Source organism: Primulina eburnea, chromosome 3 (genome assembly GCF_022965805.1).
Source record: "Primulina eburnea isolate SZY01 chromosome 3, ASM2296580v1, whole genome shotgun sequence".
Lineage (NCBI taxonomy): Eukaryota > Viridiplantae > Streptophyta > Magnoliopsida > Lamiales > Gesneriaceae > Primulina > Primulina eburnea.
The window spans coordinates 44,916,001-45,043,091 of record NC_133103.1 but is presented as its reverse complement, the minus strand read 5'-3'; the positions used below and the strand labels follow the sequence as shown (position 1 = coordinate 45,043,091).

General features: G+C 35.9%; 8 protein-coding genes and 1 long non-coding RNA gene across 13 annotated transcripts; 3 read left to right on the top strand and 6 right to left on the bottom strand.

Annotated features, from left to right (window-relative positions):
- The first annotated feature begins 21,652 nt into the window (after positions 1–21,652).
- LOC140827621 (xylulose kinase 2-like) lies at positions 21,653–26,023 on the top strand. Its single transcript, XM_073190370.1, has 11 exons — positions 21,653–21,898; positions 22,169–22,823; positions 22,936–23,024; positions 23,114–23,178; positions 24,090–24,145; positions 24,235–24,355; positions 24,441–24,515; positions 24,601–24,654; positions 24,901–24,995; positions 25,073–25,247; positions 25,585–26,023. Exons 1-11 carry the CDS (start codon positions 21,840–21,842, stop codon positions 25,815–25,817), a joined length of 1,677 nt encoding a protein of 558 aa, XP_073046471.1. The 5' UTR covers positions 21,653–21,839; the 3' UTR covers positions 25,818–26,023.
- A 2,203-nt stretch (positions 26,024–28,226) lies between these two features.
- Positions 28,227–29,738, bottom strand: LOC140827620 (VQ motif-containing protein 9-like). Its single transcript, XM_073190369.1, has one exon. The coding sequence runs from the start codon at positions 29,533–29,535 to the stop codon at positions 28,576–28,578; it is 960 nt and encodes a 319-aa protein (XP_073046470.1). The 5' UTR covers positions 29,536–29,738; the 3' UTR covers positions 28,227–28,575.
- Positions 29,739–40,239: 10,501 nt separating this feature from the next.
- On the top strand, positions 40,240–42,720 carry LOC140827618 (uncharacterized). The gene is made up of 5 exons (XM_073190368.1): positions 40,240–40,401; positions 41,411–41,731; positions 41,810–41,892; positions 42,000–42,081; positions 42,476–42,720. The coding sequence occupies exons 1-5, from the start codon at positions 40,360–40,362 to the stop codon at positions 42,527–42,529; spliced, it is 582 nt and encodes a 193-aa protein (XP_073046469.1). The 5' UTR covers positions 40,240–40,359; the 3' UTR covers positions 42,530–42,720.
- Positions 42,721–51,301: 8,581 nt separating this feature from the next.
- LOC140828501 (uncharacterized) lies at positions 51,302–55,163 on the bottom strand. 2 transcript variants are annotated; one of them, XM_073191441.1, is made up of 4 exons: positions 54,863–55,163; positions 54,728–54,789; positions 52,172–52,567; positions 51,302–52,087 (listed from the first exon to the last, which is right to left on the bottom strand). In XM_073191441.1, the coding sequence occupies exons 3-4, from the start codon at positions 52,532–52,534 to the stop codon at positions 51,503–51,505; spliced, it is 948 nt and encodes a 315-aa protein (XP_073047542.1). In that variant the 5' UTR covers positions 52,535–52,567; positions 54,728–54,789; positions 54,863–55,163; the 3' UTR covers positions 51,302–51,502. The 2 variants fall into 2 exon arrangements, with proteins under 2 accessions (XP_073047542.1, XP_073047541.1); XM_073191440.1 differs by having other exon boundaries at positions 54,728–55,163.
- Positions 55,164–75,643: 20,480 nt separating this feature from the next.
- On the top strand, positions 75,644–85,420 carry LOC140827616 (serine/threonine-protein phosphatase 7 long form homolog). Its single transcript, XM_073190367.1, has 6 exons — positions 75,644–75,790; positions 83,116–83,860; positions 83,944–84,062; positions 84,148–84,235; positions 84,340–84,783; positions 84,896–85,420. Exons 2-6 carry the CDS (start codon positions 83,135–83,137, stop codon positions 84,998–85,000), a joined length of 1,482 nt encoding a protein of 493 aa, XP_073046468.1. The 5' UTR covers positions 75,644–75,790; positions 83,116–83,134; the 3' UTR covers positions 85,001–85,420.
- A 120-nt stretch (positions 85,421–85,540) lies between these two features.
- On the bottom strand, positions 85,541–87,886 carry LOC140828500 (uncharacterized). The gene is made up of 2 exons (XM_073191439.1): positions 85,810–87,886; positions 85,541–85,687 (listed from the first exon to the last, which is right to left on the bottom strand). Exon 1 carries the CDS (start codon positions 87,827–87,829, stop codon positions 86,699–86,701), a length of 1,131 nt encoding a protein of 376 aa, XP_073047540.1. The 5' UTR covers positions 87,830–87,886; the 3' UTR covers positions 85,541–85,687; positions 85,810–86,698.
- Positions 85,938–86,531, bottom strand: LOC140827373 (uncharacterized). The gene has a single exon (XM_073190036.1). The coding sequence runs from the start codon at positions 86,529–86,531 to the stop codon at positions 85,938–85,940; it is 594 nt and encodes a 197-aa protein (XP_073046137.1).
- A 55-nt stretch (positions 87,887–87,941) lies between the features above and the next one.
- Positions 87,942–89,889, bottom strand: LOC140827617 (uncharacterized). Its single transcript, XR_012116997.1, has 4 exons — positions 89,714–89,889; positions 89,563–89,618; positions 88,639–88,870; positions 87,942–88,491 (listed from the first exon to the last, which is right to left on the bottom strand). It is a non-coding gene; the product is annotated as an uncharacterized lncRNA (long non-coding RNA).
- Positions 89,890–104,592: 14,703 nt separating this feature from the next.
- LOC140827615 (28 kDa ribonucleoprotein, chloroplastic-like) lies at positions 104,593–107,951 on the bottom strand. 4 transcript variants are annotated; one of them, XM_073190364.1, is made up of 5 exons: positions 107,563–107,951; positions 107,125–107,223; positions 106,731–107,018; positions 106,142–106,300; positions 104,593–104,876 (listed from the first exon to the last, which is right to left on the bottom strand). In XM_073190364.1, exons 1-4 carry the CDS (start codon positions 107,875–107,877, stop codon positions 106,181–106,183), a joined length of 822 nt encoding a protein of 273 aa, XP_073046465.1. In that variant the 5' UTR covers positions 107,878–107,951; the 3' UTR covers positions 104,593–104,876; positions 106,142–106,180. The 4 variants fall into 4 exon arrangements, with proteins under 4 accessions (XP_073046465.1, XP_073046466.1, XP_073046467.1 ...); XM_073190365.1 differs by having other exon boundaries at positions 106,172–106,300; XM_073190366.1 differs by lacking the exon at positions 104,593–104,876 and adding an exon at positions 105,991–106,009 and having other exon boundaries at positions 106,172–106,300.
- Between the last annotated feature and the right edge of the window lie 19,140 nt (positions 107,952–127,091).

The window sequence follows — 127,091 nt, the reverse complement described above, 5'->3', positions numbered from 1 at the left end:
ACAATAAAAAATAATAGTCTAAGCATAAAAAGTAATATTTTTTCATGAATGACTCAAATAAAAGATCTGTCACACAAAATACGACTCGTGAAACCATCTCATACAAGTTTTTACCATTATATTTTTGAGCTTTAATATACACTAATGGTGTTTTGGAAACTTGGAGTAATAAAAAACCCAAAAATTCCCTCAATTTCCTAGTCAATCTATTTGTCTTCAATTGTCATGATTATATATTGAAAACCTTCAAAATGTTAAAGTGATATTGAAGATACATTTCAATGTAGAGTCAAATGTGACCTAACAAGATCTAGTAATTAATAAAGTAATGATGAAATATATTTATGCTTATTACTTTAATTCACACTTTCTTTTCAACTTTTGGGGAGCCACGAATTTTGGCATTTTGGAAGGTAATTGAAGCCATTGAAAGTGAGGGATTAATAATGGTTAGGAAAAAAAAAAACAAAAACAAAAAACCCTTGTTGACACTTGTTTTTTTCTTGTCAGCTGATATGCTTCGAGGTCGGTTAACCTCCGCCATCCAATTTTTTTTTTTTTTTTTTAATCTCATCACTGCTACCATTATTAATAATTCATGTAGTATGGCTATTTTAGTTTTATATTATTAATTTTTCAGAAAATTAAAACATTTTTTACTCTAAAAATATTCGACTCTTTGATCTTTTCACTTTGCTCAATATTTTTATAACTTTATTTAAACTAATCAAATAATATATAATTTGAGAGCCCCGACTTACAATATCATTATTATTTTGTATTTGCAACGGAAGTATGTGCAATTCTTGATTAAAAAGTATTAATTCAATAGTAATGTCACGATCTTGCTAGTCCAACAATTTCATTTCTTTCATCATAATCAGAGTTACATAATCATATATCTGAAATTTTAAATTTATAATAAATAGAAAAAAAAATAGTGGTTTGGTATTTGAAGATAGTGAGGAAATAAATTGATCTTAATCATCTTATATATTTATAACAAGTCAAACGGTAACTTTTATATGCAGGAATTTAATATGAGATGTCATTTATCAGTAGTAGCATGTCGTACGAAAATATTTTGTCAAGTTATATGCAATGACTGTTCAGGGCATTGAAGTGAATATCGTGAGCTAAAAAGATGAATCACACCGATATTTAGTGTAGAAACTTTCCCCACATATTCAAGTAGGATTTGTATAATCGATCATTTACGAGGCCAATGAAACTCATATTTATGGACCGAAGTCATGCTATTCAAATAAACCATATATCAAGGTTTAAACTAGTTGTTCATTGGACTAATTTTCTAGATTGAAGCCGTGTTGTCCAGTGGACCCAGTACATAGGCAGTTGTACATTGCTCTAGTCATTCTGTTAGTAACCGATCGGTTATCAGTCATGAACCAATAACAATCCAGAAAGTCAAATATGTAGTACAATATTCTCAATAGATTGAGAAATGAACAGTATGATACAATATAAATATATATATGAATAAATCGGTAGTTTATGAAAGTTTACTGTAAACTCCAGACCGTATATCAAATGCCCCCTAACTAAAGAAAAACAATAGTGAGCTCACAATAAGAACCTCATCTTGGTAGCTTATTTTTTCTTCCTGATTTCAGTATCAAGACAAGATAATTTTCTATAAAATAATTTGAGTGATTTTATATTGATTAGAACCGATAGTGGGTGATAAAATTTTTAAAATCATTTTCATGCCAAACTCGTGTCGGTTAATTTTGTTTAGGACTTTAAAAATTCATATTAATTAAAATACAAGTCCAAAACTACCAAAATTTCTAAATAGTCCAAAAGTGGCTCGATAATCGGAAATCAAGAATCGTGTCGACGCATGTGATATTTCCAGTGCATATCCGGACCTCCGGCCACCACACGTAGCCGTCATTTTTACAAGGAGCTCGTATATTTCTATTCTTTCAACTTTTATGTAAAAAAACATTTTGAAATTCCGAAGTGATGTTACCTAGATTTCACATCCAGTCTACGGAGTGAGTCTCATGTGAGACCGTCTCACGGATCTTAATTAATCTGTGAGACGGGTCAACCCGACGGATATTCACGATAAAAAGTAATACTCTTAGCATAAAAAAATAATACTTTTTCATGGATGACCCAAATAAGATACATGTCTCACAAATATGACCCGTGAGACCTCTCACAAAAGTTTTTGCCCAGTCCACGATGATGGTTGGAAGAGAAGTTTTGTGATCTCTCTCATTTTTTCTCTAAAACCACAAATTTCAAAGGGTTTTTCTACGATGAGATGCATCATTGAGATCTTTTTATATGCAAAGTTACATGAGATGAGTCACTACACATAGCCAAATATTGGCCTAACTTGATATACCTATTTTGCTATTAAAATTAATTATTAATAGACATTTGCATTAATTAACGTAATATTTTAATCTCTAAATTATTTTTATTCAAGTTATATTATTTTAGAAACACAATTTATGTGTTTGCAGCCTTCAATATCATTTATTAAATTTTACTTATAGAAGAATAAAATTCATTTCCTATAATTAAATCATCATCATTATTATTTAAATTCATTAAATTTTGACTAAAAACTTCAAAATTTTTGGAATGTTACATAATTCTAGGTCAATCGGTAGAGAAAGTTAAATGATAAGTAGTCGAGGAACATAAATGGAAGAAAGCAAAAACTTGTGTGAGACGGTCTCACGGGTCATATTTGTGAGACAGATCTCTTATTTGGGTCACCCATGAAAAAGTATTACTTTTTATGCTAAAAGTATTACTTTTTATTGTGAATATAGGTAGGGTTGACCCGTCTCACAGATTATGATCCGTGAAACGGTCTAACATGAGACCTACTCATGGAAGAATCAGTTTAAGCATGTAAATAGCTAGAGACCACATGTCCGTTAAAGACTAAATTAGATAACACACACACACATATATATATATATACATACATATATATATATATATATATATTTATATAAAACTTTTAGTTATATATATTTCCGACGTTTTTCATAGGCCGAGTCGGTTATAAAACAATATATATAAAGATAGCACACTAATATTTAGGGATGTTCATCGGTTTGTTCGGTTCGATTTTCGATTTTTTATTTCGATTTTCAATTTTACAAATATATAATCTGATATCTGAACCATTTTTCTTCGGTACGGTTTTGTAAAATGTTCGATTATTTCGGTTTTGATACAATTATTTAAATTAATAAGATAAATATATTGTAAAATATAATATATTATCTTTTTATATTTATTAGTAAAACATTTAAATATAAAGTCTAAATGAATTACATAAATAACAAGCAACTAAATATTATTCAAAATAATTCATCATTCACTGTATCATCTTGAAAAATATATAATAAAAAATAAAATTATTAATTTAATGAAATTTTGGTTTTTTTGGTTGGAAATTTCAGTTTTAACATTTATATCCGAATTATAAAATTCGGTTCTCGATTCGATTCGATGTTCGGTTTTTTCGATTTGGATTTTCGGTTTTTTCGGTTTTACCCGAAGTTTAAACACTCCTGCTAACATTTATAATTTTTTGGTGACTTGAACTTGTATTTTCCCTTTTAACATTTATTTTGAGTTGATTTTAAAATAGAGAGAATAGGGGAGATTCTTTGTAAAACTCGATGCATATTCATTCACCGTTTATTTGAAGTGAGACTCGTACAAATATGAATCCAACGGTGTAAAATTAACCGGGTGTCACATACATTGCACACCTGATAAATCATAGAATCTACAAATTAGAGATAAGTCTAAAAAGGTAAATCCAGATTTGGATGAATGAGTGACGCAGACATGACAAAAACAACCATTAATGTGAATCTATGTCTTACTCCCATTACATCTGTCCATGCCCATTTGTTTATTTAATATATATCCTCCTAATTTAGTTCTGAAAACACTGTTTACCTCGTGTGAGACACCGTCATTCATCTATTGTATATATAATTTGAATATTTTTTTTAAGATCGAACGTTTGTTGCTTTACCAAAACCTATAGCTAATTATATTGAGCTTCTTGTTAATATATGAAGTGTCACTCATAAATATGGATTTTTTTTTAGACTTCTGATTTTGGTTCTACACATGATTCAAATTTCTAATAATCAAATCTACTTTCAAGATTTATTAACAGAAACCAAAACCAAAAATATTATTTTGATTAGCATACGAATTTCTAAGTCAGGTTATAATATGAAACCAAATTAAATATTAACTGCATGCTCGTTTCTATTTATTAAGGCATAGTTTGATACTCATGATAGGATAAAAATGTGATAAATAATATAAGGATAAGTTAAGGATAAATAAGACGTAGGATATTATATTTAATGTTTGGTATGATTTTAAAAGAGTGATTAAATTTATTTATTAGATTGTAATGACAAAATTAACCTTATCATAATAAATTTTATAATTTCAAAGTTGTTGCTTGAGTTGATATTTTTTTTTTATCTATTCATGCGCCGATAGTGCTTGCATGATTTATTTATTTTTACCTAATTTTATATATTATATAATACGATAATTGAGCCATTGATTTTGTGAGTCAAGTCAAATATCAATTTTTAAGGTTAATCGAATGATACTAATAATTTTATTGAGATTTATAAAAATTATTAATATAATTATCTCGAAATCATTTATATAATTATATATTATATAATATATAAAAATAAACAAAAATATTTATTTGATTTTAATTTCTACCTATTAGCATAGATTTATAAAAATCATTTATAAATTGAGGGTAATTAAGTCATTTGTAATATATTTTATCATAATTAAAATTATCACACCTAATAGAAGGGACATTTTATCCCTCTAAAAAATTATTTATCAAGAGCTCATAATAATATCATGTGCTTTTTAAAAATGTACCAAACATGAGATAAGGAGGATTATTTATCAATCCCTCCCTTATCCCATGTACCAAACTATGCCTAAGAGAATATATATACGTCGGGGAAAATAAATTTAAAACTTTAATTGCGTAACATCTTAAATTCGACGATTGTCCTCATTGAACAAAGATGAGTCTTTTCAGCGTGTTTATATATGAGAGTTCATCACATAAGAACTCCAAAGTTAATTGAACGTTCTTGACTTGGGACAAATTTTAGGATGAATGCCTCTGAGAAGTTTCTTAAGGTACGTGTGAGTGAGAAGATAAGTATGTTGTAAAGACTCATCTTGATATAGTAAAGATAGTCGTCGTATATGAGATGTTACGAAATGGAAATATTCTTAAACAATCTCAATCTCAATCTCAATCTCGAACAAAGCAAACGAATACAAATATCTAATTTCGAAATCATTAACACGTGAAATTTATGGATAGAAATATTAACAACCATAAACTATATATACTATTTGTAATTTTAGTGAATGTAAGTACTTTAAAACATGATTGATGGGGTCGAGACTCTCGAACACAAGCCATGAACAAGACGACAACTCAATTATCATATTTTTTTTGTCTCAAAGAACACCTTTTTGCCCACATTTTACATCAAATTTGGTACATTAATGGGGACTAAAGTTGTTTTTTTCCATGTCTTACATTGCTTTACGAGAAGTCTCAAAGTTTCTTGTCAGTTGCAGTAATAAAGACATAATCGATAGAAATTTGAGATTGCGATGCGCACTCGTCTTCGACTCACATTATTGTGAGTGAATTTTTCTCTTCAATATTTTGCCAATTGTAAAAATTTGTGATGAATGGGATTTTTATGTGGTTATTAGTTTCACGAGACAGACATTTATCTATACTATATTATTAATTAATGAGTGATCCTAATCCGTCTCCGATATTCACAATAAAAAGTAATACCTTTAGCATAAAAAATAATACTTTTTCATGAATGACCCAAATAAGAGATCCGTCTCACAAATACGACCCGTGATACTGTCTCACACAAATTTTTACCATTATTTCCGATATAGTCGTGATTTTTCATGTGTGGTGGTTTTAAAGTTTATTTCACCCTACCTTGTGAGGCACTGCCCCCATGAGGTGATCAAAGGTCCAGATTTAAACACACATACACCCCATGAAATGATCAAAAGCCCAGATTTAATCACCATGTAAAATCAATGGCTGAGATCCTGTGAGGGCACTGCCCCCACAGGTAGCATCTACTCTACCTGGTTTTAATATAGATTCTCGGCGGAAGATACCCGAATATAGTAAAAGTTTCAGTTTTAGAATTTTACAAGAAAAATCTTGAGGCAAATCTACCATTTTATTTAGAGTAGGTCTCATGTGAGACCGTCTCACGGATATCAATCTGTGAGACGGGTCAACCCTACCCATATTCACCACAAAAAGTAGTACTCTTAGCATAAAAAGCAATACTATTTCATGGATTACCCAAATAAAGATCCGTCTCACAAAATTTGACCCGTGAGACCGTCTCACACAAGTTTTTGCCTTTTATTTATGTTTGGAGAGAAATAAAATATTTAATTTTCTTATTTCATAAGTTTTCCTATCTTATGAGTTGGAGAGTATTTAACAGAGCTTATAGCTTAAAAAACACTTATAAGTTGTTTTAAAACTTTTAAGCTCTCATATTTTTTCATAAAAAAAGTTGCAAACAACTTATAAGCAGTCAAAATAAGTTACTCAACAACTTACAAGCTGTTTTAAAAAAATTTAAGATACCTCGTTATTTTTCAAAAAGATCTTAATTTTATATTTCACTTATCGAAGATATTTTTATTTATGATATTTTTATTTATTTTCTTAAATCATCACTTTATCACAATGTTTCTTTTTTTAAAAAAAAAATCAAATTTGAAATACATTTGGTTCTATTTTTTTTATTAGAATATAAGTTTCTTTCTTTAAAAAAATCAACTTTGAAATACATTTGGTTCTATTTTTTTTATTATAATATAAAAAACAAAAATGTTAATATTTTATTAAGTCAATTATTAACTACAATTTCCTTAATCAACATTTTTTATACACATTAAAAATAATATTAAATATTATTCTCCAAAGAACATAAATTTTTAAAAATATAAATATAAAATAAATATGTTTTTTAAATATTAAAATTATAAAACTATTTTCATATATATATATATATATATATATATATATATATATATATATATAATACTATATAAATATATATATTATCTCATAGTATTATACCCTTTTTAGCAAACTTGACAACAAAATATTCTTATCAAACACACTAATATCTTGAAGTTGTTTAAAATAATTTCATCCAAACACCTTGAAAACTTATTTATGAAATAAAACATCAGAACTTAGAAGTTCCCAAAACAACTTATAATATATAAGAGCTTATAATTTATTTTAAATAAATTTAGCCATACATACTATTAATCTTCAATATCTTACTTTAAAAGTTAGAAATGCATTTTAAATGACACTTTCCTTTTTGACTTAGCTCTAGTCCTGTAAAAATAGTTAAATCATACTTTTAATAAAAAAATTTAGCACTTTAATGTCAAGTCTAACAATTTTAGAGTCTGAAAAATAAAAATAGAAAAAAGGAAAACCTTCCACACTCAATCAATCACACTTCACGTGAAAAACTTGGGCAGAGGGTAAGATAGGGCTCGAGTGCTAGGGTTCCAAGGTATTGAAGAATATGAGTCAAAGTTTAGTGAATTTAGGTGTCATTGCTTAGTTAATTTGGTTGATGTGTAGACCCGAAAATTGCTATCAACATATAAGAAAATTAAAGGACATTACACTAGGAATTATCACACATTATATATTATTTACAAGCCATCAACTCAAAAATAAAAAGGAAAAGAAGAAGTTTCATTAAAGATGAAATGTTAAGAGTAGGGTTTATTCCTTCCTACCCCTGCAGGCACTGTCTGCATGTGTATATCCAAGGATCAGAATTTTTTCTGACCCAATTTTTATTTTTTTTTAAAAAAATTTTTCCCCATGAAATAGAATCTCAGCCATTGATTCTGGATGTGGGCACTGCCCCCACACCCAGAATCGAACTTACCCTAAGAGTAGTAAGAACTAAATAAAAGAGAATCATGATGTCAATTAAAGAGGGTCATAATTACTATCTTTCATCTCACCTCTTTGGAGACTCAAAATAGTTGCTTGAGATTAAGGAAAATCACACGTTATCGAACACAAAAGACTCCAAATTTTCGAGCCCTACCAGCAGCAAGAAGGGAAATTTTTGCTTCTATTTTTCAAGGTTTTCAAGACGAAGTTTTGTCCAAACGTCGTTAGAATTCAAGCGATGTAAGGTCCAAAATACGATAACGTAATCTAGAAAAAAATAGGAAATGCTTAATTAAATTAATTCAATTGCATTGATTAAATGAGGCATACATTTTTACATGTTAAAATATAGTTTTATATGAAAATGCATACAACTATGTTTTTAAGGGCTATTCGAGACGCGATCGAAGAACGGAGTTCGAGGACGTAAAGGGAAAATATTTTACTATATTTCCTGTTGATGCAATAACCTATAATACTTGCTCTCATCTTGTGAAGAATGCTTTTAGTCCTTTTCCATATGATATATTTTATATGTTGTTTTCGAAAATGATATTTTTTGATGTGTTTTTACGCGCCGAGTCGTATTTTAACCGTAATCGATTTTGACGAAAATAGGGATTTTTCGGAGGCTCGGCTGATATTTTAGAAAACTAGCCTAAAACAAATATTTTACCTAATTATAATAGGCCTATTATACGAGCCTAAACTTTTATCATTGTATTTATATCAAACTTTGAAACCTAATTTGCAAGCATATCCACGCCTCCTACACATCAAGAGACCTAGGGCTTTTCTCTCCACCCCAAAAAACACACACCACACGTTGAAGGATGCCCCACGTGAATTTTGAGAGGAAAAATGCAGCTGATCAGTTAGAGGATGAAGAACAAACTCAGTTCTGAGATTGATAAGTGTTGAAATATTTCATGTTCGCAATATTGATTTTGATGTTAATAAAACTTGTTATTATATTTCTAACATATTTACTCACGAGTGAAGTTGCAAACACAATATGGAAACTCAAACTGAATTTAGCCAAACTGAATTTATGGCGATCTTCCGTGTTTTGATGATATCTCTCAGCTAGATGATTCAAATGACAATTCGCCGGATGACTGATCAGAAACTCAATTTGGAACAAGTCGTATTTTACGTCAATTGGACAAAATCGAATGTTATCTAGCTCTAACTGATCGCTGATTTACCAAACTGATTGCACAAAAAAACAATCAGTTTGGTAATAATTACATCTACTCATTCTTAATTAATTTTAACAATATTAAATATTTAGATACACTCCCATCAATATAATATTACCATGATATATTTTGACCGCCAATAAAAATAAAATTCTATTATTGAAAAAGAAAAAAAAATAATGAATTTAGAATTCTAAATTTAAATTTGTTATTTACTGAATATTGATGACATTTTAAAAAATAAAACGTCATTCACGTTTCGATACAAAAAGTAGGATTTGTCGTGCTAGCCAGCCGCCTAGCCAAGATATATTTCAATGGTGAGAAATATTTCATTGGCACTACATATATAAACATAATATGTAAATATATTCAAGGTAAGTATATAATAAAAATAAAATATAATTTTGATGAGCAGTAAATTTTCATTCTTCCAAATATCAAATTTGTCAATTAACAGTTACCGTGAATATCTGCCAAACTTTGTTCATCAGTACTCAACCAGTTAACTCTAGACCTTTGTTGCCAATAAACTTCCTCTTTCTCGGGCAGCTTTACAATTTCTCTTTCCATCATTTGAATCCGAGCATAATTGTATCTGTTATTACGAGAGCTCATCTAACTGTTCAGCTCCTTTCGAAAAGATTTAGTTTTGACAAAAATTCATGTGAGACGATCTCACGTGTCGTATTTTGTGAGACGGATCTCTTATTTGAGTCATGCATGAAAAAATAATATTTTTATGCTAAAAATATTATTTTTTATTGTAAATATTGGTAGGATTGACTTGTCTCACAGATAAAAATTCGTGAAACTGTCTCACAAAAGAATTACTCTTTAGTTTTTTCTTCCCAGTTGGTTGAAACAGTTACATGACCAAGCTTTTAACTCCCCTCGGCAATGAGAAAGCTTGCCAGATAGGTTGGTATTCGTATCCAAACTTTACCAAATCTTATTGACAATATTTGAAAAATCCTATTCTAGCACCCGTTTATGCTGAAACAATAAACGTCCAGAGACCTGGCCATCTTGATGTTAGGGGCTGTGATCGGACCCCAAAAAATGCCAAGCTCTCAACCTTTGCCAATGGGAAGATCAGGTCAGCCGCCATTCGTAATTGCATATAAACAGATCAAGATAGGCAAAAATAAGATCATCTCCCTGCATTTTGTTGAACCAAGTAAACCAATCTCCTTTAAATCCTTAAGTCCACTATCTTCAATAACATCCGAAAAAGCCTTCATATGTGCCATAGGTCTAATACCTCTTAATTTTTCCAATTCAATAAAATTTCATTAAAGTCGCCTCCGAAAATTCACGAGAGTTTCTTAAGTTCATGGATTCCAGTAAGTTGTGAAGATGCCAAGAAGACCTTCGAAGAGCCACTGCTGGATTTCCGTAAAACCACGTAAATCACCATTGTTTCCGATCATACTTAACAACACAATCAATTTTCCCCGCAAATTACGAATGAATACTAACTCCAAAAGGATCTCGCCACAAAAGCACAAGACCCCCAAAAATCCAATTACGATCCACAACAAAAAGTACCAGAAAAAGCAAAACGATTACTCCAGTTATGGCTTTGAGGAGCCAACAATTTAGTTTCACAAAGAAATAATAACTGTGGGTTTCTTTTGGCGATTACATGCCTAAGAGCAACTCCAACCATTCTCCATTTTGGAGAAAATCTCCAAAATGGAGTATCAATCTTGCTCCAACCATTCTCCATATACCTACTCCATTTTGAAGGGATGAATAGTGATTCTGTTGTTTGTACCTGGTGTCCTTCTCGAAATTCTGGAACATCAACAAGTCTTTCAGTCGAGGCAACGATAAATCCTTTATCCGCAAGACGATATTGCCCGTATACAAGTGCTTTACGTTAACGGCAATCGTCTCTAAGATACAACGACTATAATCAAGAGTAGTAGCACAACAAACTCTTGATTTCAACGAACAGAATTTGCAGTAATCTTTCAAGTATAAAAACGAGATTGAGTGCAGCAATATGAGAAGAAATGCAATGAAAATTCAGCAGCCAATTCAAAATGATGAGGGGGTTATTTATAGATGATCACAGGATGTGTTGAAGAGTCACGTCTTTCCATACCGGATGTGTTGAAGAGTCACAACTATGTGTAATGGACACATGGTTTGGTGCAGTAGTTGCCACGAACAGATGCTTTGATGCCAATGGACGCGCAAGATTTCTGAAACTGCGCAGCCACGCGACAACACGTGCGGCCGCGCGCGACCTACTGTTCTCGCCCAACAATCGGCCAGAACATCGCGCGCATCCGCGCAAGAAGCTGCGCGCACTGTCCTCAGGCACATCAATGCACGCGCACCCGCGCAAGAAGCCACGCGGCCGCGCGCATTTCTCTGTTCGTTGGCCACCGAACCAGAAGCAAGCGTGCCCCTGCGCGATAATTGGCGCATACGCGCGCCTCCGCCTGTCCATATGCATCATCATAAAATCTAATTTCCAAATAATTTGGTCCAAAAAGATTAATATTGGTCAAAGACCGCACCACACCGCACCGCACCGCATCGCACCTCACTGCACCGCGCCGAGCCGAGCCGGCCGGCCGGGCGCGCGCGTATGTTTAACTAACCGAGACATAGCCTACTAGCGTCTTCCCCCGTCTAAAAACTTCTAATACTCCTTAGGGCCCAAACCCATAGCTCACACTAGGAGCTTATAAGGGAGACTCACTTAGGCTAATCTTCCAATGTGGGATAACTCCCATTTCCTTTTCCACTCTTCTCTTTATTATTTCATTTATCCAACAATCCCCCACATGAATGAAAATTATGCATGAATGAAGATTTACTTGAAAGTTCTTTTGAACTATTATTGCATCGGGAAAGGTAGCTTTTGGCTTTGAACCTTCCGTAGTAAAATACCATCGGATTTACTAGTTGCTTGGTGACGTGATGTCTTGAACCATTCAACCGTTTATGTAAACCAAGCCAACAGCACTTACACAGCAATAGCTCTAACAAAATTTTGTTCTCATGTTGTGTCCGTTTCGGTCCTGGACCATATCTTAGATTCATAAGCGTTCTTGAAGCGGCCATCACTTCGCACTTACATAGGTGATCTCCTATCAAGAGTATCCTGCCATACTCTACCTCTTAGGTATAGGAATCATTAAAATAAATTAACCTCACCACATGTCGCAGGTACATTTTACTTGGACGTTTTAGGAATGAGCCTTCATTGTTTCCAAGTGTTCAACCAATATTTATAACTTAGTTTTCCCATTGAACCATGGTTTTGGGATCTCTAATTCACAAGGTTGGGTTACCGCTATAAACATTTTTATTTTGTGGCTTTCAAGCCCATTCCCCTTATTAGCTTGTACAATTGATCTCGATTTATACCTTTAGTAAACGGATCCGCTAGGTTTTCCTTTGATTTCACATATTCAACAGAAATAACCCCATTTGAGATCAATTGTCTTATGGTATTATGCCTTCGACGAATATGTCGAGACTTACCATTGTACATACTGCTTTGTGCTCTTCCTATTGCTGATTGACTATCACAATGAATAACAATAGAAGACACTGGTTTATTCCAACAAGGAATATCTTCTAGGAAGTTTCTTAGCCACTCGGCTTCTTCTCCTGCTTTGTCCAAAGCAATAAACTCGGATTCCATCGTGGATCGAGCTATACATGTTTGCCTAGAAGATTTCCATGACACCGCTCCTCCACCAATTGTGAACACATATCCACTTGTGGACTTGGAGTCTTTTGTGTCAGATATCCAATTTGCATCACAGTATCCTTCCAATACTGCTGGATATTTCTTATATACTAATCCAAAGTTCATGGTGTATTTTAAATATCCAAGCACTCTCGTCAAGGCTTTCCAATGATCCTTATTTGGATTGCTTGTAAACCTACTTAACTTGTTTACGGAATATGCAAGATCTGGTCGGGTACAATTAGTCAAGTACATTAGACTACCGATTATCCTTGCATATTCTAGTTGATCAATAGGTTCTCCTCGATTCTTTGCTAAATGAACACCCAAATCTAAAGGTGTTCTTGCCGAAGGATTGTCGAGTGCCTTGAACTTTTCAAGAACCTTTTCAACATAATGAGTTTGTGATAATATAATTCCTTCAGAATTTCTAGAGATTTTAATCCCTAATATTATATCACATAACCCCAAGTCTTTCATATCAAAATGTTTTTTCAACATTTTCTTAGTATTCATGATCAACTCATGATCATTTCCCATGATTAACATGTCATCTACATAAAGGCAAACAATTACATATACATTTTCATTTCCTTTAATGTAGACGCACTTGTCACACTCATTGATTTTGAAACCATTTGATATCATGGTGGTATCAAATTTTTCATGCCACTGTTTAGGTGCTTGTTTGAGTCCGTATAGGGACTTGACAAGTTTACACACCTTTTTCTCTTGTTCGGGTACAACAAACCCCTCGGGTTGTTCCATATAGATTTCTTCTTCCAATACTCCATTCAGAAAGGCTGTTTTAACATCTATTTGATGAATCTCAAGGTCATGCAGCGATGCAATGGCTATGAGAACACGAATGGATGTGATTCTCGTAACTGGAGAGTATGTGTCAAAGAAATCATATCCATCTTGTTGTCTAAACCCTTTGGCAACCAATCGAGCTTTATATTTATATATAGATCCATCTTCTTTGTATTTCCTTTTAAGGATCCATTTGCATCCTAAAGGTTTACAACCCGGAGGAAGATCAACTAACCCCCATGTGTGGTTGTACATTATGGAATCTATTTCACTTTTGATTGCTTCTTTCCAGAAAAGAGCTTCTGGATTTGATAGAGCCTCTTGAATAGTTTTTGGTTCATTATCTAACAAGTATGTTAGATAATCGGGACCAAATGACTTTTCAACCCTCGCTCTCTTACTGCGCCTTATATCTTCATTGCCTTTAACTGGTGCAATCGAAGTTTCATAAGGTTTTTTGTTTAGATGGGATTCTTTACTTTCTTTACAAGGAAACATATTTTCAAAGAATACGGCGTTCCTTGATTCAATTATCGTTCCCTCACTGATATCAGGAACTTCAGATTTGTGCACTAAGAAGCGATATGCACTACTATTAGTTGCATATCCAATGAAGATGCAGTCGATTGTTTTAGGCCCAATCTTAACTTGTTTTGGCTTTGGTATTTCTACTTTAGCCAAACACCCCCACATTTTGAGGTATTTGTAAGATGGTTTACGCTTTTTCCATTTCTCATATGGAGTCTCATTGTTTCCTTTGAGTGGTATTTATTGAGAATGTAGTTCGCTGAGAGAATCGTTTCCCCCCACAAGTTTTGGGGTTAGCCTGAGTTTATCAACAACACATTCATTATCTCCTTAAGAGTAGTATTCTTGCGTTCTGCTACTCTGTTTGATTGAGGTGAGTATGTGGCTGTAGTTTGATGAATTATGCCCGATGTTATGCAAAATTCTTCAAACAGAGCAACATACTCTCCACCTCGATCACTTCTTATCATTTTGATCTTTGTACTGATTTGATTCTCTACTTCATTCTTATAAGCTTTGAATGTTTCTATTGCTTCATCTTTGCTTTTTAATAAATAGACATAGCAAAACCTTGTGCAATCATCAATGAATGTTATGAAATACTTCTTGCCACCTCGAGTTAGAACATATTTCAAATCACATATATCAGTATGGATTAACTCAAGCGGCGTAGTACTTCTCGTTACCGAATGGAAAGGGACCTTTGCCATTTTTGCTTCAACACAGATCTCACACTTGTGTTGTGGATCCTTTTAAAATGTAGGTATTACATTTTGGTTTGCAAGTTTTTGCAACATACTAAAGTTAACATGTCCCAATCTTTCATGCCATAAATATGAACTTTCAATCAAGTACGCAGAATTTATAGCTTTATTCTTCGCCTTTTGGCGGATAACATTCATTACATTCATCTTAAAGAGACCATTATCTTGGTACCATTTGCCTATAAAAACACCACTCTTGGTTAATACAAATTTGTCTGATTCGAACACAAGTCTAAAACCGGCCTTGCTCAACAAAGAACCAGAAACCAAGTTCTTTCGAATGTCCGGCACATGCAGTACATTCTTGAGCGTTACTTCTTTGCCTGAAGTCATCTTCAGCACTACTTCTCCAACTCCTACGACATCAGACGTTGTAGAGTTTCCCATAAATAGTTTCCTTTCACTGTTGGGAGAGTAGGATGAGAACATCTCCTTCTCGGCACAAATGTGGCTAGTAGATCCGGTGTCTATCCACCACTCTCTTGGATTGTCCACCAAGTTGGCTTCAAATACAACAGCAGATAAATCAAGTTACGAAATATCAACTGGTACATACCGTTCTTCGACGACATTCGCTTGCCTTTGTTTCTGCTTAGTATTGTCTCTTTTTTGGAAGACGACAATCTTTTGCCATGTGATTCGGCTTGCCACAATTGAAGCAGTTCCCTTTGAACTTCTTGGCTTTTCCTTGTTTCTTGTCATTGTTCGGTCGCTTTCTCTTGTGACTTGTACTTGATTCCGCTAGGTTTGCTTTAGCCTCAGTTTCCATTGCCCTTTTATATGTCTTGGCCTCACAATTTCGGTTGTCTTCCTCGATTCTAAGTCTCACGATTAGATCTTCGAGTTTCACCTCCTTGCTCTTGTGCTTGAGATAGTTTTTGAAGTCCTTCCACATAGGTGGCAACTTTTCGATGAGTGCTGCTACTTGGAAGGGCTCATTCAATAACATTCCCTCAGAAAGCAAGTCATGGAGAATGATCTGAAATTCCTGCACTTGGCTAATAACAGTTTTGGAGTCGGTCATTTTGAAGTCTAGGAATTTACCAACAACAAACTTCTTGATGCCCGCATCCTCCGTCTTGTACTTTTTCTCCAAGGAATCCCACAATTCCTTTGCAATCTTTACTGAGCAATAGACATTATAAAGTGTGTCATCAAGGCCATTTAGTATGTAATTCCTGCATAAGAAATCGCTGTGGTTCCATGCTTCTACAGCGTTTCTTCGTTGTGTGTCGGTATCATCTTCTGCAATTGTAGGTGGATCCTCCTTCAAAAATCGAGACAGGCTTAGAGTAGCGAGATAGAACAGCATTTTCTGTTGCTAACGTTTGAAGTCGGCACCGGTGAACTTCGATGGCTTTTCACCATGAGCGGGAGTAGTAGCCATGGGAGTGAATGATGTGCTTGACATTTTTCAGAATTCAGATATGTAGAACACGATTATCGTCTTGCGATAGTCGTTTGTACCTGGTGTCCTTCTCGAAATTCTGGAACAGCAACAAGTCTTTCAGTCGAGGCAAGGATAAATCCTTTATCCGCAAGACGATATTGCCCGTATACAAGTGCTTTACGTTAACGGCAATTGTCTCTAAGATACAACGACTATTATCAAGAGTAGTAGCACAACAAACTCTTGATTTCAACGAACAGAATTTGCAGTAATCTTTCAAGTATAAAAACGAGATTGAGTGCAGCAATATGAGAAGAAATGCAATGAAAATTCAGCAGCCAATTCAAAATGATGAGGGGGTTATTTATAGATGATCACCGGATGTGTTGAAGAGTCACGTCTTTCCATACCGGATGTGTTGAAGAGTCACAACTATGTGTAATGGACACATGGTTTGGTGCAGTAGTTGCCACGAACAGATGCTTTGATGCCAATGGACGCGCAAGATTTCTGAAACTGCGCAGCGCGCGCAGCCGCGCGACAACACGCGCGGCCGTGCGCGACCTACTGTTCTCGCCCAACAATCGGCCAGAACATCGCGCGCATCCGCGCGAGAAGCTGCGCGACCGCGCGCGGCTTACTGTCCTCAGGCACATCAATGCGCGCGCACCCGCGCAAGAAGCCGCGCGCATTGCTCTGTTCGTTGGCCACCGAACCAGAAGCAAGCGCGCCCCTGCGCGATAATTGGCGCATACGCGCGCCTCCGCCTGTCCATATGCATCATCATAAAATCTAATTTCCAAATAAATTTGGTCCAAAAAGATTAATATTGGTCAAAGACCGCACCGCGCCGTGCAGAGCCGGGCGGGCGGGCGCGCGCGTGTGTTTAACTAACCGAGACATAGCCTACTAGCGTCTTTCCCCGTCTAAAAACTTCTGGTACCCCTTGGGGCCCAAACCCATAGCTCACACTAGGAGCTTATAAGGGAGACTCACTTAGGCTAATCTTCCAATGTGGGATAACTCCCACTTCCTTTTCCACTCTTCTCTTTATTATTTCATTTATCCAACAGATTCTCCAAAAATGGAGAATCTCAACTCCATCTCCATATATTTTGGAGAATGGCATTATTTACGAAAATGTCATTCTCCAAAATTGCAAATACACCCTTTAATTTTTTTTTATTAATTTCATATATTTAAATGTTTATTTCAATACTTTTACTAAATTTTAATGATTTTTTGGTATTATTTAATTTATTTCAAATTTTCTCATTTTTATTATTTATTTATTTATTGTAATTGAATTATTTTGATGAAAAAAACAAATGAAAATAATAATTAAATAAGATTGTGAAATGATACATTACATGTTTTTTTTCAACACAAATCGAATTAGTTAACTTGAGATAAATTAAACATGCATACACATTAAAACATAAAAAACAGTTCACATTAAAACATATAAAATAGACGATCATAAAACAAACCAACAACTTAAAACAAACACTCACAAGCAATACACATTGACATATTTTTATTCCACTGCAATGGTGACTAAACACTAGTACTCTCCTAGATCGGACCCGGATGGAGAAGTTCCGCCGAAGAACTGGCCAAACAGATTAGAAGATCCGTCGGCTCCATCGCCTTTTGCTGCTCTTTTCTGCCAAATGTTTTGTTGTTCTTTGAGCAAGTATGCACGGAATGATTCATCAACAGACATAGGGTTCATCCGTAATATTTTATTTTCTTCTTTCCAAGCTTATAGAGTGTTCCTTTCTTTCTGAACATCAATGAGTTGTTGTCGATGGGTCTCGGCATTCTCCATTGCAGTCATCATTTTCTCACTGCATTTGGCCATGGTGGAAATATCGTTTGAGTAATCTTCGGTGGCTTTTCTTTTGGCTTTTGCTTTTTTTATGTCGATTGGTCGCTGAGTACTCCCTGATGGGCTATCTTCATCTAGGTTTACATCAAACCCAGATAGTCCCGGAAAATCTGGTGTTGGGGATTCTGTGTTGGATGAGTAGTCAGACTGGGAGGAGTTCATACGGTTTGATATGAAACCAGGTAAGGTAGCGTTGGATGACCTAAACTTCTCCTGGTCTTTTAGTAAAGACCAAACATGATCCAATCTCCATGTTGACCCAGATTGCTTAAATAATTCTTTTGCTTCATCAAGCTTTAAAAACGTGTTAGTTGTATGTTATTTACACACTAAAAATTAAAATATTTAAAGAATATTTAAACATTTATAATTATATTGATCTATGTATGTGTTTTAATGTTGTATGCGGCTTGAAATTTGATGTCAAAATAAATGAATTATGTTTTAAAAAAATGAGTCACATTTAATTTAATTTGTTTAATATCATGTTACATAATTACTATTTTTATATTAAATAATTTGGAATAAAAAATATAAAAAAAATAAAAAATTTATAAAATTTAGAGAATATGGGTTGGAGAAGATTTTTTTAAATAGAGAATGCAATACTCTATTTTGGAGTATAGAGAATGAAAAAATAGAGAATAGGGTTGGAGATGCCCTGAGATCACGGAGTGGGCGTTGGTTCTCAAGCCCCTGTGCATTCCAAACCACAAGCAACTCATGGAGAGCGGTAGGACTGCACCGCAGCCACGACCGATGAAATAGAAATTTCACTGCCAAAAGCTTCTGCGCATTTTGCCCTTTTCATCCTATCTGAGGGGCTAGTCAGCTTGTACCGGGAAGTTTCATCGCAACCTCGACCGAAGGAGTCTCTGAAATCCCCATTGTTTTAACTTCACCTTACTTGACTGGTTCACATTCAGAGAATCTGAAATAGGACTCTTATCTCCTACCATACTCTTTCCCACCTCCTCTTTTGTAGCCTCCCATTCTGGCACATATTGATTTATAATCTGGTTATCTGCAACGAGAACCATATTTCATCCGTTACACTCTTTTCCTTAGATGATTCAAATCCCACAACAATCGCCATGGATTCTTCCTGGGACGGCTCACTTGGAGATCCACTGCTATGAGTGCTGTTGGATAAGGCCTAAGGGAGATTGGCGTTTTCTTCCAAATAATCCCTTAGATGCTCGTAGCCAATTACAGAAAGGAAGGTCTGCCCCTGCTCCTTTTTTACCATCACAATCTCTCAAACACATGTCCTAATAAGCCACACGAGAAGCAAAAACTAAGAAGCCCTCCATACAATAATGATACAAATGTCTTCCTTCGATTGTTCCGGTCGAATTCAAAGACCCTGTCTGTCTGAGTGGTTTAGTAAAATCCAAACTCTGCGAACTTTTCATCACAGCTCCCATCTTCCTTCCAATTCGCTCCCCAATATTCCAAAGTATAGATGAACGCATAAAACCCAGAGGTACATTATGACATCGGACACAAATGGGCATTTCATCAAATACCATTTTTGTTGTTTGTTGAAGACCAGTCGGAGCTTTAAACACGACAAGATCTTTAAAGAACGTCCACGGATTGTCGCACATCGCATGGCGTCTGTCAATAATCGAAGTAAAAGCTAGGAGGAAACAGGTTCTCCCCTATTAGCTGAAAAAAACTTGGCTACCAAACAAGATTCCAACCTCTGTTGCCCAAAACAAAGTCCGCTGGGATAATCTTCACAGAACTAGTTTCAAAAAAAAAAAAAAATTAGAGAACTTGTACGTCTTGCAACTTCCTCTGGATCCAAGATAAAACTACTCCTCAGCTGAAATCTAAGGACAGAACGAATTAAAAAACTCAGCGGGGGTGAATTCAAAAGATTTAAACAAAAGTACATAATGATCGAGATTTTTGTATAACAGGAGAGTTATTAAAAAAAACACTCATATTCAACATTCAATTTTAAAAAATATAATTTTTTTTAAATATATTCCAATTTTCAATAAATTTTCAATCACTTTATAGAAATCAAAATTTCCATATTTTCTGTTAATTTCTCATTTAATAATTTTTTATTTTAATACATAAAAAATTATGAATTTTCTGACCTACATGAATAATATAAATTTTTAAAAATCTTTCAGCCTAAAATTTTATTTGTGTCGATTTATTATTAGTTTTAAAAAATATATATGTTATAATTAGGTACAAAATCTATATAATTTAATAAAAAAATTACAAAAATCTATAAAAAAAATACAAGAATCTACAAAACTTGTTGTAAATCTTGAGATTTCGTAAAAAGTCAATAAAAATATATGAATTCAACAAAAATCTATTATTTAAGAAAATCATTAAAATCAACAAAATTGTGGATGGAATATGATCTCATTTATCCGACTAATATTCAATAGAAATAAACTCCCTGTTCTGGAAAAAAAAAACTTATTTGATATTATATATATATATATATATATATATATATATATATATGAGTGAACCGTCTCACGGGTCATAATCCGTGAGACGAGTCAACCCTACCCATATTCACAATAAAAAGTAATACTCTTAGCATAAAAAGTAATACTTTTTCATGGGTGATCCAAATAAGAGATCCGTATCACAAATATGACCCGTGAGACCGTCTCACACAAGTTTTTGTCTATATATATATAAAACAAAATTTGTTTACGTATAAAAAATATTAAAAATTCACCCTGCTTTAACAATATTGTATATATGTGTGAATATATATATATATATATATATATATATATATATATATATATATATATATATATATCAAACAGGACTCTATATGGGAATTAGCAAAATAAATTTCAGATAAAAAATTTATTTCATAGATTTTTTAAAAGAGTATGTTTTTTTGAGATGATCTCACGAATCTTTATCTGTGAGATGGGTCAACCCCATTGATATTTACAATAAAAAATAATAATACTCTTAGCATAAATAATAATATTTTTTCATGGATGACCCAAATAAGAGAGCTGTCTCACAAAATATGAGATTGTCTCATACAAATTTTTGTCTACGTAATAAAAGAAATTTTTAGGCCATTTTCCCGGGGGAATTAAAAATTAAAGCCCCGTGTTATCGTATAATACGGATTTTACATCTTAATGTAAATTTATACTCCAAAATTATTATCAACTTTTATAAAATATCTGGAATTGTCAAGATATCGAATCATTAAACTCAAATTCTAAGCGTAATTTCAGGTTTATCAACAACGGATTGACTCTTATCCATGTGGAGCCAATTGATTCTTATCCAAAATTAATACCAAATCAGCATCTGCATATTCGTAAATATATATATTAACTATTCTGTAAATTTTTTTTTACTGGAAAATTTTTTCACATCTTCTTTTAGCTTTTGGTTTGAATCGTGGAAGTCCACCAGCTCTGTTGCTTCCTTAAATTTGTTCTAATGGAGGACTTCCATCTCCCAAAAGATTCTTACTTTCTTGGATTTGATAGCTCTACGCAGTATGTTTTCATTCTAAATAGCACCGATGTTCATTAGATATTCAATGGGGATCAATAGTTTTTTATTATATAATTTTTTATTATATAATGTAAAATAGTAGATTTCTGTGTGACGAGAAGATTCTTATTAAAACAATTTGTAGTGTTTATTCAACTGGATTTCTACTAATTTTTGTGGGTTTTTCTTAAATTTATCTTTTTTCCAGTGATTGGGATTCAAGATTTAAATTTTGTATAAATTTTAAGAGATAATGATCGTTTTTCCTGTAGGTCATTGAAGGCAACCGTGTTGGATGCAAATCTCAATATTGTAGCTTCTGATATAATTAATTTCGATTCTGAATTAAGCCATTACAAAACCAAAGATGGTGTTTATAGGGATCCTTCTGTCAATGGGAGGATTGTTTCACCCAGTTTAATGTGGGTGGAGGCATTGGATTTAATACTCCAGAGACTCGAAAAATCCAAGTTAAATTTTGGAAAGATGGCTGCCATTTCGGGTAGTGGACAGCAACACGGTAGCGTGTATTGGAAAAATGGGAGTTCTTCAATCCTTTCATCATTGGACTCGAAAAAGGCATTGGTGGATCAATTCCGTGATGCGTTTTCGGTTAAAGAATCGCCTATATGGATGGATAGTAGCACTACCGAACAATGTAAGGAAATTGAGAAATCTGTTGGTGGTGGACTGGAGTTGTCAAAGCTCACTGGTTCTCGAGCTTATGAAAGATTTACAGGTCCGCAAATTCGGAGAATATTTGAGACACAGCCAGAAGCTTACAAGAATACTGAGAGAATCTCTCTAGTCAGCTCGTTTATGGCATCTCTTTTCATAGGGAAATATGCTTGTATCGATCAAACGGATGGGGCGGGGATGAATTTGATGGACATTAAAAAAAGGGCTTGGTCAAAGATGCTTTTGGAGGTTTGTTTATTCTCCATTATTGGTTTTCGATTTCTTGGTCGATGCAATGTTTCTATTTAAGTAGAAGTTCATTGTACTAAATAGATTTGTATGTTATGTACGTTTGTTGTAGGCCACTGCTCCAGGCTTGGAGGAAAAACTTGGGAAATTAGCTCCTGCACACGCGGTAGCTGGTCTAATTGCCCCTTATTTCGTGGAGAGGTCAGTGGCATCTAAATCTTCACCATTAATATATTCCATGTTTGTGTACATTGTTGGATTTCTTATAAGCCTTGTTAGAAAATGTTCAGGTATAAATTTGACAAGAACTGTTTGATCATTCAGTGGTCTGGTGATAATCCCAACAGCCTAGCTGGTAACTATTTCCGTGTTTCCTCGTGTTTTTCTTATAACCAAGTTGTTGAAAGATGAAAGTTCTTCTTTGTAATTTGTTTGCGGGATAGAATGCCACCGCACAACACATCACACCTTTGACAATTCTCTTGGGGCACCATTTGGATCGATGAATTTGGATTTGATAATGGGTTCTGAACGAAAGGATTTCATGGAGTTCAAATTATAACTTTTTGAAGGAATTTCAAATCCACGCCAAAAGATAGATAGCCTAAAATGCGTTGGATTCGAAAGACAAAATGCAGACATGATGGAATTGATGGACACGTTTTAAATTCATGAACCTCGTTTTCATTGATCCAAATGTAGCTTTAGGGTGCACTTGGGAGGGTTTATTTGAAATACATAGATTTTGTAAACAATGAAACAATAGATCAAATACTAAATTCATACCTTATTTATTCACACATTAGTTACACAAAGTAGAATGAATTTCAAATGACATTATCATTAGGTGAATTTGAAGTTCATGGTCTTGCTTATCTAAAACAACAAAAAAAACATCTGAAATCCATCAATCAATGTGCAATGTTTTGTAATTTGTAATGGTTAAACATGAACTTCTATGCATTTGTTCCTGAAGAAGAGAATACTGAACTGCCGACTGCTGGTTCCAGCTGCATTATATGATTAAAACACATGTATGGCTTTGTTGTATGGCATGCACATCCTATTCGTACAAGAAAATTTGTGTTTTCTATAATGAACTTTTAGGTTTTCCTCAAATACAATTCATCAAGGCACAGAGATTTATAAAACAGTGGAAAACCAATGTAATCTAGTTCCTTCATTATGATGATAATGCCAGTTTACAGATTCTATAAACTATGCAGTGATTCATCTGATGCTCACTGAGTTCCTTGTATGTTTTAGGTTTAACCCTTAGCAGTCCTGGGGATCTAGCTATCAGTCTCGGAACCAGTGACACTGTAAGCCGTCTTCTTTCGCAACATCTGCTGTTTTATGCTGCATGTGATGTTGGTTCAATTTAATGACAGTACCTCGACACCGAAAATAGGTATTTGGGATCACCAACGAGCACAAACCATGCTTAGAAGGGCATGTCTTTCCTAATCCAGTGGATGAAAAAGGTTACATGGTAATGCTGTGCTACAAGAACGGATCTCTGACCCGTGAAGGTATGTAACAAACTGCTGAAAACAACGATTTGGATCTTATAGTTCATTGTTGAATGTTTTTATTTTCTTGTTCCAAACTTGGCAGATATACGTAACCAATGTGCAGATAAATCTTGGGATGTGTTTAATAGATGTTTACAGGAATCACCGTCTCTAAATGGTTAGCGCATCTGTTCTAAACTTTTTTCTTTAAGGATGTATTATTTCGTCGTTCTTCGCCTTGGTTTTAATGTTATAAGGTACAGGTGGAAAGATAGGCTTTTATTACAAGGAACATGAAATTCTTCCTCCCCTCCCAGGTAAAAATGCTACACAAATTTTGATCAATTGTACGAACTGATAGATATTATTATCGATTAAAATACCTATAATTGCTTCCAGAGTTCTGGAATCAATGTTGTTCTTGCTAAAAGATCTTGTTTATTATCCCCTTCATCTCCACTTTTGAATAGGATAAAAAGGTTCAAATTACACAAATGGTATTGTCTTCGACTGTCCTACAATACGAGTATCGCGAATAAATGACTAGCTTGCGATGATTGCAGTTGGGTTCCATCGTTACGTTCTCGAAAATTTCAGTGGTGACTCGTTAGATGGAGTAAAAGAACATGAAGTTGATGCATTTGACCCTACTTCTGAGGTTTGTTTGCCTCACCTTTCAATATGCATAAATTTTAGTATTGTTACATACTCGCTTAAGCAAATTAGTTCTTGCAGGTCCGAGCATTAGTGGAGGGCCAGTTGCTCTCAATGCGAGCTCATGCCGAAAGATTCGGGCTCCCTTCACCTCCAAACAGTATAATTGCTACCGGCGGAGCATCATCAAACAAATGCATTCTTGCGTTAATATCTTCGATTTTTGGGTGCAATGTCCATACAATTCAAAGCTCAGGCAAGCCATATTTTCTTTTTATCACCTCTGGATATCTTCTTGGGGAAGTAGAACTATAGTAATCTCGTATAAAATACAATATAAAATCGTGAATGTGTATAGGAAATATCCATCATAATTTTAATACTGTCAGTCTGATTTCATTCTCTGTGGCCCAAAAAAAAAATACAGTCAGTCTGATTTCATTCTCTGTATTTCTTTTTTTTTTTTTTGCCACTCGCCTCAAGTTGGACGTGATAATCATAAATGATACATTCAACTTACACAAAATACTGTGTGATATGTTCTTCATCCAAGACCTTTTTGGTGAAAATTTCATGTACTCCTCGGTTTACAGACTCGGCTTCTATGGGGGCAGCACTAAGAGCTGCTCATGGCTGGCTGTGCAACAAGAGGGGCTGTTTTGTTCCTATATCTAGCATGTATACCGACAAATTGGAACAGACGTCTCTAAACTGCAAGCTCGCGGCTACTTCTGGAGATCCAGAGCTTGTTACTAGGTATGGATTGTTGATGAAGAAGAGAGTGGAGATTGAGAACAATCTTGTCAAGAAACTGGGACGATTGTGAATGGAATGGTTACAGTTTAAATGAAGACCAGATGTGCTAGGCACTGGTGGTGGTTGTGGTCGTACTCACTCGGGTTTTTTTCTTATTTATTTTAGTGGGATTTTTTTTGTGAATTTCATCTTTTTTGCTGTTTCTTGCAATAAATTTGATTTATGGATTACAGTTTTATTTATAATTCTTATATGAACAATGGAAAAGTATTAGTATATCATCGAAAAGCTTTATCACGGGAGTTTTCTCATAATCATTATTTTGGTATTAGTTCCAAAAAAACTTGGAAGTTGACATGTATTTTCCGAAGAAAAGATATGTGCACGCATTGTACCTTATCTTCTCTTGAAAAATATCAAGCAAATTAACCAAGTCTGTTTGACTGATAATTTTTTGCTACTAGTGGCCCAAGTACAACCATTTCTTCCCTTAAAAATTTAATAAAATGTCCATTTCTATCAAATTTTTATTATTTTTCAAGGGGAGGAAATAGGAGAAAAATAAACTATAACTTGAACCCAAAAGATATCATTTTGATGATTGAGCCAAAAGCATTAGCAAATTGGAAGTGTCATGTCACATGGAACCATTCAAGTCAAAACACAAAGCAATCGTCATCCAATGGATAAATGTTTTAAATTTCATGTATATTATATATTTTTTACGAGAAATGCCCCGAGTAGATGTCATATTCATAAATCCTAATTGCCCTTTCTAGTCAATATTTTTCAACTAAATGAAACTTCTGCAACGCTTGGTGTTGCAAAAGTCCATATCGTAACCAATTGTACGGAAGATTTACATGACGCACAAGACTTGGAATCATCTTTCAACGAGACAGTTACATGCCCCAGTCAAGCTCAAGCCCTTGCTCAATATTTTCAGTGCCTCCCTTGAATGCATTACACTTTTACAACCAAGGAATCCCTTTACTCCAGTCATTCTCTGCCCTTGACTCTCGTGCTGTTGCATCTGCCCTTGACTCTCCTGCGCCGTGCAGCAGCATCGCAAGAGTCTAGAAGCAGGTCAATATGTGCCTTTTTCTCACCCAAACTGCCATTCTATGACCAACTAACCACTTATTCCAGCTCCCCTCTCCAAATCACCACAGCTCTTAGGGCCATTATATATTACCATCGACAGCTTGTTTCTCAAACAAACAAAAACGACTTTCTATGTATCTATTCCCTGAGATCACCAACACTTTCACAATCACATAAACAAACACCAATTCCCGGATAAAAATTGCATTATGTAACAAATATGAGATCTAATTCAATCATAAATGCACCAGCCTGGTGCATCTCTTCTGGGCAGTAGAGAACTTGAAACGTCATTGCATTGTTAAAATTCTAATAATTTGACTTAATTTACTTAATTGTTATAATTTGTTGTGGGAACATTACTGCTGAAAAAAGTGAGAGAAGCTCCATCTTCTAGAGATTCACTCATCGTGGTAGACATAGGTTAATCCATGTTGCATTATTATTGCATACCCAAACCCAATTTAAACTCAAGAATGGCCCAACAGAAGATTGTAATCCTTACCAAACACAGCTTCATTTACAGTATATAGTTGCCAAACACCATCTCAGTACTTTCCTGATAGAATGTCATATGTATTGTATCCACTTCACCGCAAAAGCGCTCCTATATGGTCGTACTAGGAAAATAAGGTATGTAATGACACACACATTGTGTCATTCAAAATGGGATTTCCCATAGTTTTCCTTCATGTTTAGGCGACACATCTTTCTATCTTTTTCAAAACATTATGTCCAGAGCCTTGTCTTTCCACTGAATGCTACAACCATACTAGATGCGTTTGAAGATATTATCAGGGATAATGAAACAAACATAGAAGACCGCATAAGGATATTGAAGGACATCTCGTGGTCGTGGAATATTGGTTAATGGATGTACTATCATATGTTTCGTGCCTTGGGAACTAAAGGATCTGGTCCCAATTTGCTCAAGACCACTCACTGCAGGGTCACACAATCCATAGAAATTTAAAATGAAATGGATATTGTTAAACTGATTTATTATTTCTAACACCGAGTGTATGGTTACAAAGGGGCCAACACAACATTACTTTGAACACACCTTTTCAGTCCCAACTCCATTTCATGCTTACACACCTGCAACCATCTACTATCTCAAGGTCTATGGATACTACATCAATAGTAAAGACACGGCAGGATGGCTACTTCTAGGACTCCATCGACAACATTTTCTTCTTCGAAGAAAGGAGAGCATTTCCATTAAAATTTAAGAAATGTAGAAGCACGAACAAGGATTTTCTATTTATTAATCAATGAAGTTTATCAACATCCAAATTCGTTCAACAAAAACTGACCACCAAATATCTAAGAATAAATAAACTGAGAAAAGCATAATGCACTATCAGCACAAAAGTTGAAAAGGAATAAAGATGTAACCAATAAAAGATCAATCAATATAACCAATAGAGATTTAGAATCCATTGTCAAAACATACAATATATTCAATAAATATGATAACTAGTGAACAAGTGACTTAAGGTTTTAGATCCTTTTCTCCACCATTCATGTACAAAACGAACGCTAATTGAACAGTTGGCCTGCATCTCCTTTTCCACTTTAATTCAGTGGTCATATTCACTATAATCTCCCAAAACCATTTACATATTTAAATTACAGTATTATAACTATAAAATAAAAGGGAAAAAAATACAAATCTGTAGAACGCTAAAATGAGTTACCTTTCTGATATCTCAGCGAAAAGCTTACATACCCTTCCACCTTGGGCTAGGAAGAGGCACCGTAGGCGATAAGGGTAGCGGCGGCGGCCCCAATTGACCGGTCGGTGAAAACAGCAAACTAGGAGAGAGCATAGCGTATGGAGACCTAGGCGATGGCACGCATCCAAATGGCAGCGGTGAAAGAGGCAGAACTGGAAAAGGTGATGGCCAAGAAGAAGATGATTGCACAGGCGGCGTCTGTTGCTGTGTGTGGGGAGGTGGAGGATGAGGCAATGGCGGACCGACACCGTTCCACCGTGGCAAAGCAGCAGGCGTGGTGTTTGCCGAGCTCTGGAGAAAACGCATGTAAGTAGAAATCGGGGATTCTATCGGCTGTAGCTGCGACAAGGGTTGAGGGTGGGCACCCCGCTGACCAACTTCGTTAAGAGGTATGAGAGAATCGGGACGAGGTCCAGCCGCGGCCACACCGTTCCACAAAGGCGACGGTGCAGATGGGATAGAAGAGCTCTGGATAAAACGCATGTAGGCAGATATAGGTGACTCCGCCGCCGGATGCACAGATGGCAAAGGCGGCAGCGGCGGTAAAAGCTGCCCCACTGCCCGTTGATCAGTATCGTTAGGAGGACGAGGAACCACCTGAGTCAGCTGCGGTGGACGGTTGCCAATTTGAGCCAAAGGTGGGGGACGGATCCTCTGTAGTCGTGAGCTGGACGGCCTCGGCTGCGAGACTGGCGGCGGCGTAGGAAAACGTTCATGGGACGGCGAGCCCGTGAGCTTCTGAACGACGTCTCGAAAGTCGTTCTTGTTGATGTTATACACCGGTGGCTGCTGCGTATTGGGCTCAAGAATCGGCGCCGCCACAGCAGAAGCAGCTACCGCAGGTAGAGGCTTCCGCACAGGCTTCGAAATCTTGTACGAATTCTTGCTGACTTGTTTCAAGTACATTTCGCTGTTGCTAGTCGAAGAACCAAATCCTTTATCCATTTTCAGTCATACAGCAGCCCAAAGATCTACTGTAAATATCTTACCAGTCTACCTCTCAAAAGGAGTGGCCAAGCGTCATCTGAGATTTGGGAATTAGGGATTTTCGATTTTCGGATTGTACGGTGCGCTTCTTTAAGTAGCAGGCTGCCACTTTTTCATTATTGCTCATGGATTCGCATCTCCTCCTTTAACATTCCTCTTGAGATATAGTGTGTATATATAATAAATTGGCAAAAATTTGTGTGAGATGGTTTTATGTAGGGATAAACAAAATATCGATCAAATCGAGAAAACCGAAAAAACCGAAAAACTTTAGAAATTTGGTTCGGTTTAATCGGCTTAATCGGGTTATTCGGTTTAGAAATTCGGTTTAATCGGTTTATTCGGTTCGGTTCGGTTTTCTTGGGAAAAAAATCGGTTAGACCGATAAAATCGAATATATATACGTGTATATATAATATATATGCTGGGCCTCAAATTTGGATATGATGCATTTTTTTTTTACTGGGCTTTTTACATGATGGAAAGTTGGAAACCCAATTCTATTGAAATAAACCCAACTATTGGCTGCCCTAACTCGGTAGTCGGTAATAAAATTCAGTTGTAGTTTTGTATAAATATCTCTGTATATTTGAATCATGTATTAAATTCAGTTGTAGTTTTGTGTAAATATGTTTTAAAAGTTTATTTAATAAAAAAATCGGTTATTTTGGTCGAAAACCGAAATAACCGAATTTTTATCGGTTCAGTTTCCTCGGTTTTCTTTTCAAAATTCGGTCGGTTCGGTTTTCCAAAAAAAAAAATCGGTCGGTTCGGTTTTCGAAAAGTTCGGTTCGGTCGGTTCGGTTCTGACCGATTGCACACCCCTAGTTTTATGAGTCGAATTTGTAAGACGGGTTTTTTTATTTGAGTTATCCATGAAAAGTATAATTTTTTATGCTAAGGGTATTACTTTTTATTGTGTATATGGGTAGGGTTGACCCGTCTCACAGATTAGTATCTGTGAGACGGTCGGATCGAATTTGTGAGACGGATATCTTATTTGAGTTATCAATGAAAAAGTATAATTTTTTATGCTAAGAGTATTACTTTTTATTGTGCATATGGCTAGAGTTGACACGTCTCACAGATTAGTATTTGTGAGACGATCTCACATGAGACACACTCATATATATATATATATATATATATATATATATATATATATATATATATATATATATATATATATACTAGGAATGTATACGTGCGATGCACGTAGATAACTAATAATGTAATATATAATAATGAGATTTAGATAATGTTTAAAATCGAATAACATATTGTTTATGAGTATTTATCAATCTAAATATATATAAAACACAAAAAATGAAAATATATTATGACAATAAATCATATATATTCATTTATTCATATGACACTTTCAATCCGCGTATTATAACATAATGACAGCTTTCTCAAATTAGAAAATATATTTTCCATCTAAATATAATTCACAATGGAAAAATAATAAAAATAACATAATAGTGAATTTTATCAAAACCAAAATCACGATATACTTAAATGGAGTAAACATAGACAAATAAAATTCTCTTAATTAACTAAATTATCATAATAATGCTAAAATAAAACCACTAAACATTTATTAAACTAAATATCAATTGTGATTTTGCTAAATAAAATTGATATATAAATAAGATAACATATAAAATTTTGTGAAACGGCGTCACGAGTCATTTTGTAAGACGAATATCCTATTTGATTCACTAATGAAAAATTCTTATTTTTTATGACAAAAATATTAAGAGAAGATAGACCTTTGAAGCGTAACACTCCAGGATTGTACGTGATGGAGGATGGTTATTATTGTAAATACGGATAGAGTTGACCGATTTCACGAAAAACACACTATGAACATTGATCCTAAATTTGCAAACGCGTGTAGACACGTTATGATTTAAATTTTCTATCCATATAATATTTCCAATAATGTTAAATAAAAATAATAAGCACAAAAACACCCGCAAACATTAAAAAATATATATAAGAAAAAAATAGTGTCACAAAAACAAAATGACATATTTAAATAAAAAATATGATGCTTCTTAGTTCATATTTAAAAATAACTTATTATAAAAGTGATGTATTTATATGTAAAATAAAAAAAAGATAAGATAAAAATATTAAATATTCATTAGGAACAATGAAAAAATCAACTCATTTTAGCAACCAATTTTAGTAGTAACAAAGAAAAACCATTGGTAAATGGATGAATTCAATTTGTATTAATGTACAAAGTCATTTAAGATGTACAAAGAATTACAAAAGAACCTATTAAAAAAACCATTGATTTAATTTGCTAACTTAAATGAATAAGGATATATTAGAAAATTCACAATTAGAAGTCATATATTTATATGTATGTTAAATATATATATATATATATATATATATATATATATATATATATTATATATATATATATATATATATATATATATTATTTATTTATTTAATCTTGTTTACTTATTTTATCCCCTGATATATATAATATATTATTTTTAAATATTTGAATATAGTATGGAAAGAGTCCACATACGTGGATGAACTACTTTCTTAATATCAATAATCTTTATAATTCATTTATATTACATATATTATATTTTGTATATTAATCAGATTATATACAATATCTAATATCTTTAGAGAAATATAAAAACATTTATTGTTTACCACATTCTTATAATGTCGTCATCGAGATCTATTGTTCTGGTTTTAATTAGGGGTGTAAATGAATTGAGTTGAACCGAATATCAATAAAAATTTATATCTCGAATTCGATTCGAAATCTTCAACTTATTTGCGAGTTATTCGAACTATTGTTCGAATAGTAATGTTCGAGAATAAAGGTGTGTTGAAGTATTGTTTTCTCGTATCCAAGATGAATCAGAAGTTTAAATTTTTTTCGTTTTTTACGTTCATAATGTTCATTGGATGTCGTATGATTTAAATAATTCATATATGTTTGGATCTGATTTATCTTTGCGCATATAACGCAGGCTCCAACTTCCGTATTTTAAGCGGATACAATCTTTCTTGTAAATCCGTAGAACGAATTTTCTAATTTGATCGTCAAATCAAGTCCACGATCAGAAATTTTGTTCTTCGTACAAATCGCATCACAGATCTAAACGAAGTTTGCTTCAAGATTGGATCGCTGGAATTTCAGAAATCCGACGATGTTGGGGCGGCGACGCGGTGGAAGAGTGGTGGCCGAAATTTCTTGTGATGAGAGAGAAAATTGTGCACAAAATTTATGTATTTCATATAACGATTAATGAAATATTTATATTTTTAATTTTTGATCAAATCGAGAATCCTATTTGAAGTAATTTTATTATTCAAAAAACTCTAAAGAATGTATTTTATATACGTGCATGCAAAAACTCTTGTGACTACCTCATGTGTCACTTTTGTGAAACAGATTTTTTATTTGGGTCACCCATAAAAAAAATTATTTTTTATGTCAAAAATATTAATTTTGTTATACATATGGGCATGGTTGACTTATCTCCAAATAAATTTATGTGATATCGTCTACAAAAGATCTACCATATATAAATTTATGCTTTAAATTAAATAACTTTTATTTAATTATCTAATTAATTACTTTTCTAGAATGTTTCATGAGAATTTTTCACTTAGTAATCACCTCTAAGGGTGATATCGGTAGAGACTCGTCATGTTGGGACCCAAATGTTCGGGATCTCTTGGGATAGGGATATGATATCCGTAAAAAAAAAAAATCCCTTAAAAGCTACAATTCAATAGCCAACTAATTAAATATGAGAAAATAATGTTGTAACTCAACACAATAGCAAGTACACTTGTGCTGATCAAGGCAGCATATTTATTTCATCAATCAAGAATTGAAATAAATAGTAAAGAGATGATGACTTCATAGTCATTGTTGAATTTAAATTCAACTATTTTTATTTGATCAAAAGCAGAATGCTAAAATCGACCATATGAACTCTCAATTTCATAGCTTCAAAGTAAACATAAACTGAAATATAGTGACAATGAGTAATCATAAAACAATAAAAACATTACACTGATACCAAAATAAAATTGACACACGGTGACATTAAAGTTTAAACTGAAATCTTCAAAGTAAACATTAAATTGGAACACAGTGACATAGGAGCTGTAAAAAATTCTTGGTTATCCAAGCAAATCCAAAATAAAAATTAACATATCAAGCCAATGTCTCGTTAAACCACCACATTAACCAGCTATTCTTCTACCGTGAGGTCTTTGGAGTTTAGACTTGAGGATGATGCATTACTTTGCTGTGTGCATGAGGGTACCTACAAACAAAAAATATCATACAAGCATTATCTATAACAAGATTAAAATTTTAAAATGAAAAATAAAGCAAGATTTACCCAACTAAAGAATAGCTAAAAATGCAATAGCTTAAAAAACTACAAATATATACCAAACACCAACTTACCCAACTCCAACTTACTGAGCCACATTCCTCTCCATGAACATCAGTTATTAAAATAAATAGATGCATTTAAGTTAAAAAGATCCTCATTTCTTAAAAGTAAAATTATATTATGACGCATAAAAGAATGATAGACAAACATTCAAGTACTCAAAAAAATTACTAAACAAGTTAAATATTGACTTACCTGTAACTACTTCTTCGCAATCCTTAAGCCAGTCACTAGCACACACTAGTGCCTCCACCATTTTGGGATGCAATGATGCCCTAAATGGATCCACGACACTCCTCTCAAGGTTAAAATCATTCTCGCTAGCAACACCAGATGAAGGGATTGAAAAAATATCCTTGGCAATCTTAGAAAAGACTGGAAATGCTGTTGTATTCCCTTTCCACCACTCCAAAATATCAAAGTTTGAGCTCCATTTCACAAATAGATTTGAGAATTACTTGTCCATGTTATTGGTTATTTCTGTTTGATTTTGAGTTTTTCATATTTGAACCATTTCATATGGTAGTTTAGTTTAACGGGATCATTCATACATTTCCATCCAATCTTTGTCTACATCACTATCATCAATCCCGTTAATATGATCCAAATGTGAATTCTTTTTATATGAATGATACAACTCCATTAGACAATTTTTTAAACTCTCGACAAATGTTTGTATTTTAGTAGCATCCAATTTTATACCTCCCAAATGGATCCCAATCATTTGAAGTTTATAACGAGGATCTAGAATGTGATCTAGGAAAACAAGTTTGTTCACCTTCTCAAGATCACCCCAACACTTCTTGAACTTACTCTCCATTCTCTTAGCAACTTCTTGCAACGAAGGATTCGTAGTGTCAAGTATTGTCTCGTTAATAACTATCCTCATTGCAACTATTTCCTCCCAAATCAAGGGTGATGTAGTTTTCTTTTTATCACTAAGTTGCAATTTAGTACCCTTGAGAAAATTCACAAAGACTTGTGCCTTCTCCCAATATTTTTTCGTAGGAGGCCCCATTCTCTTTTTCTTCACCGAACCATCTACCTATTCAAAGTATTCAACAAATTGTGCATTCTCTGCCATCCTACCAAACACTTTTTTAAACTTGTACGCAACAAAAAGCATTGTATATGTTGAATTCCACCTCTTAGGCACATCCATTGGAACGATTGACATTTTATCCATCTTCAATAAAATAGCACACTCCTTATATTGGTCCAACCGTGCCCTAGAAGAGTGAATATACTTCACACAGTTTCTAATTGACTCGACTGACTCATTAAGAAACTTCAACCTACTCTTGACAATAAAATTTATAATATGACAACAACATCACAAATACAAGTACTTACCATCAAATAATAGAGTGCCCATTTCCTTTAGCCTCTTTCCCATGTACTCTACCGCTTTATTGTTCGTTCTAACATTATCAACCGTTACAGTGAAAATTTTATTTATCCCCCAGTTGCTCAGACATGTTTCTAAAACTTTGCCAATGTCATCTCCTTTGTGAGAGGTGAACTTGGTGAAATTTATTATTCGCTTATGCAACTTCCAATCATTGTCCAAGAAATGAGCAGTGATGACCATATAGTTGATATTTTGAATTGAGGTCCAAGTATCAGTCGTGATACTTACCCTTTGATCACCAATGACACTCTTTATCTTAGCCATGCATATAAATTCCATACAAGAGATGCAATTTTCTTTCTGTTGGGAATCTAGAATTGAGGTTGAGCTTCTTTCATCATCTCTACAAACCCTGCCCCTTCCACTACCCTAAAAGACATCTCATCTTTAACAACAAAGGCGACAACCTTATCTTCAAGCTTTTTTTGGCTAAAGATGTGGGGTGTCAAAGCATTATTCATGGACGACTGTGTTATGATCGGTTGAGAAGAACCTGACTTCACCATGTTATGGGGATTTTTTTGCATTTCTTTACATGTCCATAAATGCCATTATTCTCATGTGTTCTGCTATGGGCAGGAACTTCAGTGTTGCAATAATTGCAAATAGCAACAAACAACAATGATCTCTTTTTTGTAATTTCTCCTCGTAATGTTCTTGGCGTGTGACCACACATCCGCTACTTTTTTTCTTTTGGCTCCAATATCTACTACTTCCTCATGAATGATTGGTGTTTTGGATGGAGATAGTGTTTGAGGTTGAGTGGTGGAAAGAAGACTACCACTTCCGCTAGATTCATCCATGTTCACCTAATTAATAATAAATGACAAATATCAGTAATCATAATACGCTATGTTCCAATAATAAGAAATGTAATTATCAAATAATAATATTCTTAATTTTTACATAAAAGGTTCCAAGCATTGCAATAAACATAATAACACTCTCAAAACTATTAATTATAAGCGAAATGTTTGTAAGTAATGTCTTGATCACAAATTGCTGCCATTATTTTATTGATAAATGCTATGTTACTGCAACATCCAATTAATTACTGCTATTTTTTTTTTACAGCTTTGCAGAAGCAATGGCCTCACTGTTCTATACAGCTGCAACCCTTATAACTATGAGCAATGTCTTGATAATAAATTGCTTATTCTTAGACTGTCCCCACTCCCCTGAGCTATACTAAGTGGCATTATGTTTATTATTAAAAATTTGGGTGCACCTTTCTTTAGTTGTAACATTTACTTAGGTTAGAAACCACAAATTAAAACCAATTACTACCAATAAAATCAAACAATATGCAATAATACAATTAGGGGAACATATGGTATGTCGTAATGGATGCACTAACATAATTGAATGATATTGATTAAAGAATTTTACCAACTACTAAATCATAGACATTAGTTGAAGAATGAGTTCAAAAACTTGCATCTACGAGAAGTCGAACAAATTGTCAATGATAATATTAAATTATTAATGTACTGAAGATTGAGATCTTCGTCAGTTCTTTATACAATTTTCTTGTAAAAGAAAAGGCAGCAATGGATAAATAAATCAAAGCATGACATATGAACCAGTAAACACCGCAATTCGGACATAATAATTTAACATGTAAACTGCATATATAAAGATTTAGGCCATATGTTGTTACTTGTTAGTCTTTCATACAGAAGCGCACGTGCCCAGGAGACCACGAAACAATGCTAGGCATCAACTCCCGTTCAGACAAAAACACAAACATATTGCCTAAAAATATGAACCGAGTACAGGAAATACGGGAGAGGCCCGAAAATTATTCAAAAATTAAAATTTAGGATGAAAAAATATATTTGTCGCTCTTCTTCAGTCTTATCTAATTTTAGGTGAAGCCGTGAAGGTGAAGGAAGGACAAGAATCGAGAAATTTCAGTTTAGAAATTGAAAATGTCAATTATAAATTTATAATATTAATTATATTATAAAATTTTAATAATATTAATTCAGATCGGGATGGAAATTCCGTCGGGAGGAGATCATATGCCCGATCCTTATCCCGAAATTAATCGGGACGGGAAATATTCCAAAAAATTGGGTCAGGAAAAAATAGATCAGGAATTTTTCGGGGCGGGAATGGGACGGGATTGGGTTGGGTCTGGATTTTCGGGGTTTTTGCCACCCCTAGTCACCACTAATGATATTATTATTTAATTAATATATTCTAAATTTATTAAAAAAATAATTGTGAACTCATTATAACCCTGATCGACGATCTGACAGCGCCATATCTAGGGTACAAATCTCTTTCATAAAACAAAAATTGAAAATTTTAAAGAACAAAATTTTCATTGATCCATTTTTGTCAACTGTCAATTTTGTGAAGTCATTCACTAAAACATGCAGTGTCACTCTTCCTTCTTAATTAGTTGTTAAGTTAACTTCAGCGTTTTCCATTACATGAAATCAACTTATAAACTCATTTATAAACAATTTGTTTGATCTCCATCATAATATAGTCGTCAAATTCAACTCCTTGAACTTGATCATCTCAATGGGAACACAGAATCCGATATTTGTCTCATTCTCAATGATTCAGTGTTATAGCTAGCCGTAAGTTCACAACTTTATGTGATTCAGAATAACATTTATTCATATCGGTCTTATCCTCATTAGCCTCATTCTTTTCATCAACTCATTAATCAAGAACGTCAAAACTTAAGTCCTATTGCACCCATCAAATCATGGTAAGAGCGTCTAGTATCATCGTCTCATTATCCCTTAGATATCACTGATAGTGCCTGTAATAACCTTAAGTTATGGTTCGTGTGTAGTACGCTCTTTTCAACTTATATATCTCGATCAAATCTGCAACCATTTGTATATCGAGAGTTGCAAATGAATTCGATAACGATGTGATAATATTTAAGTAATAACAGTGACATCGTATGTACAACTAGAAAAACATCTTTCTCTAAAGCACATGTCTTGCTCTGGCCAGATACTCATTGCACTACTAACTCATCATTACATAAGATATCTTCACATGTAGGCGAGCGGTGAATCCCCAAATACAGTGCATTGGTTCCTACGTATTTCAAACTACACCAAACCTCGCCACCTGATGATCCTCAATGGAGTCGACAAACGGATCAAAGTGCATACTAGTACATATAGTCTCTACATTATCCCGAATCAAATGACTAATGGTGTACAACCATAATCGCATACTATTTCCACTCGATAAGTGATAACTACTTGGAAAATCCGGGGGGAAGGTTTGTCTAGTGCATCATTAAAATGATCACAAATTTGTATCAATTGACATTTATATGCCCTTACCAATGAAACATGACCTTTACATCACATATGACTAGTCTCAAAGTCTCAAGCTCAAGCGATTTTTATCGATATTTTTGCGGTTGAATCGACTATAACCCTGTTTAAATTATATTGTACGCTTCTTAATTAGTTCATGATTTTACGTTGAGAGGCAGATCTCATGGAGCCTATAGTATGTTAAAGAACTTTATCTATACAGGTTGCATGAGTATACAAATAAGTAAATGATATAATTGGATAAACCATAAAATATTATCAAAATAAAGGTTGTTTTCACATAAGAGCCAATAAAAGTCAAACTACAAATTGGCTCGCTGAACACCTATTCTAACATCTCGAACGTCTGAATGGTTCGAAATATATATCTAAGGGATTCCTCGATTCGGGCCGAAGAAGCATTTAATATACAATAATCATAGTATATTAATAAAATATTAAAGTTCGTGAGCAGCTCTCGAACTATCGAACACAATAATTTTGGCTAAAGTTCGACTTGAAACAATTCAAACATGCTCGAGTTCAATAAATTCGAATACAAATCAAATAATTATCGAGCTGACTCGAAAAGTTCACGAATTGATTCCATTCGTTAGTTATTTGAAAGATGTAATGTTTTAGCTTGTAACGTTAATTATGATGCATTTTAATATTTGAATAATCGTGTAACATATTTTACAATTTAAAATAAGATTTAGAATATCTTACCAATAATTAAGAGTTGATTGTCTATTCAAAATGAATAAATTATATGCCAATTTAGTTATGTAGAAGATATTGTTTCTTGAAAACTTATAATAAAATAAAAGACCAAGTATAGCTGTTATATAAATGTTTTCATTAATAATATAATATATTTATACAATTACACGAAATAGAAGCGAAACCCTTTCTTGTGAATTAATATATTTGTTAAAGCAAAAACTTGTGTGAGACGGTCTCACGAGTCGTATTTGTGAGACGAATCTCTTATTTGAGTTATCCATGAAAAATTTTATTTTTTATACTAAGATTATTATTTTTTATTGTGAATATGAGTAGAGTTGACTCGTCCCACATATTAAGATCCGTGAGACGGTCTCACATGAGGTCCACTCATTTTTTAATTGTTTAACAACAGTAATACATTATACAATGTCCTAAAGATGTTCATTGTGTGTCAAAATATTCATCATGTTAAATAGCCATGACCTTAGCGATAATAAGAATCATCGTCGACGATGAATATATGATTTACTAGATTACATGTCGTAAAAATTAAATGTCACGTATTACTAGAGAAATTTAACAATCAAGAGAGAAAAACTATTTCTTTGAGTCCATAAATTTCTCACTATTTTCAAACATGTCAATAAAATATAAAATTTTATTTTTTTATTTACATATAATATTTTAATTTATGCATGAGATTTAATTAATAAAGAATGATTATTAGAATTCAAAGATTTAATAATGTTCTTGGTAGCCCGGCCCGAACATAGTATACCATTTGAGCCCAGAACTCCTCTCTTTTGTGCAACCCGAAAACTCTACCATTTCCAAACGAAAAGCTAAACCAGACAACCAATTTTCCGCCGCTGTAATATCCATGGCCGAAGCTGACGCCTCCAGTCTCCCTTCCTTGGCTGAGGTTTTTCTTTGTTTGATTATATATATGTATATATGTTGTATGTTTTTTTTCGTATTTTATAATTTGTGTTTCGGAATTCAGCTATGTACAAAGAAGGTTATTTACTATTGCCGAATTTTCGATTTAAGCTGGATCCTGTTGTTTCCGAGACTTTTTAGGTTTTTATGTATTTTTGTTTCAGTGATGATGGTTTGGTTGGAGGGGGGAACTTGATCGGGTTGGGGCATGGGCGATCAGCTCAGGCGAGCTGAGTGGCTGTTTCTGATGCTGGGGAAAATTCAAATTTCTCGTTTCCAAGTACATTTAAGTCCACTAGGTGAAAAATCTTGATTGTTTTAGAAATGCAATTCGAGCAAAAGCCCTTTTTTGTTAGCTTAAGTTATAAAAATCAGAGGACTTTTAGGTTTTCGATAAAAACGAGTTCTAATGGGGATCCTATTGCTCTTTGCCGCTGAATTTTGCAAATTATGTAATGGCTCAGCTGGGAAAGGGTGGAATTAAATTAAATTAATTTACTGAAAGGTGGTTAAGAGCAGAACATGAAGAACAAGGTTATAAATAAACAAGCGTTGGCAACAAATGTATGAGAATTCCGAAGTAAGCAAAGTGATGCAGTAGGTTAAGAATTTAGCATCACAAATTGAGGGCTGGCTTCTGACTTGCTCTTGGAGTTAATATTGATGAAAGGCTACCTTTACGTGGAACCTAGCAGAATTTCCTGAAGTTCTGTTAATCACTCCTGTAGCCTTCATTTCTTTAGGCCCTTGTTTTGGGACTTGTAGACCTGTCGTTGATATAGTTCGCGGCTTTTTGAGTGACTCATTTGTGAATATTGAATAATCTTGTTGTTTGTGGATGCTGGTGTTAAATGTAAATGCTAATAATGTGAAATTAGTAAACTATCTATAGTAAACATGGTAAACCTCCCTGGAGATGGTTTATTCTCTTCATTGCATTGGTTATACTTTGATCTGTAATGACATACTATATCTGATTCTTTGGACCATAGCAATATTTATTGAAGGACAAAGAACAGAAACCAGAAGTGGCTGCAAAAGCTGGAGGAGGATCTGACATTAATCCCTTGATAGAAGCTCCTGCTGAGGAAACTGTTCAGAAAAATGAGGAATCCCCAACTGTTGTTGATAGTGAAGATTCTCCTGCTGCTGCTACTGAAGAGGGTGGTGATGACTCTGTAGGAGAAAGTACGGAATCCAGTCCTGTTAGTGAAACGACTGATGATGCAAAAGCGGCCAGTGAAGAAAGCAATGATAGTCCTGAATCTGATAACCCAGTCGATCAAGAAGTGGAAGAGACTCCAGAGATCAAGGTATGACTTGACAGAACTCAGTCCTCTATGTGTTGGTTCGCTTGTATCTCCCCTCTTATTTTACACTCGGATTCGCAGATTGAGACAGCACCAGCAGACTTTCGTTTCCCGACAACGAATCAAACCAGGCACTGCTTCACTAGATATATTGAGTATCATAGGTGGGTAATGAAAGTTTGTTTCTAGCCTCCTCCTTCAATTGTAATTCTGATAATTTTCAAACCTTTCGTGCACTATGGTGAGTATTATCAATTGTTTTACATGCCAGGTGCGTTGCTGCTAAAGGTGAAGGTGCTCCAGAGTGTGACAAGTTTGCCAAATATTATCGCTCCCTTTGTCCCGGTGAATGGGTAATGTTTATCATCTACCTCAAAGTATGTGCAAATGGAATTGACTTTTTTTTCTTTCCTCGTATATATTGATGACAATGACTTCATTAAATCTAATCTAAGATAATAAGAGGACGGGACTTGGGAGCAAAGGGACTATGGAGTGTTTGCCAAAGTAGGAACATGATTTCAAACAATTATATCCCTTGATTATTTATTATGAGAAATGACCTTCTAAAATCTAGTTTCACGTTGAAGGGTAACAAACTTTGTGTTCTGTTGGGCTCTTGGGTAATTTCTGCCAAAATGCTCTGTTGTTTTTTTCTTCTTTAGCTTTAAACAGCTTTGTGGCATCATGCGAGGAGATATTTCATGGTGTTAATCTGTTAGCTTTTTTGGCTCATTTTGGTTGCAGATTGATAGATGGAATGAGCAAAGGGAAAATGGCACTTTTCCAGGTCCTCTGTAAATAGAGCACCCGCTCATTATATTCCTACGAATGCTTTCTCTTCCACATATAGTTTTTTCTTTGAAGCAGCTAAAAATAAGTATCGTGGCTTGTCTTTTTAGAGCAATTCAAGCCCAAACTCTATCGCGGCATCCCCATAAATCAGATTGTTGTCTCTACAAATTTAGAGAAAATATTTCGTCCTTCCATGCGTTGCCTTTTGTTCTGTTACACCAATATCTCCACTCGAAAACCCATTCATATATGGTCGATGCTAGTGTTTTTATAATTAAAGAAGTTAATGGTTCACTAGACAATCGGTTGGACGACAAAATTTTCAACTTTACCTATCATATTTTTTTAAAAACTTCCTCTCTTAACGCAATGAGTGGATGAAATTGTATTCAGACAGGGTCATTCCAAATTAAGAATTCAATGTGTTGTGTATTAATAAATTTCGGTCTCTCTCGTTTATGATGTGTCTAAAAGTTCTCTTGATTTACGAATTTTAAATCTTTATGATCCCGCCATGTTATGAACGTTAAAATCTGAAGCGCGCATGCGTCGTACATGCTCGATTCCTTCCTCCCCCGAAACTCGAGTACTTCAGTGTTGTCTCTAAAGTACGCCAAGTTCGAAGCTTTCAATCTCCCATACGTAATATATCAAGTGTCAATTGAAGCATGTCGGTGTTTTTTTGTCGAGAAAAATGTCCATTTATAGCCTGATTATGGTTACAAATTTTTTCTCAACGAAGAAAAACTGGAATTATAAAAAGGTTTGAACAAATTTAAATAAATTGTGTAGCTTACATGATTTATAAATGAATTTAACCATCTGATATGTATCGAGGATAAAAAGCAATAGTAATAAGATAAATGTTAGGAATTTCAATGAGATAGTTGCACCATTTACTTTCGGATATACGAATTGTTGAGCGCAAGCCTTTAAACATTTTTATATTTGATGTAGTAAAAAATTGTGATTATCTGGACTATTCTGTAGGTTCGTAAATCGATCTAAATAATCGTAGATCGGTATTCCAGCTAACTAATAAGTGGGCCCAAGTAGCTTGTAGAGAGAAAATTTTATGGGTTATCATATGCGGCACAAACAAACGTCAGAGGTGTCGGGGTTTGTCCGACGTAGACACTCCAACGCTCAAATCAGAAAATAATTTAAAGATGTTATCCGAAAGCTAAAGAGTAAAATCATAAAATAATGAGAGTGTGTCAAGAATAATGAGAGTATTCCACTATTTATAGATTTTGTAAGAGTATCTAATGGGATTGGATTAATACATAATAACAATTATACCAAGAACATAGCAATGAAAGGAGCTAGGTATCAATTAAAATGGCTTTTTTGTGCATATATATAACATGTGAGCAAAAAGGGAAGCCTCTACTTACAACCCAACAAGCAAGTGTTTGTTTGGATGATCTCAAAGGGATTCCTACAACAATATACATACAACAACCATTAATCATCACCAATAATTATAGGAATCAATCAAACCAACTCAAACATTCATCTTCTCAAACCCTTCTAAACTCAAAAGATAAAATCCTTACTTTGGAGCTTGGAAGCTTAGTAGGAGAAGCTAAGGAATATACTAAAATTCTTGAACTTAAAGTGGAGAAAAGTTGGAGAGAAACTTGAAGGGGAAAGGGCTTTGATCGATCAAAGGAAAAGGGAGGAGAATGAAGTGCGTGGAAATATCTAGACACAACATAAATAATCCCTTCATTTCCCTTAAAAACGTGATTTTTTAAACTTGTGTTGGGCGCATATGCGCGCCAGTTCTAGCACATATATGCGCCTCGTTCTGCCCAAACACTAAGAACTTCAGCACTCGGCGCACAGTGGCGCGAGATCTGGCGCATATGCACGCCACATTCTGCCGAAAAACTCATTTTAACTTCCGAATTTTCAAAAGTGCTCAACATGAAAGTTGTAACGCCCCAGATTTGACGACTGTCCTCACTGTACCAAGACGAGTCTTTCCAGCGTGCTTATGTCCTCACTCACACGCACCCTAGGAAACTTCCCAGGAGGTCACCCATCCCAAAATTGCCCCAAGTCAAGCACGCTTAACTTTGGAGTTCTTATGTGATGAGCTACCGAAAAGAAGATGCACCTTCGTGATATGAGTAGTACCAATCAAATCTTTTAAGCACTCTTCAACTGTTCAGTCCATTACATTGCCCAGTCTCGGAATCCCTCTCATTCCCGTGTGGGTCGGTTCATTCATGTTCCCTTCACCTAGAAGCCTGCCAGGAGCCGCTCATTGTCCGTGCAACTGATGGCACCGGCGTTCACCCCCCGCCCTCTTCGGCCCCGGGCCTCACATGCCCACCAGCTTCCGCTTGGTTCGTCCCCGAACCACACCGTACTAAGAGAACCTGGCTCTGATACCACTTGTAACGCCCCAGATTTGACGACTGTCCTCACTGTACCAAGACGAGTCTTTCCAGCGTGCTTATGTCCTCACTCACACGCACCCTAGGAAACTTCCCAGGAGGTCACCCATCCCAAAATTGCCCCAAGTCAAGCACGCTTAACTTTGGAGTTCTTATGTGATGAGCTACCGAAAAGAAGATGCACCTTCGTGATATGAGTAGTACCAATCAAATCTTTTAAGCACTCTTCAACTGTTCAGTCCATTACATTGCCCAGTCTCGGAATCCCTCTCATTCCCGTGTGGGTCGGTTCATTCATGTTCCCTTCACCTAGAAGCCTGCCAGGAGCCGCTCATTGTCCGTGCAACTGATGGCACCGGCGTTCACCCCCCCGCCCTCTTCGGCTCCGGGCCTCACAAAAGTTGTAGCCCTATGCCTTTTTTTGCATCTTCAATTGGCCTCATGTCATTTGAAGGTTTGAGTAAAAAATTATGCTCATTCTCCCAACATGTGTCAATGCAGGAACAATGATACACACGACACACTTCCGGCCACTTTTGGCTCGTCTTCCCTAATGATTTGACAAAACTCAAAACATGAAAGTTATAGCCTTACATCTTATCTTTCTAATAGAAGTGGCCTCAATACAAAACATTATGCTAAAAACCACAACTACTGTCATATCTTTCATACCGTTTCTGGACTTCCACTTTCTATTTGGCTCAAAATCAACTTTCTATTCTACCAATTCATTACCATTCAAATACATGATCAAATCATCCATAAAAACTATCACAACAAAAACCCATCCATTTCCATAATCATCATCAACTATGTAACATAACACCAAAAACAATAACCATAATTTTACCATTCCAATTAACATAACCATAATCAATAACCATTCCACATAAACTCAACCACCAAAACCATATAAAATATCCATTACCATAATAAGCCATGAATATCCAATAACAATATTCCTTAAACACCTAAACCAAAGAATAACATCATAAACAATAAAATGATAAAAGGTTGAGATATTACAATCTCTCCTCCTTATAAAAATTTCGCCAAGCACCGTCAAATAAAATCGGATAACGATGCTTCATCTCCTCTTCCGGTTCCCACGTGGCCTCTTCAATCACCTGATTCCTCCAAAGAACTTTGACAAGACCAATTTTTTTTATTTCTTAACTTTGCGATCAAATATTTGAAACAGCACTTCCTCGCAGCTTAAGTTAGGTAAAAGGTCCAATGACTCATACCGAAGAACATGAGATGGATTGGAAAGATACTTGCGGAGCATAGAAACATGAAATACATTGTGAACTCGATCCAAGTTCGATGACAATGCAAGACGATAAGCTCGGTCTCCAATCTTATCAAGTATCTCAAACGACCCTATATAACGAGTACAAAGTTTACCTTTCTTATCAAATCACATAACTCCCTTGAGATGAGATTTTTAATGAAAACATGATCACCAACCTCGAATGCAAAAGGCCGTCGTCTCACATCGGCATAACTTTTCTGTCTAGACTGAGCGGTCTTCATTTTCTCTTGGATTAATGACACAACATCTGCTGTTTGTTGAACCAACTCCGGGCACAACATGTTCTTTTCTTAAACATCTTCCCAATACAACGGTGATCTACACTTCCGCCCATACAGAGCATCATAGGGTGCCATGCCAATAGTTGACTGATATCTATTATTATACGTGAACTCCACCAAAGGCAACTTGGAATCCCAACTCCCCGGGAAATCAATCTTGCAAGCCCTTAACATATCCTCCAGAATTTGAGTAACCATTTGTGTGGACCCGAACCTAATTCATTTCTTAATCGTTATTAATATCAAATGTTACAATTAAGTAATGTGGGACATAAAATTTTTTCTTTTTTAAAATGCAAGTGCGGAAACGTAATGTACTCGATCTGATATAAATATCAATATAAAGGTACAAGTCTTGTACAAAATTTATTTATCTCAACTAAATTTCAGTCACTATATCAAGTACTGAAAATAAGTCTACTCTAAGTCCGAATCTTCACGCTAATTCTGAATCTCTCATCCTCTTCCTGATCCTGCCCCACATGTTGTCAGGTACACATACAAACAAGACAACAGCCGGAAACAACGGTGAGAATTACATCTCAGTATAAACAATGTAAACATGCATTCATATAAAAGCATATATAAAAGCATGGAACACATATCAATAGCCAGGGCCGTGCCTATTAAAAGGCAAATGAGTCTAATGACTCAGGCTCATATCTTTTTTGGGGCCCAAATTTTTTTTTAAAAAAATTATTATATATAATACTAGTTATTAGATAGCCCAAAACCAAGTATTTATTAAATGGAACTTGTTTAGCATGTTATCGATTTATTCCCCAATCTTCCCCAATATTCATCTGCAGACAAGTCTTAATCGACTCCAGTCGTTGCGTCGTCTCTAGGTTTGATTGAAAGACCCGTGAGGAGCTGTAAGTCTATTTTTTTGTATTTGCTTTGTTCGGGCTTCTAATTTTTTATTGCACTTTTTTACTTTCTTCGGGGCTTTATGTGGTATCTATAATCTACGCTTTTTGACTGAAATTTTGGTGATGTAATGCTTATCTGGCTTTCAAATGCTCATATTGCTTATAAAATTTTGTTGACTGTTCCGGTCACAGTAGCAAGTGCATAGCGAAGTTTCTCAAAGATAAAGCTCATCAAAACTTTTCTCCGATCAACCATGTCACGAGAAAGATTGAATGAATTGTCTATGTTATCGATTGAGAAAGAAATTACTGAACAACGTTTTTAGCTCTAAAACTGTTAGACGGGTTGTTTTTTAGTGATCATTTTAGACATGTTTGATATTTTTATTCCTTTACGCTGTGTTTGGTGATAGGATAGGACAAATGAAATGATTAATACCTAAATGATTAAAAATAGGATACACCAAGATTCGTGTGTTTTGTTCATATCCTTTCTTGTGTTTGGTGAGAAGTTGAAGGTTGTGATTAACAAATTACGTATATGCATAGTACCGAAAATACCCTTTGCGTTAAAAAAATAAATTACAATCTCCTACCTACTTCATCTACCACGCATTTCAACCTCAGTATGTGAAGAAAACCCTACCCGTGAACAGTGTACACCGAACGAAGATTTTCCGCCAACAACGTGTGGATCTTCGTTTTCCTCCAGTGAATCCGACATGTGAAGGACTGAAAATCGATGGAGCATGTTTTTACTTGGGCGACATGACGACAATATGTAAATGAGCAGCTACTACGTCGTACCTAAATCGCGAGACAACAATCTGCACTTAATGTGAGTAATTGTAAGAACATTTTACAAGTGTTTAGATTTAGGACCCTTTGTTGATTTCCGATAAGTTTATTTATATATATTTGCAGAATTTCTTTTCCCAGTACAAAAAAAAAGGGAATATTGGGTTTGCAAGTTCTATGGGTGGACGGGGTAAATGTTAGTCGCATTTGATGTCTCTGGTGGTCGGTGTTAGTCGATGTCATTGTTATGTTGTGTGTTGTAGATCCTAAATTCTTCAGAAATTCAAATGTTTTCGTAACGTTTGTTAAGTTTATGATTAAGTATTGCAAATGTGTTTTAGACAGCTACCTATAGCTAAGAACGTCACTTAGGAATTCATTGAATGACAGTTTAGCGTAGTTAAAATGGACGTGAAGACACCACCACATTGCGAGTGCGGCAATGGGTTAATGGTATTACGTGAAGCTGGGCCACATTCAACACGACCTGGCCACTATTACTTTATATGTCCTGCCGGTTTGAAACATCGGAACCGATTCTATTGGTACGATGAATATGGCAAAATATCTTCGATCAATGAAACATCATCCAAAATTGACATGGGTTCGAAATCGTCGCAACATCCAACTTCCCCCTTTGTAAAGCGTCGGCACACACAAGCATACAATGCATCATGTAGTTCACAGTCTTTTAATTTGAAGAATGCTGATACAGTTGACACGGAACAAGACGCTCAAACCAAGTCAGTTATGGCATCCACCACATCAACTCCACCAAATGATCCACTGGAGCAAACACCTCTATCTATCGACCAAGTTTGTTGTTGCTTTGGTTGCATTTGCTCCATATTGTGTTTACTGATGTTTGTCATGCTTGTTATTTTAATTTGTAAGTAAGAACAATGTTGTGTGTATGTTCGTTATGTTGTAATATTGTCTTGTAAAATTGTATCGACGTTGGTGCGTGATATATTATCCGTCGTTCACGCTTTTTTTTTAAAACTGTTTACGAGCAAATAGAAGTCTCGGTATTGTAATTACTGGCTTGTTGTAGTTGTTGTAAAACTTTGTTGGGTTGTAGTTTTGGCTGTTTGTGTTTAATATAATTTATTTTACTTATTAAGCTGCCTTGTTGTAATTATTGGGTTGTTGTAGTTGTTATAACGTTTGTTAAGCTGCCCATTTTTGTACATAGCTGCATAAGCGAATGTAAATTCATTTTGAACCCCATCTCCAGAAGATGCAGTGAATCAATGCGTACATGAGAGTAAGAACCCCATTCTCAGAATTAAATTGTTTATATTTTGCTCTGATATGCATTGTAATTTGACTTGAACAACTTCGTTTGATGTGGAATGTCAACAGGGAAGAGCAACAATAATGGCAAGGGATTAAGGTGCATCAAGATTTTTGAGTTCTGCTTCTTCCTTGGGATGCAAAGTTAAGTGAACATTCTATATTGTTGCATCAGAAGGGGAATAAGGTCATTATTGTTGAACATGTTTTACTTTTTTTGTTTTGGTTGTGGATATATGAACATGTACAGCCTCGTAAATCGTTCTCTGCACATCTGTCCATCATAATTCACAACAAATGGGTAGCTTGGTGGGATTGGCTGTTAGTTCATTTATTTGTAGTAAGTGTTATTTTCGGTCCTAGTCATATAATTACTAAATCTCAGTGCAATATATTGACTACAAATTCATGCCTAGGTGTAGTGGTTGACCTACAATGCCTACTATATCAAATCACTTATTAATTGTCTGTATCTTACAGGATCTGTTTATTAATGTTGGTAGATTTGGAAGCATTTATAACGTTTCCTTTTCTTATTTAAGGGCATCGTTGACTCTCAATTTCTTTGTCCAATATCTTTGATGTAACCGAAACCTTCTTCTGTCTCAGTTTAGAAGATGTCTGTGTCATTCCCTACTCACTCTCAAGATTCTGTGACCAGCAAGTATGTAGTACCAGTGATATCACTCATATCAGATGAAGAAGGCGATGGTCCTGTACAACCTCCAGAACCATCGAAGACCAAGGAAATCGTGGGTTTGTCTCCATCACGTTCGTTGAAGGAAATAGCTGCAACCGAGAAGCCTTTTGCCCCTGTGGCAAACATGTACTACAAAGACGTAATGAATCATTTAACAAGGAAGAAGCGTGGATGTGTTGCCGAGCCTGGTTCGATGAAGAAGCGTGCTGCAGAAATTAATTGTGTGCCGTTTGTTGTCATCGATACGTCAAGCGACTCTAGTGGGTAACCTAGTAACTTTATTCAGCAAGTTTTTTGGTCTTCGTACCACCTTTTTGGTTATTTTGCAGTGTGTTGTACTTGTCGATTTTGTCGACGGTTAGGTGGTGAAGACGACTTCCCTAGTCTGATAAGGCACTGTATTGGAATCATCAAATGTAGTTGTACATGTAAATATATTATTGTGTTTGACTAATGTTGAACCTCGTAAACTTTTCGATGTATATACCACATTTAGTACATACGAGATTCCAAACATGCATCGAAGCAGCATTTTTTTTCCACTTCTCGTCAGTGGTTATAATTCAGTTTCATGCCTCCTGCATTTGATATGAATGTAAATATATATGCATATCACAAAGATCCACACGTTGATATGAATGTAAATATATATGCATTTGATATGTATGTAAACGCATACCACATTTGGCTATACATTTTATATGCTTGCCCGACAATATGTACCGAGGTGAATATGGAGGGAAACAGAGGCTGTCTTTATTACATGAGTTATGCGTTCATATCACAAAGCTTGATTGCAAAGTAGTTCGAAATCTGTATATTAATTGCGTTAATGGTTGGATCAAAATGTAGCTTGTATCAAGAGTTGTTTACTGCTGGAAGATTATAATTTCCATTGTCGAAAAAATGGTAGTGTTGTGCAGCAATGCATACATCATTGTTCATGTTTTATAAGGTGCAGTGATGTGTGGTGTAAAAACTATTATTCATAAGCACAACCACTAATTGGGACATTCATTTGAGAAATGAAGGCACGAAGCTTTAGTAATAAGAACCAACAGTTGCACGACATAAATTCAGTCATGGAATATACGAATCAAATGCCAAAACGAATCTTACACCTTTGGTCTGCAAAAACAAACTTCATGAAAACAGCAAATTACAACATTTCACAACGATTTACAGAGACGAGTCTAATGCAGCAAAGTTAAGTTCAAATTTTCAGATACACACATATTAAACAGTTTGTGACACTATTCCCACCGAAACATCAAATGAATCCAAAAGTGCTGCATCACAAGGCATAACGTCAAGCTCCTCTTACCAACCGTCTCGCCAGGCTCAATCTGCCACCATGGCCCAAGCGCAAGAACAATGACAATTTCGCAGGGTTCTCCACCAATTCTTCGATAACCATTACTTTCTCGTCTTCGGTCAGCTCAGTAATTGTTTCCATAACCTTCAACACATTGTCTTGGGCATTGCGCATTTTCTCCTCATCTGCTTCTTTTTGGGTTGCTAATTGTTTGATAAGGTCATTCATTGTGTCTTTGGTGATGTTGGCGAAATTATTTATTGCTTCTACTATCGCATCGTCAGCAGCGTCTACATGTTTCCTTTTCTTTCCCTTGGAGTTCGCAGCAGATGTCGGTCGCGAAGACGGCGTGACAGATACAGAGATTGATTCATCACCTCCCTCGTTAACAGAAAAGAATGCTTCGAGGTTCGTACCTGCGTCGTTAGGCAATTCAGGTGTCATGGTAAGAATCTCTTGGACAGCAGCAGTGAAATGTTCAGCTTTATCTCCAGTTGCCCGATCATTACCAAAGATTTCACACCAATCATGGTAATAGGTCCATCTTTTGTGTCTCATTGACCGTGCGTTGTGGTCTGCCTACGAGTATAACATCACATAATACCGCGCATCATTAATTTACTTCAACAAAAAAAAGTAAACAGTTGTCAAGCAAAATCGTACCTTTATTACTGCCTCCCATATGTCGTTTGAAGCTTCAACGGTTTTCTCTGTGTCGTTCCACCCTACTCCACTTTTACTTAGTAACGTCACCAAAGATCCGTACAATTTCTTCCACACATGAACTTTAGAGTTAATATGTGGATTCCCACGTATATTTGTGTCGGGGAATGCAACTTTCATTCGATTTTCAAGGAAAGCTAAGTAGCCTGGCCTGAATCCATTGCCGCTTTTCCAACCTTGTACAGACGCCTCTTTCAGTGCTTGTATTAGAAACTCTTCTTCACGTTCACTCCAACTACGTCTTGTCTTATCAGGTTTTTTAGCTTTTTCAACAAAACTCTCGGAAGTTGCAAAACTATCCATAATTGGGATGTGGCCAATGGCGTTGTCCTGTTCCTGTTCATAATACAGCACACTGGTTAGCCATGTCAAGATATTTCAATTGCTTAACATCAGATTGTGTAGTTAACAAGAAACACATATATGGGTGGCGTAAATTCAAACAACATGACATAAAATGCAATCAAGTTATGTGATAAACTTAAATAACATCAACTGTCACAAGTACATGAACACCGAAGTTGCAACGCAAGAATTACAAGAAACATAATGATTTAGTTTAGATTCATCCACATAGACATAGCAAGGTTCTCCCTCCAAGTATCCCAATCATCAGACGCTTCCAAGGTAGTGATTAGATCATCTTGCATCTCGTTGTCCGGACTTAGTACATCATCGACCATTGCCTCAATTGGATCGTCGGCCATCTCAGACCTGATAAAGTTATGCAGCAACATACACGCCATTATGATTCTGTTTTGTGTTTTTAGTGGATAGAACGAAGGACTTCGAAGTATGGCCCATCTCTTTTTCAATAAACCAAATGCTCTTTCGATTATGTTTCGTGCTTGAGAGTGTCTCCAGTTAAATAACTCCTTGTAATTCTGTGGCCCAGTTGCACGGTTTCCCCAAGCATCTCTATGATAGCGTACTCGCCTGTAAGGAGTCAAGAAACCATCTACATTGCCATATCCATTGTCGCATAGGTAATAACAACCTGAAAAGAATCAATTACTTATTACGTCATTAACCTAATGTACGCACGAAAAACTTGAGGAAAGAAGCACTAATCATTTGTTGTGAATGCTTTACAAACCAAGTGTCAGCAGTTCAGATTTAATACAAAAACAAGGATATCAAAACCTCTGGGAATTCTCAGTGTGTCGTCACGAGTCACTGCATCTTTAAGAACCCTGGCATCTGCTGCAGATCCCTCCCACCCCGTAAGTGCATATATGAACTTCATGTCCCGGTCGCAAACACCAAGAACGTTGACTGCGATAGTACCTTTCCTTGTTCTATATCGTGCCTTCTCCGTGCTAGGTACATGTACACTTACATACGTTCCGTCTAATGCACCAAGACATCCCTGTTGAAATTAAAAATTAATAAATTATAAGCAATGTATGTATGCAACAAATCGAGAATGAGTATGTAAATGTTTATTACGTAAATGTTGTTGACAATGCTTTCAACTTACCTTGAACCATTTCCATGTTTCGTTGGTGCAAGAATCATCGACAGGAGATGGTTTAACCAGTAGTAAAGGATGTAACATGAGAACTGATTGGAGGACTTGATGGAAATGGTTGCTGATTGTATGTCCACTACGTACATAGTCATGTCCCACAACTCTATTCTTCTTGTGATGAGCCAATACAGACAGAAACATGCTCACTTTCTCTTCGGTACAGACATATCTAGACTCCACTAGTCCTCCAACATGAGTTAGCAAGTAACACAAACGTGCAAATGCATTTCTATTCATTCGCAGGTTCACCACACATTGACCGTCTCCTATGTCAATAATCCTGTGCAAATGGTTCATTTGCACGTGTATTCTTTGTGTCATGCTGTAGGCCATTGTTCTTGTACGCTTCTTGCAACGTTGTTTTGCACGCAACTTAAGTGCATGTCTCACCAGTAACATAACCAACAATGATCGACACATGATTTGGTGCAGCAACACAGAAATAGTAAGGTGTGTGCGCATAGTTGGCATTGAAGAAACTTCAAAGAAGATTAAAATTTAGAATGGGGTCAACAATGACATTTGCGAGATACCAATGAATTAAAAATAATGAAAATCAAGATAGTAATGATAACTCTTTTGTTTACCATTCATTGGTTACTAATGCGGTTTCACAGTCAACTAATGTGTATATTTAAGTAAAAAATGTTGTATGTAATGACTACAAAATAATGTACCAATATTAAACACAATTCGAAGACTTTTGCAATTACACATAGGCTGAACTAACTAATTCACAGATTTGTACGTTGACTTGGGCGTCAATTGTGAGGTGGTTATGTAATTGACATATAGGAAAAAATCGGCAGAAGACTAGATTTACTGAACAAAAAAAAAAGGTTTGGTGAAAACAAAAACAATACAAACGGCGAGGAATCAAATATTTAACTGAACGACGGAAACCCAGATAAATAGAACGAACATCATATTTCACGATGCAGCAGAAGTGAAGAAATGTCACTTACGAAAACTGTGATTGCCTCCACAAACCACGGAATCTATCCAGGTGACAGCAGCTCACTTCACCCTACCAGAAATTAATTTGGAGAACGGTTTACGAACACGTACCGATTAAAAAAATTCGGACGACGACTGTTTACCTGATTTCTGTAGATGTCGTCGCACAGAAGGAAAACCTACGCCATTGCCTCTCTTCGTACGTTGTTGTCGAGGTGGATGAAGATTTTTTGTTGGGTTGTTGAGGGTAATTTAGGGAAATGATGCCTTGATAGCTAGAAGGATTATTAATATTGGGCTCATTGGTGGGTTTATTTTAAACTACTTAGTACAGCCTAGTCCAATGGAGCACACATTAGCTGGGTTTATTAAAAAATACACCAAACAATGGACTAAGAGGGAAAAGTGTCCACAATCCTAATGAATCCTAGGTACCAAACGTAGTGTTAGTTTTTTATATTGTCTTTGACGTATTGATTTAATTTGAAAAATTGCTATGGAACTAAAAACAATATGAACACACATTATTATTCGGAGATCTCTTTTTAAAAGTTAGACTCAGGCCCAAATATTGTTAAGATCGGCCCTGTCAATAGCATGTATCAAATCTGAAAGACATGTATCGATATCAAGTAATAAATAAAACTCTGGACTCATCACTTCATACTCGACTAATTTCTAATCTAGGGATCCCGGTTGAATAAGAATGCAACGTTCTCTTACATACTTTCTCCAGCCAGATGGTGGTACGTTCTTATTCCCAGACTAGGCATATCCGCCCAAGACTTTAACTCATGCTTTGCTATAAATCAATATAATAAGCATGTCAATATCAAACATTGCAACATATCAAGGCAATGGCAATTCAGTACGTGATTTTGGGAAACTCAAGTCAAATCAAACTCGAGTTATGCAATCCCGTATTAACATTGATTTATACCTTTCTTTCTGTCTATCTGACGCTGTCGAAGTCTCGGATTCAATGCCTGTCAATACTCAATCTGACAATGACAATATCGAGGAGTATAATATCAATACACAGCTCAAATCAATCCTGGATCTAATCAAAATTAAATTAAATTCTGTTTCAACGTCATAACTGCATAATATCAATATACCCAACAATACCATATCAATCAGATAGCAATCCCAACATCTCATAATCGATGACAATAAAAATATGATATCAATCTCAGTCAAATCCATTCTGAAAATCATAATAATTGCATATGGTATTTGTTCTTCAATCCGGTTTCGATTATACGATGTCTAACATGTCAAGAACATCATATATGAATCATATCCGATTCTGGAAATACCATAATTTCAAATCATATCAAAACTTAGTAAAACTTATGTCCGTATGAAGCCTGCGTCGATAGAAACACGGTACTACACTCATATTCAAAATCTAACAGACGGATTCTACGAAGTCTTCGGTTCTAATACAAAAAGGAACTTGAAGCTTTCTCCAGATTCGTTTGTTTCCTTTCTGAATATTAGAAGCAAGGAGGACAATTTATATATATATATATATATATATATATATCTCTTTCATGAAATGGATAGGTGGCTCATCCTTGGTTTAAAACGTCTCGTGCATATGCGCGACCTCAACTCGCGCATATGCGCGAGACCTACTGGTCTCAGTACATATCTCGGCAGCTCGCGCATATGCACGCCCATCTTCCACGCATATGTGCGAGGTTCTCTTGAATTGGCATTGGCTTCTCGCACAGCTCACGCATATGCGCGCCCTCATTCCGCGCATATGCGCGAGGTCTTCTGCTCATTTCGCGCATGTGCGCGCATCATGTCGCGCATGTTCGCGAATGGTACTGTCCTCGCACATTAAATCTCACATGCAATCTCATTTCGTGTCTCGAAACGATCCTTCATAATCATATTAAATCATAAATCAATAATTACAGATTATCAGAATAAAAATCTCAGGCATTACATTTCTCTCCCCCTTCCCCAAGATACGATTTCGTCCTCGAAATCACAGGCAGTCAAATCATATCAGAAAGAAATGTATAATAGAAGCTAATCAGAAAACTCACATCAGTGAAATAACTCTGGGAATCGTCGTCTCATGTCTGATTCAGTCTCCCAGGTAGCTTCTTCAATGCCATGACGACTCCACTGAACTTTTACAAGCGGAATTGTCTTTGTTCTGAGCTGCTTTTCCTTCCGATCGAGGATCTGAATCGGCTTTTCGAAATAGCTCAATGTCTCGTCAAGTTCGGCCTCGTCTGGCTGAATAATATGTGAAGCATCTGGCATATACTTCCGCAATAATGATACATGAAAGACATCATGTATCCCAGATAATGAAGGCAGTAAAGCGAGTCGATAGGCACGATTTCTTATCTTCTCGAGAATCTCATACGGCCCAATATATCATGGAGACAGTTTTTCTTTCTTGCCAAATCTGACAAAGCCTCTGAAAGGTGAAATCTTCAAGAATACTCTGTCTCCGGCCTCAAATACCAACGGTCTACGCCGGACATTGGCATATTTGGCATGTCTGTCTTGAGCTGCCTTCATTCTCTTCTGAATCAGCTTCACTTTCTCTGTCATATCTCTGATCATATCATGTCCAATCTCAGGTACCTCAGAGATATCATCCCAATACAGAGGGGATCTGCACTTCTTATCGTACAACGCCTCAAAAAGAGCCATCTCAATACTCGTCTGATAGCTGTTGTTGTACTAAAATTCACAAAATGACAAAGATTCTTGCCAACTAGCGCTAAAATCAAGCACTATAGCTCTAAGCATATCCTCCAGTGTCTGGTTAGTCCGCTCTGACTGTCCGTCGGGCTGAGAATGATATGCGGTACTCAGATGTAACTTCGTATCTAGAGCCTGGTGCAAACTCTGCCAGAAGTGCGAAGTAAACCAAGGATCACGGTCTGACACAATCGACTTCGGCACTCCGTGCAATCTGACCACTTCTCTGACATAGATCTCTGTCATCTGGTCATGTCTGTACGTCATCTTGTACGGAATAAAACATGCAGATTTGGTCAGTCTGTCAATCACAATCCAAATCGCATCGCAACCTCGGGAGGATCTCGGTAGCTTCGTCACAAAGTCCATGGAAATGTGATCCCATTTCCATTCAAGAATAGATAAGCTCTGTAATAAACCTCCTGGTTTCTTTCGTTCGGCCTTCACCTGTTGGAAATTTAGACACTTGGCTACAAATTCTGCAATATCAGCTTTCATCTGTTTCCACCAAAACTGTTTTTTCAAATCATTATACATTTTTCTGCCACCAGGATGAATACTGAATCGACTGCTGTGCGCTTTTGACAATATCTGTCGTTTTAAATCTGCAACATCTGGCACAACAAGACGATTATTCACATATAGTACACCGTCACGTACCTGATACTCAGATCGATGCCCTGCTCTGACCATCGATATTGAATTCTTAACATTCTGATAAACTTTCTGAGCTGCTTTAATTCTTAAAATCAGCTCTGGTTCAACTTGAACATCATATAATTTCATCGGTCTATGATCTGTCTCAAATACCAATCCAGACAAACAACAATCTTCTATCATATTTGAAACACCCATAGTCGATAAGGACAAAGAACATACCTTTCGACTCAGTGCATCTGCTGCTGCATTCGAATTCCCCGGATAGTATTTGATCTCACAATCAAAATCTTTCAGTAAATCAAGCCATCTTCGTTGTCTCATATTCAATTAAGATTGTGAAAACAGATATTTCAAGTTTTTATGATCAGAATAAATCTCAAACTTCTCACCGTAAAGGTAGTGTCGCCATATCTTCAATGCAAAGACGATGGCTGCCAATTCAAGATCATGAATTGGGTAGCGAGTCTCGTGTGACTTCAACTGTCTCGAAGCATAGGCAATGACATGACCTCGCTGCATCAAAACACAACCCAATCCTCTGTGAGAAGCATCACAATAGACAACAAAGTCACCAGTACCTGATGGGATATTCAGTATCAGAGCACTAGTCAATCTCTTCTTCAACTCAAGAAAACTGGTCTCACACTCCTCTGACCAAATAAATGGTGCATTCTTCTGAGTCAACTGCGTGATAAGTTTAGCAATGCTCGATAAATCTTTAATAAATCGACGGTAATATCCTGCCAAACCCATAAAAATGCGAATCTCTGACACTGATATCGGTCTCGGCCAAGAAATCACGGCTTCAACCTTGCTGGGATCAACTTCCGGATATGATGTGACCCAGAAATACCACATGTCTCAGCCAAAATTCACATTTGGACAGTTTTGCATATAATTTCTCAGCCCTCAAAATTCGCAACACAGTTCTCAAATGCTCAGCATGATCAATTATATTATTCGAATAAATCAAAATATCATCTGTGGGGCCCTTAGCCCCTAATCGTTATTACAACACAATTTGATTAGGGCTAAGTAATCACAGCAGAAAACGAGTTTAAAATTTCTTTACAATGAGCCCAAAATATCTCTTCTGATATTTAAATACTAAAAATAGTATCTAAATTCAAATCATAAAACACGCCCACACATAATCAAAACCAATCACATACAAACAACTCATATCCTCGGGACATGTCCCGGTATATAGATACATATACATATATACTGGGAACAAGATATAAACATAAAATCCTCAGCCAAAGCTGTGGCTCCCTCCAGAAGTACCATCTCCGGTCTCCTGATAACCTGGAGTACCTGCCATTGTCCACACACAAAGACAACAACAGTCTACCTTGGGGGTGAGCAAAGCTCCGTATGGAACAACCAATCATATATACTACAGATATCTAAACAATGATATATGGTATGCAATGCATGTATGTCGTGGAGATATCAGGTCAAATGCCCATCCACTGAGCACATGTCAGAATCAATCGAATCGCTATCAAATCAAATCAATGCTCGAGCTGGCACACCGGCCGATATGGGAATACACGTATGATAGCGTCGGCAAAGCGCCACAAATCCCACATCTCATATCCAATCATATGGGGCCACAATTGTCTATGCTTTACGGGTCATATAATACCGGCATAGCGATTGTGTTCACAAACCCCGGAATCCAATCCAATCATATCAGGGTATCCAAGGATCATAGCTCAACGTGCATGTCATGTATCGATGTATGCATCAAACAATGTGTGTTAACAAAACATTTATTTTATACATCGATACTCAAATCTCAATGTCATGTATGCCACATCAAATCATCAAATAGGCACATAGACACGTATTCCAATCCAATCATATCCAATCATATATCATATAATACAGATACCTGTCGTATGTTACCCGGTCGCAACATACCTCAATTCTTCGTTTCCAATTGATGTAGCCTGAAGATATTGATATTACACTTTATCTACATCAATAACATACTCATTCCAATCAATAACATACTCCAAAATCATTAATATGAGTTTCAAATATCATTTGAAACTTCAAAAATTCATATTAAATCATAATCATATCATAATTCAATTTCGACTTCAAAACTTAGTTTTTTGTCAGTTATTCTACCGCATATATAACCGACAAATAATTCTTCAATCTCAATCAACGATTAAAATTCCCTAATTATAATAAATTGGGAATAATTCAAAATAACATCACTATAATCATCTCTTCTTTGTTAAAATCATACACTATTCAAAAATCTTCGGTTTCTGTATGATTTAACAATTTATCGGATTTATTCCAAAAATCGATGAATTTCAAACATCACCAAAAATATGAAATTTATACCTCAAATCGAAGATCTCGTGTCAACGATCCTAAATCTGAAATCGATTCGTCGATTGGATAAACCGATAAGTCGCACGATCGAAAAGAAAAATCGAGGACTTTATTTCTTCTCCTCCCTACTCTCGGCCGTCTCTCTATATAATAAGAGTGCGGTGGAATTGAATTTCAATTCAATCCACCGCCTCAATCTTTCATTTTTCTTTTATTTATTTATTTTTTTTATTTCTTTTAATATTATATTATATTATATTATTATATTAATAATAATATAATATAATTAGATTCTTTAACATTAAATGTTAAAACTCATGGTTATAATTATACTCCTGGAACAGAAGTAATATGTATATGTTATCGTATTTATTATAAACCATTATTTACACTAAATCCTATGTGTAAAAGAATAGATAAAAAATTAAATGAAACTATTCTTATAGAAACTAATTTTAATAGATCTAATATTACAACTCGTAGATCTATAAAATGGGAAGAAATAGAATTTCCAGAAAATTGGATAATTGAACAAGCTGTTCCTAGAAATCCTATAATAAATAGAGATTTAGAACAAGTTATACAAACTAATGAAGGATCTGTTCAAATACAGTTTAATAATGAACAAAGAAGATTATTACCCTCTTCTGTTTATGCTAGATCAAGATCTAGTCATTCTTTTATTTCTCCTCTAGATTATATGGTAGATATACCACAAACTTCTAGAGCATCTACTTCTCAAGTTAGAGAAGAATTAGAATCTACTAATACAGTAGATGATTTAATCATAAATCAAAACAATATTGTGCATAAAAGTAACTTTCAAAAAGTTAGAGAAACTGATACAGTTTCAGAAATGAATTTTAGTATTTAATGGATAGTAAATCTAAAATTGATTTTACTAAAGGATCTTCTGCTAGAGCTAAGATCAATGCAGAATTTTATTTACCCAAATGGGAATCTTTCAGAAATTGGTACTTTAAAAGTTTTTCTGAAGAAGAGTTTGAATATATTGTTTCAACATTTTACAAATATTGTGAAAACCAGAATAAATTAATACATTTTGTTCCTTGGTTTTTTAAAACATTTATTATAGATTATATTTCTATTCTTGAAAGAAATTATAAACTTTCTTCAGGACAGATTCAAAAATCTGTTTATCCTCCTCAACAATCTTTTATTATAGAAAAGAATAATAAAATTTTAAATTTTACTGCTTTTTCAAAATTATTTGAGAATGATATGTTACAAATTACTGTTAAACATATTAATCAGATAATTGAAAAACAAAATTATACAAATTTATATCTCACGATTATAGGAGAAGAAATAAATTCTCTTAAAGATCGTATTGATAAAATTATTTTAGCTATTAATAAAATTAAACCAGATGTTCATATAGAAGAACCAGAAAATAATATTGTTTCTGTTGCTACTTCATCTATTCAATCCCCTCCTGATATAAAGGATTTTAAATTTAAATCTTCTGTTTCTGATATAGAAAAATTATTAGAAGAAAAATTTAGAAATCTTAATTTAAATACTCTTAATGAAGAGTTTGAAGAATTAGATAAGATTAATAATCATTCTGATAATGAAATTAATAAAATCAAATGGGCTGATAGACCTACTACATCCAAATATTACTATAATAAACCTACTCCCATGGATGTTCTCATTGAAGAAAATGAATATATTTATTCTAATAGCTATAATGGGAAAAATATTTATGAATGGAATATTGATGGTTATAGTGATAGACAAATTTATAATACTGCTCACAGAATGCTAATGTATAGTACTGTGTGTAAATCATCAGGTAATACTGATAAGAATATTGCTAAAATGATAACAGCAGGATTTACTGGCCAACTTAAAGGTTGGTGGGATAATTATTTACATTATTCTCAAAAAGATGAAATCTTTAATTCCATAAAAATGGAAAATAATATTCAATCAGAAAATGTAGTATATACATTAATACTAACTATGATTGAACATTTCACAGGAAAATTCACTGATAATAGTGAACAAATTAGAACTTTATTAAGTAATCTAAAATGTAAAACACTTACTGATTTTAGATGGTATAAAGATACTTTCTTATCTCGTATTTATGAGATTCCAGACTGTAATAATAGTCTTTGGAAAGCTAAATTCATAGATGGCTTACCTTTCTTATTTGCTGAAAGGGTTAGAAAAGTATTAAGAAAAGATGATATAAATATCTCTTATGATAGTTATACTTATGGTAATTTAATTAACACTTGTATTCAAGAGGGTTTAGCTCTCTGTAATGAATTAAAATTAAATAATCAAATTAAAAGACAGAATTTACTAGAGAAAAAACAGTTAGGTAAATTTTGTGATCAATTTGGTATGGACTTACCTAATAAAGGTAAGAAGAAAATTAAAGATAAGGATGATAAGATTTATAAGAAAAGACATTTGTCTGAAAGACAAAAAGAAAGAAAAAAGAAAAGAAAAGAAATTCGTGAATCAGCTAAAGCTGATAGGAAAAAAGACAAATACAAAAATAAATTAATAATTTGTAGAAAATGTAAAAAGCCAGGACATTATGCTAATCAATGTTGGGCTAAAAACAAAATTAATAATTTAGATATAGATGATAATCTAAAAGAAACATTATTTAAAATAATAATGGATTCAAATAATAATTCTGATAGTGAAACTGAGAATTCTTCAGAATCCTATAATTCAGAAGAAATTCTGGATAATGAATCAGATATTTCTGATTTAGAAGAATGCAATAATTGTATACAAGGAAAATCTTGTATAAATCCTATAGAGGATAATAATAATAAAAATGATGAGTTTTATAAACTTATGTCTCAATTTCAAGATTTAAATATTAATGTTTTAACTAACAATAATATTTTAGAATTCCTTAAAATGATTAAGGACCCAATATTAAAATCTACAATTATTGATCAAATAGAAAATACTGCTTCAACAAGCAATAATGATAATAACATTCTTGTTAAACAAGAACAAGCTTATTCTATGAAAGAAGTTAAAAATCTTTTACAGAAAAAATATAGTCAACAAAATCCAGTTACTATACAGGATTTAGTTAAAGAGATTGATAATCTTAAACAACAAATAAAATTTTTACATGATAATAATAATAGTTTAAATTATCGTATTTCAGTCATTGAAAATCATAATAATTCAATTTCTGAAAGCTTTGAAAATATTCAAGATATTTCCTTTCCTGATAATAATCAGAAACATTTATCTGTTTTGAGTATGATTATATCTCAAAAATGGTATACTAATATTACTTTATTAATTGATAATTCTTATAAAAAGAATTTCATTGCTATGATAGATAGTGGTGCAGATTTAAATATAATACAAGAAGGATTAATTCCTACAAAATATTTTCATAAAACTACTCATTCTCTCTCTCATGCAGGAGGAGAACCTTTAGAAATAAATTATAAATTACCTAAAGCTTATATTTGCAAAGATAAAAACTGTATTCAAACCAATTTTTTATTAGCTAAAGACATTTCTAGCCAACTAATACTTGGTCTTCCTTTTATTTATCAAATTTATCCTTTAACCTATGTTGATGAAACAGGTATAATAGGAACTTATCAAGGTAATCCTATTTCTTTTCAGTTTATAACTAAACCTGTTCATAGAATTTTAAATGAATTACAAGAACAGATTGAAAGAAAAACCTTTCAAATAAATTCTTTAAAAGAAGAAATAAAATTTCTTACAATTGATGAAAAATTACAGAATCCTAAATTACAGGAAAAAATAAAAACTATTTATAATAAATTTTCATTAGAAATATGTAATGATTTACCAAATGCTTTTTGGAATCGTAAGAAGCATATTATCTCTCTTCCATATGAAGAGAATTTTGATGAAAAAAATATTCCAACCAAGGCTCGTCCTTGTCAAATGAATTCTGAATATTTAGAATTATGTAAGAATGAAATTCATTCTTTGTTAGATAAAGGTTTAATAAAACCTTCTCAATCTCTTTGGTCTTGTACTGCTTTTTATGTTAATAAACATTCAGAGCAGGAAAGAGGAGTTCCTAGATTGGTTATAAATTATAAACCTTTAAATAAGGTTTTAAAATGAATTAGGCATCCTATTCCTAATAAAAAAGATTTATTAGATAGATTAGTTCATGCAATTATATTCTCAAAATTTGATTTAAAATCAGGATTTTGGCAGATTCAAGTAAAAGAATCTGATAGATATAAAACTGCTTTTAATGTTCCTATAGGACATTATGAATGGACAGTAATGTCATTTGGCCTTAAAAATGCCCCTTCAGAATTTCAACAAATTATGAACGATATTTTTTATAATTATAGCAATTTTATAATTGTTTATATAGATGATATTTTAGTGTTTTCTAATGACATTGAAACACATTTTAAACATTTAGAAATGTTTAAAAATATTGTTATTCAAAATGGATTGGTTATTTCAAAATCTAAAATGATTTTATTCCAAACTAATATTCGTTTTCTTGGTCATATGATTGAAAAAGGGAAAATAATTCCTATCCAAAGAAGTATTGAATTTGGTTCAAAATTTCCTGATATTATTACTGATAAAACTCAGTTGCAAAGATTTTTAGGAAGTTTAAATTATATTTCTCCTTATATTCAAAATCTTACTAAAGATTCTGCTATCTTATATGATAGACTAAAGAAAAATCCTTTACCTTGGACAGATAAGCATACTAAAGCTGTTCAAATTATTAAAAATAAAGTTAAAAATCTTCCTTGTCTTATGCTGGCAAATCCTTTATGGGACAAAATTGTAGAAACTGATGCCTCAGATATAGGTTTTGGAGGAATTCTAAAACAAAAAGATCCTCAAACAAAACAAGACTATCTTATAAGATTTTATTCTGGGAAGTGGAATAATGCTCAGAAAAATTACTCCACAGTAGCAAAAGAAATCTTAGCTATTGTTAGATGTATTTTAAAATTTCAAGATGATTTATATAATCAAAAGTTTATTATAAAAACTGATTGCAAATCTGCGAAGTTTATGTTTAATAAAGATTTTAAACATGATGTGTCTAAGCAAATGTTTGCTAGATGGCAGGCTCATTTAGCTCCTTTTGATTTTGAGATCATTTATAAAAAAGGTGAAGATAATCATCTACCAGATTTCTTAACTCGAGAATATTTATCTTAAATGTTTTCATCTACAGATATGTACTCTCGAGGCAGAGGAGAGTCCTCTTATAGAGGGCGAGGTGGCAGGGGAAAACCCCCTAATATTATTGCTCAACATGGTAAACAGAGGCTAATAGCCCAGAATTTATCTAATTCGTCATCAGCCAGTAATACTGAGCAGAATGAGTTATACAATGAATTTCAAGAATTCTTGAAACAAAAGCAGAAAAATAATTCTGATTCTCAGTCTTCAGCATCATATGCTAATATCATCAAAGAAGATGATAATGATACAGCTCTTTATACAGAGTCAAAACATAAAGAATTAATTCTTCTTATAGAAGAAAAAGATATCCAATGGGAAAAAACTCCTTGGATTATTATGGAAAGATATTTTACCAATACATCATATGTATATGGAGCTTATAAGCAAAGAGGATACTATGAGATCTTCTCATATCTACAAAAAGTGTTGATATTACTTACTTTTTCAGTAATACTCAACAAAAAGGAAGTTATAACTTCTCTAAGTTTATTATCAAAAAGATTATATCTATTGAAGAATGGGGTATATCTCCATTGGTTGAAAAAGAGTTTTACTCAGAAAATCATAAAACCAGTTTTAAATTCAATTTCTGGGATTATATTGAAAGTTTTAATAAAACTTTATTATATGAAAATGAAAAAAGGAAACATACATGGTTTCTTAAGATTTGTGAAAATGTTTTCCATTATCCTATTCCAAATTGGTTTTTTATTTGGTGGAAAATATTTGGTCCATCAGCAAAGATTTTGCCAGAGGTTTTTATAAAACCATTCGATACTTGGTTGAATGTTGCACCAATTATTACAAAAAGTTTTTCTGAACATTGGATTGATGGAAAGACTTTATGTTTATTCTTCATGGAATTCGGTATTCCATGGATCTGGAAATGGCAGCCAGAATTTGGTTATACAGATGAAGGTATCCCTTGTCTATGGAGAACTAGCTCTACAAAATTTTGGGATAAAATGTTAAGAGAAGATCCAGTATCTGGAAAACTTCATGGTCATGACACCTTACTTCAAATGGAAGAAAAAATTTCTTCATATCAGAAAGATTTGTTGAATCAACAACAAAAAGAAAAAGATGCAATGAGTCCATTTAAAATTCTGACTCAAAAATATTCAGAGATCTATTCTGAGAAGATGGTAGAAATCTACATTGATGAAATGAAAAAAGATCTTTATAAGAATATGGGATGCTCCGATTCAAAATCAGATCAATCAATGGCTTCAGATTCTAGTGATAATCAATTCATACATCTAATGAAGATGCATGATGCACAGGATCCAGATGAGGATATTCCTCAATTATCTCAAATTGAAGATATATTTGAAAGTTTGAAGAAATCTCTCAAAGATAATACCAAAGATGACTAGAATCGTTGAAAGTGGAATATCACTATTCAAGAGTTGGTGGAATAACACATCATTATGGCATATCATGACAAAAAGTGGGTGGCATATCACTATTTACTTTTTGAATTTTGTAACCATGTTACTTTTGCTTTAATAAAGCATTTACTATTTTTATTTTGAGATGGAATCCGGGGTTTGATGTCCGGCTCTTCTATCTATATATAGGCTATTTCTGTGTTCTTAGAAGGACACGGTCGAGTTTGCTCCCCTCTCTACTCTCTCTTGTACACAACCTTTCTGAAGTAAATCAATAAAAGTTTGAAGTTCTGCTTACAACTTTGTAAGTTTACTGTTTTTTTTTAATTTTTATTTTTGTTTTTAATTTAAATATTTCAGTGATTAGCCTGAATGACAGGCTAAAGTATTTGTGCTAAATTATTTTCCTTACTATGACATGATCTATATTTATTTGTAACTTGGAATCAGATTGATATAATAAAAGATTTATTTAAATTTCTGGAATCTAATGTAATATAAGAGTCTTTGGTTAGAACATAAGGTAAGAAGATGAACCAGGAAATGGTTAACACAAGGTTCGAATTTATCCGGGAAAAATAAATTCATGTTGTAGCCCTTCAGCCTGCTTAGCCGAGAAATGGCGTTTAAGGCGTTTATGGGTGATTTTTTATGAATTTATGATTCTTTGGGCCCTCGATAAATCCTCTGTTGTTTAATTTCTCTGGTATATCTTTCGTAAATCCTTTTATGTTTCGTAAAATTCCAAACAAGAATCTTATATTCATTATTATTCTGGAGTTTAAATTTTTCCTTTTCTTAGCTCAATTTGAGTTGAAAATGGTATATAGGCTGGAAACCAATAACCTCCATGTGTGCGAAAGCCACTAAGGAAAAGTTTGGTAAAACAATGCCACGTATCAGATTCCTCTTTGATTCCAAGCCTCAGATGGTATATATTAATATCAGACAAAGATAAAGATAAATTTGGATAAACATCAAAATATACTGGACCATGAGCCAGATTAGATTGAATTATTCCCATAAGGGATTGTTTCCAATTCAAATTTCTTCCATCTCTTAAAGCTGCTATGAAGCTTTCTGGTAAACCTTCTAATGTTAAAGGTCTAAAAGCAATTTGAATTAATCCTATATGAATAAATTTATAATTTTTCATATAAGGCATAATATCTTTATTATTTAATAATCTTATTACCATTTCATTATTATGAAGAGGTACAGATGATTCTGTAGTTTTAACTACTTGTTTAAAACCAATTCTTTCAAAGGTTCCTAACTTATAGATCATTTTAGATTCTATCTTAGGAATTGTCCATTTATTCAATAAATCTAAATTTTCAGGATAATCATATTCTTCATTTAAACTGTTATGAACAGTTTCTTTCATACTGAAAATATTCATTTGAATAAAAAGTGTTAAATTATTAACCAGACTATTTCCAAGCCTCAGATATACATAATATAATATAATATAATATATACTATTTAACATTTTAACTTCGGTATATCTCTTCGGATCAGTCAAACAATCAAATTTTTCAAAACTCAAAACATGAAACTTCTCTATCTTTGAGTTTTCTACATCATATTCAAATATCAAATCATTTGGGCTTCATATGAAAAAGATATGTCACTCTTTACTATTTTGCCCTTAAAATTTATTCATTATTTTTCAACTTATCTACGAAAATGCCATCAAAATAAATTGAATATTTTTCAATTTATTTACCAAAATGTCATCAAAGCTATTTTAGTCTCGGGGTCTCACATCATCAATGAAAATAATCACGAAATCATCGAGATATTTCTGAAACACACGGTTCATCAGACCCATAAAATATAGCTGGAGCATTCGTCAAACCAAACGGCATGACAATAAACTCATTATGTCTATACCTGGTTCTGAAAGCTGTCTTTGAAATATCAGAATCTCTGACTCACAGCTGATGATATCCAGATCTCAGATCGATACGAGGCAAATGATATTTATTCTTTACCGTAGCCTTGTTCAGTTGCCGGTAATCAATGCAAATTCTCATCGAACCGTTTTTCTTCCTCACAAACAATACTTGAGCACCCCAAGGAGAAACACTCGGTCTGATGTACCCCTTGGTCAGTATTTCTTCCAACTGCTCTTTCAATTCTTTCAATTCAATTGGTGCCATTCTGTACGGAGTTCTAGAAATCGGAACTATACCTGGTACCAATTCAATGCTGAAGTCTATCTCTCGAATCGGAGGCAAACCCGGAATCTCATCTGGGAAGACGTCAGAAAACTCGCATACCACTGGCAAATCAGCCAATGATTGACTCGATTTCAGTAAATCAACTGAATAGACAAAGAATCCTTCAGCTCCTTTCTGCAATAATCGAGTCATAGACAATACGGATATCAGAGAAATTCTAGATCTAGGATCCTTACCGTAGAATTTCCACTCATCAGCCATATCCAGTCTGAATCTCACAATCTTGTGGAAACAGTCAACAATAGCTCTGTACTTGGTCAGCATATCAATACCGATAATACAGTCAAAATCAGATAACCCAAGTACGATGCAATCTAACTCAATCTCATGCTCGTCATACTGTAGCATACAATGTTTCACAGAATTCACAGATATCAAACTTGTCCCCAACGGAGAAGAGACAGACACTACAGCGGATAATGACTCAACAGGCAATGCATGACTCAATGCAAATCTTTCAGATATAAATGTATGAGAAGCACGCGTATCAATCAATACGTAAGCAGGATAACCACATAAAGAACAGTTACCTGCAACGACATCATCTGGTGCTTCCTGGGCATGCTCTTCTGTCAAAGCAAATATTCTGGCATGTTGTCTAGGAGGCTGGCTCACAGTCTGACTTTCTCCTGGCCTCTGCTGTGACTGAGCTGGTGTTGGCTGGAACGAGTGAACAGCAGCTGATTGTCTATCAGTCTGTGCTGCTGATCCCGATGATTCAGATCCCTGGGATCTTTGGGAACCCCGCTGTGGACATACTCTGGCAAAGTGTCCCTGCTATCTGCAGATGTTGCAACTACCAGATACTCCTTGGCATTATTCTGTGGGATGTCTCCCTCCGCAATTTCTGCAGTAAGCTCCGGTATAACTCTATTTAGAACCACTGAAGCTAGAAGAACTGCTGCCAGACTTCTTAAGCTGCTTTCCTCTGGCTTTCAGAAAATCTTTCTTTCCACCACTGCTACTGCTACTGCCACTCTCAAATCGGGGAGATGGTTGCTGTGGTCTCGGTGCTGGAGCGACATACATAGCTCCTTTCTGCCTCATCATGCCTGGTTCAGCTCCTTTGGCTCGGTCTAGGGCATCAGCAAAGTTATTCGGTCGTCCTGTGTTCACCAATGTAAAGATTTCCGGATTCAAACCATTGATGAACTGATCAGCCACAGTTTCGTCATTCTCAGCCACATGTGGAGCGAATCTCAACAAGGTAGAGAACTTGGCCACATACTCTTCAATATTCAACTGGCCCTGTCTCAAATTAGCAAACTCTGCTCCCTTGTCTTTCTTGTACGACACTGAGAAAAATCTCTGATAAAACTCAGCTTTAAAAACCTTCCAGGTAATGTTCGTGCCTCGATGCTGCCCACGAGATCTATGTCGGAGCCATCCTGTAAGGAGACTTAGAAATTAAAACTGTAGCTGGAATCAATTCAATAACAAACTCTACCTCTCGATCAGGTGGTAATCCAGACATATCATCAGCAAATACGTCAGGATAATCCTGCACTACATCAATATTGACGCGGTCCCGCCCACGAGATCTTTGATTTGTCCCGATCTTTGAAACAAGTAATCCATAGGTGTGATAATCGCCTCTAGATCATGCGGCCTAGCAACAATTAATCAACGGTAGAAACAATCGCGTTCAAGAGAACCTCCAAAGAACCCGTCCTTGGCAACCCTCGTGATATTCGATTGACAAACGCCACAAAAGATAAATCTTTTGATAAGTTTGATTTGATACGACGCAAAAGTTATAACGAAACTTAAGCTTGTTTTTGAGAGAATTCTCAAAGAAAAGTTTTTATAAACTCAATCAATAATTCAAAAGTTGTGTCTCTTCCATCAATAAATTCGTCCATATATTGACTACAAATCAAAAAGATATGATAAATCTAGTTACCAAACTAATTAAAACACTAAATTAGGTAAGTAGGAATTTTCTTCACAGGCGGCGCGCTCGGGCGCGAGTTTTCTTGTAGCTCGGACGCGGTGTCTTCTGGACTGTTCGCGCTCGTGCGGTAATGTTTTACCGCTTGGGCGCGGATGGTTCTGGAGTTCACTTCTCCCACAGTAGGTTTGGTGCTCGGGCGGTAATGTTTTACCGCTCGGGCACGAAGCGTTCTGCCTTCATGCTCATTTAACACTTCCACAATGATCTTATGGCCTCCAAGCTCACTCCCATGCATCACGACTCCTTCCAGGCTTGGAACCTTGCTTGCAAGCTCTCCTCGATCGCTCATGCATTCATGCAATGCCTCCTTGAACATCCTCCCAATCCGTTGAACGCCATGCCCGGCCAGATTCGTATCAAAATCCTGCAATTGTAATTTATCTTCTATTCTAACATCCAATACTGAAGCCAGAAAACCATTACACCCCTTGTTCAACAGTTTAGAAACTTGCAAACAAGAAATAATAGAAACACTTGGCGAAGAACCTAAACCGACAAACACTTCACTCTCATGATCATCATTAAAAACTTCACTGTCATGCCCACACAATCAATCATTGCACGGTAGGCAGACAACCAATCCATACCCAGTATGAAATCAAAATCAACCATCGGAATAACAATTAAATCAGCAAACAATAATCTCGTACTCATTTATTACCGGACATGCCTTAAGAATACAAGTTGGCCAGATTTCATCTCCAGAAGGTAACACAATATTGAAATGTAAAAGCATGACAGTATGTTCAACAGATAAAGAGTGCATAAACACTTCAGACATAAAAGAATGAGTCGCACCCGTGTCAATCAATGTAAGTGCTTCCTTGCCGGATATTAAAACTTGGTATTACCGAAGAATCAGGAGTAGCACCCTATTTTGTAATTGCAAAAATTCTACCTTGAACCTTTCCTTTAATAGAAGAAAGAGGATATTTCTGCGCTGTGTGCCCCACTTCTTTGCATCTGAAACACCGGCCACTGCCAACCAAACATTCTCTTTTGTGTGGCTTGCCACACTTAGGACACAATGGTCTCTCAGGATCAGCTGAAGACAACAGAGCTTTATTATGCAGCTCCATTTTACCTTTCCCCTTGTGGCCGCCTCGTACATTACCACTTGCTCCTTGACTTCTTGCTTGAAAAGTTTGCCTTCTTAACTGCTGCTCTTTATCGATTTCTTGTTCATCATGTTCAGCAAGCAATGCTCTCTCAACGATATCTTGATATGTGTCCACTTTCGACAAATAAACATCCCGCCTAATTTGTGGCCTTAACCCACGAAGGAAGTGTTCTCACTTATCTTTGTTATTCTCGGCTATGAAGGGGACAAAGATACACCCCTCCTCAAATTTCAAAGTATACTTGTTGACATTCATGGTACCCTGCCTCAACTCAAGAAATTCTTTGACCTTCTTGGCTTTGATTTCACTTGAGAAATACTTGGCATGAAATAAGTCCTTGAACTCGGTCCACTTTAAGTCACGAACATTGACAGTAACTTTGGTGGCTTCCCACCAAATACGAGCCGCCTTCACCAACAGAAAGATAGCACGGCTCACCTTATCTCTATCATTGAACTTTAAATAATCATAGATAGCTTCCACCGCCTTTATCCATTCAAGAGCCACTAGTGGATCAAGACAACCGATAAATTTAGGAGGATTCATTCACCTGAACCGATAATAAGAACCATCTTCAGTACTTTCCGTGCTACATTGACCTCTTCCATGACCACGACCCTGGGACGGAGTTTACGTGCTCAATAACTGTTGAATCTGTTCGCCATGGACATTTGCTTGTTCTTTCAATAACTCACTGAATTCGTCTACAACTTTGGCAGTTTTATCCATAGTAGGGGTCCTATCATCCCCTCCGATACTCTTTCTTTTGGGAGGCATTTCCTACACACAAGCTCACTTTTACATAGCTAGGAAGCAAATATATATATCAATGACAATGAAATAGAATCATTTCTCAATGTTAAAATCAATAGATGCAGGATCGAAAACATACCATATTGTCCTAGGTAGAAGAAGTCATATATGGTCCGAAGAAATTTTGCTCTGATACCAATTGAAACATCTCACTCCCATGACAATTAAATTTAAAGAAATAACATGCGTGGAAGCATTACATTTTAAAGGGAAAACATAAAATACTATTTGCATAATAAACATTACCAAACTTTTATCCATAACCATTTACAAAACCATCATTAACATATTTTCAAAATCTACCATAAATTTTTCCTTTGTTCATTTACAAAATATATGATATTTAAAATTCCCAATATTCTCCAAAATAATGGTTACATGACAAAAGTTTTCCCTTCAACTTGCCATATGACTTCTTCCACGTTGGACAATCTATTTCATTCTTTCTTGTCACCTGCATCACATGACATTAACTAGAATGAGATAAAATTCACTAAGTAGAAAACTATAAATAACAAATACATATACATAGGCTTGGCTTGAATAACATGTCTATGTCAATGAAAACTATAAAATACCATATTCAATGAACAATAGATATCAAGATAATATAGATGGTATCTTTTGACATGAATTAAAGAAATGAATTGATAGTTCTGTGACCTATGACCTGTGACCATGTAATAAGTATCTCTTTGATATAAAAATCAAAACTGTGAGAGATACACATTCATCATGAAATTGGATAATAACATGCATGTAAATACTATCAATTATTTACTTTAACCATATGGACTTCATTGAGGGAATTAAACAAATATATGGTAGGCACAATGGTTTACTAGCTCCTTTATCAATAAATGCAATGTTATTCCTTGATCAATGAATACATAATAACAATTATATCAAGAACATAGCAATGAAAGGAGCTAGGTATCAATCAAAATGGCTTTTGTGCATATATATAACATGTGAGCAAGAAAGGAAGCCTCTACTTACAACCCAACAAGCAAGTGTTTGCTTGGATGATCTCAAAGTGATTCCTACAACAATATACATACAATCAACCATTAATCATCACCAATAATCATAGGAATCAACCAAACCAACTCAAACCTTCATCTTCTCAAACCTTTCTAAACTCAAAAGATAAAATCCTTACCTTGGAGCTTGGAAGCTTAGTAGGAGAAGCTAAGAAATATACTAAAATTCTTGAACTTGAAGTAGAGAGAAGTTGGAGAGAAACTTGAAGGAGAAAGGGCTTTGATCGATCAAAGGAAAAGGGAGGAGAATGAAGTGTGTGGAAGCATCTAGACACAACATAAATAAGCCCTTCATTTCCCTTAAAAACGAGTTTTTTTTAACCTGTGCTGGGCGCGGCGCATATGCGTGCCAGTTCCGGCGCGAATTTGCGTCCCGTTCTGCCCCAACACTAAGAACTTCAGCACCCGGCGCGCAATATGCGCTCCACATTATGCCGAAAAACCCATTTTTAACTTCCGAATTTTCAAAAGTGGTCAACATGAAAGTTGTAGTCCTATGTCTTTTCTTGCATCTTCAATTGGCCTCATGTCATTTGAAGGTCTGAGTAAAACGTTATGCTCATTCTCTCAACATGTGTCAGTGCAGGAATAACGATACACATGACACCCTTTGGGCCACTTTTGGCTCGTCTACCCTAATGATTTGAACAAAACTCAAAACATGAAAGTTATAGCCTTACATCTTATCTTTCTAATGGAAGTGGCTTCACATCAATTTGATCAATATACAAAATATTATGCTAAAAATCACAACTACTACCATATTTTTCATATCGTTTCTGCACTTCCACTTTCTATTTGGCTCAAGATCAACTTTCTATTCTACTCATTCATTACCATTCAAATACATGATCAAATCATCCATAAAAACCATCACAACAAAAACCCATCCATTTCCATAATCAACACAAACTATGAAACACAACACCAACAATAACCATACTTTTAACATTCCAATGAACATACCATAATCAATCATCATTCCACATAAACTCAACCACCAAAACCATATAAAATATCCATTACCATAATAAGCCATGAATATCCAATAACAATATTCCTTAAACGGCTTTTTTTTAAAAAATATTGTAAATTAAAATAATAATTATAAAAATATGGCAAAATTAGAGACTTTGTAAATCTATTGTAATCCGCTGCACACTGCAGCGGATTCATCCCTTTTTTATAAAAAAAAATTAAAAAACTTAAAAAAAAAAGGAAAACCATTGTCACGGATTCTTAGAATCCGTGACCAAAGTCACGGATTCAGGAATCCGTGACAGTCTGCCACGGATTCTGAATCCGTGGCAGACTGTCACGGATTATTAGAATCCGTGACTTAAGTCACGGATTCTAATAATCCGTGGCTTTAAATTGAGGAGCTTGGACGATTTTTTTTCATTCAGCTCATTCCTTCTTCTCGCTTTGGCTCCAATATTTTTTTCCCTCTTCTCGCTTTCGTTCAGCTAATTCCGATTTTGAGGGAATTTCGTTCGACGACTTCAGTGCATTAAACGTACGTAAGTCTTTGAATTTTGTTTGATTATTTTATTTATTATTGTCAGTTAATTATAGTAATTATAAGTAATCACAATAGTTATTTTACTAATTGTATTATTGTACTTATTGGATACCGAGAACTTTATGACCGCATCGTAATAATTTTAAGTAATAATAATAACTATACTGTACATTTTATTACAATAATTATAAATTATATTATTGGAATTACATGTTATAAATAAGTATTATTCCACATAGATATTAAATAATTAGAGCTAAGTTAATTAGATTATGTTATATATTTATACACAAAAATTTAAGCAGAGAAGTGATACATTGCTAAATTTCACAACATAGAAATTAGAAGCACAATATTTGGGCGAAAAAAAAATACTGTCAATCTTTCTATTCTAATTATTAGCTAGAAGAAAAAAAATTCATCGATTGAAAATAAAGCTTTGACAACAAAAGGATAATACCGTTTAATACCAACACAATTTTCGATAAAATATATAAATACTGCTATGGTTTTGTTGAGGAAAAATCCCTAGTGCCGGTGTTGTTGTTAGACAAATTATAGGTTTATTTAACTAAGTTGAAATTTTAATTTTAAGTAATAATAATAACTATACTTAATTTATTTACAAAAATTGTAAATAATAACTCTGTATTAATTGTATAATTATAATTAGTTGTAATATAAAGTATATTATTTAAATTATAATAATATTAATTGTATAATAATAACTATTTACATACTTATATATTTATAATTATAAAATAATATTAATACGTATATATTAATACTTTTATATTGTATAATTTTAATACTTATATATTAATATTAATCGACTCATGTAATTTTGTTATTACTTATATATTAATTGCATCACGTATTAAAATATTAATACTGAATATTTAAAATATTATTCGTAAAACATTAATACCTATTGTTGAAAATATAATATTAAAATATGTATGTTGAATGTTGAATGTTGAAAATTAGGTAAAATTAGGTGTTGAATATTGAAAATTAGTGTGTGATGATGTATGTAATGAGGTAATTTATTTTGGAATATTTGTATATGAAACTCTATAAATAGAGCACTCATTTGTGAATGAAATAACAATTGAGTTGAGAGAAAAATATTATAAAGTGTGTAGTTTGATAATTTTGAGAGTTTGAGATTTTTACTTTTTACCGTAAATTTTTACTTTTTCACAACACGTTATCAGCACGAAGCTCTAAAAGTCCTACATACTTTTCCAAGCTCCAAACAGAAGAAAAAGGTAACAAAAGTAATTATATTTATTTTACTGTTATTTATTTATTGTGTATTTATTTAATATACAATATAATGTTATTATTAGAAATAATAAAATAAATTTTTCATAAACTTGTTATAAATCCTGGGAGGATGTTAAGACGACATCCCACACTCCCGGCAAGGGATACGACAAGTATAAAAGCCTATAAGGTTTTTAAACAAAATAAATTATGACAGTCGTTATAATATTATGATATGATATATATAATTATTTAAACATGTCTAATATTATATATACCATATTATTACCATAAAATTATACAAATACATACATTTATTCTTTTATTCACCAACGGTCATAAACGGTAACAAAACGGCTAGTTTTTGCCCTATAAATATGATCTCTCAAACTCATTCAATCACCCCAACTTTCTCTTCTTCTCTAAAAATTATTCTTCATCAAATTTTCGGAGAAAAAAGAAGATGGCTTTCGCAAGATTATTTTTAATTATTTTAGTTATCATACTCACGAGTCTTGTATTTATCGGAGAATATCCTCCTCGTGTGTTTTCTTTATTTTTACGAATACTTGTACTTGTTGTTTATCCATTACTTTGTATTGCAATATTCATTAACTAATAAAATGCATCGTGATTTTTAGTACCACCATGGCAAACTTGACAAAGCTCGAATTCATCGCTCTTGACATTACTGGGAAAAATTATATGCCATGGACTCTAGATGTAGAAATGCATCTCGAGTCATTGGGTCTAAGCGAGACCATTAAAGAAAATGGCATATGCACGTCACAAGAAAAGGCAAGAGCCATAATATTTTTACGTCGACATCTCGACGATGGATTGAAATGTGAATATCTGACTGAAAAAAATCCCATGGCTTTGTGGAAGGGATTAAAAGAAAGATTTGAACATATAAGAGAAGTTATACTTCCGACCGCCCGGGATGAATGGAATACATTAAGATTCCAAGACTTTAAAAAAGTCAGTGATTACAATTCGGCGATGTATAGAATAATCTCGCAATTGAAATTTTGTGGCCATGAGATTACTGAATCTGAGATGCTTGAAAAAACATTTTCCACATTTCATGCATCAAATATTACTCTACAGCAACAATATAGAGTACGTGGATTTGCCAGATATTCTGAACTCATCGCCTGTCTTCTTGTGGCGGAAAAGAACAACGAGCTTCTAGTGAGAAATCATCAGTCCCGACCCACTGGATCAACAGCATTTCCCGAAGTAAATGCTGTAAATAAAAATGAATTTAAACCTCGGAACCAAAATCAAATTCAAAGACAAGATTTTGGTCGAGGTCGAGGTCGAGGTCGTGGACGTGGACGTGGACGTGGATTTGGCCGTGGTCGTGGTCGAGGCCGTGGTTTTGAAAATAATAGAGATAGTTATTTTTATAACTCATCTCAAAAGAGCGTCCCAAACCATCCACAGAAAAGGCATCATGAGAATACAAGTGTTAATGAGAATCACTCAAAAAGATATGAAAGTTCTTGTTACAGATGTGGTACTCCAGGACATTGGTCCAAAGTTTGTCGAGCCCCTGAGCACCTTTGTAAACTTTATAAAGAATCATTAAAGGGGAAAGAAAAGGAGACCAACTTCACTGAACGCAGTGACCGTTTGAGTGATTCAACTCATCTTGATGCTGGTGATTTTATGAATGATTTCTCTGGAAATGATCAACATGTTGGTGGGATAGAAATGAACAATTTTGATGCTGCAGATTTTCTCAATGATTTTTCTGAAAATGAACAATATAGTGGTAGAATATAAATGTACAATAATTTGTTTTTTATGTATTCATAAAATAATGTTTTATTGTATAATTATGATATGTGTTATATTTAAATATATATTGCCAGTAATTTATTTCATTGCATATTTTTTTGAAGTTCAAATATGGAAAATGCTATGAGCAAAGCTGAAGTTTGCATACCCGATAGTGGTACAACGCACACTATCCTCCGAGATAAAAGATATTTCTTGGAACTAAAACCAACAAAAACAACGGTGAATACAATATCAGGTCCTGTAGACTTGATTAAAGGATGTGGTAAAGCACAATTTTTGTTACCTAATGGTACAAAATTTTTGATCAATGATGCTTTATATTCACCACAATCGAAAAGAAATTTGTTGAGTTTTAATGATATATATTCCCATGGGTATGATACTCAAACAATGTATGAAGGGAATGAGAAATATATGTGTCTTATCACATATAAATCAGGAAAGAAATATGTGATTGAAAAATTACCAATGCTCCCTACTGGATTGCATTATACACATATAAGTCCCATTGAATCAAACATGGTAGTTGATAATTCTTCGATATTAACCAATTGGCATGATCGATTGGGACATCCTGGTTCAACAATGATGCGAAGAATTATAGAAAATACACATGGTCATCCGTTGAAAGACCAGAAGATCTTTCAGAATAATAAGTTTCAATGTAAAGCTTGTTCTCTCGGAAAACTTATTATAAGACCATCACCAGGCAAAATCCAAACTGAATCACCAATGTTTCTTGAACGTATTCAGGGTGATATTTGTGGACCAATCCATCCACCATGTGGACCATTCAGATACTTTATGGTATTGATTGATGCCTCCAGCAGATGGTCACATGTATGTTTATTGTCAACTCGAAATGTTGCATTTGCAAGATTACTTGCTCAAATAATAAAATTGAGGAATCAATTTCCCGATTATACAATCAAGAAAATTAGACTTGATAATGCTGGTGAATTTACTTCCCAGACTTTCAATGATTATTGTATGTCTATGGGAATCATTGTTGAGCATCCTGTTGCTCATGTACATACACAGAATGGATTGGCTGAATCATTGATTAAACGTCTGCAAATGATTGCTAGACCAATGATTATGAAAACAAAACTCCCTATTTCTATATGGGGACATGCAATTTTACATGCCGCTGCATTAATTCGCATCAGACCAAGTGCATATCATAAATACTCCCCATTACAGCTTGCATTTGGTCAAGAACCAGACATTTCTCATCTGAGAATTTTTGGATGTATGGTGTATGTGCCTATTGCACCACCGCAACGAAAGAAAATGGGACCTCAAAGAAAGGTTGGAATTTATATCGGTTATGATAGTCCATCAATCATTCGATATCTTGAACCTCAGACAGGAGACGTGTTCACAGCACGTTTTGCTGATTGTCATTTTAATGAGGAAATCTTCCCAATGTTAGGGGGAGAACAGAAACATACCGAAAAGGAAATTACGTGGTATGTATCATCATTGTTACATATGGATCCAAGAACAAAACAATGTGAAAAGGATGTACAGCAGATTGTGCACTTGCAAAGAATAGCAAATCAAATACCAGATGCATTTGCAGACACAAAAGGGGTAACTAAATCATATATACATGCTGCAAATGCCCCTGCTCGAATTGAAATTCCAAAGAAACAAATGGAAGATACTCATGATGTCATTAAACGCCTGAAGCGTGGAAGGCCAGTCGGTTCCAAGGATAAAAATCCTCGAAAAAGAAAATTCATAGAGAAACACGATGATCACAAAATAAAGAATGATGTTTCTGAAGAAACACATGATGATCACAAAATAGAGAATGGTGTTCCTGAAGAAACACATGATGATGAAAATGTTCTGTCAGAACCACAAACTGACGAGAATCATGAAATCTCTATCAATTACATTAATACTGGAAAAATATGGAACCGAAAAGATATAGATGAAATTGATGATATATTTTCTTATAATGTGGCAATCGACATCATAAATGATAACGAAGATCATGAACCAAAATCTTTTGGTGAATGTAAAAATCGGCAGGATTGGATAAAATGGAAAGATGCCATCCAGGTTGAATTAGATTCGCTAAATAAACGTAATGTTTTTGGACCTATAGTCCTTACACCTGAAGGTGTAAAACCTGTTGGATACAAATGGGTTTTTATTCGAAAGCGAAATGAGAAAAATGAAATAGTAAGATTTAAAGCTCGACTTGTTGCACAAGGTTTTTCTCAAAGGCCTGGAATTGATTATGAAGAAACGTATTCTCCTGTGATGGATGCAATTACGTTTCGGTATTTGATTAGCTTGGCGGTATCTGAAAATTTAGAAATGCGTCTTATGGATGTTGTTACAGCTTACTTATATGGATCACTTGATAGTAATATATATATGAAAATCCCTGAAGGATTTAAGATGCCTGAAGCACAAAGTTCAAAACCCAGAGAATGTTATTCTGTGAAATTACAAAGATCGTTATATGGGTTAAAGCAATCAGGTCGAATGTGGTATAATCGACTAAGTGATCATTTGATGAAAAAGGGATATGTAAACAATTCAATATGCCCTTGTGTTTTCATTAAGAAAACAACATCCGGATGCGTAATTATTGCTGTATATGTTGACGATTTAAACATCATTGGAACGAGTAAGGAAATTCAAGAAGTTGTGTCATACTTGAAGGAAGAATTTGAAATGAAGGATCTTGGAAAAACCAAGTATTGTCTGGGTTTGCAAATTGAACAAAAAGAATGTGGAATGTTTGTTCACCAGACAAATTATACAGAAAAGATCCTTAAACGTTTTAATATGGATAAAGCAAATCCTTTAAGTACTCCAATGGTTGTTAGATCATTAAACATAGAAAAAGATCCATTCCGTCCATGTGAAGATGATGAATATATTCTTGGTCCAGAAGTACCATATCTAAGTGCCATCGGTGCCCTTATGTACCTTACAAATTGTACAAGGCCTGATATATCTTTTGCCGTGAATCTGTTGGCAAGATTTAGCACATATCCAACAAAGAGACACTGGAACGGAATTAAACATATATTCCGTTATCTACGAGGAACGACAGACTTGGGACTTTTGTATTCAAAAGATGCTAATCCAAGTATAATTGGTTATGCTGATGCTGGATACTTATCTGATCCACACAAGGCACGTTCCCAAACTGGATATGTATTTACTCGTGGAGGCACTGCAATTTCTTGGCGTTCACAGAAACAAACACTAGTAACAACTTCATCAAATCATGCCGAGATTATTGCACTACATGAAGCAAGCCGTGAATGTGTGTGGTTAAAATCAATGACCCAACATATCCAAATCTCATGCGGATTATCATTCGACGAGAAACCTGTAATACTATATGAAGATAATGCTGCATGTGTTGCTCAAATGAAAGAAGGATACATAAAAAGCGACAGAACTAAACATATTCCTCCTAAGTTCTTCGCATTCACCAAGGAGCTTGAGAAGAATAAATGTATTGATGTTCGTCACATTCGATCAAGTGAAAACTCATCAGATCTCTTCACAAAGGCACTTCCTACGTCAATATTCAGAAAGCACATATATAATATTGGGATGCGCAATCTACGAAATTTGTGAAGAACTGTTCATGTCAACATCAGGGGGAGTTTACGTGACTGCACTCTTTTTCCCTTACTATGGTTTTTATCCCAATGGGTTTTTCCAAGTAAGGTTTTTAACGAGGCAGTATAAAAACACGTAATGAAGACAATCATTATGATCATCATCACAAGGGGGAGTGTTGAAAATATAATATTAAAATATGTATGTTGAATGTTGAATGTTGAAAATTAGGTAAAATTAGGTGTTGAATATTGAAAATTAGTGTGTGATGATGTATGTAATGAGGTAATTTATTTTGGAATATTTGTATATGAAACTCTATAAATAGAGCACTCATTTGTGAATGAAATAACAATTGAGTTGAGAGAAAAATATTATAAAGTGTGTAGTTTGATAATTTTGAGAGTTTGAGATTTTTACTTTTTACCGTAAATTTTTACTTTTTCACAACACCTATATATTAATTTCATGAAGTAAATTTTTTATTCAAATACTTATAATATTAATTATATAATAATTAGTATACTTAATTTAATTACAATAAATGTATAAGTTTTATAACTATTTTTATAACAAATAACTATTGCTAATGTATATATTTTATAACAAATAAATATTAACTAATGATTTATTGTTTGCAAGATGGCTGAAAATACGGAGAATGTGTTGTATTTGCGGGATAGACATATCAACTAACATCAATGCTGAAAATATGGATGCAATAATTTCGCCACGCCGGTCAGACAAATGTCTTTGGAGATTGTATAATGCCGGGATTCACCTCCGTGTCCGCCTATGTCTTGCACGCATGGGCTTCTATGGTGTCATTCAGTGTGGTCCTATTAAATATTATGATAATCATTTGCTTACAGCCATTGTTGAGAGATGGCGTCGTGAGACACACACATTTCACCTAACCGTGGGCGAGGCAACAATCACCCTGCAGGACGTTGCCATTATTTGGGGGTTGAATATTGATGGCATTCCCATCACTGGTGTAGATACCGCGTACAATAAACATACTTTACAACAGCGCTGCGCTACCTGGTTGGGTTTTACGCCCACATCTTCTCAGATTAAAGGTGCACATCTTTATCTGACCACTTTGCTAGACCATTGCCTCAATAATATGGTTAATGACGAAAGCACTGAAGAGGAGGTGACACAATATTCTCGTTGTGTTGCATTAATGATCATTGGTGGATGTATGTTTCCGGACTCGGAAGGTGCTGCTGTGAAACTTATGTATTTGCAGTTCCTTGAGGACATAGAATTAGTGAATACGTACAGCTGGGGTTCTGCTGTGTTGGCATATCTTTATAGAGAGTTGTGCGACACATCAATGAGTTTGAAGGGCGATTTGTGTGGCCCAGTTCAGATATTGCAGGTATTTGTGCATTTATACGGTCATTATGTTTTTTGTACTTTTTTTTCTTAAGATTTGACTATTTCTGTTTTATGTTATTGCAGATTTGGGTGTGGTCTAGGATTATTCTTCTTTGCCCTGATAGAGCTGAACATGTATCTATTTCAGCAGAGCAGGCTGCGGATGTGATGCAGGGTCTACCATTCCCACCATACGGCGCACGGTACTAATAAAAAATAGTTAAAATTTAATATTATTATTTCTTCTTTTTTTTTAATGAAAATATTGTGTACTTTTTTAAATTACAGGTGGAGACGTGGATTTTCTTGGACACACACGGCCCATCATTCGGTCCGTATAATGAGAGATATGCTTGACAGGATGGTAGAAGGGCAGGTAGATATATAAATTATGTGTTTAGAATTTGAAATTTTTTTACAATTTTAATATTATTTATATATTATGAAATTGCTAATCTTTTTTCATTTTATTTGCTTCAGTTTCTATGGACAGTTTATGATATGGCGTCTCCGGAGGTTGGCAGAATTCTGGATGAAAATAGCATTCATCTATGTCGGTCGGCATGCGCATTGATTAATTTTCATATCGTTGAGATGCATAGACCAGAGCGGTGTCTCCGACAGTTCGGAATGCGTCAGGGTATTCCGCCACTTGCTACTAACTTCGACAATTTCCATAAGCTGACTCGACAAGGCCGGAACAATGTCGATTGGGCGACATATCACGCGGATTTTGTACAAATGTGTAATGATAGATATAATTTTGTGATTGGTGGAGACCATGTCATACCTGGTACGCCCGCCATCACAGTGGACTATATTGGTTGGTATTATCGCATTTCACAGATAGTGCTTTCGCCGCCAGTGGTACCTTCGAACATCATGGGCTATCATCCTGTTGATGCAAACTACCGACCATTTATCGTAAGAAATGTTTTATTTATCTACATATGAACGTAAATTTATCTATATATGTACGTGAATTTAATTTGTTGTATTAAATATGTGTTACATAACATATGCATCTACGTCACAGGCACGTCCAGCTCATGTGCAATATCCACCGATGTGGACAGGGAATGAGTTTGAACCCGAACCATCATCTTCAAATATGACGTACACTACTCCGCCAGTGGTTTAAAGCTTTCCATCATATGACGCTGGTTACTACACTCCAATTGTTGGTAGTTTTACACAATTTCTACAAAGTGACTTTCGACCGGGTATGAATGAGAGTCGCCCTACTTTTAACCCGTCGCCCATACCATTTCCACAATATTCTGATCCAGAAGGGTTTGAGGTTGGTGGGAACATTGAAGATACCAGTACATCTGCAGGGCAAACAAGTACTCATGGAGATGATGAACAGATGTTAGGTCGTGGACGTAGAGTAATCAGGAGACCACCGTGTGGCACTGGGGGGCATCGTTACCATCGACATTAACTATTTATTTAGATATACACAATTACTTACATCGTATTGTTGTATGCTTAGCAATTTTTTATTTTAATTACAAGCTGTTGCTGCAACATATTTTTTGCGACATTCGTAAACTATTTCTGTATTATTGACTTTTTAAAATTGTTGACTATATTGATTTTGACTTATTATTCTTTTACAAATAAATTTAGGGATAAATTTATAGAAACAAAAAAACATAAGTATAATTGCTAAATCAAGTCAGGGTATGTCAACAAACTACATAGTAAAAAATCTTCATAACAATACAGCATTGAATTGTCATAACAATACAATACTAAATTGTAAAATCTACGTCAAAAACATAATTATTTTGCACCATAACTCGATCTTCTCATCTGCACCTACCTGCAATGAACAAGACTCATCAATAAATACAAAATTTTTATACACAATTTTGTAATTACATTCATAACTGCACATGTTATGGTTTAAAAATAAAATACAATACGTTATTGTAGATTTTTTACCTCCCACGTTGTCTCGCCCTCGTTGATGGCTGGTCCATCTCGTTTCTTATGCGTGTCGTTCGATCTCTACCAACCTGCCTCCGTTGTCGACGAACACCATTGTGTTGTAATTGGAATGTAGGTTCATCTCAATATTGTTCATCATGAATGGGGTAGAATCTTCCATCGTATGTGTTCACGTATTCGCTCAATGTAAACCATGGTTGTACAAGCTGTGCGGGATTCAAACCAAACCATTTCGCTGCACATATAACATGTGAACAAGGTATTCCAAATATTGTGAATTTACCACAGGTGCAATCACGCGTAGAAATGTTCACAGCTTGTACGTGATGTTGACGACCTGGTCTTCCTCCTGTCGCGACGGATGCTGTTTTATCCCTTTGGTCAAATCTTACAACTCGATGTTCAATTGACTTTTTTGACCACATATCAAATTTAGAGTATGCATAGTCGGTCCATGGTTGATTTTTTTTCAGCATCTTATCACTTCGAGCTCGCCGTTCAATGAAATAATGCACGCAACGCTGAAAGCTCATCTCAACTATCGCAGTTATTGGAAGACGACGCGCCCCTTTCAACACACCATTAATACACTCAGACATATTCGTCGTCATTATCCCTCGGCGCCATCCACCGTCATGAGCCAATGACCATTTTTCTTTTGGAATGTTTGACAAATACGTGAAAGCTGCTGCATTATTTTTTTTAATTGCCTCCATTGTCGCATTAAATTTTGCAACTTGGTGTTGTATCCCTGCTTCCCAACATAAGTCTTTTAAATGAATGTTTTTGAACCTGCTGTTGAAATTAGAGCAAACATGCCTCAAACAGAAACGATGAACACCAAGAGGAGGCTTGAAGTCAGGGAGATCTTGAACTGCACTTGTTATACCCGCATGTCTATCAGATATAAGGCACACACCACTACAACCTCTGGTAACATGTCGTGCAACATTACCGAGGAACCAATGCCAAGACTCATAATTTTCTTCGTCAACAAGTCAAATGCTAGCGGCAAAACCTGGTTATTGGCATCTAATGTTACTGCTATGAGTAGTTTGTGCTTATATTTGGTGTACATATGGGTACCGTCTACACTGATTACGTTGCGACAATGTCGGAAACCATCTATACATGGTCTGAATGCCCAAAACACAAAGTTCAAAACTTTATGTGGATGGTCATACGGTCGAAGATGCTTCCATTCTACGACAGTTCCTGGATTGTACTTCGACAAAGCTCCCATATATTTAGGAAGCAAAGTTACAGAGCTTTCCCATGTGCTATAGACTAACTCCACCGCGCATTTCAAACTCTGCCATGCCTTAGCATACGATATATCGTAACCATATTTTTCTTTAATACTTTCTCGCACATATTTGATTTCGTATGCAGGATCACAACGTACGATTCCCAAAAGTGTATTGGCTATCATGTTTACGTCAAGGTTGTGGTGATCTATACCGACTTGGGTAGACATGCATGTGTGATCACCGCCATATTTTGTGATCATGAAGTAGCCTAAACTTTTTTTGAATGATGCTCGAAGTCCCCACCCACAATTGCCACCTTCGGACCAGTTCTTGCATTTGACCTTCCAAATTGTCGGAGAACTTTCGACAACGATATATTCACGTCTCAAAACCCGAACAGAAAAATCCTTCACAGACGCTATTAACTCACCTTTGCTATTAAAAACCATTTTTACACCGAGCTCTGGCCTTTCAGGATTGTAAAAGTTTGTTCGTGATGCAGAAGGATTACCAAATGAATCTGGAATTTGCTCATGATAGACTTCATTGAAAAATTGAGGAATTTCACGTAAATGTTGCTCCGGTGCAATAGGAATGTTCTCTGTCATTGTTGCTCCAGACATCAACACACGCGCCGATGTCCCTTCATTTGCATTGTCAACATGATGACCATCTTCTTCGTCACTTGATGTAGCATACAAATCATCATCGCTATTCATGACATGATGCGAACTATCCCCGAATAAATCATCATGCTCAGGCATGTGTTCTGTAATTTGGGCGGGAATATTTGCATCCAATTGACCTGTTCTACTATAACTCCATGCGATATCAACTACTGATGGACCCGTGATATGATGATCCCAACCCCCCGAGGAAAAATCCAATTCTCGAGTTCTATTCATCCCCCATGCATAGTCTTCTTCAGTGTGAGTGGTGATATGGTGATCCCAAGGACCAGTGTCGATCCCAGAGTAGGTCTGAGCTGACTGTTCATCGACGTGATACATAGAAGGTCCCGCTTCATTCAAACCTACTGTTCCCAAACCTTGCGTTATTACAGGCATGAATGCATCAAAATCGTAATCACTTACGTTCTGTAACACTGGCGATGAATCAACATACAAGTACATGCAGTCCAGTGTCGGCAACTCAAACATAAATTGTAGACTATCATCATCTGTGATAAAGACATGCTCTTCAATGTAACGAGACAACGAGCTGTAACAATATTTCGATGACAATTTGATGCAGAATTTTGATGGGTCGATCTCCAGCTTCCGATGCACATAATTCACCAATTGGGAAAATGTAGTAGAGCGAGGGATTTTAATGGGCCTGGTCGCGGGAATACTATATCCAACCCTACCATCTTCAATAATGACATACCCACCTACGTAAAGTAAGGACCTGACAGTATCCATGTCTGTGAGAAATATAAAACATAATTAATATTAAAAATATAAAATATAACAAAATTATATAAAATAATATAATGCAACTGAAAAAAATTATAATTACATTAATACCACATAAATAATACAATTAAAATATAAGAAATTATTGAAATTACCTTTTCAAATGTCGTTGTACGGAATTTGTAATGAAATGAGCTACCGGAGTTTAATATCTGCAATTAATTTAAAAAAATATCAGATACAATATAAAAAAAAACAATTCAATATAGGAAGAAAAAATATAGATTCGACTTAGACTCGGCGCAATTCTCCCAAATTCTGTTACTCAGCACAATTCTCCGAAATCAAATTCTGAATTACTGATACTCGGCGCAATTCTCTAAAATTCTAAGATTCAACAGAAAAATATCAAGTCAAATTAGGAATTCAAATAATTACACGATCGACGCAAATTATAAAGGGAGAAGAATCACAGATTCTTTATACCTAACAAAAAATACAACGGAGTGAAAAAAAATTAATATATGACAACAAAAATTAATATAAGTTACTTATATTAAACTTTTAAGTAACTTATTTCAAAATATATAGTTGGATAAAAATAATTTAATTAGAATTATCAATTTCTTATATTACTTTGCATCAACAATTTTTTTTCATAATATTATATAAATTATATTAAAGTGCCCAAAGTTAAAGAGTAACTAAACACTATTTCATATATAAGAGTAACTAAACACTATTTCATATATATATTTTAATAAATTTTTTAAAAAAACATAACAAAATAATTTATAATTTCATTAGTATTATGTACAATAATATTAACTCATTCTTATATTAAATTAATTTAATTATATTAAAAATATTAAACTTCAAATATTTCCAAAAACACAATATCATATTTATTATATTTTTAATATTACAACTATTTTTTAATATCATGATTAATATTATAAATATAATATTTAACTAAATTATACTTATTAATATAATGTTAATGAAGAAAATTATAATTACATTAACATAATATAATATAAAAAATACAAACAAAATATTAAAAGAATTGATTAAATTACCTTCTCCGACGTAATTATACGGAACTTGTAATAATTTCAACGAACGATATTAATATCTGAAATAAATGACAAGTATTATAAAAAAAAAATACACAAAAAATATTAATTCTTAATATATAATTATAATATTATCAACGAAATTAAGCATTACCTCTTGAAATATCTTCAAATTAAAAGGATGATAAAATCAACAAATAATATCAATACAATATCGAATTAGAAAATATAGATTCTGCGCATATGAATCGGATGAATGCGAGAATTATTACGGAAATATTTTCGGACGAAGGAAGGAAAGAAGGAAATGATACAATTTGAAGGGGACGGAAATTTTTATTTATAGAGGAATACACGCGGAGTACACACAGTCACGGATTCAAAGAATCCGTGACAGTCTGTCACGGATTCAGAATCTGTGACAGACTGTCGCGGATTCTTTGAAGTCGTGACCCACTCACTTTTCTTCTTTTTTTTTAAGTTTTTTAATTTTTTTTTTTTATAAAAAAAGGGATGAATCCGCTGCAGTGCAGCGGATTACAATAGATTTACAAAGTTTCTAATTTTGCCATATTTTTATAATTATTATTTTAATTTACAATATTTTTTAAAAAAAGCCTTCCTTAAACACCCAAACCAAAGAATAACATCATAAACAATAAAATGATAAAAAGTTGGGATATTACACATGAGCCGTAGCTTAACGTTATAAGCCTACAAGACATATTAATCTTGTCACATTTGTCCAATATATCAGTGGATAAAAGTTGTTCAAGTCAAGCTTATGGATACCTGAGAAACATGGTTAGAAAGTATGAACTTTAATCATTTGCATGTTAGCATCTCATTTTTGACATCATTTATCATTTTTGGTATACTTGTGTTGAATATCTTATGAGACAAATAATCACCAGTAAAGTCCTTTTTGTTCTGTGTAAGTGGATTTGCATTTTAATAAAGTGTGAGTTGAACTGAGCTGAAGATTTTTTAGTTTATGAGGCAAGTGGGTGTCATGAATTTATTTGAGCATTCGATTGGATAAATGAATATTGACATATGACATACGAATGTGACTCTCGAGTAATTGTAAAATCACATGAAAATGGATAAGTCAGAGGCCAAGGTCTATGGTGCATATCCATAACTGATAGTTGTTAACTTTAATTATTAAGTAAATATTTTTTACTTTTATTTTTCTTGGGACTAGCAAAAAGTTCAAGTTTGAGAGGTTTGATAAGTGCAAGAACTGCACTTAATTTATAAAAGAATCTATTTGAATTGCGTTAGTTTCAAACATAATTATACGTTTTTTGGTTGTTTTGAACGTTAACATAGGAATGGAGAATAAGATGTACATGAAGCCACATTGATGCAAGAAGGAACGAGCGGCGCGCACCAGCATCAAATAACGCCCAGCCGCGCACACAACAAAGCAATACACGGACAGAATGGCATGCGTGGCCACGCCAGAACACGCGCAGCCATGCGTGTAAATTTTCAGCTGGAAAGGTAGAGCTCGCGCGCGACTGGATGAGAACAGGCACAGCCGCGTGCGCAAGGCAGACACAATAATTTTGCAGCTTGCGCGCGATAGCGTCGGACCACGCGCACCCGCACACAAGAGGTGTGCAGAAACCAACTTAGAGCCGCCACATGTGAATAAAAGGGATAAAACCTAGAACAAAAAGAACGGCCGTTTTTCTGAAGAAAAAACGTGATAGAAACGCATAGCACACGCACGAGATGAAGAATTGGAGCGCAAGACTTGATCGTAAAGACGAAGAACGACGAATCTGGGGACAGAGACGCCACTTCTGATTTGTTATCTAATTCTTTTGCCTTTAATTTCTTGTGTTTGCAATGTCTAGACTTTCAAAAATGCGTGGTTTTTGTTTAGATTTCGCTATGAACTAACTTTTCCATTCTAGAGGATGACGTAGCTTTGTTGACACAATAATTATGACTCAGTTGTTTATATGATTGAATTATTTTTGGTTTAATTGTGTTTTATAGTTCTTATCGCTTTCAATTTACTGGTATAATTTTTTTTGTTATCTGATTAACTCTACAACTCGGGAGATGGCCTAGAATTATAGATAATTAGAGACACAACTTAAATGTTTATGTTGTTCGGAAGGCGCATAACTTTAGTGAGGCCTAGATACGATCATTGTTTGAATATATCATTTGAACTTAGATTTTTATTGGGAATGTTTTAATCAAACTTTGAATGATACAATTCGTCACTTAGGAAAGAGGGAATAAAATAATTAAGTGCTCTTGATTGTTAAACGTTTAGAATTCATGAATATAAATGCAACTGAGAATGATTATCGTGGAAACTAAGTGAAATCACTCTCTAAATATTTTCTCGCATTGATATTTTCTCAATTCGATCGTGGAAATGATACTTTACTCTCATATATTAAAACTTGACAATTGTGCGCTTGTAAGCGGAAAATATGCAAAACTTACCCTAATTAATACCATTTTTTTTATCAACACCTTGATCAAAAATATCATAATTCTATTTTATTGTACCGATATGATCATGATAAGGGCGTCTAGTAACATTGTCTCATGATCTCCTAGTTATCACTGATAGTGTCTACAAGAACCTTAAGTCATTGTTAGCGTATTGTACGGTCTCTTCAACTCATATATTCCGATCGAATATGCAACCATTGGTATATATTGAGAGTTGCATATGAATTTGATAACGATATGAACTATCTTTGAGTACTAATAGAGACATGGTATGTGCAACTGAGAAAACACATTTCTCAAATACACACGTCTTACTATGGCCAAAGATTCTTTGTACTATTTACTCATCATATCACATAAGATATATTCACTCGTAGGAAAACATACAATGCATTTGATCCTACGTATTTTGGAACTACATCCAATCTCGCAACTTGATGACTCCAAATAAAGTCGGTAAACGGATCAAAGTGCACGTTAGTACGTAGAGCCTCTATATTGTCCCAGTTCAAAATACTAATGGTGTACAAACATAACCGTGTACTATTACACTCGATAAGTAATAATCACTTAGACAATCCGAGGGAGTGTTGTTAAGTGAATCATCAAATGATCACTCATCTGTATGAATAAACATCTCTATGCGCTTATCTATGAAATATGGCGTTTAAATCACAGATGCTAGTCTCAAGTTCAAGCAACATTTACCTTGTTTTAGGAGGTTGATTCGACTATGAACCTGTTTAGAATATGTCGTACACTTCCTAATGAGTTTCATGGTCTTACGTTGAGAGACAGACCTCATGGTACTTATTATTTATTCAAGGACTTTATCTATATTGTTTGCATGAGTATACAGTTAAAGTAAATATCATAATTAGATAAAACCGTAAAATATTATTAAAATAAAGATCGTTTTACATCATAATCAATAAAACACAAGCCACAAGTTAGCTAGCTGGGCACGTCTTCTAACATGATGTCGATGCAGGGTTCAGTTAGAAGAATGGTCGTTCAACATCATCATGGCAATATTTGTGCTGCTTCAGCCTGTGGCATACACCATCCAAGATCAGTTGCTGATGCAAAAATCATTGCTATCCATTTTGGCTTTATGCTAGCGATGCAAGGAGATTTTATTGATGCTAGGCATGCTTAACGGACCGGTTCAGGCCGGAACCGGTCCGTTAAGCTTGGAACCAGATCCGGTATGGAAGAACCGGACCCGAAACCATGTACAATCAGCATTTTCTGAACCGGTTCAACCGGTTCCGGGCCATATCCAGAACCGACCCGGAATCCGAAATTTTAAAAAAATCCTTTGGGCCAATGGCTGCAAATGCGAGTGCCAATACTCTTGCAATTAAATATCGTAAAGATTCACTAAAACCAATGTTAGATAATGCGAGTGCCAATACTCTTGCAATTAAATATCTTAAAGATTCACTAAAACCAATTTTAGAAGGTAATTTGCTTCATGTTAGATGTGTGTGTCATATTATCAACTTCTGTGTTAAATGTGCCTGTGATGAGCAAATATCCACTATAATAGAAAAATTCAAATTATGTGGGAAATTATTACGTGAAAGAAGATGTGGACGTGACTGGAAAACACTAGTCGAATCAACCAAAATTAAATTAAAAAATTTAATCTTCATATTGAAACTAGATGGAATTATTTATATCACTTGCTTCTATTACTCTTTCAAGATTTAGTTACTCCATATTATAATAATATTGCGGTACAATCTTTAATGTTAACTGACGATGATTGGAATACAGCTCACCTTTACTTCTACGACGGGTTTGGCTAAATTAACTGCTTTATTTGATAGGGTGATTTTATTATTATTAAATAGGGGATGTTAGATAATTAATTTGGTCTTCGAGTGTCGACTTGTCGAGTGTTACTTTGTTAGAAATTTTTAAATAAGCAACCGAAAAATTTTCTGGCATTAACTACCCTACTTCAACCATGTTTCTACATTTGCTTTTCAATATATTTTATAAATTTATTGAATATCGCGATGATTATGTTATGCGTGATTTTGTTTCAAATATGGAAAACAAATTTTTAAAATATTGGGAAACTATCCCAATTGTGCATGGTTTAATAACATTACTTGATCTTACTCAAAATCGAGGAGGATTAGACCTGTTTTTTGAATATTATCCTAAATTTCTTCGGAAGAATGTTGATGATCAAAAGAAGTCAATCATGTATTATCTCTAAGAATTGTTTGATTTGTATGCTAGTGAACAACGTGATTAACCGAGTGCGTAGCCGGAGGAGATGCCAACATATAAAAGCAAAAGTGGAGCACTGGACTTCTTTCAAAGTTTGAAACGACAAAAGTTCAATGAAAATCGGTGACAACAACCAATTACAATGAGATCCAAATTTATCTAAGCTAATATATTGAGACTACGGATAATTTCGATATTTTTGATTGGTGGAAAGTAAATTCTAAACTTTATCCAGTGTTAGCTGCAATTGCAAGAGATGTCCTGTGGGGACCCGGACGCTAATCATGTTCTTAATCATCATTGGGACTAAATTAATTATAATAAACAGGGTCTAAATTTAAATTTTTTTTTTTTAAAATGCGGAAGGTAATGTCACCAAACTCCTATACATATCAGTATAAAAGTATCAATCTGATAAAATATACAATCATACATGCTCAGGTTCAACAACTACAATCAAGTGTTTAAACCCTAGCTCTAGTCCAAGTCCGGTATCACCACTCTAATCTTGATCTGTCTTCACCTCTGTGACCCTGTACCTGCCCCACCTGTTGTCATGCATACATACAAACAAGACAACAGCCGGATAACTCCGGTGAGATATAAATATCCCAGTATAAACAATGTATTAAATACAATCATATAAAACATATATAAAAGCATGAACAAACATCGAGACATGTATCTAATCTGACTACATGTATCAATGACTCGTGATTTAATCTTATCTTATCTCAATTCTAGGGATCCCAATCTAATTTAGACTGTTGTATGCTGTATCGAGTGTGTCTGAGATAGACGTCGATCTACATCTGAAGCTCATCGATACACCGTAAGTCTAGAGTCTTATCGGTTCTGAGAAAGACTCGGCGGTTCTGCCCTAGCTAGGCTGTCTGCCCTAGACTCGGACTCTGACTCTGTTCTAAGTCACTACAATAACATATCAATCTGATAATCTGCAAATATCAATGCAATAAAGTAAAGTATGTGATTTAGGGAAACTCAAGTCAAACCTAACTCGAGTTGTGCAATCCCGAATCAATATTTATTTATACCTTTCTTGCTGTCGCTCTGATACAATCGAAGTCTCGACTCCAAATCTGTCAATACTCAATCTGGCAATGACAATACCAGTATTCTGTATTAATATTCAAATCAAATCACAACATTTCTGTTTTATCAAATTCTGACAGTACAACAGTACAATCTTGCGATACTGATAATACTATATCAGTCTATATCAATTCCAATCATTTACAATTAACCACCGTAAAAATCTGACATCAATTCTAGTCAATTTCATTCTGAAATTTATAACAATTCCATATTCAGTCTGTTTCTTAATCTGACTTCGATTCTACGATGTCTAACATGTCAAGAACAACATATATGACGTGTATTCAATTCTAACAACATCATATTTTCAAAACATGTCAAAATGTAGTAAAACTTACGTCCAGTTGAAGCCTGCGTTGCTAGGAACACAACACCGAAGTCGGATTTAAAATCTAACGGACGGATTGAAATATAAAGGCGTAAGGATTTTCAACAAAGTTTCCCCAACTCCTCTAATATTCTGAGGGATTTTCGTTGTTGTATATATATATATACATACACGAACATGCGACAAGCCAAATGTCATTTTTCCCGTCTGCATGTCTCGCGCTCGGGCGGACATAAAGTTCCGCCCGGGCGCGGAACTCTCGGCCCTCACAATCCATACAAGCACGCTCGAGCGGTAATAATTCACCGCTCGGGCGCGGCTTTCTCTGTCCGAATAATTTCGAAGCACATCCTTGGCGCTCGGGCAGTCAAAATCTACCGCCCGGGCGCCGAACCTTCTGCCCGTGACGTGAATTACCGCAACATTGGCGCTCGGGCGGTTGTTTTCTACCGCTCGGGCGCCACTAGTTCTGTCCCCACATTATGTAATTCATAAGTTTGGCTTAATTCGATCTCGTAATGGCCCGGTTATAATCACATTAGTTTATACTCAATAATCTCCACTTAACATGATATAAAATCTAGGGCATTACATTTCTCCCCCCCTAAGATACGATTTCGTCCTCGAAATCACAAGCATTTCATTCGTATCAACAAGGAGTATATATACAAAACTGTATAAGAATTTTACATCATCGAAACAACTCTGGGAATTCTTGTCTCATATCTGATTCAGTTTCCCAAGTTGCTTCTTCTACACCATGACGAGTCCATTGTACTTTTACAAGTGGAATCATCTTCGTTCTGAGCTGTTTTTCTTTTCGATCGATGATCTGGATCGGTTTTTCAACATAGCTCAGAGATTCATCAAGCTCGGCCTCGACTGGCTGTATAGCATGTGAAGCAACAGGAAGGTATTTTCTTAATAACGATACATGAAAGACATCATGTATCCCGGATAATGAAGGCGGTAAAGCGAGTCGATAGGCACGATCTCCTATCTTTTCAAGAATCTCATAAGGCCCAATATATCGTGGAGACAGTTTCCCTTTCTTGCCAAATCTGAAAATTCCTCTGAAAGGTGAAATCTTTAAAAATACTCGGTCTCCTACTTCAAATACCAACGGTCTACGTCGAACGTTGGCATATTTGGCCTGTCTATCTTGTGCTGCCTTCATTTTCTTTTGAATTAGCTTCACTTTTTCTGTCATATCTCTGATCATATCTGGTCCAATCTCAGGAACTTCAGAGATATCATCCCAATATATAGGGGATCTACACTTCTTTCCGTACAACGCTTCAAAAGGAGCCATCTCAATACTCGTCTGATAGCTGTTGTTGTACGAAAATTCACAAAGAGGCAATGCATCTTGCCAATTGGTGCTGAAATCTAGCACTACTGCTCTCAGCATATCCTCCAGTGTCTGGATAGTCCGCTCTGACTGTCCGTCGGTCTGTGGATGATATGCGGTACTCAGATGTAACTTCGTACCGAGAGCCTGCTGCAAACTCTGCCAGAAGTGCGAAGTAAATCGAGGATCACGGTCTGAAACAATCGACTTCGGCACTCCATGTAATCTGACCACTTCCCTGACATAGATCTCTGCCATCTGGTCAAATCTGTACGTCATCTTGTATGGAATAAAACATGCAGATTTGGTCAATCTGTCAATCACGACCCAAATCGCATCACAACCTCGGGAGGAACGCGGCAACTGCGTCACAAAGTCCATGGAAATGTGATCCCATTTCCATTCAGGAATGGACAAACTCTGTAATAATCCTCCGGGTTTCTTTCTTTCTGCCTTCACCTGCTGGCAATTCAGACATTTGGAAACAAATTCGACGATATCAGTTTTCATTTGTTTCCACCAAAACTGTCTTTTTCAATCGTTATACATCTTTCTGCCACCAGGATGAATACTGAATCGACTGTTGTGTGCTTCTGACAATATCTGTCGTCTCAAATCTGAAACATTCGGCACAACCAGACGATTATTCACATACAAGACGTTATCACGTACCTGATATTCTGATCGATGTCCTGCTCTAACCATCGATATTGATTTCTGTATATTCTGATCACCTCGCTGAGCTGCCTTAATTTTCATAATCAGCTCTGGTTCTACTTGCACCGTATAAAGTCTCAACGGTCTATAATCTGTTTCAAATTCCAATCCAGACAAACAGCAGTCTTCTATCAAATTTGAAACACCGATCGTCGACAAGGATAAAGAACATACCTTTCGACTTAGTGCATCAGCTGCTGCATTAGACTTTCCTGGATAGTATTTGATTTCACAATCAAAATCTTTAAGCAAATCAAGCCATCTTCGCTGTCGCATATTCAATTCAGATTGTGAAAACAGATATTTCAAACTTTTATGATCAGAATATATCTCAAACTTTTCACCATAAAGATAGTGTCGCCATATCTTTAATGCAAAGACAATGGCTGCCAATTCTAGGTCATGAATTGGATAGCGAGTCTCATGTGGTTTAAGCTGTCTTGAGACATAAGAAATAACATGCCCTCGTTGCATCAGCACACATCCCAACCCTCTATGAGAAGCGTCGCAATAAACCACAAAATCACCAGTACCGGATGGAATAGTCAACACCGGTGCACTGGTCAACCTCTTCTTCAACTCCAGAAAACTGGTCTCACATTCTTCAGACCAAACAAATGGAGCATTCTTCTGAGTCAGCTGAGTAATTGGTTTAGCTATGCTCGAGAAATCTTTAATGAAACGACGGTAGTATCTTGCTAAACCCATGAAACTGCGAATTTCAGGTACTGATGTCGGTCTTGGCCAAGAAATCACGGCTTCCACTTTACTGGGATCAACTGATATACCATCTCCAGATATAATATGACCCAGAAATACTACCTGTCTTAGCCAAAACTCACATTTTGACAGTTTAGCATATAACTTCTCAGCCCTTAAAATTCGCAACACAGTTCTTAGATGCTCAGCATGCTCACTCATATTCTTTGAATAAATCAAAATATCATCGATGAAAATAATCACAAAATCATCGAGATATTTCTGGAAGATACGGTTCATCAATCCCATGAACACAGCTGGAGCATTCGTCAGACCAAACGGCATGACAATAAATTCATAGTGTCCATACCTGGTTCTGAATGCCGTCTTTGAGATATCAGAATCTCTGACTCTCAACTGATGATATCCCGATCTCAAATCGATCTTGGAATATACTGAAGAACCCTGCAACTGATCGAATAAATCATCTATACGAGGTAAAGGATATTTATTCTTTATCGTTGCCTTGTTCAGTTGCCGATAGTCGATGCAGATTCTCATCGAACCATCTTTCTTCCTTACAAACAATACTGGAGCACCCCAAGGAGACACACTCGGTCTGATGTACCCCTTGGCCAGTAAATCTTCCAGCTGATCCTTCAATTCTTTCAGTTCAACTGGTGCCATTCTGTACGGAGCTCTAGAAATCGGTACTGTACCTGGCCTCAGTTCAATGCTGAAGTCTATCTCTCTAACTTGAGGTAATCCCGGGATCTCATCTGGGAAGACGTCAGCAAACTCAAGTACCACTGGCAGATCTGCCAATGCTAGACTCGACTTCAGTAAATCTACTGAATATACAAGGAATCCTTCTGCTCCTTTCTATAACAATCGAGTCATAGATAATACGGATATTAAAGGAATTCTCGATCTAGAACCCTTACCGTAAAATTTCCACTCTTCAGCCATATCTGGTCTGAATCTCACTATTTTGTGGAAACAATCAACTGTCGCTCTGTACTTGGTCAGCATATCGATACCAATAATACAGTCAAAGTCAGACAATCCAAGTACGATGCAATCTAGTTCAATCTCATGCCCGTCATACTGCAGTACACAATGGTTAACCGAATTTACGGATATCAAACCCATCCCCAACGGAGAAGAGACAGACACTACAGTAGCTAACGACTCTACAGGCAATGCATGACTCAATGCAAATCGTTCTGAAATAAATGTGTGTGAAGCACCGGTATCAATTAATACGTAAGCAGGATAACCACCTAAAGAACAGTTACCTGCCACCACGTCATCTGGTGCTTCCTGGGCCTGCTCCTCTGTCAAAGCGAAGACTCTGGCCTGCTGTCTCGGAGGCTGACCAACTGTCTGGCTTCCTCCTGGCCTCTGCTGTGACTGAGCTGGCGCTGGCTGGAATGTATGAACAGCAGCGGATCGTCTCTCAGTTTGTGCTGCTGATCCCGATGACTCGGCCCCCTGCGATCTTTGGGAACCTCTCTGGGGACACACTTTAGCAAAGTGCCCCGGCTGTTTACAGAAATTGCAACTACCAGTCACTCCCTGGCATTGCTCAGTAGCATGTCTTCCTCCGCAAGTCTTGCAATAAACTCCAGTGTAACTCTGGCTCAGTCTGGAACCACCGGAGCTGGAAGAACTACTGCCAGATTTCTTGAATTGCTTTCCCCTGGCTTTCAAAAATTCTTTCTTTCCTCCACTAATGCTGCCACTCTCAAATCTGGGAGGTGGTTGCTGTGGTCTCGGTGCTGGAGGCACAAATGAAGCCCCTTTCTGTCTCATCAGACCGGCTTCTGCTCCCTTAGCTCTGTTCAGGGCGTCAGTAAAATTATCCGGTCGCCCTGTGTTCACCAATGTGAAAATGTCGGGATTCAAGCCATTGATGAACTGATCAGCAGTAGCTTCTTCGCTGTCAGCCACATGTGGAGCAAATTTCAGCAAGGAGGAGAACTTTGACACGTACTCCTCTATGTTCATCTGTCCTTGCTTTAGATTGGCAAACTCCGCCCCCTTATCCTTCCGGTACGACACTGGAAAGAATCGTTGATAAAATTCAGTTCTAAATATATTCCAGGTAATATTCGTACCTTTATGCTCCATGGCTCTCTTCCTCGTAATCCACCAGTCCTTGGCAACATCGTGCAACTGGTGTCCAATTAATTTCACCCTCTTCTCATCTGTATACTCCAAGGATTCGAACAGCATCTCAATATCATCGAGCCAACTCTCGCATTCCACAGCGTTCTCTGTGCCTTTCAAGGTCGGCGGATGAAATGACTGAAAACGTTTCAATAACGTTTCCATTGGAGTCGGTGTGACATCCATTGGAGTATTTGATGTACTTCCCTGTTCTGGTACTCGTCTCGGAGGCATATCTAATAATCAAATAGATTAGTAACAAATACAACAATTCTGTTTCAATCCTCCTCTGATCATCTTACTGCTGATCTAGAATCAGTACTGATCCAATTTCAATAAAACATATCACTATATCAAATCAGATAAACAAGTAACATGTAATAAAGCAGTAAGACATGCTAGCATTCAAAAGCAGGAAAGAAAACCTCAATCTACCCCGCTCACTAGCCTCTTCTATCTCAATCTAAAGGATCTATCGCTCTGATACCACCTGTTGTGGGGACCCGGACGCTAATCATGTTCTTAATCATCATTGAGACTAAATTAATTATAATAAACAGGGTCTAAATTTAAATTTTTTTTTAAATACGGAAGGTAATGGCATCAAACTCCTATACATATCAGTATAAAAGTATCAATCTGATAAAATATACAATCATACATGCTCAGGTTCAACAACTACAATCAAGTGTTTAAACCCTAGCTCTAGTCCAAGTCCGGTATCACCACTCTAATCTCGATCTGTATTCACCTCTGTGACCCTGTACCTGCCCCACCTGTTGTCATGCACACATACAAACAAGACAACAGCCGGATAACTCCGGTGAGATATAAATATCCCAGTATAAACAATGTATTAAATGCAATCATATAAAACATATATAAAAGCATGAACAAACATCGGGACATGTATCTAATCTGACTACATGTATCAATGACTCGTGATCTAATCTTATCTTATCTCAATTCTAGGGATCCCAATCTAATTTAGACTCTGGTATGATGTATCGAGTGTGTCCGAGATAGACGTCGATCTACATCTGAAGCTCATCGATACATCGTAAGTCTAGAGTCTTATCGGTTCTGAGAAAGACTCGGCGGTTCTATCCTAGCTAGGCTGTCTGCCCTAGACTCGGACTCTGACTCTGTTCTAAGTCACTACAATAACATATCAATCTGATAATCTGCAAATATCAATGCAATAAAGTAAAGTATGTGATTTAGGGAAACTCAAGTCAAACCTAACTCGAGTTGTGCAATCCCGAATCAACATTTATTTATACCTTTCTTGTTGTCGCTCTGATACAATCGAAGTCTCGACTCCAAATCTGTCAATACTCAATCTGGCAATGACAATACCAGTATTCTGTATCAATATTCAAATCAAATCACAATATTTTTGTTTTATCAAATTCTGACAGTACAACAGTACAATCTTGCGATACTGATAATACTATATCAGTCTATATCAATTCCAATCATTTACAATTAACCACCGTAAAAATCTGACATCAATTCTAGTCAATTTCATTCTGAAATTTATAACAATTCCATATTCAGTCTGTTTCTTAATCTGACTTCGATTCTACGATGTCTAACATGTCAAGAACAACATATATGACGTGTATTCAATTCTAACAACAACATATTTTCAAAACATGTCAAAATGTAGTAAAACTTACGTCCAGTTGAAGCCTGCGTTGCTAGGAACACAACACCGAAGTCGGATTTAAAATCTAACGGAGGGATTGAAATATAAAGGCGTAAGGATTTTCAACAAAGTTTCCCCAACTCCTCTAATATTCTGAGGGATTTTCGTTGCTGTATATATATATAGATACACGAACATGCGACAAGCCAAATGTCATTTTTCCCGTCTGCATGTCTCGCGTTCGGGCGGACATAAAGTTCCGCCCGGGCGCGGAACTCTCGGCCCTCACAATCCATACAAGCGCGCTCGAGCGGTAATAATTTACCGCTCGGGCGCGGCCTTCTCTGTCCGAATAATTTCGAAGCGCCTCCTTGGCGCTCGGGCGGTCAAAATCTACCGCCCGGGCGCCGAACCTTCTGCCCGTGACGTGAATTACCGCAACATTGGCGCCCGGGCGGTTGTTTTCTACCGCTCGGGCGCCACTAGTTCTGTCCCCACATTATGTAATTCATAAGTTTGGCTTAATTTGATCTCGTAATGGCCCGGTTATAATCACATTAGTTTATACTCAATAATCTCCACTTAACATGATATAAAATCTAGGGCATTACATGTCCTATCCATTCAAAGTTCAAGTGTTGCTTCCGAATCAGCATTTTCAGTATGTGAAAAAATTATTGGTGAACAAAGAACTAATTTAAAGCCAAAAACACTTTCCATGCTAACATGCCTACAAGATTGGTTTGCAGCAGAAAAAAAGAATAGGACCTCTGGTGCGATCGACGAATTTCAAAGCTCAAACTCCGACGAAAATCCAGAATATTCAAAATATATTTTAATAAATCGTGATGAATTTAGATGTTCAATTGTAAAAATAAATGTTTAAGTTATTTTGTTATAGTTTTTTAATATAATCACAATTATTTACAATCAAAATACTAAATAAAAAATTTTCCATTAATATTAATAATTTAATTATATAGTAAAATATAATAAATTAGATCGGAACCGGTTCGACACGAACCGGAACCGGTTTATTAGAAGCTGAACCGGTCAGAACCGATTAGGAACCAGTTCCGGTTCCAAGTTGAAATACTTGGAACCAATCCAAACCCAAGACCAGTTCGATGGAACCGATAAGCATGCCTAATTGATGCATCGATATTCTCAGAATCTGTTAATGTTGTCCAAGCAGTGATACCTTCAGCAGAAATTATTAACCATAAAGGGTTGCTTATTTTGAACATTTTAGATCTCGTTTCTTGTAGGTTTAAGAGAATTTGTCATGGTGATAGAAATGAGAACAAGGTAACTCATTTCTTAACGCACTTTGCTTTGGATCACCCTTCACTCTTTGTCTAGAAATGCAAGTTTTTATCTATCTTGATTGATGAAAGCAGTTATTTAACGCTGAAAGTTTTCCTTTAAAAAAAAATCACCATTTGTCTTAACTTGTCTCATCTTTTTTTTTTATTATCTCACTAAAAAAAATGAAATATCTATAAATTGAGCACATGATCATTATATTATGCTCATTTATGTATAATAATCATAAAATCTATTTGATCAGGTGATTATTGAAAGGATTTTGATGGCAATAAGTATGTAGAATCAAACACTAGTATTTTATTAAAAATTGTAGGCAAATTTAAGATTCTAGTGGAGAAAGACATACTCTATCTTTATCTCTATCACAAAAACAAACGTAAGTATTTAAATAGAAAATTACAGGTCCAGTAATTTTTATCATTATTTCATTTAACGTAAAAAGTTCTGTGTGAATGTCTTACGAATCAATTTTGTTAGACGGATCTTCGACGACTAATAAAAATATTTTTTTTTTATGTCACAAGTGTTACTTTTCAGTGTAGATATAAACCGAACCCACCTCATTAGAGACCTACTATTCATTTAAAATGCACCCCATCTAGACAGCCTATTTACTTGTATTATAGATTAGCTTCCTAATTTCACCATCAAAAAAGTTCAACTACAAAACTATGTGTTTCTGCGCCTTACATTCGTCGATCAGTTTCCGGTCTTCAATTATTCTGTTTTCTGTTTTTTGAAACGGTAAATTTGTCCATTTTTGTAGCCACTCCATGAGTTCAGCAGGAAGACACAAAAATAAAAGTATTATTTCAAAGATTTTGCCTATACAAAATAAGTTTTATCTGCATGTTGGAAGTCATGTTGGTATGGTCTTCAACCCATTAGGAGTACCTTCACAAATGAATGTAGAACAGATATTCGAATGTTCGCTTGGGTTCGCAGGGGTATACTAGATCGACATTATCGAATTGCACTTTTTGAGGAGAGAGACGAACAAAAAGTCATGATTCGTATTTTGTAACTAAGTGTGCCTTAGAAATGAAAAAATAAAATTAATATTACTCGAGCTCAAACTCTATTAAGTACTTAAATCTAAGAGACGAATTTTGAGCACCACTCAAGATATGCTCCAGTTCTCTAAGCTTGAATTAAGCCGAGCTCGAGTCGAGCTTTCCTCAGGCTGCTTGACATACTTGGACTGCTGGTGAAAGAAACTCCTACAGTCATTAGGACAAGGTTTAAATCAATTTTACCAAATAAAAACTGAAGAAAGACAACAATTCAAGATCATCAAAATAACTATCCTACATGAAATTGTGGAATATAAGACCAAATTCACGATCATTTACTACTTGGAAATTTGGAAGTTATTATCAGCTTTACACGTCATCAGTTAAGGATGTAGCCAACAACCGACAGTTTGTACAGAAGCAGTGGGAACGCCGCATTTCAAAAAAGCTACAGTGTACGATTGTCAGAAGAATGTCGACATGGCTATTCAACGGATATAAAGATTCAAATATATTCAATGTTACCGTTGGAATCAAAGCCTATAAATAGCCGAGAAGGTCAGCTGAGACAAGATAACATTATAATATACGAAGAAAACTAAGTTACCCATCTATCAAGCTATACAGTCAGTTTCAAGAACTCTACGCATATTCTTTCAAAACTCGGTTTTACAAAAGCTCACACTTATTATACATATCCATAGCTTTCAGGCTATACTTTGAGCTTCAAACACAAACATTCATTATTGTTTTATTCGATCTTTGTAAGATCAGTTGTGCTTAAAAATTACATCAATTGAGTACTGGTACAAATTAAATTTAAGCTAAGAGTTTCAGTCTTGGCAGTGTTAAGTTTAAACTAAAGCGGGTTTGTACAAACCATTGTATATATCAAAGTCTTTTAGTAAATATCATATCCTCAAGATAGAAGGGGTGACGTAAGAGTGTTTGAAATCTCCGAACATCCAAATCTTGTGTTGCTTATTATTGGTTTTATTCTATCTGTTTTTCCGTTATTTCTGCATTTTTATTAAGTTAACTGATTGATATTGATAACAAGATTCGCGAATTCAGTTTATTACCAAACTGATTCATCCATCGAAAAGTTATGAAAATTGTCCAGTGTTTATTCAACCTTCTTCTAAACACTTTATCACACCCAACCGATCCTGACAGCTGCCCTAACGGAAAATTCCACAAGACAGACCCCAAAGACGACAGAGAGAGAACAAGGATCCCAAAAGAAGACAAGTTATCATATGGTTAATCACTCATTACCATGAGGAAAATGCTACAACTATTACGTCGCCTCTTAAGATTTGACACCAATCACGAGCTGTCTGTGAAATGAAAAGTGGAGAATCAAGATTCTTAATAACCAAAGGATATGATCCGAACTATACAGTCAAAATGTTAGTGGATGACAAAAAGTAAATGTTGACAAAATGGTTGACAAAGAGAGCCGAGCTAACAAAAAGCGGAGAAATGTAAAAACCCTCAACCTCAAGTGATTAAACAACCGCTGCATCAAGTTTCTCTATTTGCTTGGTCTCAGACTCAATAGTTGCCTTGCTCTCCTGTCTCAGAAATCTTTTACTGCGAGCCACGCGAATTGGTCTTCCCATAAACTCCTGCAAAGTAAGAACTTCTTAGAAGTTTTTACTCCATCCCATATAAATTAAATCCATTCTTGCAGGCAATGTCAACAAACGTTGTACGAAGCCCGAATCCCAATAGGACTATTAGAAACAATGTTTTCCAAAATTATAACTCATAAAAGTTAGTTCAAAGTATTTAATTTCATTCTTTAACATGCATCGAATATATGCCGGAGATCGGAGAAGGTATGCTTGAAGTTTATATCATGACGTCTGTGTGTACGTTGGTTTGGGCATTCTGTGGTCGGTCTTGGTTTCTAATATGGTATTTGCATATCAAGAGTTTGAGCTTGTCACCACCGGCTCTAACACCATGTTAGAAACTAATTTTTCCAAAAGCTTGCATTCAGGAGAGCTAAGCAAAAGGCCGCCAACAGTACGTTTAAAGACAATTGATGATTACCTTCCCTTCAAATGTGGCAAGTGCTGCTAGGGCCTCAGCCTCGGTGTTGAAGGAAACAAAGCCATACCCCGCCGACCGTCTCGGTTTATCTTGAAATACCACTTCAGCAGAAACAGCATTCCCACCATTAGCATTAAAGAATTCCTTCAAGTCGTTCCCCCTCGCTTCAAAATGCAAATTTGCAACAAACAAGTTGTGTACTGGCAAAGGTTTGGGCTGTGGTGGAGATGAAGGTTTCTTCTTCTTTGGATTGGCCCAGTTAAGCTTCAAAACTCTACCCTCGAATTCCTTTTTCACAAACATAAAACAGACAAGTGATTACCGAATGGTATAATTACGGTCGTGCAGGCATCCATAAGTATTTTACAAAAATCTTTAAAACCCAAACACTTGCCTTGGATTCGAGATCATTAAGAGCTGCAACAGCTTCTTCATTTGAAGACATTGTTACGAAGGCGAGACCCCTGTTTCTTGTTTTGTTATACATTGAAAACTTTATCCCACCAAAAAAGAAAATGGAAAAAAAAGAGCATCATAACATGAACCCATAATAAAATTTACAACAAAATGTAACAAATCAAGCTTTTCCGGTGAGGCAAAACATGACAAAAAACGACCAAGATTGCATTTTTAGTGAAATACTTACTCGGCACCCAATCAAAATCAGTGCAGGTTAACATCCAAACTTCGAAAAATTTTGTTGATTGTCACAAATTACAATGTCATGTATCATAGTATTTGTAGGTAAACCAATATTACATGCCACCCCATGATAATCTATAAAATTAATATCGCAAAAAGAAACAGAGAATAAAGATTAAGAAAAGAACACCTCAATATCAACAACGGAGCCATAATTTTCAAACAGGGGTCGAATATCATCAACAGAACATGTCCAGGGAACATTCTGAACAATCAACCTCGTGCTAGAAACTTCATCCTCTGCCTCTTCTACGGCATTCTGTGCGGCGAGTGGCTGGGATTGAGGTTGAGCCTGTACATGGAGAAAGTAGAACCGAAGATTGGAGCTATATGGGTTCGTTCTGAGCGAAATAAAACTTGGTTTCGAGAGCCGAGGAAACTGATGGGTGGTGTGCGAGAATTGTGGAGCGATGGGATAGTTATACACGAGACTAAATGCCGCCATCGGAGCTTTCTTGTTTCAGTAAGGCGAAAAGGAGAGACGGATAAGAGAAGGGAGGAGAAGGGGAAACGTAATTAGAAAATTGATTTATATATAAGTAACTTTAATTTTTTTATATTAAGGAAATTTAATATAAAAATTTCTGAGATGAAATAAAATTAAAGAAATATAAAGATTAATTTTTATGTTAGGATTGATCATCTAAAAATTTTAAAATAAAATAAAAAGTGACTAATAAATTATTAAAAAAGTTTGTGTTAATTAATTATTATTTATAAAAATAAAAGTGAAGGGCCGCGTTTGGTTTGGAAGATAAAATAAACTAATAATTAGTATGTAAATTATAAAGAAAATAATTGTCGTAGAAATATAATATATGGTGTAAAATAGTTTTTTGTTTGGTTTGATTTTTAAGTGTAGAATAATTTTGAATTTTTTGATGAAAGGACAAAATTGTCCTTTCCTCTTTTTTTTTCTTCTCCCACTCCGGTGGCGGCGGTCCGGCAGAGGCGTGGGCGGCGGTCGGCCGGAAGCGGCGGTGGATGCCGAAAACGCCGGCGGTGGTGGCCGGTGGTGATCGGAGATTGCCGGCGACGGCGGTCGGCCGGAAGCGGCGGCGGATGCCGGAAACTGCAGTGGTGGTGGCCGGCGGTGGCCGACGACGGTGGTCGGCCTTTGGCGGGGTTGCCGGTGGAAGGAAGTGGTGGTGAGTTTGAATTTAGGAGAAATGTAAAATTGGAAAAATAGAATATATTATGTTGAGGATTGGGGGAGGGGTGAATAAACTCTACTCATTTTTCTTTCTTTTCTGATGAGGTACTAAAATCCTGTTAGGGATAGTAGTTTATCTTGTGCGAATACTTTCACCTGATTACAATAAAACGTGCGGAAACAATCTGATGAAGTAGTTGAAAGACAATAAAACAATAGGCAGCAGTTGTTTATGGAAGTTCGAAGATAAACTCTTCTACGTCTCCCCTTCTCCTATTTCCAGAAGGTATAACTAAAAGACTTTGGATATTACAGTACAACTCTTGTACACACCCACTTCAGAAGGACTTATACATCGGCCTACTGAAACTCTTAGTTTCTCAACTCACAAAAATGCTAAACACAAAGTTCTGAAAAGACTCTTTTCAGATTACAAACTCTTCTAGATAAAGTATAAGTGATGTAAAGATTGTGAAGAGTGTAAGAATCAGTAGCACAAGATGATCTTCAAAAGATCAGATATTAGCTATGAAGCGTGTGCTACTTTTCTTTGTGTTGAACTTTAAGTACTCAAGGAATTTCGAGATTTTTCTGATGGAGATAATAGCTTTTGTTCCTTGAAAGATGATATTATGCGAAGTATCGTGTCGTATAAGGATTTGATCCATGTATATATAAACGACTGAGTTCAACGTTCACAATCAGAGGATGTCTCCAGATAATTGATACAATCAGCTTTATTACCAAAAGAAGTTCCTGCAGAAAAGCTATAAAACAATCAGTCTTATTTCATACTTAATTGGGTAAAATGCATTAAATGACTCCGTATAGTATTTAATGCTGCAATTAATACTAGTACTAGGAACTCTTTAACGGTAACAATAAAGGTAGCAACGTTAGGAAACGTCCTCTACTGGTTTTGTATTACTATCCTTTCTACTGGTTTAGTTTTATGAGACCAGTAGCTTCTGATAAGTTAGTCTACTGTTCTGGTCTGCTGGTTTTAGTTAATCATCGCCACAATAAAATTCATGTCTAACAATTTCCCCCTTTGTGGTGATGCCAAAACCTAAACAGTAGAAAGTTGATAAATAAAGCAGATAATCATTTAAACAAAAAGAATAATGTCAATAAAGTATCAAAGAAAATGATCAATCGGTTTCAATATCCCTGAAGATGACTTCTTCATTCTGAGGTTCTTGAAGTCTTCTGTTTGATGGTTCAGCTTCATCTTCAGGTTGTCTGGCTCCTGCTGGATCTCCTCTATCTTCCCCCTTTTTGACATCAGCCGCAACTACATGGGCGAAGAGGTCCTTCAGTCTTCCGGATATGTTTTGAAAGCCATCGGTTAGCATCTCCAGATACGGAGTTTGAGAAGAGATGCGATTATCCAGCGAAGTGAGAGATTGATTTTGAGAGTCAATCTTGGCATCCATAAGTTCCACGGAAGTAGAAAGTGATCGGAAGAGATCATCATGCTCAGTGATTCAGTTGAGTATATCAGTTTGAGTAAGCATGATGGTACCGTGAGTTCTCGATATAGCCTGTCTGAAAACGACGGTTTCAGCATACATCTTTTCCATGGTTTCCGCCGTGTTATAGATGTGTTTGCCCATTCGTTCTCTGAAAGATTGAGCACCACTGAATTCTGAGATGTTTTCACAGGACATACGTTTCACTAAATCAGATATGTTGTTGAGTTCCCGTTATAGAGACTCAATCTGAAATTCCAGGTTAAATGCATCTGATTCCGGGGAGGGAGTTCGCGCAAGCATGCGTTGCTTAATCTCATAAAGACGAGAGTTCGTCTCAGTCAGAACAGGATGAGAGATAGTCAACGCAGTAGAAATAAGGTTAGCATTCATAAAGGCAGTAGAAGGACCAGGGTCTGCTGTGCGTGCTTCTGGAAGTGTAGAGACAGTAGGTTCAGCAGCAGCCAGTGGAAGAACAATTTCTTCAGCGGGAACGGCCAAGTCAGAGGCTAAAATTTCTTCCGATGGTGCAGTAACAGCCCGTGAGACTGATGGTTCTTCAGTAGAAGGTGCATGTAACGAACCGTACTTTTCATACTTAAAATTTGCGGAAAAATTAAAAATTTTCTTGAATATAAACATCCATAGGGTCGTCACTCATCATTAATCAAAATAGTATTTGAAATCAATGTCGCCACTAAAATTTGCTAAAAGAAAAGCTGCCTCATAATATCTAACATTCAAATCATAAAATCATAGTGTAAATGTTTTCATGCTTAAAATCTTAAAAGAACGTAGGCGGTCCTCGGGTCTAGCCTCCCACTCAGTCCAAGCCTGCCCCTTGGTCGCCACCTCCCGTCTCCTCATCAATATAGTCACCTGCATCGATCAAGTCTAGTGAGTCTAAAGACTCAACACGTATAAACTGGGATAACGAGTACTACATAATAAAATCGCATGCAACTTTAAAATAAGACGTACATAAACTTGAGCTTGCATAATAACTTGAATTTGCATACATATATAGACGTGCCATAACGTGAAACTTTCATAATCATAACTGCATACTTGAGCATACTAAAACATACATGACTTCATCATTTTTCGTTGAGGATGTTTCAAAGCAAGTGATCCATACATAATAAACGCCTGATCAGACACACCACAGTACTGGGCTGACAGGGACGTATCCACTGCCGCATACATGAGATCCCCGTTCATGATTTAACGGGCTGGTTGGTCCCCGTTCATAATTTAACGCTTTCCAACCACGATCTAACCCGTTCATAATTTAACGGGGCGGAGAGGTCCTCGGCCACGTTCACCGACTTCCAAACCCATTCATAATTTGGTTACAAGACATTTAGCATACCTCAAAAACTTAAAATATTTTCATTGCACGTCATACATACTTACTTGGCGTTGAGGGATTCGTTGGACTTCGATCGGGGCCATTGCTGCACATACTAACATGAATTTGCATACTTCACTTGCATAACTTAACGTAGAAATCGTACTTACTCTCAAGTTCAATCATTACTTAGGACATTCTAAAATTTCCCATGACACGACCTTGATAATCCTTGCACTAAATCATGACATCAAACCTCAAAGCATACTATAACATTTTTCCCAAAATAAAAGGACACGGACCCCGTGCCTACATCCGTGTAGGGGTCCGTGTAGACTCGGGTTAAAAGGGTTCGGAAAGAAGGGTGGACACGGACCCCGTGCCAGGGTCCAGGTGGAGGTCCGTGTAGACTCTGGAAAAAGGCTTCGAAAAGAATCAAAGGCACAGTCCCCGTGTCAGGGTCCGGGTGGAGGTCCGTGTAGACTCTGTAATGGCGCACCAAGAGAAAAACAAAGACACGGACCCCGTGCCAGGGTCCGTGCTTGGGTCCGTGTACCGGCGGGACAAACGAAGCTACGAAAATTCTGTACATGCTTTGCTCAACTTTCTAGACTCGGTTGCACGGACTATGAAACGACACCCCGAGACCCATCCTATCATGCCCTAACATCAAACCATAAACGTACAACCACCCAAGGCAACGATGTTCCCCTACGACACATCCAATTCAAAACATAGCAATTGACACCAATTCGTTACCTACGACTTCTAGTGCGTGTGAGTGCCTATCGACACTAGGCGACGCATCAATTGACATCCTATCATCATAATAATCATACTTATACACAGCAACGATCACCCGTCGATCTCCAACGAAGCCTGCAACAAAAACTACAAGAACACAATTTTCGTAAAAGTCGCAGTTTGAGCAGTCCCACGAAAAACATCATAACTCACTCAATTTTCATCCAAAAATCTCGAATTTTATATCAAATCGAAGGTATCGAATATTTCTATAATTTTTTAGTTGAAAGTTTTCTCAAAATCCCGACAGAAAAATCTCAGTTTTTATCAGAACAGTAAGTTGCGAGATTTCAGATCTAAAAACTATTTCAAACGCATTCAAACTATTTTCCGCTCAAACGACGAACGTCACACATGGATTTTCACGCATAAAATAACACGACGCATACTATGACAAGATCGATGTAGAAAGAACAGATTATACGTGCCTTTTGATGATAAACGTTACCGAACCGGCGATATCGAAGCGGAGATGAGAGCGAGGTTGATCCGGAACGATCGTGCAACGATTTCTTTGAAGAAACTCGACAAAAATCCTGCGGGAAATAATCAGAGAAAGGGGCGGCTGTTCTTGGGGAAGGAGAACCCTAATTTTCTCTCTTTTTAAAAATATGAAAAATATGAATGTGTGTGTTTAGTGTGTGTAAAAACGTGTAGGTGTGTGTGAGTGTGTGTAAAGTGTGTGTGTTTTTAATTTAGGAGAAATTTGTGCTAAAGTAACTAAATTAAATACTAATTAAAAGTTAACACCTAATAATTTGCTCAAAACTCTTCCATAAAATGATCACACACCAATTTTTTAAAAATTTTAAACTCTTAAATCACTAAATACATAATAATACTTTAAAATATTAAAATTTAATAACTTATTAAAAATGCCCCATCTTCAACTTAGAGTAAAATACCATGTTTTAAATTGTCACAATCGTCACCGGTCTCTTCCTCGATCCCGACTCGACTAATCGCCTGAAACATGAAACTTGAAAAAGACATTTCAACGTGCATCCCATAACATGAATAATTTAAAATAATGCATTTTCATAAATTATGCATGGCCAAAACTCATTTGAAAATAATTAAATGGTCTAATAATTAAATGAATGCATGGGTCATACGTGTACTGAATTTGGGCACTACAGTTCCTCCCCACTTATAAAAATTTCGTCCTCGAAATTAAGTTTTATCGAACAACTCCGGGTAGCAAAGTCTCATATCTGTCTCTGACTCCCATGTGGCCTCTTCCACTGATTGGTTTAGCCACCGAACTTTGACTAGCTTAGTCACTTTGTTCCGAAGCCTACGCTCTTGCCTGTCTAGGATTTGGACTGGCCTCTCCTCATAAGACAGGTCTGGAGCAAGCTGCAACGGCTCATAACTCAGAATATGCGAAGGATTCGCCAGGTATTTCCTCAGCATCGAGACATGGAACACATTGTGCACCCCGGCCAGATTCGGCGGAAGGGCAACACGATAGGCTAGTGTCCCAACTCTGTCCAAAATCTCGAACAGCCCAATGAACCTCGGACTCAGTTTGCCTCTCTTTCCAAATCTCATAACACCCTTCATAGGTGCTATCTTGATAAAAACGTGATCTCCTACGGCAAACTCGAGATCTCTTCTCCTTTTATCGGCATAGCTCTTTTGACGGCTTTGGGCAGTCTTCATTCTCTCACGAATCTTGACCACCACGTCTGCAGTCTGTTGAACTATCTCCGGACCAAGTTCTGTCCTCTCACCAACTTCATCCCAATGAACTGGTGATCTGTACTTCCTCCCGTACAACGCCTCATAGGGAGCCATACCAATAGATGCTTGGAAGCTGTTGTTGTACGTGAACTCCACTAGAGGTAGTCTAGACTCCCAAGTTCCTTGAAAATCAATCATGCAAGCTCTCAGCAAATCCTCTAAAATCTGAATCACTCGCTCAGACTGCCCATCTGTCTGCGGATGAAAAGCTGTACTGAAAAGCAACTTTGTGCCCATGTCCGCATGTAAGCTCTTCCAGAAGGACGACGTAAACCTTGGGCCCCTGTCGGACACAATTGAAACTGGAAATCCATGTAAACGAACTATCTCCTTGAGATAAAGCTCCGCATACTGCGTCATGGAGAAAGTCGTCTTCACTGGTAGGAAATGCGCTGATTTAGTGAGTCGGTCCACTATAACCCAAATAGAATTCGATCCTCTGACTGATCTCGGCAACCCAACCACGAAATCCATAGTAATGTTCTCCCACTTCCACTCGGGAATGGGGAGTGACTTAACCAACCCTGCTGGTCTCTGATGTTCAGCTTTTACTTGCTGACAAGTGAGACATTCTGATACGAATCTACGGATGTCTCGCTTCATCCCTGGCCACCAATACAATAACTGTAGGTCTTTGTACATCTTGGTACCTCCTGGGTGAATGGAATACGGAGATGCGTGTGCCTCTGTCAAAATATCCTGTCTGATCGAACCAACACTAGGCACCCACATCCTACCTCTGTATCTCACAATTCCGTCTGAAACTGTGTACAGCACACTGCCCTTGGCTTCGTCTTTCAGTCTCCATTTCTGTAACTGCTCATCTGAAGACTGACCTGCCCGGATACGGTCTAGCAAATCAGATTTGACTATCAGATTAGACAGTCTAGGAGCTCTGCCCTCTCGATAAACCTCTAGACCAAATCTCTGAATCTCCGACTGAAGCGGTCTCTGAGCTGACAACTGAGCGATAACTGCCACTTTTCTACTCAAAGCATCTGCGACAACATTAGCCTTCCCCGGATGGTAGCTAATTTCGCAGTCGTAATCTTTCACAAGTTCCAACCACCGTCTCTGTCTCATATTCAACTCTTTCTGCGTGAAGAAATATTTGAGACTCTTGTGGTCAGTGAAAATCTGACATTTCTCGCCGTATAGATAGTGTCTCCAAATCTTCAGTGCGAAGACAACGGCGGCTAACTCTAGGTCGTGAGTCGGATAGTTCTTTTCGTGCACTTTCAATTGCCTGGAAGCATAGGCTATGACCCGACCCTGCTGCATCAATACTGCGCCTAACCCGAGCTTAGATGCATCGGTATATAACACAAAGTTTCCTTGCCCTAATGGCATGGCTAGTACCGGCGCAGAAATAAGAGCTTGCTTCAATGTGTCGAAGCTCTTCTGACATTCATCACTCCACACAAACTTAGCATTCTTCTTGGTGAGTGAAGTGAGTGGCACTGCTATGGATGAAAATCCCCGTATGAACTTACGGTAGTAACCGGCTAAACCCAAAAAGCTGCGGATTTCTGATGCATTCTTTGGCTCAACCCAATCCTTAACTGCCGCTACTTTGGCTGTATCCACCTCAATGCCGCTACTAGAAATTATATGACCCAAAAATGCTACCTTCTCCAACCAAAATTCACACTTACTAAACTTCGCGAACAACTTGCGGCTCTGCAAGGTCTGTAAAACTGTCTTCAAGTGCTGGCTGTGCTCCTCATGGCTCTTCGAGTATATAAGAATATCATCAATGAATACTATGACGAATTGATCGAGAAATGGCTGAAATACTCGGTTCATGAGATCCATGAAAATTGCTGGGGCATTTGTCAATCCAAATGGCATCACCAAGAACTCGTAATGCCCATACCTGGTTCTGAAGGCCGTCTTGTGAACGTCTGCATCCTTAACCTTCATCTGGTGATACCCTGATCGGAGATCTATCTTAGAGAAAACTGTAGCTCCCTGCAATTGATCAAACAAGTCTTCGATTCTAGGTAGTGGGTACTTATTCTTGATCGTTACCTTGTTCAGCTCTCGGTAATCGATGCACAGCCTCATACTCCCATCCTTCTTCTTTACAAAGAGCACTGGTGCGCCCCAGGGTGAGAAACTAGGGCGGATAAATCCTTTGTCGAGGAGCTCCTGAATCTGCTGCTTGAGCTCTAACATTTCAGCTGGAGCTAATCAGTACGGTGCCTTAGAGATTGGCGCTGTGCCTGGCACGAGATCGATTGCAAACTCCACCTCTCTCTCTGGTGGAAGGCCTGTGACGTCATCAGGAAAGACGTCTGGGAGGTCTCTGACTACTGACACCTCTGGTAAAGATGGAGTGGGCACGTCAGGCGCTGAAATAATACTAGCCAAAAAGGCCTGACACCCTTTGGAAATCAACCTCCTCGCCTGCATGCACGAAATCATGCGAGGAAAGCTTCTCCATCTGGCTGGTTCAAAAAGAAACTGTTCCATGCCCGGCGGTCTAACCAAGACTGACCTCTTCTGAAAATCGATAAGAACTCTGTTCTTAGTCAGCCAGTCCATTCCCAATATGATGTCAAATTCAGGCATCGGCAATAGGATTAAATCTGCATATACTAGGTGGACATGCAGTTCTAGATCAATGTCTCTGATCACACTGGTAGCCAACAGCTCTTCCCCTGACGGGACTGTCACCGAAAAGTTCACGTCTAGGCCAATGGACTTGAGGTCCAAATGATTAGCAAACGTCTCTGATATGAAGGAGTGAGTGGCTCCTGAGTCTAACAGTGCAGTTGTGGATAATCTCTTAATAAAAATGTTTCCTGAGATGCGTTAGTACAACACAACTTATTTTCCCAAAATTACTAACATAAACCTTAAGCACAATAGAACACAATAACCCTAGGCACACAAAATATTACTAGCACGCTAATAATCCCAAGTAAAAATATTCCATATGCAAGGCAAAATAATACTGGGCTTAGGTAGAAAAGTTTACCAGTCAGTAAGGTGGTGTCTGGGTCCGCCTCCTGAGCATGCATGGCGAATACCCTTCCCTGGGTTGGCTGCTTCCACTGTGGGCACTCTTTCAGCATGTGATCTGTAGCCCCACATTTAAAACATTTCCCGGATCCCCATAGGCACTGTCCGGGATGCTGGCGATTGCACTTCTGGCACACTGGGAAGTTACCGGGCTTCTGATGCGCCCCTTGCTGCTGAATTGGACCCTTGCCCTTTGGCGGTCCTGGATATGGCTTTTTCCCAGGCGGCCCCTGAAACGGCCTCTTAAACTGGGGTCTCTGCTGTTGTTGCTTCTGGTGTTGCGGTGGTGCCTGATAGGGCCTCTTGCCCTGCCTGTTCGCCTCAATATCTCGCTGGTCTTGCTCTGCCGCCAGAGCTCTAGAGACGGCAACTGCATAAGAAGTAGGGCCAGCTACCCTCACGTCACGGCGCAGGATCGGCCGCAACCCATTTAAAAAGTGCCTCAACTTCGCCTGGACATCATTAGCAATGAGGGGCACGAAGTGACATCCCCTCTCAAACTTCCTAACAAATTCTGCCACGCTATTGTCCCCCTGTCGCAGCGTCATAAACTCGTTGGTGAGTCTGGTTCGTACTTCCTCAGTGAAGTACTTGGAGTAGAAGACCTCCTTAAAACCATTCCAAGGCAGCACCTGCAAATTGACTGCCACTGATGCACTCTCCCACCATAATCTGGCGTCCCCTGTCAGAAGGAACGTGGCACATCTGACCCTATCTGTGTCGGTCAGTTCCATAAATTCAAAGATTACCTCTATGGACTTAATTCATCCATCTGCTACCATCGGGTCAGTGGTACCCGAAAACTCCTTAGGACTCATCCTCCTAAACCTTTCATATACTGCCTCTGGTTGGGGCCTCGCCCCTGCACCCAATGCTGCTGCCTGGTTTCCCGCAAACTGTCCGAAGAACTGCGTCATCCCAGCAAGCATCTGTGCCTGCATATCTGGTGGTGGAGGTGGTGGAGGATTGGCCCTCTCCTCATCTCGATGTTCCCTGTCCTCAACTCGATGCTCTCTGTTCTCATCCCTTGTTTCCCGGTCAACCAAACGTCTAGGAGGCATACTGTTCCAATAATTCACCCAACACGTAAACCCAATATGCATGAACATATAACAATATTTTATGATGCACGTAAATCAAACTTAAAACATGCACATACTGAAATCATAACTTGATGCTTACTACATAACATAATGCAAAACTTTAAACTTACAGACTTGATGTGTGACTTCGTGAGCTTCTTGCGACTGGCAGTAGGCGTGACCCTTTACAAGAACCTGGCTCTGATACCAACTGTAACGAACCGTACTTTTCATACTTAAAATTTGCGGAAAAATTAAAAATTTTCTTGAATATAAACATCCATCGGGTTGTCACTCATCATTCATCAAAATAGTATTTGAAATCAATGTCGCCACTAAAATTTGCTAAAAGAAAAGCTGCCTCATAATATCTAACATTCAAATCATAAAATCAGAGTGTAAAAGTTTTCATGCTTAAAATCTTAAAAGAACGTAGGCGGTCCTCGGGTCTAGCCTCCCACTCAGTCCAAGCATGCCCCTTGGTCGCCACCTCCCGTCTCCTCATCAACATAGTCACCTGCATCGATCAAGTCTAGTGAGTCTAAAGACTCAACACGTATAAACTGGGATAACGAGTACTACATAATAAAATCGCATGCAACTTTAAAATAAGACGTACATAACTTGAAACTTGAGCTTGCATAATAACTTGAACTTGCATACATATATAGACGTGCCATAACGTGAAACTTTCATAATCATAACTGCATACTTGAGCATACTAAAACATACATGACTTCATCATTTTTCGTTGAGGATGTTTCAAAGCAAGTGACCCATACATAATAAACGCCTGATCAGACACACCACAGTACTGGGCTGACAGGGACGTATCCACTGCCGCATACATGAGATCCTCGTTCATGATTTAACGGGCTGGTTGGTCCCCGTTCATAATTTAACGCTTTCCAACCACGATCTAACCCGTTCATAATTTAACGGGGCGGAGAGGTCCTCGGCCACGTTCACCGACTTCCAAACCCATTCATAATTTGGTCACAAGACATTTAGCATACCTCAAAAACTTAAAATATTTTCATTGCACGTCATACATACTTACTTGGCGTTGAGGGATTCGTTGGACTTCGATCGGGGCCGTTGCTGCACATACTAACATGAATTTGCATGCTTCACTTGCATAACTTAACGTAGAAATCGTACTTACTCTCAAGTTCAATCATTACTTAGGACATTCTAAAATTTCCCATGACACGACCTTGATAATCCTTGCACTAAATCATGAAATCAAACCTCAAAGCATACTATAACATTTTTCCCAAAATAGAAGGACACGGACCCCGTGCCAGGGTCCGGGTGGAGGTCCGTGTAGACTCTGGAAAAAGGCTCCGAAAAGAATCAAAGGCACGGACCCCGTGTCAGGGTCCGGGTAGAGGTCCGTGTAGACTCTGTAATGGCGCACCAAGAGAAAAACAAAGACACGGACCCTGTGCCAGGGTCCGTGCTTGGGTCCGTGTACCTGCGGGACAAACGAAGCTACGAAAATTCTGTACATGCTTTGCTCAACTTTCTAGACTCGGTTGCACGGACTATGAAACGACACCCCGAGACCCATCCTTTCATGCCCTAACATCAAACCATAAACGTACAACCACCCAAGGCAACGATGTTCCCCTACGACACATCCAATTCAAAATATAGCAATTGACACCAATTCGTTACCTACGACTTCTAGTGCGTGTGAGTGCCTATCGACACTAGGCGACGCATCAATTGACATCATATCATCATAATAATCATACCTAGACGCAGCAACGATCACCCGTCGATCTCCAACGAAGCCTGCAACAAAAACTACAAGAACACAATTTTCGTAAAAGTCGCAGTTTGAGCAGTCCCACGAAAAACATCATAACTCACTCAATTTTCATCCAAAAATCTCGAATTTTATATCAAATCGAAGGTATCGAAAAGTTCTACAATTTTCTAGTTGAAAGTTCTCAAAATTCCGATAGAAAAATCGCAGTTTTTATCAGAACAGTAAGTTGCGAGATTTCAGATCTAAAAAGTATTTCAAACGCATTCAAACTATTTTCCGCTCAAACGACGAACGTCACACATGGATTTTCACGCATAAAATAACACGACGCATACTATGACAAGATCGATGCAGAAAGAACAGATTATACGTGCCTTTTGATGATAAATGTTACCGAACCGGCGATATCGAAGCGGAGATGAGAGCGAGGTTGATCCGGAACGATCGTGCAACGATTTCTTTGAAGAAACTCGACAAAAATCCTGCTGGAAATAATCAGAGAAAGGGGCGGCTGTTCTTGGGTAAGGAGAACCCTAATTTTCTCTCTTTTTAAAAATATGAAAAATCTGAATATGTGTGTTTAGTGTGTGTAAAAACGTGTAGGTGTGTGTGAGTGTGTGTAAAGTGTGTGTGTTTTTAATTTAGGAGAAATTTGTGCTAAAGTAACTAAATTAAATACTAATTAAAAGTTAACACCTAATAATTTGCTCAAAACTCTTCCATAAAATGATCACACACCAATTTTTTAAAAATTTTAAACTCTTAAATCACTAAATACATAATAATACTTTAAAATATTAAAACTTAATAACTTATTAAAAATGCTCCATCTTCAACTTAGAGTAAAATTGAAATGTCACGTGTTCTTGTGTTTAAAATGTACTAGGAAATTTTTTTTTTTTTAAATTCGGTCCAACTAGCATTTTAAAATCAAGTGAATAGACATGAAGGATAAAATCATCGCATGAGTTACCAAATCTAAAAAGCAATATTCGTGAACATATTCTCCTCTCCAAAACCATTCTAAAGCATAAATAAAGGGTTTTTTTTTAAAATATTTTAACGTAACATTATAACCCATAATCATGAGTGCGGAAAATCGTAGAAGCGCTGGTCCTCGGGTTGTGTGCACCTTCAGTCCAGTCATCTCATGCGTCAAGTCCTCCCTCACCTTCACCTGCATCCATCACACCTAGTGAGTCTAAAGACTCAACACACCAAATCTTTGTAACGAGTAATAGATATAAAATCTCATGCAACAGTGAAAATACTTTTACGTAAAATAACCTTTTCGTGATATGCATGACATGAACCTTACCTTTACCTTTTCCTTGATCATAACATAACATGATAACATGACATAATAGCATGACGTGATTCTTTTCATGATCATAACTTTATCTTTTCCTTGATTGAATTCAGATCGTTAATTGTGACTTTCCTGACGTGACATGACATGACATGAAATGACGATGGTACCATCTACATGAAACCACAGTACTCGGCGGCGGGGACATCAGCGACACAGGATCGTCAACTGAGCCTTGGCCTATTCTTGATCATAACCTCAAATCCTCAAATCCTCATAGTCACAATTACTTCACTTTCATCAATATTTTCATGTTTTCATCACCTTATAAAATCATGCATGAATATATTTTCTTTTGAAACCAAGCATGCACCAAGTATTTTAAATGTCAACTTTAATCATAAAATTTCATGGACATTTAAAATAAATCATAAATAAATCATGAACATTTCATAAGCATTTAACAATGAACATAATATCATAAAAACAGCATTTAGGGCACTGCCATGACCGTTACTAATTTTAGGTGTAAAAAGACCGTTTTACCCCTAATCGTGTCATTTTACGATTCTGACTTTTTTCTTGATTTCTTGACTCTAACATGTCCCAAATAAATATTTAAGCTTACATGAATTTTTTCGTAATTTTACTTAGCTTAAAAATTAGACCTTTTCATATATCTTTAAATAATTGTTTTGACGGTGTTTTAATCCCGAAAAATACCAAATTTTAATATAAAATTCCTAAATTCAAAATTTAGTCTTTTTATATTATTTTAGCCCTTATGGATCACGACTCGACCCCCGTGAGCCGTTTTTCCAAAATTTCTTTATTTTAAAACTCACTTGACACCTAAACTTCGACCCCGAGCCATCTCTTAATTTTATCGTGTTACCCCCGAACCATAATGAACCAGACCCTTACCGACACACTTAGGTACCCTACTGAACCATAAGAACTCACGGAAAACCCACAGACATAAGAACCCAAGTCTCCCAAGCTACACCATGTGCTGGCCGAGAATTACATAGGTATGATCCTCACGTTTTTGGTGCCTAGGACTCTCACCCATGGCTTGGCTCTCCAACCAGCCACTCCAGCTCTCGCCTAGGACCCTTAGGACGCACCCTGACTCAGCCCTTGAACCCCAGGCCAAGCCCCACGCAAACATGAACGTGCGCCCCTCACAGCCCATGACAGCAATTGCAACGTTTTGTGTACAGGTTTGTGTGTGGAGTTTTAGGGGTCTAAAACTCATGCAAAACCTTACCAAAACACTTCCTAGCAAGCCCCTGCCCCAAACCGAACCAAGTCCAGTAGCCACAACCCATAAACCGAACCCATGTTCTTCCCGTGACAGCATGTGGTGTTTTAATTCTGCTTCCTTCGGTTCCTGTCGATCCTGGGTGTGTGTGTGTGTGGCTTACTTTTCCTCGAAAACCTTACTTAAACATAGTATGGTATCATGGCAGTCCCTAACATGCTAACAACAATTTATTTGAATTAAAAAATCGACTTTCCTCATGCACTCATGCAGTGTTGCGAAAATCCTTAAAATATTTCATGTTTCTTTATACACACAATAATTCAAATCATAATATGATATAATGGATGAGAAAAGGAAGATTTAGGCGTGCCTTTGCTTCGTAAATGCACGAAATACCGATGGCATCGAAGAACGGAGAGATCCGAGGCTAGTTCCACTTCAAACTTCGAAGAAAAAGCTGTTCCCAAGGCTGTGTGCAAGTGTGCCGTGAGTTTGCTGCCGAGGGAGTGTTTTTGTTTTCACAAATTGTGAGCGGCGTGAGTTTTCTTTTCAAGACTAGGGTTTAATGATTTTTAAATACCAATTAATCAACTAAATAAACCTTAGGCCTATTAAGCCCCTAATTAAGCCCACTAGTGCTAATTAGGATTTAATAAAATTCTAAAAATGGCTTTCATAAAAATAGTTAGTGAATTAAATAGCCGGACTGCTCAGGAGCTCGTATTTTGGTTGAAAATTCAACACCGATAAAAATTAGTCCCGGCGTATAAAATCACCTCAAAATCCCTTGTTTTCAAAAATAAGAGAAAACCATCACCCTTATATTAAATAATTAAAAACAATTATTTAATAAAAACATTTTCCATATTTTTCATCCATCGGTCTCCGTTACTCGATCGCAACTCGAATACCTTTTAAAAGTACAGTTTAATGCAATCATGTAGAAAATACATTTTAAAAAATGCAATTATGCATCACATAATTAATTCATGCAATTAAAACATTTAATTAAAAAATACAAAAGAATTTAATAATTGCATGCACATGGTTTGCGTGGACTTTAAAATTTTCGGGGCGTTACAATCTCCCCTCCTTAAATTGAATTTCGTCCTCGAAATTCGCTTATCCTTAATAACCCAAAGTTTAGACCTAGTTCTAGTAACCCAATTAAATTTTCCTTCTCGATCCTTATTTTCAAATCGTAACTTAAAAAGACCCACAATGACTTAGTGATGTTACTATTTTAACCTCGAATTTCAATTTCTCTTAAAATTCCCAAAGTTAAAAGATGGATGGTCATACTTATCGTATATTACTTTCTTATTTTATACCAAAATACTCATCAAGTTATCAAATTTAAATCTTATAATCACAAACCCATCCGCTAATGCTTAGTTTTTCAAGCCTAATATCGATTCATCCTTAAAAACCATTGATTAAAATTTCTTATAATACTAAAACCAGGATAACCCAAGATGTCCCACGGTTCTAAATATTCTTAAAAGTCTAAATCCTCAAAATTCTTATCATTTAGACCATTTAATTATCGCTTAATGCCAAACTAGTCCCCAAATTCCTTAATAATTGCAAATTTATTTGCTTAATTTCCTCAAAAATTACCCATAGGTGCTTTATTTTCGAAAATCCTACAATTAATCCCATAAGTTTTTGGCATTCTTAAGTTTCCTTCTACAGTTTCCCATAACATAATTTCAAAATTTTTAGACTTATTTACCCAAAAATCAATTCTCATAATCAATCTTGCCTTTCATCAAACTAAATATCACAATTTATACATTTCCTTACTTCCCGAGATAATCGCATTTTTCGAATAATTATTACTTATGAGTAATTCCCAAAATTAATTCAACTAATAACCATGAATCGTAAATATTTTCTTAGAAAATATACGTGTTCCAAAAATCATTCATAATGTTCATGATCAACTTATAGCCCAACAAAGTAGAACGTCAATACTAAAATCCCAAAATCACATAGTCCAATTCCACCACAAACCCACATGCGTTAAAATAAAATAATTTTTTTTTTTCCACAACGTAACACGTATAAAAATCATGAAGCATATAATCTTTTAGCATAACGAAGTCATGCAACTATGCAGGATGAAAATCGTTTACCATGCAACCTTAAACACCAACGTCATTCACTTCAAAACGTGTATGCACATGTAGCTTAAACATATAGATCATGTAGACGTGTAGGTAACAACATAAATTCATATAAAGCATGTAAACTTACAACTTTGAGGCTTGACGACTGATCTTCCCGGCGCTGATGGTGGCACAACCCTTTACAGAACCATTGGCTCTGATACCAACTGAAACGTCCCGTGTTCTTGTGTTTAAAATGTACTAGGAAATATTTTTTTTTAAATTCGGTCCAACTAGCATTTTAAAATCAAGTGAATAGACATGAAGGATAAAATCATCGCATGAGTTACCAAACCTAAAAAGCAATATTCGTGAACATATTCTCCTCTCCAAAACCACTCTAAAGCATAAATAAAGGGTTTTTTTTTAAAATATTTTAACGTAACATTATAACCCATAATCATGAGTGCGGAAAATCGTAGAAGCGCTGGTCCTCGGGTTGTGTGCACCTTCAGTCCAGTCATCTCATGCGTCAAGTCCTCCCTCACCCTTACCTGCATCCATCACACCTAGTGAGTCTAAAGACTCAACACACCAAATCTTTGTACGAGTAATAGATATAAAATCTCATGCAACAGTGAAAATACTTTTACGTAAAATAACCTTTTCGTGATATGCATGACATGAACCTTACCTTTACCTTTTCCTTGATCATAACATAACATGATAACATGACATAATAGCATGACGTGATTCTTTTCATGATCATAACTTTATCTTTTCCTTGATTGAATTCAGATCGTTAATTGTGACTTTCCTGACGTGACATGACATGACATGACATGACGATGGTACCATCTACATGAAACCACAGTACTCGGCGGCGGGGACATCAGCGACACAGGATCGTCAACTGAGCCTTGGCCTATTCTTGATCATAACCTCAAATCCTCAAATCCTCATAGTCACAATTACTTCACTTTCATCAATATTTTCATATTTTCATCACCTTATAAAATCATGCATGAATATATTTTCTTTTGAAACCAAGCATGCACCAAGTATTTTAAATGTCAACTTTAATCATAAAATTTCATGGACATTTAAAATAAATCATAAATAAATCATGAACATTTCATAAGCATTTAACAATGAACATAATATCATAAAAACAGCATTTAGGGCACTGCCATGACCGTTACTAATTTTAGGTGTAAAAAGACCGTTTTACCCCTAATCGTGTCATTTTACGATTCTGACTTTTTTCTTGATTTATTGACTCTAACATGTCCCAAATAAATATTTAAGCTTACATGAATTTTTTCGTAATTTTACTTAGCTTAAAAATTAGACTTTTTCATTTATCTTTAAATAATTGTTTTGACGGTGTTTTAATCCCGAAAAATACCAAACTTTAATATAAAATTCCTAAATTCAAAATTTAGTCTTTTTATATTATTTTAGCCCTTATGGATCACGACTCGACCCCCGTGAGCCGTTTTTCCAAAATTTCTGTATTTTAAAACTCACTTGACACCTAAACTTCGACCCCGAGCCATCTCTTAATTTTATCGTGTTACCCCCGAACCATAATGAACCAGACCCTTACCGACACACTTAGGTACCCTACTGAACCATAAGATCTCATGGAAAACCCACAGACATAAGAACCCAAGTCTCCCAAGCTACACCATGTGCTGGCCGAGAATTACATAGGTATGATCCTCACGTTTTTGGTGCCTAGGACTCTCACCCATGGCTTGGCTCTCCAACCAGCCACTCCAGCTCTCGCCTAGGACCCTTAGGACGCACCCTGACTCAGCCCTTGAACCCCAGGCCAAGCCCCACGCAAACATGAACGTGCGCCCCTCACAGCCCATGACAGCAATTGCAACGTTTTGTGTACAGGTTTGTGTGTGGAGTTTTAGGGGTCTAAAACTCATGCAAAACCTTACCAAAACACTTCCTAGCAAGCCCCTGCCCCAAACCGAACCAAGTCCAGTAGCCACAACCCATAAACCGAACCCATGTTCTTCCCGTGACAGCATGTGGTGTTTTAATTCTGCTTCCTTCGGTTCCTGTCGATCCTGGGTGTGTGTGTGTGTGGCTTAATTTTCCTCGAAAACCTTACTTAAACATAGTATGGTATCGTGGCAGTCCCTAACATGCTAACAACAATTTATTTGAATAAAAAAATCGACTTTCCTCATGCACTCATGCAGTGTTGCGAAAATCCTTAAAATATTTCATGTTTCTTTATACACACAATAATTCAAATCATAATATGATATAATGGATGAGAAAAGGAAGATTTAGGCGTGCCTTTGCTTCGTAAACGCACGAAATACCGATGGCATCGAAGAACGGAGAGATCCGAGGCTAGTTCCACTTCAAACTTCGAAGAAAAAGCTGTTCCCAAGGCTGTGTGCAAGTGTGCCGTGAGTTTGCTGCCGAGGGAGTGTTTTTGTTTTCACAAATTGTGAGCGGCGTGAGTTTTCTTTTCAAGACTAGGGTTTAATGATTTTTAAATACCAATTAATCAACTAAATAAACCTTAGGC

Bases quoted from the DNA above. Each gene is read 5' to 3' on its own strand.
- LOC140827621 (XM_073190370.1), top strand. From the start codon at position 21,840: ATGGAGGACTTCCATCTCCCAAAAGATTCTTACTTTCTTGGATTTGAT. The intron at 21,899-22,168 runs GTATGTTTTCAT...TTTTTCCTGTAG, and splicing joins GGATTTGATAGCTCTACGCA to GTCATTGAAGGCAACCGTGT. The intron at 25,248-25,584 runs GCAAGCCATATT...CTCGGTTTACAG, and splicing joins CCATACAATTCAAAGCTCAG to ACTCGGCTTCTATGGGGGCA.
- LOC140827620 (XM_073190369.1), bottom strand. From the start codon at position 29,535: ATGGATAAAGGATTTGGTTCTTCGACTAGCAACAGCGAAATGTACTTG.
- LOC140827618 (XM_073190368.1), top strand. From the start codon at position 40,360: ATGGCCGAAGCTGACGCCTCCAGTCTCCCTTCCTTGGCTGAG. The intron at 40,402-41,410 runs GTTTTTCTTTGT...TTTGGACCATAG, and splicing joins GTCTCCCTTCCTTGGCTGAG to CAATATTTATTGAAGGACAA. The intron at 42,082-42,475 runs GTAATGTTTATC...TTTTGGTTGCAG, and splicing joins CCCTTTGTCCCGGTGAATGG to ATTGATAGATGGAATGAGCA.
- LOC140828501 (XM_073191440.1), bottom strand. From the start codon at position 52,534: ATGGATAGTTTTGCAACTTCCGAGAGTTTTGTTGAAAAAGCTAAAAAA. The intron at 52,088-52,171 runs GTACGATTTTGC...TTATACTCGTAG, and splicing joins TATGGGAGGCAGTAATAAAG to GCAGACCACAACGCACGGTC.
- LOC140827616 (XM_073190367.1), top strand. From the start codon at position 83,135: ATGTGTTGTATTTGCGGGATAGACATATCAACTAACATCAATGCTGAA. The intron at 84,063-84,147 runs GTACTAATAAAA...TTTAAATTACAG, and splicing joins TTCCCACCATACGGCGCACG to GTGGAGACGTGGATTTTCTT. The intron at 84,784-84,895 runs GTAAGAAATGTT...TCTACGTCACAG, and splicing joins CAAACTACCGACCATTTATC to GCACGTCCAGCTCATGTGCA.
- LOC140827373 (XM_073190036.1), bottom strand. From the start codon at position 86,531: ATGGAGGCAATTAAAAAAAATAATGCAGCAGCTTTCACGTATTTGTCA.
- LOC140828500 (XM_073191439.1), bottom strand. From the start codon at position 87,829: ATGCCTGAGCATGATGATTTATTCGGGGATAGTTCGCATCATGTCATG.
- LOC140827615 (XM_073190364.1), bottom strand. From the start codon at position 107,877: ATGGCGGCATTTAGTCTCGTGTATAACTATCCCATCGCTCCACAATTC. The intron at 107,019-107,124 runs GCAAGTGTTTGG...TTTGTGAAAAAG, and splicing joins TTAATGATCTCGAATCCAAG to GAATTCGAGGGTAGAGTTTT. The intron at 106,301-106,730 runs GTAATCATCAAT...CTTACTTTGCAG, and splicing joins TTGCCACATTTGAAGGGAAG to GAGTTTATGGGAAGACCAAT.